This window comes from Natator depressus, chromosome 1 (genome assembly GCF_965152275.1).
Source record: "Natator depressus isolate rNatDep1 chromosome 1, rNatDep2.hap1, whole genome shotgun sequence".
Classification (NCBI taxonomy): Eukaryota; Metazoa; Chordata; order Testudines; family Cheloniidae; genus Natator; species Natator depressus.
Genome location: NC_134234.1, coordinates 232,175,588 through 232,297,483, shown reverse-complemented (window position 1 = coordinate 232,297,483; position 121,896 = coordinate 232,175,588). Strand labels below are relative to the sequence as shown.

Sequence of the window (121,896 nt, the reverse complement as noted above, 5' to 3'; positions counted from 1 at the left end):
AGCTGGGAGGCATTGCAAGTGCTTCGGAAGACAGGATTAAAATTCAAAATGATCTGGACAAACTGGAGACATGGTCTGAAGAAAATAGGATGAAATTCAGTAAGGACAAATGCAAAGTACTTCACTTAGGAAAGAACAATCAGTCGCACACATACAAAATGGGAAATGACTGCCTAGGAAGGAGTATTGCAGAAAGGAACCTGGGGGTTATATATAGCAGATCACAAGCTAAATATGAGTCCCTGCTGCCATGAGCCTCCTGCTCTAAATTTTATGCTCTAAGATCCCTGGCAGGTATCATGGTCCTGGGAAAGCTTTTTTTCCCCTCCCTACAGCATCCACCAACAATGCTGCAGCCTCATTGACTTCCCCCTTTTACTCCAGCCATTTTCTTCTCTTTATAGGAGATTGCCTGATTCCTCCCAGGTGGGGCTCATTCCCTACAGGGTTGGCTTAGCCCAGGCTCTCCAGCTCACAGGGGAAGACACCCTGTTACTTTTCTCTATATGGTCTACCCTATGCCAAATAAACTTGGCATTTATTTAAGGTGTGAAAACTGTGACTCTATGAGTTCCTATAGACAAGATACCTGACTTCTTAATTTATAATAGGTAATAACTAGTCTGAGCAACTCATTAAAGGTGTAAAGGATTGCAATTCCCTTGCCAAAAGGAATCTGCTCTTGTCAGTACACACACAAAACACTCTTTGGGGCAAAGATTATTTTCTTGCTCTATCTTTGTACAGCACCTAGCATAATGGGGTCTCGGTCCAAGACTGGGGCTCATAGGTGCTACTATAATAAGAGGTGAACTGAAGAGACCTGCCAGGTACTCACATAGTTACACACATATTTTATAACCTTTAAAGCCACAGGTTCATTGAAAAAGATATCAGCTCATAGGTATGTTAAGGAAATCTCTATATTTGTTTTTATTTTTCACATGCAGCTGCTAGTATAAGTCATGCAAGGCTATTATGACCAATTTTAGAAGTCTATTAATTTGCAAGTGAACTCATTGGGATAATTGGCCCCAAAAGATGATTCTGTCAATCTATATATAGGATTAGAAACGAAGTGAGGCTACGAAAGGAAATGTCATGCTTTGGGAGATACGAGTAAGATTCTCATACGTGTCTAAAAATATAGGTTCAGATATTTCAAAAAGACTAGTAATTTGGAATGCTTCCATTTTTGGATGCCCCTCTTGAGACACCTAAAGGATTCTGGATTATAAAAGGGATGAGACTTACTCTTTTCGGAAAATCTAGTCCAGACTAAACAAACCCATTTTTTTCAATCTTCCCTCATAGGTCATATTTTCTAGACTTTTAATCATTATTGTTGCTCCTGTCTGGACTTTCTCCAACTTTTCCACATCTTTCCTGAAATGTGGCACCCAGAACTGGGCACAATACTCCAGTTGAGGCCTAATCAGCACAGAGTAGAGCAGAAGAATTACTTCTCGTGTCTTGTTTATGTGCTAATACGTCTCAGAATGATGTTTGCATTTTTTTTTTGAAACAGTGTTACGTCTACTTTCCCTTTATGTTGAAAAACAAGACAAATTCAAAAGACGAAGAGTTTTGATGAAATGGTCAGACATGTTTTCTTTCCAAAAAAATAATTGGCCTTTACATGTCATATAGCTAAAACTTTACATATTCCTGTGAATGGTTTACTGAGTTTTAAGCCGAATATAATGATTTCAAGAACCGAATTAATTGTTTTTATAACTCCAATGACTTCAGTAGAGTTGAATCAGCAGAAAATTTGGCCTATCACTTTATGTGATGTTCCTTTTCACCACTGAAACAACACTTCGGGTAAATTTTAAGAGCAACATATAATCAACTGGATCAGGTCAGATCCTTTTTGCTTAAATCTGCACAAACTCAAGCTGACAGTTTTGCAACTCTCTGATTATCAGACATGTGCCTCCTGCATGTTGCTTTGAAACCATAGCCCTATCTGCTAGTGCCAGCTGCACAAAAAACCCTGTTTACATATTCTCTGCAGATAAGAACTCTTCTGGGAAGGGGTGGAATGACACAGGCATAATTAAAATTGTTCAATTCCCATCTGCTTTCATGGTACCTGATGGTTTTTATAGAATGTTTAATCATGTGAGACTGCAGATTCCAAAAATATTTATGTACCACAATTCATTCACTTTTCTCCAAAGGTTAGTGTAATATTAAATCCCCACTTGTGGGTTTGTACTCTTAATGCATGACTGACTGAATTCCTATTACTCAAATTCCTGCACCTTAAACCACCTCATCAGTGGGTGGAAAGTGCCTACTTACTCATGAGGTATAACAGTCAAACAGTCAGTATTTTCCTCCACCATATGTTTTTCACAGATCTAATTTTGCACCAGTGATAGATGAGTTGTTTTTTTGTGACAGATGTTGCTGTCTAATCCATGGTATATTTCATTTGCTCTTTGGTGGCTTTAGAATGTTTTACTTAAATTGTCTAAGCATTATTCAAACAGAAATAACCCCCCAAACTTTCACTGTTTCCCCCACACACTGTGTCAAATCCTAGATGTTTCAGACTTGGAACCCGATCCTGCAAAAACTGAAACACATGATTCCTGCTGGGACCGTGGTCACTGGAGGGGCCACACTGAGGTTGCTCGATCAGGGCAAACGGCAAAGAATGGGGCAGACGATTCCCAGAACTGGTAGTTCATTCTTATAATTAGAGTCACCAAGCCAAACACAAAATACCTTCTATAATACCTTAGTGGTTACCAAGAAGCCCCAAAATATAGCTTCCCTTAAGCAATCCAGACAGCCAAGTCAAATATGGTGAGGATTACTTAAAATCTTATTCACCATATATAAAGTTCTACCAATCCCAAGAGATCGGACACAGTACCCACCAGGTCAATGAATATTTCAGATTTTACCCAAATACATGCCTACAGCCAATTCTTATTAACTAAGCTCAAGCTTTATTTTAAAAGAAAAGAAAAAATTATCATGGTTAAGAGATCATATCATATAGACATGAATAAAGTTCTTAGGTCAGTTTCATAGCAGATGGTGAACTACTAAGTTGTAAAAAGTTCTTCCAGAATCAATTCCATAAATTATAGGCAGTCCATGTATAGAGTTGGTTCAAATTCTCCCATGAGAAACTACAGGGTAATTCAAAATGGAGCTGGAGACCTCAGTCTTGCATCTTAAACTTCCCCTGACAAAGTTTAAGCAGATCTGAGATAAAGGAGATCAAGTCCCAAAGTTTTTTTTATAGCTGAAGCTCAACCTCTTGTCACAGTAGTCTTTCCTTGGATGAAGAATAGGTAATGTATATTGTTGCTTTGAAGTCAGTTCTTGTTTCCTATGTATACACAGGTAATTAGTTGCATTGATTAGCATGAGGCAATTAACCATTCAAAGGTTCACAGGGAGTTTACTGCAAACTTCAAAGAGAAATAAAGACAATGATATCATTATACCACATGTTTAATCTAATTGTTAATATTCCCTTTTGATCTCTGAATCAACAGAATATAGTAACAGACAGGAATAGAAGTTTATCATCTACAAACTAACGAGATCACATTGTGAAGCTTCTAACACATATAGATAAACACAGACAAATACAATTCGCTGACAATACAGATCTACATGCGAAAGGATTTAGTCTGCTTATATGGCTTTGATAACTATCTACAGGAAATGGCCGTGTTTATCATTTCAATACTTCCCTAACATGTTCTTAAAGGTTGATTTTGGGTCACTTAGCCTGCTGGTTCAGTGTCACATCTGTTGAACTCAGTGGAACTACTTGTGAACCTAAAGCTGAGTAACTTTACTTGAGTGCATATGTGGTTTCAAGATCAGAGCCATGATTTTTTTTTTAAATGTTGGTCTTGTCTGTCTTTGAATCCTCCACAGTCAGGATATTTGACGTCATCTCTTGAATGATGGAAATCCAAATACTGCTGCAAAATGCAGGGTTTATAACTGTGAGAAGTGGTGGTGGTAGAGAACACAAAAAATAGAACAGAATCCTGAGCTAAGGAGTGTTGTAACAGTCACGTACTAGGATCCAAGACCCAAGATTTGGGATCTGTTATAATACCAACCTTTGGAGACATTTGAGCAGTTTGTGGCACATAAATGAGCGAATAAGTAGTATCGGTGTTCTATCAAAGAGATGGTTATAAAACAAATATATAGGATATTATATTTGTTCTATCAAAGAGATGGTTATAAAACAAATATATAGGATATTATATTTGTTATATATATATATATATTTGTTGTTATATTATATAGGATAATATAGGATATTACTCAGCAAAAAAAAAAAAAAAAGCCTTGAATCATTATTTTTACAGATTGTGTGAAGGAAGCAGGTTCACCTACGTGGATATATGTCCTAAAGGAAAACATTACGTGGGATTGGGGAAACACCGGCAATGTCTCTAGGGATTTCTTACCTGGATGACTTTGCTAAAGAAGAAAACGCTGCTTTCTATATGCTAACGGAATGCACTGAAAGAGCTGGGTTGTTCAGGGGTAGCAGTCACTTGATCAGAGGTGCTGTGGTTTAGCCTATAAGTCAATTAGAGTTTTAGAAGTCCAAGTTCAATGAAGGCAGATTCCCTAAAGCAAATTACATAGCAGCATTCTCATCTGATGTCTGGGAACTCTGAAGAGGTTTCCTCTAACATTATATCTAATAACCAGGGAAATCAACCTGCTACAAAATAACATGTGAACGGGTAGATCCAAGGCCCAAATCCTCTTTTTAGTTTATGCTCAGTCCTTAATCAAGCAACTACTCATGTCAATACAAGTTTGCCATTGGCATAGTTAATCCACCTCCCCAAGAGGCGGTAGCTACGTCGCCGGGAGAAGCTCTCCTGCTGACACAGCACTGTCTACACCAGGCGTTCGGTTGGTATAACTACTACGCTCAGGGGTGTGGATTTTTCACATCCCTGAGTGACATAGTTATACTGATGCAAGTCTGTAGTGTAGATCAGACCTTAGTCTTTGCTCTTTTCCTGCTCCCTTTCTGCTACCTCAGCAATGCAAAGGGAGAAGAACTGGGCTGAAAATCTGCACCAGGAGCTGTATTTGATTGTTACTTGCTCTGTTAAACAGAATTCAGACATTTGATGTTGCACACATATGCCAATCTGTCAGGCCCTGTTGTGACTTACACAATCATGTATAAACTGTGTGTAAAATAGCATGATGTAATTCAGTGAGTTCTGTTTAGGTTATTAATTAATGAAACATCAGAAGGTAAGCTCAACCTAGTTTATTAAACCAGGTTTCCCTGACTAAAGAAATGATAGCATGTTATAGAAAGTTAATACACATCAATCCAGAGCCCAGGCCCGTCTACTCACACTGGACTGAGTTGGTTTACAATCTATAGGTCCTTTATAGACCCCCCCACCACCACCACCCTTGTTTATTTCATGTTACAACTTGTGGTTTAGCATCATACAATCAGTATCAAAATGTCATTCAGTTATGCCTACATTTCTATCATAACAACCTATTTCCAACAGCACCTCTCTATTACACTCTAACTTTATGAAGAATCAAAGCAGCTTGACCTACTGACAATAAAGCATAGCCCAATCGCATGTTAATGCTACCTTTATGATCAGCATTTCCTATGCAGCTGCAAGATTAGCTACATTCCTTGTATATTCTTTTGTGTGGTGTCAGTTATAATCAGAGCCAAGCAGCAAAAATGTTTTTCACAAGGCACAGCCAATCATAATTATCAAAACAATCCTTAACAACAATGACAAATTTCATGCTCTTAAATATATTTCCCCTTGACAAATAGTAGCTTTCTATCTGCTAGTAACTTCATATCATCTCTCTTAGCATTACTTTTTTGCACAGCTTTATGGGAGTCTTGCTAACTGTAAGCACAGTCATTAGAGATGATTAGGTTTTGAGGCCTTTGTACTAACAATTTACTTAAACTTTAGCCACATTTCACCACTTAAAATGAAATATGATAAATATGCTCTGGCTCATCCAGGAGTTGGTTTTTGCACGTGTTTGTTTCAGTCTGATAGCTCCATTGACATTAGAGATGGAAAGGCCTATTAAATCATCCATTCCATTTCTCTGCAAATGTGGGGAAACTGAGGCACAGATAAGTTTAAAATCCTGATGCAGCTCCCACTGAAGTCAGTAAAAGATTCCCATTGACCTCAGTGTGAGTTACCTCAGGCTCGGTACAAGGGTCACAGTCACACAGCAGTTAAATAGCAGATTAGATTCCAGGTCTTCTGATTCCCAGTTCTGTGCTTCCATCTTAAATTATAGACACAAGCAAAATGGTCTTTCACACAGCTTCAGTCTCTGCTTTGCTTCCCTGTTTATCAGAGTCTTTGTCTGGACCACCATAAAGTGCACAAAGACATCTAGGGACTGAATAATATACTGAAAGTAAATGTCTCATCACCACTTATGCCTAGGATGATAGGCTTATGTCCCATTTTTAAAGGGACAGTGCCGTATTTAAGACCTCCTGCAAGTGTCCCGAATTTTTCTTAAAAATCGGCAAATTGTCCTGTATTTTCTGTCCTCCCCATTAGTAATGGTGGGTCCTGCTGCTGTCCAGATTCCTGTTTGCCAGCCGCCTGCCCATCAGCGGTGAGTGGGAGGGTCCAGTGGCTGATGACGGAGATGGGTGGTGGGGTGAAGATGCAGTGCGCCGGGCTGGCCGGTCCATCAGCACAGCCCCCGCTGTGTGCCAGCTTTTGGCCAGCAAGGCACCGCCCCCTCCCCCATCCCATTTCTGGCCAGTGCTGGCTGCATGCTGCAATGGCTGGTGTGTGCAGGCAGGCACCAGGCAGCGGCCGGTTATGTGTCGCCTCTGCTGCCCACCCACCAACCCTTTTGGTGCTCCCCTCTCGCTGTCCTCTCCCCGCTTTGCCCCTTCATCCCCCCAGCCCCACTGCTCCTCCATATATCTCTCCTCCCCCACGGCAGGGTATGTCCTGCTCCCAGTGCTGTGTGGAGAACCAGCCCCTGGTTGGAGCGCTCAGCTCATCAACAGCCTGGCCGGCAGGCTCCTTCCTTCCCCTACTGCCTCTGTCTGGGCCGGCGCCCCAGGAAAGCCCAAGACCCTCCAGCCCCGGCTGCTGGCCAGGAAGAGCCAAGCCCTGCACCTGCCAAACCCCCACACAACGCTGGCACGGAGAAGTCTCTCCACCCCTCAGCTAAGCTCTGGAGTGTGGGGAGGGGAGGGAAAGGGATTTCCAGCCTGTTCACGCCCTGAACCTGCAGGATCCTGGGCAGGGGGCTTAGCACCATCTTCACCCCCCACCCCAGGTTCTTCCCCCAGGGAGTGTGGGGCTGCTCCGTCCCCTAAGCACCCTCCCCTGCTGAGCCACCTCTCTGGCCAGATTCCTTGAAGCCCAGCAGCAGTCAGGTAATCTGGGCCCTGGTGCACAATGCATCCTTAGGTCTTAACCCCTTCCTGCCTAGTCAGGGGACAGGAGGTGGTTGGGTTATGTCAGTGGCCAGCAGCAGCCTGGAGGTGTTAGCTGCCTTTTGACACTGTGTCAGCAGGGAGGGACAAGCTGCTTCCAGCCCTGGTTGGCAGGGAGGGGGGGGGAGAGAGAGAGGATACGAGAGCTCTGCAAAGAAACGGGCCAGTCCCTTCCCCAGCTCCTCCTCCCCTGCAGCTGGAAGCAGCTCCCATCCCTTCCCTCCTGCACAGTGCTGCTGCTGGCCACATTCTGGTGTGAACCCTGGCAGAAATCTGGAGGGGGGGGGGGGAGTCATGTTACCCTGTGTGCCTCCCACATGTTGCCTCAGGAAGATGCGGCACCAGGGAGCAGGAGACACGGGTCCGTCCTGCGGGCCCAGCCAGACATGGAGGGCAGAGAGCAATGGGCAGGGAGGGTCGGCTTGGTCCGTAACCCCCCCGTCTTTGTCCCTGTGAGAGGTGTACAGGAGTGTGAGTGTGTCACCCCTCCCCATGTGGACCCTAAAGCCTTAAAGATATGAAGTAAATAAATAGAATCCAACTACGCAGTATTTCTTTTTAACAGGGGCTCAGTCTACTTGATGTAAATTTGAATGTTTGTACTGCATAGTTCTGATTGATTGCCATTGAACTCGCTTGAATATGAGTAATTTTACCAGGTGTCCCTTATTCAGCATAGGGAAGTATGGTCACCCTACTTATGCCCAGAATAAATTTTGCAGTTGCTTATCCTTTTTTCAAACTTAATCATAGCCATACACCAAAAACAAAGTATTTACATGCCAAAGGCCTTATTTTCAACCCTACTGTGCCATTTTTATGTGAGTGTAGAGAATAAGAAATAGGGGTTAGAAAATTGAGCCCCAAGCATCAAGTTCAGCTGTGAAAAATGTGTGCTGATATTTGCACTCAAGTGCAACAATGATTTTTAGCCTTGTATAACTAAAAATCATAGTTTTTGACCAGAAGAGACCATTAGACTATCTACTCTGACCCCCTGTATAACAAAGGGAATAGAATTTCATCCTGTTTTTGATCACAACAGCTTTTGTTTGACTAAAGCACATCTTCCACAAAAGTATCAGTCTTGAACTGAAGATATCAAGAGATGTAGAACCTTCCCTCGGTAGTTTGTTCCAATGGTTAATAACCCTCACTGTTAAAAATGTGTACCTTATTTCTAATTTAATTTGTCTGGCTTCTGCTTCCAATCAGTGGCTTATCTCCTCTAGTCGTTTACTACCCTGTACATGAAGATAGCTGAGAGGATATTTCTTAATAGTATTAAAATAAATCATCTTTTGGCTGAGGTTACACTAGGAAAATTTCAGAATTTCAGCTCCTCCAGCACACAAGAACAGGACTTAATAGTTTTGCAACCCTAACTAAAGCATTCATTACCAATTTGTCATTGCTTTACATTTAGCAGTGATCATAAAGGCTTTGCTGATTCCCTGGCTGACCATTTTTTTCCCCAGGGAATGTGTATATTATAGTCTGAGTTCCCCACACTTACTTCATGGGTTTGCTCCATAGGGCCCTAATGTTGCAATCAAATCCATACAAGTCAAGGGCTCATTTGCATGGCTCTGATTGCAGAGTCAGAGCCCATGTTATGATGATCACAGTGATCGTCTTCCAATGTATCGGATGAAATTTACAACAATTGAGTAATCAAAAGTTGTGGGTTTTCTTCATTAATTAGAAGTCTTTTTACCTCTCTTTTTTCTAGGCAACATAACAATAACTCCACAAAAAGAAAAGAAGTACTTGTGGCACCTCAGAGACTAACCAATTTATTTGAGCATAAGCTTTCGTGAGCTACAGCTCACTTCATCGGATGCATGCATGAAGTGAGCTGTAGCACACGAAAGCTTATGCTCAAATAAATTGGTTAGTCTCTGAGGTGCCACAAGTACTCCTTTTCTTTTTGCGAATACAGACTAACACGGCTGTTACTCTGAAATAACTCCACAGGATTCTTGGTGGGTTGGTGCATTGTGGCTTGGATTTTTAATAGCTAGAATATTTAGTTGTGTGGCTGCCATAGCCTTCTGCTTCCTGCCTAAGAGTCTGAAAAAGCAGGGGGAGAAAATAATGCCAAATCTTCACCTGATATCTCTAAAATGGGGGGAGATCAAGGCAAGAGAAATCAGCAGCCAGTGAAGTGGTCAGAAATGATTAAAGGCAAGTATTTCACAGGTCTCTAAAATCTGGAAGTGGCACCATGCCAAAACCATAACTTTTCCACATTACGAATTGTGTTAGAAATAAGTCAGAGAGGGAATTCTGAATACACAGATGTGAAACTAGTGCTGGATGAACTCAGATGGTTTGGTGGCTTTGCCCTGGTAAGCATCCAGAAGTTCAGAGGCTAGCAAGTTTTCTAAACTTTCGCAAGCTTCACCCTTCCCCCTCCCTGTAACTATTCTCAAAGTTCCTGCTGCCCCCCTCACCCCCCATGCACCCTCTCCCTTTCCCTCTGTGTGTGTGTTTAATTACCTCTGAAGCTGGGACTAGATGACAGGGGATGAATCACTTTATAAATTGCTCTGTTCTGTTCACTCCCTCTGAAGTATCGAGCACTGGCCATAGTTGGAAGACAAGATATTGGGGTAGATGGATCATCGATCTGACCCATTTTGGTTATTCTTATGTACTTATTAAATTAATAATACACAGAAAAGCAGTTCAGAGTACTCATTCTGTATTTACACTGGTACAGCTGAGATCAGAATCCTCAGCTGTCAGCTGTATATATTAAACAAATTTTGCCCCAATTTCTATCCCATACAATTCCATTGACTTTAGTAAGGTTGGGGGTGTGGGGTGTGTAATTCAAGCCAATATTTAACCTTCTGGTTTCAAAATTTATTCATCTGATTTTACCCTGATTTTAGTGGATTTACATCTCTCTTCTTTCAGATCTCTTCACCTCACTAAAGAGATTATTTAGAAACCAAAATGTATTTTTATATTTTTATGCTATACACTTCTGCAGCCCAATAGTCTTATTGGTTACTACACTTACAGACCAAAATACATGGTCAATCAACATCTAAGTCTAATCTTATAATTGGTAAGTATTATTCTCCAATATTCTTAGTGCATGGAAAGTGCTTTGAACCAGTTATTTGTGAAAGAAAGGCCTGCAATTGCTAAGAATCACAGATTTAATAGGTTTCAGAGTAGCAGCCGTATTAGTCTGTAGCCACAAAAAGAAAAGGAGTACTTGTGGCACCTTAGAGACTAACAAATTTGAGCATAAGCTTTCGTGAGCTACAGCTCACTTCATCGGATGCATTCAGTGGAAAATACAGTGGGGAGATTTATATACACAGAGAACATGAAACAATGGGTGTTATCATACGCACTGTAACAAGAGTGATCAAGTAAGGTGAGCTATTACCAGCAGGAGAGCAGGAGGAGAGGGGGGGCTTTTGTAGTGATAATCAAGGATGGTGACAGCCCCCCAACCTGAAGCAAATACTCACCAGCAACCACACAGCACACAACAGAACCACTAACCCAGGAACCTATCCTTACCACAAAGCCCGTTGCCAACTGTGTCCACATATCTATTCAGGGGACACCATCATAAGGCCTAATCATATCAGCCACACTATCAGAGGCTCGTTCACCTGCACATCTACCAATGTGATATGTGCCATCATGTGCCAGCAATGCCCCTCTGCCATGTACACTGGTCAAACTGGACAGTCTCTACATAAAAGAATAAATGGACACAAATCAGACGTCAAGAGCTATAACATTCAAAAACCAGTCGGAGAACACTTCAATCTCTTTGGTCACTCGATTACAGACCTAAAAGTGGCAATTCTTCAACAAAAAAACTTCAAAAACAGACTCCAACGAGAGACTGCTGAATTGGAATTAATTTGCAAACTGGATACAATGAATTTAGGCTTGAATAAAGACTGGGAGTGGATGTGTCATTACACAAAGTAAAACTATTTCCCCATGTTTATTCTCCCTCCCCCCCCCCCCCCGCTGTTCCTCAGACGTTCTTGTCAACTGCTGGAAATGGCCCACCTTGATTATCACTACAAAAGGTTCCGCCCCCGCCCCACCCCCACTCTCCTGCTGGTAACAGCTCACCTTACCTGATAACTCTCATTACAGTGTGTATGGTAACACCCATTGTTTCATGTTCTCTGTGTATATAAATCTCCCCACTGTATTTTCCACTGAATGCATCCGATGAAGTGAGCTGTAGCTCACGAAAGCTTATGCTCAAATAAATTTGTTAGTCTCTAAGGTGCCACAAGTCCTCTTTTTCTTTTTAGAGATTTAATAGAAGGTCTTTCTCTTTAAATGCATTTATAACCATTGGTTTCAGAGTGACAGCCGTGTTAGTCTGTATTCGCAAAAAGAAAAGGAGTACTTGTGGCACCTTAGAGACTAACCAATTTATCTGAGCATAAGCTTTCATGACCTACAGCTCACTTCATGCATGCATCCGATGAAGTGAGCTGTAGCTCACGAAAGCTTATGCTCAAATAAATTGGTTAGTCTCTAAGGTGCCACAAGTACTCCTTTTCTTTTTATTTATAACTATTGAACATTTAAACAGAAAGCTCTTACAAGCTCAGCCTCCCAAGAGGTGGGCCTCAGTATCCCAGGATTACACATACCTAACATGCCTTATTACTGGTATCATATGGCTCCTTAATTTAATATTTCATTTTTTCAATCAACTTATTTCATGTAAAACATTCTTCCACTAAGAAAAAAAGTTTATAAAGATAAAAACAATTTACACTTGGTATAGTGTCTTATATCACAATGCGCGTTGCAGATTAATATTTCAATGATGCTTAATATAGGGATTCCTAGAGCTTTGGGGATGTTGAGCTTGTAAAACCTAAATTAGGATTGCTAGAAGATTAAGGAGGAAAATTGAACTACTGGTTTAGTTTGATGATGATCTCTTTGTGACGCACTCGGATACTACGGCCATAGGTGAGGTATAAAAAACTGATTAAAGAGAAAGATCTGAATTCTAAAAATGGCCCCTTTCATTACAGTGGGCCAAACCAAAACCCAATATTGAACCCTGCTTAGCTATGGGGTGTTCAAAATCCAGATCGCATTCTGAATTCTACAGTTTAGGCCCATTTCTGCATTTACCACATATTATGGCTTCATATCTATGTTGTATTCAAATACTGTACTGATTGTGAATGTGATTAATTGCCACAATTTTAGGAGTAACTACTTCACCACCTGCAGCTGTCGGGATTTTCACTAGAGGATTTATCATGAAAATATACAAATTAGGCATTGTTGCAGATACAAAACTTGCATTGATGATTTTGTTTACATTTTGCATCTTCACTCTTTTATGTATTGTACTCGGCTATGAGAATTGCAAGGCAGCAGGATTAACAGTGACCTATGATGGTTATGGAGACTCCTTGTTACACAGATAGTAAATGTCCCTGTGCTTCACTGGTAGGAGGAATATCATGCATATCCATCAGCTGAATGCCTCAGAGGGATATTTAAATTACTGTTACAACTAGAGCTGGCCCTGAACAGAGAAATTTGGATCCAGAAATGTAACGGGGTCCAAGCCTACCCAAAACACACAGTGGAGCTGAGTTCTGGTTTGGCCCTATCTTCCAGAAATGTAGAGTATGGATTTTTGAGTTTAATAGGCTGATGCTTTGTCTTTCAGGCCTGGATCCTGCAAATTACTCCATGTGAGCTCACTCCCCTGAGCAAGTCTCTGAATCTCACTTTTCCTACCTTGGAAAATGGGAGTCATAATAGTTGCATAACTCACAGAGGTGTCTGAGAGACCTAATTTGGCAAAGTGCCCTATAAGTGCAAAGATTATTAAGGACAGTTGGAGGCAGAGATGGGGATAAAACTTGCAAATTCTGGACTCATAGCCGTATGATTTCAAAAAAAGGACTATCACCAGCTTCTCCTTGAAAATGTGCACCTTTCTACTTTTGATCAAATTTGCCATGATTCCCGGAGAGTTATGCTAACTTGACAGCTAGAGAATTTAGTCCAAAAAGCTTTCCACAAATCCAACTCCCATTTAAGTCAATGGAAAACTTATGTTGACTTGACTTTGTGCAGAATTAGACAGGGTCCTAGAGCATGGACTGCCAATAATGAATATGCACTGCGGTCAAACGATGACTGATCTATAAATGTGGTATGACCTATTTCTGTTTTGAAATGGTCTTGGAATTGCGCAAATGTTTTAAATAGACCTTTTTAAAAATCGCCTGTTGTTCTGGTGCCTGCTAAGGTCCACGAGGAGCATCACATTTCGCCAATATTAATTTTAGAATTATTCCAAGAAAAGGATGTGATGATGCCTCACGGTTGGAATGAAACAAGTTATTTGCCTATTTTGCGCAACTCCCTGTAGGAACCCCATCAAGCACCATGAAAATTCATCATTTTCAGTTTGCAGCTTTGACTGCAAATGTGCCACTAACCAGTGGGATCCTGTCTGTGGAGACAATGGAATGACGTACATGTCAGCTTGTCTTGCTGAATGCAAGGCTTTGACAGGACAAGGAAAGAACATGGTAAGAGCCTTCCCCAGTATTCTGCAAAGAAATGTCTCCCGATAAACTTTTTTTTTAAAATGTACAATGCATGTCTCCACAGGTGAGGTTTCAGTCAGAGATGAGCACAACCTGCAGAACTGAGATCGATGTTCGGATGGCAGCACTTTAATAAAAAATAATATGAGTAATTAATAACACTTACATCATACTTTTATCAATAGATCTCAAAGTGTTTTACAAAGGAGGGCTGTATCACAATACCCATTTTACAGATGGGGAAGCTGAGGCACGAAGCAGTGAAATGACTTGCTCAAGGTCACCCAGGGGAGAGGCTTAGCCTGTTTGGAGTAGTTATGCTGTAAACCCCTTCAACAGCTTATTTTAGGGGCTTGAGTCAATGCCCTCTAATGTCAATGGGAATCTTTCCATTGTCTTTAATAGGCTGTGGATCATGCCCTAGAAGCAGCCATCAAATGTTTCTCCCTTTCTTCCTTTACTACTTTGGAATAGCTGACATCAATTTGTGTATATTTTTGACTATTTCAGTTCCTTTTTAATTTCCTTTCCCTGTCTCTTCATTAAACAAGGACAAACTGTTCTAAACAGGTATTATCAAGATTGATTTTGTTACTTAGATTGTGTATCTGCTTTAGATGTGTCGATCCAGCACTGCAATTGCTTGCAATTGATATGTATACACCGATTATGAGAGCTCTAAGAGAGAGAGTATTCTGGCTCTATTAGTTGTTTAGCTGCCACTCTATATACGCTGCAAACTGCCTTTTCAGTAGTGTGTGTGACTTCTGGATACCAAACATCCATTAATAATAAATGGGATCTAAAATAACCATATGGTAGAGATTCAGGAAAATAAGCATGTGCTCATATCTACCTGTATTCAGGACAGCACTGAAATCAATAGGACATAAACATGGGCTTAAGTGCTGTCCTGCACAGGAATGTTTTCCTGAATCAGGACCTTGGGAATTACATGCATAAAGTAATTCTGCATAGTATGCTGAAAAAGAACCACTCTGGTTTAATCAAATATGGGCATACAGCAGACTACATGAAAGCTTCTGTTGTCAGACAGGTCTAGTAATTGGTGCTTCAGTTTTTGGGTGCCCAATTTGAGACAGCTTAAAGGCACAAAATTTTCAAAGGGTCAGCGCTCAGTATTTTCTGAAAAATCAGGCTCCTTTAATGTGTCTACAGTTAGGCACCCACTTGAAAATTTAGGCCAAATTGCATGGTAGTAAATATTTTAAAAGTTTTCTAGCTTCCATATCAAAACTAAAATGATACAGGAATTTACTCCATTGACTTCAATGGAATGTAAGCACATGCTTTGTGCTTGAGGAGTTCTATACTAGGGAAACTTTCCTGATGTGAGGCCTTCTATATAGGGGTTTTGGTTGTGCCTCAAAATGTGCATAAGCATGAATATGAGCCAGGTTTTTGTAGGACAGAAGAAGATTTTAATGATTTTGAGTTATGATTATTTTATGATTTAATGCGTAAGGATACAAGTATTAACTATTTTTAATGTTACATATATATCTTATCCTTCAGTTAATTATCCAATTAAACTAAAATGTGTGACACAGAATTATTTCTTAATCTAGATTAGAGAGAATTTTGAGCATGCTCCAAACCATAACTAAGCAAAAGGACTTTCTTGCAACATTTGATGTATTTCAAACTCCAGCAGACTGAACCTGTTCTAATATTTTCACTCTGCTATTTTTGTACTAGTGCTTTTGAAATTTAATTTGACACCTTGATGCATTTGTTGCTTGTTTCATTACAGCTGGAATTCCAGCCCCCGTTTATTTTGGTACTTTGGTAGACAGAACTTGCTTAAAATAGGGAAGTAAAATCTGTGAGGGTCGAGGAGCTTGTAGGATATATGATTCTAATGTGTGGGTTTTTTCTCTTTTTTGTAAACATCTTGGAAATTTCACATGAAGATATGTATTAATAGTCATAGGTCATTACAGCTGCTTTTCTTACACATTTAAAAGTCAAGAAATGCTAAAGTGAAGGCTGCATTATCTATTGGAGTAAGTTGCTCTCCTCCACGGTTATTTTCAGAGGGGCCTTGATAATAACAATTAAGGACGATGTTATGGACTCACGCTCTGGCATAGACCTGGCCACTCAACTACTGGCCCTCTGCATAGGAAGCATGGACAGGTAAACGGGGCATTGCTGGAGCATGCCTCCATGTTTTACCTTAGAGACCAACAAATTTATTAGAGCATAAGCTTTTGTGGGCTACAGCCCACTTCATCGGATGCATTGAATTGAATGAAGTGAGCTGTAGCCCACGAAAGCTTATGCTCTAATAAATTTGTTAGACTCTAAGGTGCCACAAGTACTCCTGGTTTTTTGCGGATACAGACTAAAATGGCTGCTACTCTGAAACCTGTCTCTATGTTGGCAATTCTCAGCTGCCAGAAGAGCCACGTGGGAACCATGAGTATCTGGGCTTAAGTTAGAGCAGCCTTCTGGGTCTTCTAACACACACTGGGCACCAAATTAGTGTAAAGCCACATTTCCACCTGTTCCATCTCCCATCTTGTAGTGAAGTGAAGACTCACCAGCAAGATGCCTCCTGCTGGTTGTCTCGGGAATTAGCTCTTCACCAGCTTCGGAGCACCCTCTGCTGCCTGGTGTCTCGCCTGCCTCAGGCCCCCATGTCCCTCCCAGTGCCCCTTACCCTGGGGTTCTGCCCCAGTAGTACCCCCACTCTCTGGGTCTCCCCTCCCAGGGGAACCCCCAACCCTCTAAGCCCACCTTGCCTCAGTGGCTACTGCCAGTCATCATCTAGCCCCTGTTCACTGGGGCAGACTGCAGTGTAATGGCCACTCATCATTGGCAAGGGGGGTTTGGACCTGTTGCCTTTCCCTGCAAGCCAGTACTTCTCTAGGCCTTCCTGTCAGGCTGTAGCCTGGGAGGTCACCAGGCCTAAGCTCCCCAGCTCAGCCTGCCCCTTCCCCAGCACTGCTCTGTCCATGGTACCCTTTGCTCCCTCAGGCAGCTAGGTCCATCTCTCCCCAAAGCTAGAGAGACACTCCTTTGTCTCCTGCCCCCACAGCCCTTTTATCAGGGCCAGCTGGGCCCTGACTGGCATGGCTCCAGCTGTGGCTGCTTCTCCAATCAGTCTAGCTTGGCTGCTTCAAAAAACCCCTGTTCTCCAGGAGTGGGGCAGCCACCCCACTACACACTTCCTGTGTGGAGCATAGTTCTGCCAAACGCAAGATTCAGGTCCTAAGTTCTACTGTGTCTGATAAGAACACCACAGTTCAGCTAGTTCCTCAGTTGCTGCAAAGCAGCATAACTTCATTGACTTCAATGGGACTACTCTGATTTACACCAGCGAAGCATCTGTGCTGTAAAGAAAGAGCTGTGGACAGTCTTTTGTTTCTGATCTCTGTTCCCAGGTATACCTACAGAGGCCTAGCTGCAAGTATAAGGGCACCTTTCTATTTCTTAGCTTGCCTGTTTTTATGATGGTGAAGAAATATCACACAGGAGATTGCAGTCCCACAGAAAATGGGGGACAGAAAGGAGGAGCTACGAATATCGATGTTACCTCAAAGAACAATGACTGTTTTGCAGATTCCTCTGAAGAGGAGAAAGAAACCTATCTTTAGAAAAGAAGCATAAGTCCACTGTTATAAATATAAAGGGAAGGGTAAACACCTTAAAATCCCTCCTGGCCGGAGGAAAAACCCTTTCACCTGTAAAGGGTTAAGAAGCTAGGATAACCCCGCTGGCACCTGACCAAAATGACCAACGAGGAGACAAGATACTTTCAAAAGCTGGGAGGAGGGAGAAGAACAAAGGGTCTATGTCTGTCTGTGTGATGCTTTTGCCGGGGACAGAACAGGAATGGAGTCTTAGAACTTAGTAAGTAATCTAGCTAGATATGCGTTAGATTATGATTTCTTTAAATGGCTGAGAAAATAAGCTGTGCTGAATAGAAAGAATATTCCTGACTGTGTGTCTTTTTTGTAACTTAAGGTTTTGCCTAGAGGGATTCTCTATGTTTTGAATCTAATTACCCTGTAAGGTATTTACCATCCTCATTTTACAGAGGTGATTCTTTTTACTGTTTCTTCTATTAAAATGTTTCTTTTCAAGAACTGAATGTTTTTTTCATTGTTCTAAGATCCAAGGGTTTGGGTCTGTGGTCACCTATGCAAATTGGTGAGGATTTTTACCAAACCTTCCCCAGGAAGTGGGGTGCAAAGGTTGGGAGGATTTTGGGGGGAAAGACGTTTCCAAACAATGTTTTCCCAATAAACCCAGATAAACATTTGGTGGTGGCAGTGGAAGTCCAAGGGCAAAGGGTAAAATAGTTTGTACCTTGGGGAAGTTTTAACCTAAGCTGGTAAAAGTAAGCTTAGGAGGTTTTCATGCAGGTCCCCACATCTGTACCCTAGAGTTCAGAGTGGGGAAGGAACCTTGACATCCACCTTGTACTAATCAAGGTGTGATCATGTGCGGTGTTGAGCACTCTGGCCACCATCCAGCAAAGCACTTAGGTGTGTGCTTCACTGTCAGGGCATGAGTCGTCCCACTGAACTCGACGGGACTATTTATGCGATGGTGGAGTGGTGTTTAAAAAACCAAAAGTGAGTAAACGTTTCAACTAAACCCCATATTCTCCAAAGGAGAAATGGGTAAACTCTGTCTACCTGTGACTGCACTACTATATGCATGTGCTTTAAAGTGGTGAACATGCTTAAGTGCTTTTGCTGGATCAGGGCCAGACCTGCCACCGCTTTGGAAGATCAAGTTTCAAGAGAGTTGGTCTGAGTCTAATCTAATTTACACTGAGGTAACTTCAGTGGAATTACACTTGATTTAAATCAGTGTAGGAAAGAACATCAGAATGTTGCGCAATCCACATCCTCCTGTACAGTCAGGACATGAAAGGGGTAATAAAAGCAGACAGAAAATGGAAGAGAGCAACAAGAGTGGCTTAGGATTACACTATCCAGGTGAACTTTGTGACACCTGAAAACAAGCAGAATATGTGTAATGTGAACAGATTCATGCTGTTAAGAATTAGAGAAGGAAACCATGTTTTACATTATGAAGTGTAACTGTTAACGATTTTTATTTGGCTTTGTAGGGAGAGTTCTACCAGAGTGGGTCAAACATCCATTATTGTGGGAACTATTTTTGGATCATTGTCTTAGGAGCTGCATTTGTTTTTAAAACTTCCTGGCAGACATAGCACACGGCAATCAGAACATGTAAATATCGAAATGTTCAGATTTGGTCTTGGAGCTCCACGTCTGACCCAAACCCCACTCCTCTCCTGACATAGTGCTTTATCTTCAGCAAAACAGAACCTACTGTGAAAGGTAAAATAAGAGTGTGCAAACAGTGCTCTTGTTTTGTTAAAAATACTTTATTAATATATAAACAAAACATCGTGCAGCATACATTCATTGATCAGCAGGAATCAACATATTTTAATTTATCACCCCAAAAAGTAAAATGAATTGCATGTAAACCAAGCTCAGTTCAAGCCACTATGTTCAGATTCATGTAACAGGGCCTGAGATGCCTCTCATTTGCAGGGTGTAAATCAGGGGTAACTCGAGAGAAGTCAATGCAATAGCACCAATGTAAGCCTGAGAAGAATGATTTTGAATCCCTGAAAGTTCAAGGGTGTTTGAATCTGGGATTTTGATTCAGGCCCATCTCTAATGCTGACATACTTAGTGCTGATGTAGTTTATATTCCAACACACAAAACAGCCTGTTTTCTTCTATCTGATTGTAGCCTGAAGTCAAACAACCCTTTATAAAAGTACCCCAAAGTAGGAACATGTTGGTTTAATTCTGTGAGCAGCAAAACTGGGGCAATTCTTCTGTCCAGGACCAGAATTTGAGGAGCTCTCATACCAGTGACCTGCACATGTGCCATGTCATGGGTGCTTCCTGTGCTTTTGTTTACAGCCAGACTGGTGGGGGTGTTGGTGGAAGCACAGGACCAAAGGCTCTTTGAGTATGGGGAGCCACCTGTTATTTCTTCCATGTCGGGGAAACAGAGAGAGCTCATTTTTTAGACGTGTTGAGCTTCCTTCCATTTTCTATAAACCATAGCCCAAGGTATGGAAGAGATTATTCCAATCCAGTCGTGCGTGGTTCTCACGGCTCCTCGGGCTGGACATAGAGCCTGGGGAGCATAGGATTTAATCCTAGAATAGAGCGAGACTTAGTCTACAGTACAAAGTTTTGCCAGCATAGCTATGGTGGCTAAGAAGACACCTGCTGTAGATGTGAGTACTCAAACAGAAGAATGCTTCCTCTGGCTTAGCTACTGTTGTTCAGGGAGGTGGTATAGCTATGCCAGCAGAAGAACTCCTGTCAGCCTACACTGCATCTCCGTTAGGGGGCTCTGTCAGCAAAGGCTCTGAAGTGTAGACAATCCCTAAGCATATGACACAACATGCTGCAACAGCGGTGACAAATTACCCCAATTGTTCTTATTAGTAATATTCATTCTCTTTGAAAAGTCACAGAGCAGTCTTTGTCAGGGGGACATCACACTTCACGTAGTGATGCTTTATTTAAAGAGATATTTTGGTAATAAATGGTAGGTGTGTTTGTTATTAAGGCTCTCTCTTCTCTGGCATGTCATCGAAGCTCTATTTGAGGGCTTTTAGCACTTTATTTAATGGCCTTTTTTGGCACTTTATTGGGGGATGACGAATATATATACTGCAGTCTTTCAATTATTACAAACTTACATTGATAAAGTTCTAAAAAAAAATTTAAAAAAATCAAAGAAATGTAGCTCCAGTGTCTGCCACCTCATTGCACAGGATCAGCATAATTACACTAATGACGAGAAAAGGTTTGATTCAATACTGAAAGGTACTTTAAAACTAATACAGTATAGTCTCTCTTCTGCAGTCTATTTTGACTGGTTAATGTTTGAGCCAAATCCTGAAGTTGTCATGAAGTGTTTGAGGTCAAGGTGGTTTTTGCCTGAATGACGACTGAGGGACCAACTCTACAATCTTTATTCATGTCCTCATTCGTACGAATGTGCCCATTGAACTCAGGAAGAACAATTGACTATATAAGGATTATTTGATTTAATAAGGATTGCAGGACTAGAATTTATATAGATCAGGTTCAAAAACAGGCAAGAGTTGTTGTGAATTTTTTTATTGTAAATTTCCCATCTGTTTTTTAATTAAAATTTTGAAATTGGAAACATTTCAACCAGCCTTACAATTTTTTAAAAAACAAAATTATCATTTTTCCTGCTTTTTTGGAGGGAGGTGAGGGGTTAAAACTTGAAAAATTTCCATCGCAATTCCAAAAAGCTGTAGACTTCAGTATTTGTACCTATGCTCTACTTGTAAAACCTCCACTTGAGCATTCAGAGTTAGAAAATGCCTGTGTCCTTTTCACATACATGTTTCTTCATTTGCCTCCAAAGCTTTGGCACAAGGAAAATTTTCATTTTTACTGACAGTAGTTGATCCCTTCCTGGATGGTACTTCTGTACTTTTCAAATCTATCAGCTCATTGCTCTCTGGTCTGAATCGTTTTATTATTAAAATGAAGAGAATTATATATAAGAAACAACATCCTGCCCTCAGTCCTGCAATGAGTCCAAGATAGACATTTCTAGAAAAAAAATGAAAACATGAATGTTTGTATCATTGATACTTGAGATAGAGTCAGGGTCCAAACACCCCCCTAAATAGAGAACGGGGGATTTAAAGCCCAAAGAATAAGCAATTGAAGCTACTGATTGTATACCATGTTATTGTGCATAAAAAATATGTCAAGGAAGGATTTTAATAAAAGCTTGTAATGTTCTAAACTCAATCATTCTGACATATGTATGCAGACTATGGTTATGAATTTATGTAATCCGTGTATTTAGAGAACTGGGCTCACAAACTTTGGCTCCACCTCACAGCGGACAGGTCTACACTGAAAATGCTGCATTGGTGTAGCTGCACCTGCGCCGCTCTAGCGCTTAAGTGTGGACTCTTCTCCTGTCGGTGTAGTTAATCCACCTCCCTGAAAGGCAGCAGCTATGTTGACAGAAGCTCTCCTGTCGACATAGTGCTATCTACACAGGGGGTTAGGTCGATATAACTAGGCCGCTGAGTGATATAGTTCTACTGATATAGGTCTGTAGTGTAGATCTGAGCTAATAGATACCTCCCATTCCCAAACCACTTGTTTACACCAAATCAGACTCAAATAACACTCTATTGTACAACTCAGGAAAAGACAATGACAGACCATTAAACTTAATGAAAAGATATTGAGACAACTGGTGATTTTCCCACTTTGGATATCTATAGTGACTGAAGGAAAAGAAAATGCAGACCTTTTAAAATGAAAGGGATTTGAAGTGAAAAGCATCCAGAAATTGACTGACAGCCAGTGGGAGAGAAGCTATCCATGAAAAGCTAGATCCCCTCTATTGTTGGGGGGGGGGTTATGCTGGGAAATTGTTCAAAGACAATGGGTATCTTGTATTAGAAAAGGGAATTTATCTAATATGTAAGTGTAAAGCCTGAGGTTGCACCATTATGTTTATTTTCTGTGTAACTTGTATGGGTTTGCTTTCCCTTACTATTTCATCTTTGAATCTGTGGTTTTTCTATTAAAGAAATCTTTTGTTTATTTTTACCTGAACTATGTCTCTGTTGAGCAAGCTGTGTGGAGGCTAAAGAAAGCTGCTTTCTGGGGGAGGGGGTGGTGGTCTGGTTTCACATATTTGGGGGTGATGAACCAGAGGGGAAAAATCCAAGTGTCTAATAGTTAAGAACTTGGGGAGACAGATTTGGGAAGACTTGGGACCAGAAGGGCTGTTGGGGTCACCCTGCAAGGAATAACTAGGCAGGTGGAAGCCAGGATGAGACCTTATTCTTGTGGTCTGGTTACTACCCTGGTGTCAGGGCTCTGAGCTATAGCAGCAGAGCATTAAGGCACCCAAGGTTATAGGGCAGGTGGTGACAGAACTCCTTACCGGTCTCGGTGATCCCCAAAATGTCAGTACTTACCAGGCCTGACTGGAATTTGAGTGTAAGATGTAAAATATGCATTTATGAAAAGCTGCTTAGACTCTCTGAATCCTGCTAAATCACAAACACAACACTAAGAGCTAGGGTCTGGGATATGTTAGGACTCCTCCTCTGCACAGTTCTGGTGGTGCAAAGAGGCCATAAACTGTTTGATAATTTCCATCAGAGAAAGGGCTCCCTGCTGGGGGTAAAGGTGCTGCATTTGGCACCCTCCAACCAGCTTGGGGAGTATGTCAGGGTAGGGAGAGGGTGTAACAGAGCAGAGCTCTATCTGCAATGCCAATCTTCTACTGATGCGGGGTGGTTAATGGATCATACATTAATCACACATCTTAGTTCTGCTAGGCCTATCCTCTATTGACATAGGGTCCATCAGTGGCACAACTTAGAGCTGCCTGGCATGGGGACTTGAGGCAGCACTGTGATGCCCCCCTTTCTCCTGGACTGAGTGGATTTTTGGCACAGGAGAGAATCAACTTGAAAACACCCGCTTTGTTCTTCAGTCCTGTTTTCTATATCTGAGCCAAAGCACGTCATAGCCACACTAAAGAGCCAAGTTAGAAAAGAACAGTTTATCCAGGGAGCATTTACTCTACTTGTATAATGACAGGTTTCAGAGTAGCAGCTGTGTTAGTCTGTATCCGCAAAAAGAAAAGGAGGACTTGTGGCACCTTTGTTAGTCTCTAAGGTGCCACAAGTCCTCCTTTTCTTTCTACTTGTATAGAAGCAGCCACCTTAGAAAAGTGTTAGCCGTTTAACCAGTCCAAGGCACAGTTGAGTGGTAGAGAAAACCCTAAAGTAAATTGTAGACACTCATTTTGCCAACCCCTAACACACAAAGCACTCCACTGAAGTCAATTTCCCATTGCCATAATATCAGTGTTCCTCAGTGTTCTAAGGATTAAATTAACAACTATTAAAAATGCAACCTTTGGTAACAAGACCTTTAGGCATAAAGAAGAGACCTTCTGCAATTTCATATGTTAGAACTAATCAAAAGAACATTGTTCCTCAGGCCTAGCTTTGATTAAGTTTAGATGCTTTGAGATTGTCTGATCAATTTTGTGACTTTCTTTTTTGCCCCTGAGACTTAGTGCTAGTTGAAAAATGGTTTTTTTTCTGAAGAAAGTTTTGACTTTTCATCAAAAAAGTAAAATTCAAAACCTAGAAGTTGAGGTTTTCAGCCCAAAACCCAAAATATATTTGGCTGAAAACTGATAGGAATAGCCCAACATACAGTTTACGGCTGAAAACTTTTATTTTAGAATGGTTTGTTTTCTGACACAAATTTGAAAATTTTCAAAGATGGTACAAATAATTTTCATGAACAGTTTTGTTTAACCAAAAACCCAGTTGTCCATCCCCCTCCCCCAAAAAACAAATCAACAGAAAATTTAGTATAACTAGTAGAAAACTTCATTTAAACTCTGAAGCTGCAGCTGACTGAAGAACAGGAGACAGGAGCTATTCTGAATACCCTACAGTCAACGCTGCTTGGTAAGCCAAATTCTTTTCCCTGTTGTTTTTAGCCTTTATTCTTAATTTCATCTCACCTGAATGCTTTCGTGTCATACACTCTGCAAGACCCTGATCCTCCACACCTCTTTGTTCCCCATTTCAAGCAGGTCTGATCTATCAAAGCTCCAAAATAAATAGGCGCTGGAAGTCCACCTGCAAAGAAAATAAATTAGTAGAATGAGCGTAACATTATAACAATAACAGCGCTTAGTTTATAGTGGAGGAAGGAGCCCCTTAACAAATGGTTAGAACAGGAGCATGTGAACTCAGGACTCCTGGATTCTGTTCCCACCTCTGCTAGCCTCATGACCTTAGGCAATTTGATCAGCCTCCATGTTTGCCCAGCTGTAAAACGGTAATTTCCTACTTCCCAGCCTTGTTGTCAACTTAATTAATGCATGTAAAGTGGTTTAAATTCTTTGGATGGAGTCTTCTGTAGACTGGACAAGCATTATTATTACTCCCACATAAGAAAAAGAAAGGTAATGATTCCAGTGATTCCACTTTTTCAGTTTTTTGCCTCTCTCTCAAAAAAAGTTTAAATGTCCTCTTCTTCACATTCTCTTGAGCATCAGTCTGTTCCTGGTTTTCATTTGTGTGTCACAATTCATCACAGATTCTAATCCAATGTACATCACTATATCCATTAAAGCTGTGTAATTAAATAGATCAGTGCTAGAGCTCAGCTGAGCAAAACACTTAGTTACTTAACTTTAAGCATGTGCTTAAGTCTCACTGGGTATGCCTACACAAGACAAACCCATGCTACTGTGTCTCAGAGCCCATACCTATGGTCTTGGTGCATGGGTTTGGGGCTGAGAGGCTAAAAACAGTAGTGTATACGTTCCGGCTTGGGCTAAAGCCCAGGTTCCAAGACCTTCCTCTTATCAGGTTTCAGAGCTCAGGCTCTAGCCCAAGTGGGAATGTCTACACTGCAATCTTTAGCCCTGCAGGCCAAGTCCCAATTGACCTCCATTCTGAGACTCGGCATTATGGGAGTTTTTTTGCAGTGTAGACATACCCATTGACTTCAGGCACTTATGCATGTGCTTTGCTGAACTGGGGTCTAAACCATTTCTTGACCGACTGCCAAACACTTCCATTTTCAAAACAAAAATCAATCACAATTTACAATGATCAGTGTTCAGCTTTGTTAGGAAAAATTCTTTTACAAAAATATGAAAATGGCCCAGTGAGAGCTCATTGGGAAATGGATTCCTGCAACGGTCAGATAAGGCAGGGATGGGAGCAGAGGGAGATCTTTGTGACAGTAAGGGGGAGGAGGAGGGCGACGGAGCATGTGGAAGCTGTGGGGACGTGCCCAATGGTGGTTGTAGGAGAGAGAGTACTTGGAGATGCAGCCCTAAAGGAGCTGGGTAATGTTATCCCATTTTAAAGTCTGAAACACCAAATCATAATCCTCAGGTGCCTGCCTACATGAATAAAACAAAAAACCTCTGCAGTTCAATCCCCTCCTTTTCCCTGACTCTTTCATTACATAGGTTGTTTAACTAGACAAATATATTACATATTCATGTGCTAGGACATACCTATGAAGCATATTGAGGTGGAACATATTCAATACACTCTACAAATTTCACAAAATCAAATTTTTGGAAGGGTTTGGGGGTTTGTTTGGTTTTTTTGGTTCTTACATAGAACAAGGACATTACACCAAGTCATCTCAGGTCCATTGTGTTCTATTTAAATCCTAAGAGGAATAAAGAAGAATAGGAAAAAACCAAAAATTTTACCTAGTATCCTTCCACACAAGGCGTCAATGCCAACCGCAAATGATTTCAAGTCTGGTGAAACAGATCTAAAAAGTAGGCGATCACATTAATTTTATATTCACAGGAAGAGCACTTAAGATAATACAGTTTTGCCAGCCTCTACACTGAGCATGTCCATATATGCTCCATTGTAACAAGTGCTACACAACTTTATTTTACATAGCAAATTGCATACAAGCTATAATGGAAAACACTCCTCAAAGGTTTCATTTAAGATGCTGCTTCTGCACTCATTGATCTACATAGGCGTAGGAGCAGGCTTTCAGACAATCAGGTGTATGGTGTAAAAATATATGTGAAGACATCATACGAGGAAAGAACAGTAAACATTCTATCATAATACTATTAAGGACCTGATCCGGCCAGACACTTAGCCCTGAGTCCTCCTCAATGGGACAACTCATCCAGTTAAAGTTAACACACAAACGTAAAGGTGTTACTGTCTCAGGGCCTGAGGCATAGCAAGGGCATGGAGAGAGCATTTCAGATGACATTTGAAAAGGGCTGGAAAGTTGCTGAGGCAGACACAGAAAGGCCATTTGAGATGACTGTAATTGTGGTGAACATCACAGCTGAAAATGGCAAGATTGTGGGCTGATACAAATTGGAAGAAGTAAGGAAGGGAATAGACACAAAGCCTTTAATTCTAACCGGGCATGGAGCCATGAGTACAACGGTGTTGCATGCCAGCACAACTGTAGAAATAAATGGGACCGATTCTCATTTACACTAAGGCCTGGTCTGCCTACAGTTTTTGTAGTGTTACAAATGTCAGCTAGGGTTATGTGATTATTTTTACCAATGAAGTTATACTGGTGCACCCCTTGGTGCAGACACAGTTATACAGGTATGAAGGTGCCTTACACCAGTATTGCTTATTCCTTTTCCTGTATGGGAAGCATCCATACTGGAAGGGGAAGGGTGTACCACTTTAACTATATTGGTGCAGTGGCCTTACGGTGGTGTTTACCCAAGCAGTGTAAGATGGCTTTAGTGTAACTGGGAGTTAGGCCCAAGTAAGTTTAAGTATCAAGTCTTCTGCACTCAAAAGTATTAAATCTCACACCCTTTAAGGGCCAGATCCTTTACTCTCAGATGGTGAAAGGCCTGGATGTGTGTGAGGAGACATGGGCTTCAATGTGATCTTCAACATGCCAATGAGGCTCTTGATTACATACTGCTGCCTTTTGCCTTCCTCTTGCTACTAGGCAAGAGTAATTTAATGACTGTGTAGCATACAAATGACTGGGTCCTGCTGTCCTGCCAATAATTTTTTACCCTAGCTTGTACATGCAACACTCTTCACAGGAACATTTCCATAAAAGATGTATTTTAACAGTGAAATAACTAACTCGATGTAGCTAGTCACAGTAAATCACAGGTGGGGGAGGGCTGACCTCAGTTAGCTAGTGTGATAGATAGGGCAATTTCCTGTAACATCCTTGAAAAATCTTCTTGCATTAGGCTTAAGTTTCTTTGGAGTCCCTTGTATTAAATGCAAAGTTTATGTGTTATGGTGGGATTTTATGTAACTTCTCTAATGGGGAGATTTGGCCAGTGTAAAAGCTGGAAACAGTTATGAGCTTCAAAGAGCTAGTTTAAACAATGTGGCAGACAAGAAGAAACTTTTGGGCTAAACAAAGTTAAGAGCATTTCCTAGGAAATCCCTGGTGGGAACTGAATGCAAATTCTCAACTCCGGACACAACCTTTTGAAGCTATGCCTCGAGGAGAGAACCATTGTCTGCTGATCACATGTTATTTGAGGACAAGATCAAAGGCCCAAGAAGTATAAAAGGAAGGCTGCACTATTCAAGGTGGTGAGCTAAAGCTGTTATTAACTTGTAACCACACAAAAATGCCTTGGTGGGATTTGAAGAACTGACCATCTACCAGAGCCCTTGTTGGAGTTGGGGGTGATCTCTAGTAAGGTGATTAGCATGTAGGGGTTTTTTTATTGTTTTAAATAATTTTTCTCTGTAATGCTTTCACCTTAAGAATAAATGTGCTCTCTTAGAAAGAGCTGTGTGGCAACCGATAACTGTAGGAAATTACAACTGTTGATAACCTCTGAGGAGAAAGCAAAAAACAAATGCCAGCCTGTTTAGGCAGTCTGGCTTGCTGAGAAACTCCGTTTAGGAAGGGAACTGTGCAGTCTCGAAGAATTCCAGTCAGACAGGAGAGAGACATGGGTTTCTGCCCAAGATAGGTGACAGCTGAGGAGCTGGAAGCCTAGAATGAGTACCCTGGTTGGACCATGCTGAGGGAATACAGGTGCAGTTGCCGTGAACTATCACAGCTACATCAAGGGAAAACCTACCTGTGCCTCAGCTCCACTAGGATTTAACAGCGAGATAATTAGTTTGAATTAGCTATCTCAGTGTAAAAACATACCTTTCTAGGAAGTGACATCATAACCAATCCATCAGGTGAATTAAAGCAAGTCAACAGAAAACAGAAGGCAGTTTCAAACTGGTTCCTAAAACGAATGGGGAGCCAGTGGAATACATCATAATTACAGCAGTTTAGCTGTAACAGATTCTAATCCACACAGATAGTGAGAACTGCTGCATTGAAAATCAATACAAATGAAGCAGCAATAAGTGGTGCTGTGCACCGATAATTTAAAATTATAATCTGTGTTTATGAATGAACAGAAACAGACTTTGGTAAGTAAGGCAAACAGTTTTAGTTTTACTTTTATGTTTAAAGGGCAGTGGTAATTGAGTTTTTTGTTTTGTTTTTTATACCAGTCAATTTTCATTGGTGCTGGAACTATTCATTTAGTTCCAGTTTTAGATAAAACAGGAGATCTGATATTTCAGGGTGTGTACTGAAGTAAATCAAGTATACCGAAAACCACAAATATAACTGTAAAAGAGCAATACAGACCAGAGATTCTAATCTCAGATGCACAGCACTTTGCCTTATGTAAACCACTTTATAAAGGTGAGTTCTTTCTCAGAAAACTCTATGTGAAGTAGGTATTATATCCATTTTACAAATGGCTTAACTTGGGTACAGAGAAATTAAGTGACTTTGCTAAGGTCATGCACAGAGTCAGAAAAGGAATCCATTGCTCTGACTACTGAATAATCCCCCCTTCCTTCTCCCTGCCCCCCATCCATAATTAAGTGGAGAGGGTCGTCAGAACAAGGCCAATCCAATCCATCACATAAGTCCCAAATACAGTTTAAGTGAGACAAATGATGGCTTGGCCTTTTGCTGGCCCTTTGCACAGGGGTGGGTTTTGTAGGAAGTGCAGAAACACCCACTGCCTCTCTGAGATTAGAATTTCATTCTTCAAAGCAGAAATGAAGTGACAGAATGGTACATTAATACTTTGTTTCTGTTTGCCCAAAACTTTATGGTCAAGGTTAAGGTAAAGTATTTTACCTAAACATAATCATGTATGTAGGAGTGCCTCCTAAAGCTAAAATAAGTGCACATGTGCTCAGTAGTGCCAAAAAATAGGGAAATGTTTTAGTGCAGCTTTCTCTTTGGCACTGTCCCAGAACTGCAGAGAAATTGCCACTCTCAAGCCCTTCAACTTGCACACAGCTGCAGTTGTGAAACACCTGAAAGAGAAAGATGAGATGACTCACTTACTTCATGAGCACTCATAGATTTCCAAGCATCTAGACTTTCGATGGTAGTTAAGAATACAGTGTATTTCATATGGGAATAGCGGACCCCTAAATGCTTTGCAGACTTTGGGCCAGCTTACCCTGTATGCGTCTGCTGCTTTGCATTGCTCCAGTGACACAAACCAGCTGTGAATCCAGTTTAGGCAGCCATGCTATTACTGTACTGGGGTATGAAATTCTGTGGTTAGCTTAAAGATGGGTTAAAATTCAAGTTCAAGGTTGTTCATGTATAAGATTTGGAGGCCATCTAAAGTACATAAATAAGTATAGATTACTAAGGGCCTAAATATTCAAATGTGGGGACCTAAATCTATATTTAGGGACCTAAATAAAAGTGGCCTGTGTGGTGATGTAACAGGTTTCACTCACCACTAGGGAGCCTCCTCCTGGCTGTTTAGGGGATTAGCTCCTTCCAGGTTTGACACCCCTTTCCTCACACCATGGCCCTTCCCTCTCTTTTTGGGACCCAGGGTACTCCCTCCAGCCAGGTCACGATAGCCTTCCCCTTCCTGGGTATCAAAGTCCCCCCTAAACAACTGTCCCATGAAGTCTTTGGCTCTACTGCCCAATCTAAACCACTTTGCTCAGTGGCTGGTAGGGGAACCCAGGCCCACACAATACTCCAGGCTCCAGTCCAGAGACCCTATGTCCAGCAACTGTGGTCTGCTTACACCCAGATCCGGTTGCTGTTTCCCCTGAACTCCTTCCTACTTTTCTGCTCTTATCTTCTGGCCTGTCCCCTGACTGGGTTTATCAATCCAAATTCCTTCCTCCCAGGGAGTGTCAGCAGATTACTTAACACACTCCCATCTCCCAGGCAGTGACTACAGATTACTTCCCTTGCAGCCCCTTTCTGCTGCCAGCTTCTGGCTTTTACCAGCCCCATCTATTCCTTCTCAGCTAGACTAACTTTTCAATCCCTGGTTTTTCCCTGAGTGCAGCCTATCAGGTTAATGGACCTCACTTAACCTGCTCTACCTTGAGCAGGGTGGACACCCAATTGTAGGTGGCCATTGAAGTCAGTAGAAGTTGTGGGTGCTCAACACTTCTGAAACCCAGGACTCTTATTTAGGTGCCTAGGAATATGGATTTAGATGCTACCATGTTGGAAAGTATTGCCTTATATTTGATCATTGTTAGGTGATGTCATGGAAACCCTGTTGAGTTTATCAAAGTTTTCTTCTCACTTTCACTACTTCCAAGAACAATTTACCAGTTAAGATTTTCAGAACAATACAAGGATATAATTTCAATGGTGATGCTGAGCTAAATTCCCTGCTCTACTTTGAAAATCCTAGCCATACATTTTAGTTGAGGCACTTAACCTTACATTGCTTATTTTACAACTATGTTGACCATACTCATAAAAGGTAGGACTCAGGTTTGTGACCTTATTGTGATCTGAGTTAAGTGATATATAACTTGGGTTTAATTGGTAAGCTCCTTTGTAAATGCTAATGTAGACATGCAATTTTTCCAAGATGTAAACTTCATTATTTACCTGAGGCAATATATGCCAACTGTACCAGTGTGATGTAAAAGGGCCTTCTTACTTGAAAGTTGCATATTTATCTCAAATTCCTTTTAAACTGATACAAACACTTGCATAGACACTCTTATTTCAGTTTTGTATATTACTTAGTTTGGTTTATTTTAAATTGCTTCCTAATTAATGTAAACTAAACTGAACTAAAACGGAGAATGTACATATCTTTTTGTGCCCAATTTAATTGAATAGATCTAGAATCATACCTTAACTTCCTCATGTGGACAATCCCTAAGTGCAAATGAATGTCAGACCCTAAACTAGGATCTTTCTATCTCACATATTGTCCTCAGTAATAAAGATTCTGCAAGCCAGATTAAACCATTATAAACATTGGAGCAAATTCATTGTCTTTTATGTATTTGCGCCGGTATGACTGATTAGAATATAGCTAATAATTCTGCTAATAATGCACAAAATTCTATAGAATCCTCTTACTCAGTGTTGCCCCTGTGAGCTTACAGGAACAAAGGCAGTAAAAAATTATTTTTGTCACTGAAGTATTCAGCATTCTATCCACCTACATCTGAGTAATAGATTTGCTGAGAAATATATTTTTACAGTCACTTTCCCGAGTAAGAAAACATTGTTTAGAAAAAACAAATTCTAAATTTAAAAAAAACTTTAAAGCAAAGTAAATCTAAAAGTGAGTCTAGGTTATTGAATTCCAATGGGATTTGGGTGCCTGACTCCCCTGGGTTCCTCTGAAAGTGGAGCGAGGCATTTAGTGCCCTTAGGCTCCCTTGAAATTCCCAGCTGGATGCTTTTGTGCTTTCTCCGTTCACTAGTTCAGAGGTAAAATGGTAGAGAATGGGTATCTATCTCTACATGGTTGCTTAAGCATAAAATAAGCAACAGAAATCCATCCATATAAATAATTATTATTTGCATTCTTTTAATTTATATCTATCGACCTACTTACCATATTCTTTCCAGTCCCAATCGATGATTTACACCCAGCAAAGCATGCGGTCATATAAGTGATTCCATTGTCCCCACACACAGGATCCCATTGATTTAATACACAGCTGCAGTCAGAATTGCAGCTGGCAATTAAGTTGGTTTTTGGGAAGGAAGATTGTTTTACTCTGGAGAGATTACAAGTAGAATCTTAACTGATCAAATAAAACAATTCCTTATTAGAAAAATAAACATAGACAACACATGAATGACCAAGCACAGAGAAATGAGGTGGAGTAAAGCGGTCTCCATTGGCAACCTGCATTCAGTGGAGCATGAAGAACTGATAGATAGTAATTGCATGTAGAATGTCGGCTAAATTGATCTAAGCCAAGGTTCTCTTGGTTTTATCATAAAACGTTAAGAATTTTGCTGGATTGTAGCTTCAAATTGCAAGCCATGTCTGACTAGCTATCTTTGGTGGGATCATCAGTGACAAGGATGACATGAACAGACACAAAATGGGATTGCTAATAGATTTAGTGGAAGATTCAGCCCGGGGGGGGGGGGGAATCACACATGAAATCGCTGCCACCTTCAGACTAACTCTATCCTTCCTCCCTCCACATTGTCCAACTACCCCTGCAAATGCGAAGTAGTGGTCTAAACCCCTACATGCTTGTTATAGCTCCAGTTATTTGGTCAGAGTAGCAGTAGCAATGCTGCTCCTTGGTCTGTTGGATACATGTGTGTGAGGCCTGGTTTACGCTAGACAATTAGGTGGGTTTAACTACATCAGTCGGGGAGGGGAGGGGGTGTGTGAAAAATCCACACCTCTGACCAGTGTCGTTAAACTGACCTAAGTCCCTATGTAGACAGAGCTAGGTCAATGCAAGAATTCTTCCATCAACCTAGTTACGCCAATGGGTGAATCCCTCCATTCAGCAAATGGAGTGTCGACTCTAAAGCTCTCCAGCTGGGCAGCTGCAGTGGCACAGCTGTGCTGCAGTAGTGTTAAGTGTAGACAAGCACTGACTCATGAGTACTGCTCTCATCTGAAGTCTTCTACTCAGCAGCAACCCTGCAACACTGGTCAGGCTGGACTCCTGTTGCCTTATTCAGATCTCACATTGGTTTCACCCCAAAATAACACCATTGACCTCTGTGGGGTTACTCCTGATTTATGCTGGTGCAAGTGAGATCGAGGGACCAATTTAAGATCTTGCTGACGAGAACCAAGATTTTCATACATGACTAGTGATTGGGTTTGTTTTGGTGTCCAACTTGAGATGCATGAACACATTTTCCAAAAGTGCTGTGCACCCATCCTCTGAAAATCAGATGCTTTTAAGGTGTCTGACATCAGACACCCAAAGATTCAGGCACCCCAAACCACAAATCGCTTTTGAAAAGCTTGGCCTGGGTTCCCAATTTAAAACCATGCCATTGAAGGAAAAACAATCACCCCCCCACCCCCAAAATTTTCGAATGAAAAAGTATTTTAGTTGTGTTTTCCCCTGAGTTATGATATTGCTCATCTCACAGTTAAGAATATTAATGTGGCTGCAGAGTGCCGAGACGGCTGAAATAATCTGTGAATCACAAGGTCTCTTTTTCACTTCAGCAGAAAGGTCCCATGATGTGGGAAATCCCCCAGTAGTGAGTTGTTGGGTTATGGAGAAGCTATTTGACCTACTTATTCATCTTTGGGGTACCCCCAATTTTGGGAGCAATCAAAATCAGTCATTTTAATCCTCCGGCATCATCTCTAATTCAACAGGCAGCCTGATTGCCAGGGACTGAACTTGGCCACAGTAGTCTCCACTGAACAAAACTCTGAGATCCTCTTGTAACTAAACTCCAAGTCACGCTGGCCTGGTTACAGAGAACATTGGTGACCGGTTTGACAAAAGGGTTGGGAACGTTTAGGTGAATATAGGCTGCTTCAAGAAAAATGGACTGAGTTTTGATTAAACCTGGACTGGAAACCAGGCAAAGCCTAGTGGGTAGAGCAGGGTGAAATTTTTCACACAAAATGTTTTTGGGGGAGAGGGGGGAGGGTAAAAATGCATATTCAGTGACAGTGAAACTATCTCCTAATTCACGTTTATTTAGCTGAATTGTTTGTTAGGGAAAAAAACAAAAAAATTCTGAAAAAAAAAAGAAAACAATTTGTTTCGACATTTTTCAAACGAAACATTTTAATTCTTCAGCTTGAATCAACTTTTCATTTCAAAGTTTCCTTTAATTTTATTTTTAAATGGCCAAAATCCAAACAAACCATTTCATTCGACCCAATTTTTTTTTAACTTTCAATTCACTGAAAAGTATGAAAATGTTGGTTTTCAGTCTGACCTGAAGCATTTTTTCCAACTTTTTGAAACTGCCACTGAACCAAAAATTATGTTATTTGCCCAACTCTCTTTCCTTTTGAATGTCTGTTTGAATTAGACTGTGAACTCAACACAAAATTCTGGGAGTTTGAATCTCCACTGCCATGCACCTTAGGTAGACATTTACACCTCTGTAAATTGGGTGTAAAATGCTACCAATTCCAATGTCTCCACTGATGTCTGCCCATGATAGTGCTTTGCATCCACTATGCCCAGGGATAAATGTCTATACAAAGTGCAAAGCAATGATGAATCTGATCTGGATTGTGCAAATTCCCATGAGCTGAAAGTGAAGCAAGGTCCGCAGAGCCATTTGCAAATTGACACCACCAAGTTCAATACATCTCTAACACTGAGCATCCAAATATCCTGAAGCATCTCCTCTGACTACTAACAGGTTTCAGAGTAGCAGCCGTGTTAGTCTGTATCCACAAAAAGAAAAGGAGGACTTGTGGCACCTTAGAGACTAACAAATTTATTTGAGCATAAGCTTTCGTGAGCTACAGCTCACTTCATCGGATGCATTCAGTGAAAAATACAGTGGGGAGATTTATATACACAGAGAACATGAAACAATGGGTGTTACGATACACACTGTAACGAGAGTGATCATTTAAGGTGAGCTATTACCAGCAGGAGAGCCGGGGGGGTGGGGAGGCACGTAGGGGAAACCTTTTGTAGTAATAATCAAGGTGGGCCATTTCCAGCAGTTCACAAGAACGTCTGAGGAACAGTGGGGGATGGGGGGTTGGCTGATGTGATTAGGCCCTATGATGGTGTCCCCTGAATAGATATGTGGACACAGTTGGCAACGGGCTTTGTTGCAAGGATAGGTTCCTGGGTTAGTGGTTCTGTTGTGTGGTGTGTGGTTGCTGGTGAGTATTTGCACAAAGCCCCCCAACCTGTGTCCCCCAACCTGAAGCAAATACTCACCATTGCCAACTGTGTCCACTTAGCTATTCAGGGGACAGCATCATAGGGCCTAATCTCATCAGCCACACTATCAGAGGCTCGTCCACCTGCACATCTACCAATGTGATATATGCCATCATGTGCCAGCAATGCCCCTCTGCCATGTACATTGGCCAAACTGGACAGTCTCTACGTAAAAGAATAAATGGACTCAAATCAGACGTCAAGAATTATAACGTTCAAAAACCAGTCGGAGGACACTTCAATCTCTTTGGTCCTAAAAGTTGCAATTCTTCAACAAAAAAAACTTCAAAAACAGACTCCAACGAGAGACTGCTGAATTGGAATTAATTTGCAAACTGGCTACAATAAACTTAGTCTTGAATAAAGACTGGGAGTGGATGGGTCATTACACAAAGTAAAACTATTTCCCCTTGTTTATTCCCCCCCCCACCCCCGGCTGTTCCTCAGACGTTCTTGTCAACTGCTGGAAATGGCATACCTTGATTATCACTATAAAAGATTTCTCCCCCACCCTGCTCTCCTGCTGGTAATAGCTCACCTTACCTGATCAGTCTCGTTACAGTGTGAATGGTAATACTCATTGTTTCATGTTCTCTGTGTATATAAATCTCCCCACTGTATTTTCCACTGAATGCATCCGATGAAGTGAGCTGTAGCTCACGAAAGCTTATGCTCAAATAAATGTGTTAGTCTCTAAGGTGCCACAAGTCCTCCTTTTCTTCTGACTACTAACACTCCCTAGTGTGCACTGTCAGTAGGCCTCAACGAGCAAAGCTGGCACAAATCAATGTTGCTCCACTGACCTCCATGGAATTGAGCTGATTTACATCAGCTGAGGATGTGGTCCCATTATTTTTCTCTTTAACTAAACACAGTAAACTTTATACTTTAAAACTTTAAGACAAACAAATAGTTATAGTATATTTGTGTATAAAGTTATATACCAGTAAATTACAGTATGCAAACAAGGGCCTGGATCACAGAGTTTAGATCTAAATTCGGATCCGAAGTACTCCCTAGCATTCTACTTTGGGACCGTCTTGAAACGTAGCGATCATGAGAAGAATTAAAGGATATGGAAAGTGTGTTTCTGAACAATGAAGACAAGAATACAAACCCAGAGTAGGAGACTGTTAAACCAGCCACCTGGAGCACCTCACAATCACATGTGAAGTACAAGAGGTTTAACAGGTATGCAGCTATAAAGGTGGCACATCCAAATTTTGCCATTCCAGTTATGTGTAACTTGAACTTTTTAATGATAAAGCCTCCCAGAAACATCCCCAGAATTGTAATGGGTAAAAGTATCACACCTGCAAACAAAAAGGAACAGAAGGATGTTTACATTTATTGAAACAGCACCCTATTAAAATAAAAGTCTGATGCTAGTTTGTGGTTTGCATTTTGTGTCTTTTAGTTTCTTAACTATGAATATGTGAAATTCAGGTTAGCTGAAATAGACACTAATCCAGACCTTGCCCTATTCTTCAGATTGAGCTTTTGAAGTTCAATAAAGTTCTGTTTCATTTTTGCTTGATGCTTCATTTTCTCCCTATGCCTGCAATTAGAAAAAGACTGTTTTCATTCTATTCCTTGCCTTTTTGTATGTGATTTCCAGCACAGGATTGCAGGTGCTAGAAGTTCAGACAAGTCAGATAAAAATCTCACCTTGTGGGCACTTACTCAGCTGACATGAGCCTCCAAACCTTTTGAGGTCTGGCCATAGATTGTGCTAACAGAGATGGTGAAAGGAAACAGTGTTTGGATTTGGACTGAGCTTGAGTTGGGATTCCATTTGTAGGTTGGAGCCTGAATCCTGACTAAGGTTTGGGCTCAGATCCAATGATGTTGAAACCTCACAAACTCTCCTCCTGAAATTTTGACCCCAAACTTCAGAAATCTTACAAGCTGTTATTGTGAGATTTTCTTCTTCTTTTGTGAGACTTTGGATGCATCCAAACCAGGACCAGAAATAAGGCCCTTCCAGTTTGGATTCATCCAACCTATAATGAAAGCAGTAGGGATTGGTTCAGATTCAGGAATCTGAATCCAAGTCCTCAATATTCTTAAAATCCCAAAGAGTTCAGATGACATTATCCCATTAATAGTAGAAAAAAGCACTGTCTGTGATTTATTATCAGCCAGTTTACTATATGAAGAAATCCAGGAAAATGATCACTAGAACTATATATTTCAAAAATACTGTAGGTAAATAATAATCCTCAATTTAAGATTTAACCCCCACCCACAAAGAAATCCATGTTTTATCTAAGGGCCCAATTCAATTCCACAGAAGCGAGTGTCAAAACTCTCTTGGAAATGAATGGGACCAGGATTTGGTCCTAAGATGGAAGATAAAGTAACAAATGAAAATTTTTCATTGTAGGATGGAAAGAAGAGGGACACATACCGATTAGAAAGATGGCTCTTGACACGGATACATTAAATTGCTGTTCCATAAACTTTGTCTCAAAAGTTATCAACCCAACCATAGAATTGTACTGCAGAACAGTGAGGGACAAGTACACCAGAAAGACTGGGTTCCCAAGAAGTTTCTTCAAAGTTGGTAGGAAATCTGGAAAGGAAAGGTGAGTGTCTTATTCTCTGCTAAATATGAAATAGCCATATGGAAAGCTTTGTCCTTATTCAGCTGATGAACCAGACACTGATTTAGTTACTGGCTGTGTTAGAAAGTTTAATTTATTTTTCTCCCCATTATGCTAAACACTATCGAAGGGCAACCTTATAACCATGAGAACTTTCCTCTTCTTTCATACTTGACTTAGAGAGATACTAGTACATGAAGAGGCATGCAGTCTAGTGGATAGTGTGCTAGATTGGGAATCAAAAGACCTGGTTTATAACCCTGATTCTGTCAGTGGCCTACTTGGATTGTAAAGTCTTTGGGGCAAGGACTGTCTCTTATGTGCTTGTACAGTGCTTAGTCCAAATCTTGACTGGGGCCTCTAATTAGCACTGGACTACTACTACTACTAATAATAATGTCAGTGGTTGCAAGTTATTTGAAGTATTGCCAACCCTAGGTGTTCAAACTCATGTGTTGGGTCCCAAAAATCATGATATTTTAAATAATATTTTGGGGTTCATTTTATTTGCCTTTTTTTGTGAGATGAGGTGGGTGAGGTAATATCTTTTATTGGACCAACCTTTGTTGGTGAAAGAGACAAGCTTTAGAGCTACACAGAGCTCTTCTTCAGGTGAGCATTGAGGGTTTGCATCTTCAAGTTTTCCTCTTCAATCATGAGGGCTAAAAGCTTACGTCAAAAAAAAAAAAAAAAGAAAGATAAGAGTGTCCCATAATCACGTGACTTCAAGAGCTGGGGCTTTAAGAAAAGCACTGAATATCATGAGATTTGCAGTAAAATTGTAGGTGTTGGCAATACTGTGCTTGGTATTTCCCTCTTTTACTTTGATCTTATTAATAGAGGGGAGTAACTTTAGCAGAATGAAGGACTCATTAATGCATAATCAGGTTTTCCTACACTGTCTTCCCTGCTCAATACCTCTTACCTTACGTTTATGCATGTAACATGCCATGCCAGTGTGATGGCTAACACACCGAGACACATAAATGAATGAGCTGTTATAGCTTTTGCTAAAGGTCTGTAGATGGTGATGGTGGTCGTGAGGGGGGTTCACCACCTCATATTTTCTGTGGAGTGGCACAGAGGGGGACCTGTTACACACTCTCACTAGGGGGTTATACCAGCACTACATAGGATGATGATGATTATTTACTATTTGCATTGCAGTAACATCCAGGGATGCAGCCTGATTGTGGTCAGTACTGTACAAACATATAAGCAGCCCTCAATGAATATTTGAAAGACAACAATGTGAAATAGATCATCCAATATGATCTTATAGATCATCCAATATAGATCATCCAATATGATCTTACCTTTTACTGCTTCTGAGAATTTTAACTGTGGTTGATTTGGGGATTCTATTTTACAGTGATCTTCTTGAATAGTTACAGATGATTCGTTCAGCTTCTTCAAATTTCTTTCTTCTCCTTCTTTTGGTAAGGAGTAAGGAAAGAACCAGAAAGGCAATGAAGCCAGAAAACTGACTGCTCCACATATCACCAATCCAAGCCACCAGGCGCCAACCCAACGAACATCCTTAGGATTTATGGTTAAACTCTCTAAAAAGAGAGCGAGAGAGATTCCAAATTAAGCACCAGGTTTTTGTTTCTTGATTAACTGACATATAATATATTTCAGTACACAGAGCAATTTAAACTTGTATAAGAACATTTGTATCCAATATTTAAACATTTAAGATTAGCCATATTTGCTACAGAAATTTAAAAATTATTTTGTTGGTGAATCATTCTCAAGCACCCAAGAATAGGAAATACTAGTCACTTATTCAGCGGCCTCCCTTATATTCCCTGATGTCCCTTCCTTGCTGCAGTCTGCCATTGCAATGCTTTTCCAAGAAAACCCATAAAAATGCAACATTCTCCCTTTATGGGACTCAAAATTCTACCCAGGATTAGAGACAGGCAAAGTGATTTAGATGATGAAAGTATCCGCCACATGAAGCTTTGCCCATTCCTTGACCTGGAGCAGAACCAGCTCTTTGGAGGTCCTCAATGTTCATTTAACATAGTCTCCCCATTTTTCTTTTCATTTGTGCAGATCACTGCATTTCCAGCTTCCCATCTAACATGTAATCCAAACAATAATGTTAGCTATTGAACCAGTAACACCCATTGGAAAGCCCCTTATTTCTGAGAGAGCTAACTGACAAGCAGTTGCTGAACACATACAGAACATCTGAGTCACTGGCATTTCAGTATTATCATTCAGTGAATCATCTCTGTGTCTTACCAAGATCCACCACTCCAACATCTACCCACAGATTAGCACAGAAAGATCCGAGCAGAAAGCCAACTGTTGGCCCAACCATTCCTGATGATCTTATGGTACCTGTAAGAGAAGGAAGATATTATGATATAGTAAGTAATATACTTTATATAGAAAAACAACCATTAGTCTGAAAAAAAAATGCTTACAGTGCGTGAGAATTTCTAATTTTATGTTTTAGAAACTTTGCTTTACATTTTAAGGCTCTGATCCTGCCTGTTACAATATTCAGGCAGATTCCTTCACCCACTTGGAGCCCAACAGAAGTCAATGTGGTTTTGTATGGGCTAACATATATTATACCTGGTAGGATCAGGGTCAAGAGACAATATGGAAAAAGAGCATATTATAGTGATTTTAATCTAAAAAGATTTTTTTCTTTCAGCTCTATGTGACTGTATCATTCAGTTAATGACCATTACTAGAAAGCATATAGTTTTATAAATATTGAAGGGATCACAACTGTGGTTACAACTGCAGGTCACAACCAGTTTACATGACTGTGGGATGCATGACTTTCCCTGTACCGTATACTCAAGTAAGCCCTGAATTTAACTTTAAGGAGGGGTATTTCCTTTGCCACATATGCTTAAAGTTAAGCATGCGCTTATAAGCTTTCTTCATTCAGAGCCAAAGTACAGTGATAAGTAGTAGTGCAGGTTAATAAGTAGAAATTTAGATAGAATACTCTGAAAATGTCAATTAGTCAAAAGGCTGAATTAATATGCCCGTGTTTAAGTGTAGTTCAGTATAAAAAATGTCTACAAAATACAAGTAAATGTGAGAATTAGCAAACCAACAAAAAACTATGTTAATATTTATTTATACAGCTCCAAAAGTAGGCTAGTAGAGAAACAAGGAGACAAGAGGGAAAATCCTGGCTCTATTGAAGTCAGTGGGAGTTTTGCTATTGACTTCACTGGGGCCAGCATTTCATCCAAGGTCTTTGCTTACGAACTAAACAGACATCAGAGATGAAGGAGGTGGATCATAGAATACCAGGGTTGGAAGGGACCTCAGAAGGTCATCAAGTCATCAAGTCCAACCCTCTGCTCAAAGCAGGACCAATCCCCAATTTTTGCCCCAGATCCCTAAATGGCCCCTCAAGGATTGAATTTACAACCCTGGGTTGCAGGCCAATGCTCAAACCACTGAGCTATCCCTCCCCCTAAGGGGATGCAACAAGAAGCAAATGAATGAGCAGTAATGTTTAGTACAAACTGGTCAGGCCTATGCTGCATTTTGTTATAATGTTTTATCGTCTAATTTGTGAAATGCAGCGTAATCTGATTTTATTTCTCTTTCCATGTCATGGCTATACAGAAAAAATAAAAAGTTCCAAAAAGCTAATTCCTACATGGACGGCAGCATTTCCCTTTCACTTATGCTGATCTGTGGAGTTTTGAGTTGTAAGGAACAAAATGGGGGTAAAATTGTCAAAAACGCCTAAGGGCTAGATTCAAACAGATATTGTAATGTTCAGTGTTACAATGCCAGGCTCCTAGGTGCCCTGCCGCCCAGTGGAATCCTCTGCCCTGAGTTAGGTGCTCAAGGTCCCCATGCATTGTACAAGGAGAGGAAGTCATCTAAAGAAGGGATTATCAGAAACCAACTGAGTGGGAAGCTGCCTAAATTAGCCAAGCATGAATGCAAAGGAAAGCTGCAGGGCTTAGGCCCAGATCCTCAAAGGTATTTAAGCACCTAACCCACACTGATCTGCGCCTTAGGTGTGCGCCTCCCTCTACGCCAAATTCTCAGATGTGAACCCTCTCCTAGAGTTAGGCACCTAAGCCAGATCAGCCCTTTCTCATGGAGAACAAGAGGGCAACTCACCCCATAAGAGCCAGTAGCCTAGTGGTTAGGGCACTCCCCTGAAATGTGGGAAACCAGTGTTCAAGTCAAGCAGAATGGGAATTCAAACCTGGGTCTCTTACATCCCACCTGAGTTCCCCAATCACTGGGCTATTGAGTATCCTGGAGACATATACCCATGCAGCTATCTTTTGTGTGGGGCCCGAGTTTGTAAGTGTGCTCTGAGAACCACAGGTGCCAACTTTCCCCAGTGCCGGTGGGTGCTTGTGTCCCCTGGCCCCACCCTTGCCCTGCCCCCATTTCAACCCCTTCCCCGCCCCTATTGGACCCCTTCCCCAAATCCCTGCCCCGGCCCCACCTCTTTCCTGAGTGCGCTGTGTTCCTCCTCCTCCCAGTGCTTGCCATGTGAAACAGCTGTTTTGTGGTGCAAGCGCTGGGAGCTAGGGGGGAAAAGTGGGAACGCGGCACGCTCAGGGGAGGAGGCGGAGCGGAGGCGGAGGCGAGCTGGGGCGGGGTGGGGGGGGCTGCCAGTTGGTGCAGAGCACCCACCAATTTGTCTTCATATGATTGGATTGACCACCCTTGAAATCTACATTAATATGCCTAATTCAACTTCTTTTACCCTTTCATGTGGAGATTCGTCTTCTATACATTTTGTAATTTGAGAAGCTCCTTGTTTTATAGATCTCACTACACTGATTGCTCAGCAAATGAGCAGCGGTTCCTACAATGGAGCCCCACACTATGATCCCGCTGTGTGGACTTTATTCTCCACTGCATTACATCCGTTCTACCCCACTTTCACTCAGTTCACTTCACTGTAGAACCTGAAGTAACACAGTGGGGAAATCGGGATGAAATCTTGGTTCCGCTGACTTCAATGGAGCCAGATTTCATCCTTTATTTTGTATTAATCTGCAGTAAGACAGCTCCCATTCAAAGTTCTGTGCACTCCTGACAATCTTCTAAAAATACATTAGTAAGTGAACAGATCTAGTAGTATATTATCTGTCTTTAAAGTTATATTGTGTAATTCTTGAATATACATCAAACCATCAGCCAGACTTTGAAACAAGCATGCAGCAATTATCCATGTTTGTAGAGAGATTAATACCTACGCTTTTCATCTGCATATGTTTTATACCTTTTAAAATATATTGAGTGCCAATCTGATCTCCCCTGCAAATCAAGAGCCACTCTACTGAAGCCAATTTGTTACACTGCTGTGCACCAGATATAAGAGAGATCAAAATAAGTTCATTTGTGACATTTTCTTGTCATCTTCCTCAAAAGCTTGTCTCTTTCTCCAACAGAAGTTGGTCCAATAAAAGATATCACCTCACCAACCTTCTCTCATTATTTACTGTGTAATTTTTGAACAGCTATAACCATAGCCAATAAATTGAGCACACTTACATGTAGAGGGTCAACTGTTGTAAATCAGTGTAGTGCCATCTGGCCCATATATTGTTTAATAAATATCACATATAAATCAGTTTTAACACCTGAAACACATCTTGGCTATTGGTTTCCAGGGAAGCAGGATAGACCCCTAATGCCATATTAAATCTTACTGTAGAATTTTCATTCAGCAGCCTCTGCTCTGCAGAGGAAACACAGGGAAATGTGATATATCTGATGAAAAACTGCCAATGACTCCTCTTGCAGAATGCAAAATTTAATGGCTGGCTAAACCAATTAATTGTACTAATACCCAATTACAATTAAACTCATTCATAAGCATGTTGTTTGCTGAGGATCAATTGAAGGCTTAGTGCTCCGTAGAACTATAAAGTGAGCAGCAAACCAGAACAGCCAGACAATCATATTACAAAGGATTACAGGAGAAGTCTGACAAAGGAAACAGAACAAAGCAAGGCATTCAGATTCTGATTCCTCTTCCTCATCACATCTGCATGCAACTAGATAATAATGGATGAAAATTCTTATACCCTGCGTTACTTTGAATAATACCTTACTCCCCAAGAGCTCCCATTAAAGGCAATGGGCCTGTTTATGGAATCAGATTCTACTCATTATGAATAAGGGTGAATCATCACCAGGCCCATGGTGATTAGCTATTATAATTACATAGTTTAAAGGCTGTAATGAAACCAGAGCCACTGTTCCCTCTAAGCTGTGCGCGTGTGCGTGCACACACAGATCCTAAACCCTGCGCACACAGCGAAACACCGCAAGCACAACAATTTGCACAGAAGAAATTTTTTGCACACACAGCCTGTCAAAAATTAGAGGGAACATTGACCAGAGCATTAACAAAGAGGAAAATTCACCTATGCCATGATGCCCACAAAACACATGACTGTGGCTTAGCATCTGTGACTGCTGCTATGCTAGCACTCTCACTGTTACTGTGTGCTCCCTCTCTCTGTCTCTGTCGTAACCACCTGCGGTCTCTCATCACATAAGGGTAGATCCTGCAAATGAACCTACATGAGGAGATCCCTGAGCCTGCGGGGAGCCCCACTGACTTCTGTGGGGCTTGGCACAGGTGCAGCAGAGTGCTATGAATTGCAGGATCAGCAGAGTGCTATGAATTGCCTTAACTCCCAATCCTGCAAAAATTAAAACACATACTTAATTTTGTGCACTATGAGAAGTTTGATGGGGCAACAGGGTTATTCATAGTGCATAAAGTTAACCATGTGTATACATCTTTGCAGGACCAGGACCTTAGCTTGTAAGCTCTTTGGGACAGAGCCCCCACAAAAATCTCTTGTCTTTTCATTATTCATGCCTACATTGCTTAACACAATAGAGCTATAATCTTTGACTATGGAGCTGCCACAATACAAATATGTAGTAATAATAATAATGAGACTTGGTACTTATATATGAGTAAAGGAAATGTCGTAAACCTGACCCTTCTATTTTTCAGATAAGTTGCAACTGAATCATTGGTTATTACATATAGTGGATGCCATTAAAAACTGGACATTTACTCCCAGAAGCAATGACAATTTATACCAGCTGTCCTATAGACTTCAATGAGACTGCTTATACCAGCAAAGTTATGCACCTGCTTAAGTGTTTGCAGGATTGGGGCCATAGTATTTAAATTCACTGACCTGCCTCTTGTTCTAAGTATGCAGAAATCATAAAAATTGCAGGGAAGGTCCATTTTTACAATGGTGCCTAATGCATTAGAGTTTTCCTGATTTTTTTTTTAAATGAATGAACGGAAAAGAACATATTCCATCTGATATATCCAAATGTGTTGGATTCCTAGTTCAGGAATACTGCAAACACTAGGCATGTGAATAATTATACTCACTTGAGTAGTGCCACTGAAATCACATGAATAAAGCTGTTATGTGCATAAGCATTTGCAGACTCAGAACTTCAATTAAGATTGTGCTGCTTTTTTTATTTTTAAAGCTACAATATACAGATTCAAACACTAATAATTCTGTCCTCTTGGACTCCCTTGTGGCAAAGTCCTATGGAATGGAATGAGATGAATCCAGTAGGGTCCTGTGGAATTCATTAGAGAATGATCTCCTTTCTATAGCTTTTTAAAAAAAAACCTTATAGAATGCTATCGCAGGAATATAATTTTCTATTGAATTCTATTGGATGGGTAAAAAGCCAAAGAAAGGTTTTCATTTTCCGTTAAATTCTATAACACTTCAGATGTTGTTATAATTATTTATAATTTATATTACTGTAGCACCAAAAGTCTCCAATAGTGATCAGAGCTACATTGTACTAGGCTACCCCAAAGAACTTACACTCTAAGGGCTTGTCTACACTAACCTGCTGGATTGGCGGGCAGCGATCGATCCAGCGGGGGTCGTTTTATCGTGTCTAGTATAGACATGATAAATCAACCACTGAGCACTCTCCCGTCGACTCCAGTACTTCACCAGAATGAGGAGTGCAAGCAAAGTCGACGGGAAAGCGTCAGCTGTCGACTTACCTCAGTGAAGACACCACAGTAAGTAGATCTAAGTACATCAACTTCAGCTACACTATTCACTATCAAGTTGCAGTGGGGGAGGTTTAGGTTGGATATTAGGAAAAACTTTTTCACTAGGAGGGTGGTGAAACACTGGAATGCGTTACCTAGGGAGGTGGTAGAATCTCCTTCCTTAGAAGTTTTTAAGGTCAGGCTTGACAAAGCCCTGGCTGGGATGATTTAGCTGGGGATTGGTCCTGCTTTGAGCAGGGGGTTGGACTAGATGACCTCCTGAGGTCCCTTCCAACCCTGATATTCTATGATTCTATGATTCTAAGTTGCAGATTTTAGATCAACCCCCATGCGGTAGTGTAGACTACACTTACCAGTGGATCAACGGTGCAGTGATTAATCTACTGGGGGTCGATTTAGTGGGTCTAGCGAAGACCCGCTAAATCGACCACAGATCACTCTCCTGTCAACTCCGGTACTCCACCAGAACCAGAAGAGTAAGGGGAGTCAACGGGAGAGTGTCTCCCGTCGACACAGCATAGTGTGGACCCCGCGGTAAGTAGATCTAAGCTATGTTGACTTGAGTTACGCTACTAATGTAACTCAAATTATATAGCTTAGATCAACTTTCCTCCATAGTGTAGACCTGCCCTAAAGTAGTCAAACCAGACAAAGGAGGGCAAGTGGAAATGTGAGCACTCAGCAGTGAAGTTAGTTGACCAAGGTCACACACACAGGTTTGTGGTCAAAATTCAACGATAGCCTTGAGTGGAATTTTTTCCATTACAGGACGATACTTATTAGGCACTAATATGGCATGGATGGGTCTTGCTCATCAGATATGCAGAAGAGTATTGCAATGAGAGATGATCAATAAGTGGAATTTACATCCTGCAGAAAATCCAATATTTCAGCTTTTGGTTTAATCCCAAATTGGGATGAAATGTGAAAGTATCAAAACTTTTAATGGAATGAAAAGTTATGAAAATTTTCAACTCAGAAATGTTGCAATGAAACATTTCAGGATTCCAAAATCAAAAATTTTGTTTCAGTTTATTGACCCAAAAGAAAATGTTTAGTTTCAGGTTGAGTCAATGTTAGTCTCTGAGTCTGTCTGAGCTGCCAGAGTGCCTCAAGGGTATTGTAGTTGCAGGTCCCATATGCCCCTAAGGGACCCGCTCCTACATTTCCCTGATGCACCATGGTCCTTCCCTGTGGCTGAGTGACTGTAGTGTGAATTTTGGACCAGTCCTAATTAGAAAGTTCTGAGGTGATCATGAATAACTTGGTAAACTGAGGTAGGGAATTAGTGGGTTTTGTACAGCCCTATTTTGTATATTCCACATCTTTCTATCTAAAATTTTTCTTTCCTCATCCCCAAATGAATACTGTTTTCAGTGGCTTTAGGTGCAGTATCATCTATCAAGTTCTTCCTGAGATTAGTATATTATACTGATATTTCCATGGCCAGTTTATGTGCCATCAAACTTATTCTGGGCAATTGCTTAGCCATGCATCAATTACACAGATTATGGGTTTGATATAGTAGTTCAAGGTACTAAACTGGTTATGAATGAGCTAGGACAGTTGGGACTCTTTCTCCCCGGTCAACAAGCGATCCTGTTTCCAAAGAAATGCCCATTGATTGGAAATGACATCCTGGCAGCTGGTTGAATATGTCCCTCCCTGACTTTACATCAGTTGTGCTAGGTGGCAAAACTCAAAGTGCCAACTGCAAGCTTTCTGAAAGCTTTTAATAAAATGTTTAAAGTATTATTATTATTCAAGTGAGTTATCTGGGGAAGGGTGGTTAGGAAGAGTTTGTTCTCTAAAGCAACGACAGTCTGTGGGTCTAGAGCCGCACACAGCTCTTCATGGCCCCCATGTACTACTCTCAGGGTAAGTCTCTGACTATGCTCCACTTGTTCCGTCGGCCAGCAAACTGATCCATGTTGCAAGACACCCTGAGGGGGAGGAAAAGCTGCTGTTTAGAACGCTTTTCCAAAGATAAGCATGGAACTTGCTCAGCCTTCCACTCTTACTGTTGTAAGGTGAGGAAAGAATGCAGACTATTGTCAGATGAACACTGGTGGTGTTCTAGTTTTGATGCAGAAATGTTTAAAAGATTGATCTGGAAGTTGATATTGTACATTAATTTATTACCTATGTAAAATGCTGAGTTTTCTTCTTTGGCAAAATCATCAACATATGACACCCCCAATGGCATAATAGGTGCTTCACCAATTCCACGTAAAAGGTTTCCCATCAGTACAAAGATCCACAGATAGGAGCTTGCTGCTTTTTCACATCCTGTAGGCAACAAATATTTACATTTTTGGAAAGAGAGCTTTCAGAAGAACTTATTTGCAATGGAATTGAAAGGGTGCCTTTTGAACAATGTGGAGAAAAACACCGATAATAGATTTAATTAGTCTGTTTTCTTCACAATCTGCTATACCTCCTTGAGGTCCATTTTATGCCAGCCATTCAAGAGAAAATCTTGGGTGTTCTGATACAATATCATAATATTTTGACAGGATCCAGTGATACAATGAAAAATGTCATTAGATTGCAAGGGGATGACATTTTGCTGGCCACAAAAATGTTGGGGGGAGCAGTAATCTTGCAAGCAGGACATCCCAATAACAGGCCTGATTGTGCAATGTTTACTCACATTGGTGAGCATTTACTCAGACAGGTCTTCTCACTGAAGTTGAGGCACTTAAGTACGTGTTTAACTTTTAAGCACCTATTTAAGTGCTTTGCTTAATCAGGACAATGGGTATGTTTTCTTTGGATATTCTGCCTCATACATTAGTGGAATTACATAAGGTTGAATGTGTATGTAAATAACAAGAGATTCTAATCTGGATAATAGGAGTTCTAAACTTAGCTCTTTCTATTTTCTCCTCAATATATATACATGGCCTCCATTAAATTTGGGAGATGGGATGGAGGGGAGGGGTGACTGGAGAACATGCTTCCTCTTAGTGGTTTTAATATTATACTTTCCAATAAAAAGAGAATATATAAAATGATGTTAACCAAGACTGAGTCCAATCACAGAGCTTTTGCTTACCAGAATTTTTCAACTCTCTAGTCATTTCTATAGCATCTAAAGTCGGACGATGTAAAGGTAATGCTAGAGAGCATGCTGATAAACTTGTAGAAGAGTTGTCCTCTGTAAGTGGTATTCTTTCATAATTATAACTGGAAAATAATGGTGTAAGATGTAGCTGAAATATAAATAACTTATCTTTTACGAAAATTGTACATAAACTTGGTGCTCATGGAATTACTTTGTCTATTATATGAAGGCAGAGTTGATCGACAAATAGCTGTGGCTTGGGTGCGTCACAGCTTAGTGGTTCTCCAAAGAGAATTGAGATCTGTTGATGCACCTTCATATGGGACTATAATGCTGTTCCCTAGCTAAGAGAGCTATTAAAGGTTGCACATCCCTTAAGTCAACCCTGGCTACAGGAATTTTAAATTCAGTTGTGACCACTCAGTGTCTGGCTTGGCTGCACAATCAAATAGCTTATGTTTTTATCTAAAGACTTCATTCAGAGGAGTAAAGAAGAGACAACCTGATGTTGTTGGTGTTCGGTAGTGTTCAGGGTTTCGACATACTGACAGCCACATTGTTATTTTTACAGCATCTCGGATTTAGTATAGTATTAGTGTCTACTAATGTGATGAAAGGCAATATGGTCCATGGCTCGTTGCCACCCTCCCTCTGGATATTACACTTGCATTATGGGAAAAGGTTCATCTTTCAAAGCTCTACAGAGAGAATGGATTAAATCAATATACCCCTCACTGGGCAGTGCCATGCAGTTCTCGGAGACTGCTGGCCCTCTTCAATTCCACAAGCAGAGTAGAGATTGGGGCCTTTTCTGCTCTTTGGTCCACATAGCCCCACTCAGTATCCCTACTCAATCTTTCTTTTATGGCAGTTTCTCCCTGGCTAGCCCTGTTCTGGGAAGAAACAAGCCTCTCCCACTGGCATGGTGGGGAGGCACTGCCTTCCATTATGTCATTCCTTCTGTGCCCTGGTTGTCATATATGGCAGTTGTGGGGATGGGAAAGGGGCATTGCCTCATACAGCACCCAGAAATTAGTGCTTTCTGGCAGCTGTTTACAGTGACCATTGAAAAAGAAGACTGTTCCATCAGGATCTGTTGGCTAGTTCTAGATCCAAGTAACATTCTCTGAACATGGAGCTCTGGCTGCCACAATACCACAGAACCAGGTAGGCTCAGAATAGGACCTTCAGTAAGTCAGAGAGTCAATGAATGCTAAAATATCATGCCCTACCATGCTACTGAAACCATCCAATCTTTGGGGAAAACTTTAATTTGTTAAACCAGTTCTTCAGCTTTTATATCAAGTGTACTGAAGAAAAACTGCTTCAGAAGTTGGAGTTGTGAAAGTAGAATGAATTATGTTGAAATTATAATTCATTAAAGAAATGCTACTTGAAGGGTTTGTTGAAATATAGTTGTCAGGAAGAGAAACATTAAGGAGTGTGAGACAATGAGTCCTCAAACTAATTAACTTAGAATCATAGAATCATAGAATATCAGGGTTGGAAGGGACCTCAGGAGGTCATCTAGTCCAACCCCCTGCTCAAAGCAGGACCGATCCCCAACTAAATCATCCCAGCCAGGGCTTTGTCAAGCCTGACCTTAAAAACTTCTAGGTTTTTCCACCACCTCCCTAGGTAACGTATTCCAGTGTTTCACCACCCTCATAGTGAAAAAGTTTTTCCTAATATCCAGCCTAAATCTCCCCCACTGCAACTTGAGACCATTACTCCTCGTTCTGTCATCTGCTACCACTGAGAACAGTCTAGAGCCATCCTCTTTGGAGCCCCCTTTCAGGTAGTTGAAAGCAGCTATCAAATCCCCCCTCATTCTTCTCTTCTGAAGACTAAACATCCCCAGTTCCCTCAGCCTCTCCTCATAAGTCATGTGTTCCAGTCCCCTAATCATTTTTGTTGCCCTCCGCTGGACTCTTTCCAATTTTTCCACATCCTTCTTGTAGTGTGGGGCCCAAAACTGGACACAGTACTCCAGATGAGGCCTCACCAATGTCGCATAGAGGGGAACGATCATGTCCCTCGATCTGCTGGCAATGCCCCTACTTATACATCCCAAAATGCCATTGGCCTTCTTGGCAACAAGGGCACATTGTTGACTCATATCCAACTTCTCGTCCACTGTAACCCCTAGGTCCTTTTCTGCAGAACTGCTGCCGAGCCATTCGGTCCCTGTCTGTAGCGGTGCATTGGATTCTTCCGTCCTAAGTGCAGGACTCTGCACTTGTCCTTGTTGAACCTCATCAGATTTCTTTTGGCCCAGTCCTCCAATCTGTCTAGGTCCCTCTGTATCCTATCCCTACCCTCCAGCGTATCTACCACTCCTCCCAGTTTAGTGTCATCTGCAAACTTGCTGAGGGTGCAATCCGCACCATCCTCCAGATCATTTATGAAGATATTGAACAAAACCGGCCCCAGGACTGACCCCTGGGGCACTCCACTTGATACCGGCTGCCAACTAGACATGGAGCCATTGAGCTAGGAGATTGGTAAACGTTAGTATGCAAATAAGATAGGTATGTATATTTGTCAGTTTCTGCTTCCTTTTGTCTCTTATGTTAAATTGGCTTTGGCTTATTTGTATAAATAAGTTAGCTGGAGCCTCAGAGAGGGGCTCACATATCTGGGTGCATTGGCAAAGCGCTTTGCTAATAAACAGAGCCGTCTGACAAATTATGTGAGTCCTGAATCTGACTTTGACAATTTGGAGGTCCCACCAAGATGGCAACCGTCTTCGCTGGGGCCGTGTGACTCCTGACTGTTCTTAGGACGGCTGTGGCAAGCCGGCACCTGGGCATTTGGCCCGAGTGGTCCTCCGCCAGAACGGAAGGGTGCATGACCACAGTGAAGTCTACATCATCGAACCTGTTGGTTCCCATTCTATTCTGGGAGGGATCCCGGGATCTGACATCAGGAATCTGGTCAGGTAATTATTTCTGTGTTTTGTGCAGACTGAGGACTGTCTTGTCTCTGTGTCTATCCGTCCTCCCTCTGGTGTGTTTGAGTCTGGGCGCCGTCTCCGTCCGGGGATCGGCTGACCAAAGGGTTCCTGTCCCCAAGGTCTGAGTGAGTGAAATCTGCACAATCGCAGGCGCACGGCGCCTTGGGTAAAACCCTTGGTGTGAAAGCAAGGGCGATTGAGGCACTAGCCTGTGGGCTCCTTTTGTGTGTTGCACCGGGCATCGTTCTGACGAACCCGACTTTCCTTCTTGTGTGATTGGTGTGTAAAGTCCTCCTGTATGGGTAACCAGATGTCTAAGTCTGGACAGTTCCCTAAAGGAACGCCTGCTCATTTTATGTATTTTAGGAAAGCAGACTCCTGTAAATTTCTGGAAAAATGGTCTAGGCTAACTCAGGAGAATCCCAAAATTCAGTGGCCACTGTTATGATCTTGGGACAAAGACCGAGTAGATGTCTTAAAAGACAAACTCAGCCAACCTAAAACTAAATTGGCATAAGGAAAGGTTGATTGTTTCATGCAGTGGTGGGAAGAGGCAAATCATAGGTGGACAGAATCAAAACTTGCCTCTCTCAAAGATTCTGGCTTCTATCCCACCAGATGCAACTCATTTTACTGTTGTTGATTTGTGCTCTGCTTTCTTTTCTGTCCCGGTTCACCCTGACTCCCAGTTCCTGTTTGCCTTTTCTTACAAGGGGCAACAGTACACATGGACCACACTGCCCCAGGGGTATACTGAAAGCCCGTCATATTTTTCCCAAGCATTAGCCTGAGACCTTGCTGACATTGTTTTCCCATCCAGGTCCACACTAGTCCAATATGTAGATGATCTACTCCTCTGTTCCCCTTCATTGTCTGCCTCTGAAACTGATTCTTTAGTGCTCCTTACTGCCCTAGCAAATAAGGGTCACAAAGCTTCTCGCTCTAAACTACAGCTCTGTCAAGCTTGTCACATACCTTGGCTTTCTCCTCTCCCAGGGTTCCCGTGCACTTTCTCCCACCCGCATCCAAGCTATCCTTAGCTTTCCCCGACCCCGCTCCCCCACGCCAGGTCTGGAAGTTTTTAGGCATGGCTGGATTTTGCAGACAGTGGATTCCCCAGTGTGCCTCCCTTGCAAAACCTCTCCAGGAACTCACTCGATTCTCTGTGCCTGACCCCATGCCGTGGCTCCCGAGGCCAATTCTGCCTTTGTTTCCATCAAACAGGGTTTGGCTTCTGCCCCTGCCTTAGGGCTGCCTGACTATTCTAAGCCTTTTACCCTTTTCTGCCACGAACAATCTGGGTGTGCACTTGGAGTTCTCACTCAGATGCACGGAGAAAAGAACCGCCCAGTGGCTTATTTCTCTGCCACTTTAGACCCTGTTGCCCAAGGCTTACCCCCCTGCCTGCGTGCTGTGGCTGCTGCAGCGCGCCTAGTCAAAATGTCTGATTCCCTTGTTCTCCGCTCTCCTCTCACCCTCCTGGTCTCTCACTCTGTAGAAACTCTCCTGCTACAACGTAACACAGGCCACCTCTCCTCTGCCCGCCTTACTAGGTACGAACTTTTACTACTATCAGCTTCATATATCACCATAAAGCGTTGTTCTCAGTTAAACCCTGCAACTCTCCTTCCTTTGTCTAATGACAGTGACCCCCCCGACTGCCTTGCAACTGTCTCTGCTGTCACCGTCCCGCGCTCTGACCTTTCTGATGTCCCTCTCCCTAACTCTGACCTTGTTTTATTTACTGATGGTTCCTGTTTTCGAGACGACCTTGCAAGGTCGTCTCCTTGCAGGATACACTGTAGTTTCACTCTCTGAAACCCTGGAAGCTGCACCTTTACCTTCTGTAACCTCAGCACAAGTCGCTGAATTAGTTGCCCTCACCCATGCCTGCTTTTTGGCGGAGGGACTCTCTACCACCATTTACACTGACTCCCGCTACGCTTTTGGGGTTGTACATGACTTTGGTACCCTCTGGCAAACTCGGGGTTTCCTTACCTCTGCCGGTACCCCTATTAAAAATGGGCCCTACATCGCTGCCCTCCTGTATGCAGTTTTACTTCCGTCTGCCCTAGCTATTGTTAAGTGCCCTGGCCTCAATGGCGGATACTGATGTTGCTAAGGGTAACGCATTTGCTGACGCCTCTGCTAAACATGCATCTGTGGAAGGTTCTATGGCAGCAGCATTTCTAGATTCCCTTTCTGTTTCTATACCGCCGCCGTCCCTCACTGACCTCACCCTGCTCCAAGACTCTGCCCCAGAAACCGAGAAAGAATCCTGGGTTGCCCAAGGTTGCTCTCTACATCCCGATTCTCTTTGGCGCTCGCCTACTGGCACCTTTGTAGCCCCCTTTTCACTCTACCCGTCTCTGGCCGCCCTGCTACACGGTGTTTCGCATGTCGGAAAGGAGGGGATGGTCTCTGCTGTAACTAAGACAGGATGGTGGGCCCCCGATTTTAGCTCTTTTGCAGCCCGCCACTGTGCAGCCTGTACCATTTGCCAAAGCCATAATATTGGTAAACCTGTAAAAGTGGCCCAGGGGCTCCGGGGCCTGCCTCAAGCACCGTTCTTGCATTGGCAACTTGATTTTGTACAAATGCCTAAGTGTCAACAATATGAATTTATATTGGTTATGCTATGTTCTCTGGTTGGATTGAAGCCTTTCCTTGTCACAAGGCTGACTCACTGTCTGTTGCCAAATGTTTGTTAAATCATATTATGCCTGCCAAGGGAATTCCTGCTACTCTGTCCAGTGATCAGGGTACACATTTTACTGGACAACTTGTTCAACACCTGGACCGTATATTGCATATCAAACACCTGTTGCACTATCCCTACCACCCACAGAGTGCTGGTGCAGCTGAAAGACGAAGTGGTGTACTTAAGAATAAGCTTGCTAAAATTTGTGACTCTACAGGATTAAGCTGGCCATTATCATTAGCCCCTATGGACATGAGATCCACTCCATCCCAAAGGCATAAATTAAGTCCCTTTGAAATTGTTATGGGACACCCTATGCAAGCTATGACTACCATTACTCCCGTTCCAGATTGGAACTTGACTCACAGTGCGCTCCTTCAGTATTGCAAGGGACTAATGCAAGCTGTAAGTCACTTCCATTCACAGGTTCGAGCCGCCTGGCCCACAGAACCCACCTCCAACACTTGCCACAACCTCGAGCCAGGTGATTGGGTCTACATACGGCACCATCATCAAAAGCATGCCTTGGAGCCCAGGTGGAAGTGTCCTCATCAGGTACTGCTTACTACAGACAGCTGTTAAGCTATCTGGCATCGCAGCGTGGATACATGCTTCACAGTGTAAGAAGGCACCATCCCCAGAGAACCAATCATCACCTCAGGACAACGCAGGGTCAATTTTGACTCCAGAAGAAGACGTAGAAGAACAGTCTGCAATACCTTACAATCTACGCTCTCGTAAGGGTTGCCAGAAGCAGACGACAAACAAAAAAAAGCAGTAGCGAGCCTAGTGCATACTGCCTGGTGGGCGTAAAACCATGACTGCAGTTCCCTCAGTTGAGGCTGTCAGAACCAGAAGAGCCTTGCCTCCAACATGCGCCTCTGCCTGTTCCTCGGCTGCTGGTATCTTTCAGTCTGGGGAGTCCACGATGACAATTCTTTTATCCAGCAGCAGGTGTGGATAGCTCAGACCCTTAATATTTCTAATTGCTGAATCTGCAGCCACATCCCAGCCCACTCTCAAACTGGTGTTCCTGTCCTGGCTATCCCACTCAAGTCCCCAGACCTCACTGGAATGGCCTCGTCTGTTTAACAAAATATGGAACATCAATGACACTTGGGAAGCGGTGGGAATAAATGCATCTAAATGGATAAGTGTGGTGGAGGGAAAAGGTCATTGGTGTTGGTTGTGTAATGGGACAGGGCTGGATCTGGGGAAAAGCCGTTACCTTCAGCATATTGTGGCCAATGGTGTATGGGATTATTCAAACAAAACTAAAAAGTGGCGGGCCGGGTATGGAGATATGAATTTTTTTCTCAACCTGGGATCAAACAGAGAAATCAATCTCATGTTCCCCCTACAGTCATACAAATAACGCCACTCCTCATAAGGAGAATTACCCTATACCCTTTGGGGGATACTCCTCCTCCTTTGCAAACACGTATATGACAAATGGGTGCAACCGATCCTTCCCGGCCTTAATAGGCCATCACTGGGTGTGTGGGACCAGAGCTTATACCGCACTACCAGCTAATTGGTCAGGACTCTGTTATCCTGCACGACTCTTCCCACAATTCCGAATGCTAGGAACCTTCCCTCGAGAACGCCTCCGCAAATTCAGGCGAAAAAGAAGGGACTTAACAGATGCCCAATGGTATGTAAATAACATAAGCCCCTTAACCTGGGAAGAGGCCATTGGCGGTTCCTTAATACCATTAGGGGGAGTAATACACCATGCAAAAAGGCTCCTAATGTTACAAGCAGTAGTTGAAGTAATGGCAATCCAACAGATGGCCCTCCAAAACCGTCAGGCATTGGACGTAGTGCTGGCGGCAAAAGGAGGGACTTGTGCTCTCTTTGGAAAAGACTGCTGTGTGTATATACCAGACAACACCAATGAGGTAATAGATCGTGCTAGCCGCTTAGAACAAATCGCATATCTTCCCCACGAAGAGCCAAGTTCTTTATGGAAGTGGCTAAGTAACGTTTTCAATTTCTCTGGCATAGGAAACTGGTTGTTTCAGGGAGCCCTGACTCTCCTGTTTGGAATCCTAATAATTTTTGTATGTTTTCAGTTACTTTCCTGTTGTATCCAAAATTGTGTCAGGCATGCTACACAGATAGCTGCCCCAAACCAGAGTGCTAATTTGATGATTTTAAATATCACTGATGAACAAAGAGATAAAGAACGATTGATATGTGGAACCCAGTAATTGTTGGTCATTGCGTAGCTTGACCAAAAGGAGGGATTGTGAAAGTAGAATGAATTATATTGAAATTATAATTCATTAAAGAAATGCTACTTGAAGGGTTTGTTGAAATATAGTTGTCAGGAAGAGAAACATTAAGGAGTGTGAGACAATGAGTCCTCAAACTAATTAACTTAGAGCTCCTACTGAGCTAGGAGATTGGTAAACGTTAGTATGCAAATAAGATATGTATGTATATTTGTCAGTTTCTGCTTCCTTTTGTCTCTTATGTTAAATTGGCTTTGGCTTATTTGTATAAATAAGTTAGCTGGAGCCTCAGAGAGGGGCTCACATATCTGGGTGCATTGGCAAAGCGCTTTGCTAATAAACAGAGTGGTCTGACAAATTATGTGAGTCCTGAATCTGACTTTGACAGAGTCTAAATGGTGCATAATATAATAATCAGCCATATTTACCGTCCCATTAGGAAATGAGGCATCAGTGATAAAAATGTTCCAAATGACATGATGAGACATCCAGCAGCAATTACTTTGGGCCGGTGAACCTTTGACCCAAGATAGCTCACCAGTATCATCACCATTAAGTTACCTGGAGAGATATAAGCAAAGCTCCTATGAGAATAGCTACTTTTAAACAAATTGTCCATTAAAATGCTCATCCTTTTTACTTCCAAAGGGAAAGATACATACCTATCTCAAAGCTGCCATCAATGATGCCGACAACTGATGATGAAATTTCAAATCTCCTTTCAATTTGACTTGACATACTCTTCATGTAGCTTCCAGAAAATCCTTTGGCAAAAAAGGAGAATGCTAGTGCCCCAAGAAATATCTGAAGAAAAGGAAATTGAGTAGGTTAAGAACCATCTTTCCTCAGGGATTGGATGGCTCAGGGGATTGGCAACGAAATACAGATACTAGATGTGTTGTTTCGGTAAAACCTCCTTTCAGTGGTTTTCCTTCAGTCAGCAGATTTTACTTCATAATTAAGCTGGCTTTCAAACTCTCATACTTTGCAACAAAATATGTTGAGCTTCAGCTCCCACTATTTCTATGTGCTATCTGAGAAGGGCTGCTAGCCACAGGGGGGAATGCACTCCCTGCCTACATTTTAGTCTTTGCCGTTGCCTTTCCTGGCAAGGGTTTCCTGTGTAAAGCTATTTAAATATAATAATAATAAATGTAGCCATAGTCACCGTTATTATTACCACTCTGTATATTTCTAATGCATCCATTTCCAAGATTCAGCCTGATCCAAAGCCCACTGAAAACTTCCTTTGACATAACTGGGCTTGGGCTCAGACTATAAAGCAGTAACATTTCCTGAACTTTAATAAATAGTGTGACATACTAGCACACTGAACTCAGTGAATATTCATAAAACATCAAAATACAGTTTTCAATGCTTTTTAGGCAATTAAAGGTTGAGCTGTGATCTTTATACCTTTAACTTAGAAAAATAAGGATACATTATCTTGACAGGAAGTGGCCCAATACTTCTGTCCAGGAAAGGTGGATTGTCTTTAGATTGGTCAGGAATCATTCTTGTTTCCATGGTATTGCTCTTCTAGATTGAATATATAAGTCTTCCTGTTTGGAAAAATTAGTGAGTTATTATTTATATGGTAATCACATAATATCTGTTCAATATCTTCATATTTAGATAATGAAATAGAGAGTACACTTATAAAGTTTGCGGATGATACCAAGCTGGGAGGGGTTGCAAGTGCTTTGGAGGATGGGATTAAAATTCAAAACTTTCTGGACAAACTGGAGAAATGGTCTGAAGTAAATAGGATGAAATTCAATAAGGACAGATGCAAAGTACTCCACTTAGGAAAGAACAATCAGTTGCACACATACAAAATGGGAAATGACTGCCTAGGAAGGGGCACTGCAAAAAGAGATCTGGGGGTCACTGTGGATCACAAGTTAAATATGAGTCAACAGTGTAACACTGTTGCAAAGAAACCCAAACATCTTTTTGAGATGTATTAGAAGAAGTGTTGTAGGCAAGACACAAGAAGTAATTCTTCCACTCTCCTCTGCGCTGTTTAGGCCTCAACTGGAGTATTGTGTCCAGTTCTCGGTGCCACATTTCAGGCAAGATATGAACAAATTGGAGAAAGTCCAGAGAAGAGCAACAACAATGATTAAAGATCTAGAAAACATGACCTATGGGGGAAGATTGAAAAAATTGGGTTTGTTTAGTCTGGAAAAGAGAAGACTGAGAGGGGACATGCTAACAATTTTCAAGTACATGAAAGGTTGTTACAAGGAGGAGGGAGGTAAATTGTTCTCGTTAACCTCTTAGAATAGGATAAGAAGCAATGGGCTTAAATTGCAGCAAGGGAGGTTTAGATTGGACATTAGGAAAAACATCCTAACTGGCAGGGTAGTTAAGCACTGGAATAAATTGCCTAGTGAGGTTGTGGAATCTCCGTTATTGGAGATTTTTAAGAGCAGGTTAGACAAACCCCTGTCAGGGATGGTCTAGGGCAGGGATCGGCAACCTTTGGCCTGCGGCCCACCAGGGAAAGCCGCTGGCTGGCCGGGATGGTTTGTTTACCTGCAGCATCTACAAGTTCACCAATCGCAGCTCCCACTGGCTGCGGTTCACCATTCCCGGCCAATGGGGGCTGCGGGAAGTGGTGGCCAGCACATCCCTTGGCCCGCGTCGTTTCCCACAGCCCCCATTTCCCGTTTCCCGCAGCCAGTGAGAGCTGCGATTGGCAACCCTGCGGACACTGCAGGTAAACAAACCTTTCCGGCCTGCCAGCGGCTTTCCCTGGCGGGCCGCAGGCCAAAGGTTGCCTATCCCTGGTCTAGATAATACTTAGTCCTGCTGTTAGTGCAGGGGACTGGACTTGATGACATCTTGAGGTCCCTTCCAGCCCTAAAATTCTATGAGTCTATTATTAAAAGCATGCAGGGTGCTTTACAGACAAATACGATGATACAACCCTGCCACAAAATGTTTATAGAGCTGTTCAGAGAAACTTCTAACCATATTCTCTTGAAATATGAAATTCCATTGAAATCAAAAAATACTTCAATTTGGGAAGAAGACTGAAAAAAAGATCCAACCATGTCAACAAAATGTTTTGATTTTTATATTAGTTTTCTTTTTTGAAAAAATTATATTTTTTATGTATCGTGATATAATAAAATATAAAAACGAACAAAACTGAAACGAAACATTTTGATTTTGTTGAAAAGAAATGTTTCAATTGATCCAAAACTTTTGGGGAACCGGGGTGGGGGGAATTTTCTTTTGCAGAGAATTTGAAAATTTTCAGTTCGGAAAATAGCCAAATTTCAAAATCTGAAAGTCCTTCATAAATGGAACTTTTGTCCTCAGCACAGCTGTAGTATATACAGATTAAAGGCATTATCCTGCAAAAATGTATGCACAGTATGAATGTTATTCTATTAACTTCAGTAACACTTTCTGTGTGAGTAAAATTACTCATCGGCATAAGTGTTTGCAGGATCAGGCCCAAAATTAGACAGATAATTATAAACGATGGCAGAGGTGGAAAGGAGACAACAAAACAAGGGGGAATGATATCCCAGTCATAAGATGCCATAGTGAAAGATGCCTAAGCTAGATTGAAAAAGAGCACCCTGCTATTCAAGGAGTATTTTTCACAATATGTTTCATGTGAGGCTAATATCTGGAAGCCTATTTTAATGTTGCTGTAAAATCTTTTTTTTAAAGACTCAGACAGAAGGGTGCTCTTCACCAAATGGGATGGTCTGAGCTAACTTATCAGGGGAAACTACAGTGAACCTGAAAGGCAATGCTGACCCAAAATCATAGAATCATAGGGTCTGATGAGGATTTTAACAAGTAACAGAGTTTAGGGACAAATTCTTTGCTGAGACCAATTGGTGCAATGCCACTGAAGTCATTTGAACGGTGCTAATTTGTACCAGTAGAGCATTTGGCCCATAACATTTTTACCCATCTCCTGTATCTTAAATATACACAGGTCAAGGGTCTGATTTCAGAGATACTACATTCTCACTGGGGGGACTTTTCAAAGGTGGCCCATGGTAGGCACAGTAAGGAAATTCAGTGCTTAGTTTTGGATACATAATGTCATGTGGAACTTTCAGACTTTGCTGTAGGCAGACTTCACAGGGGTGAGGCAGTGTGGGATAGTGGACAGAGCACTGGATGGGTACCTGGGTCTATTCCTGGCACTGGCCTGTTGGGTGACCTCGGACAAGTCGTTTCCCTTCTCTATGCCTCAGTGTCCCCAAAAGGGGATAAAGCTACTAACCTCCTTTGAAAAGTGATTTGAAAATCTAAGGCTGAAATACACTATGTGAGTGCTAAGTATTATGATTATAATGCCATTTACAGATTAGGTGCTCTGTCAGCCTGGATCCATCACAAGCTTGCCATGCATCCCAACCTGGGCAACAATCAGGAGGATAAACGGCGCATATCTAACACTCTACATGAGGACGATGCTAATATTCTTGGGCAGCTGCAGTCACAGCCCCCTGCATTTCAGTCATCAGTGGGAAGTACCCAACTGCAAAGGATTTGATCATGCAGCTGCTGACATTGGTATGCCGTCTGTCTCATTTCAATTGATATACGAGACAGGCATAATGATAACTATGAAGAATGGAAGTCTGTGATTTGGAGGGGGCCAGGATGGCAGAAGGCACTTGGGGAAGACCAGCTCCACAGAGAGAGGAATTTTCAAAATGCAAATTACCTGAAAGTGCCCATCTGCCTGCTGTACCCGCCAGCGCCTCACTGTCATACGGAAAAGACTCATTAGCATATGCTAATAGAGTCTGTGCACTCAGGATAGTGTAAGGGAAAATCAGGGACATTTCCAGAGAGTAGCTCAACATTCCAGCACACTCACACATCATGACTGAATCAGCTGAAGTACTGGGCACAGAAGGTTCTGCATGGATCCTGGACGTCATTCTGGACATTGTAATGCCAGTGAGGATAAGAACTCCAAGAAAGATAAGAGATGAAGTTCTAGCTTAATAAGGGCAAGAATGACAGCACTTATCATGGACATTGCACACGGGGATGTATTTTATGGGTAAAGAACTCACTAGGGTTGCCCACATGTATAATTTTCTGCTTCCCTTGTATAAATCCTGAAGTCTTATCCTAAACCAAGACCATGTCTGTCAATGCATATGACAGGCATGTTGAAGTATTAATGGCATGTTTTGCCATACAGGTCAAATGAAAACTGGGAGAAGCTCCGTGATAGGTTGATTTGGAAACCACTAAAGTTATGTCTGATAGGGGAGGGCCTTGCCCTAGATCTATTCTCTTAGGACCTCAGATTGACCAGCACTTTGCTGTTGCATCCTACCAAAACCTTTTTACTCCACCCAGTCCACCACTCCATACGACCCCGGCACTGTTCCTCTAAGTGCCCACTGCACCCATCCCAGGCTAGGAGGGCACAGCCCATAGTTTGTTCCCTCTTTCAATCACTGCCCTGCCTTGCTCCCTGTTTCAGGTGCGGATGCCTAATGTCTTTAGTGTATATGTGCTTCTGTTCGGTTCCTCCTCTAGTCTGTGTCACTGACTCTCTTCTGCACAGAGAGCCCCACATTCACCATCAGACCCATTGGCTGTTCCCTGCCCTGCCCTTCTGTGCCCTCACACAGGAGGTCATCACAGCCTAGCAGCTACCCTACTGAACCCCTGCCTGACCGCCTCAGAGCGTGGCTCACCAGGATGTCCTACGATGACACCGTGGCCACCATAAGAGTCTAATGCTATCTGTTCTCTGTGTATTGAAATTATTGACATGATGGTTTGTATTTTTTCAACTAAGGTGTCACTTCTTGGTGTTGTGTACGTAGCCTTAATTTTTCTAGGTTCTTTATATTTCACTCGAACAGCCATTGCTCCAGGTTATCCAGGCCAGTCTCCACTGGGCCCTTTCATGAGGCCTAGCCAATTTCCACCATGTTTTTTCTTGCCTGCTCTTTCTGTAGAGCCTTTGGAGGCTGTTCCAGTCATAAGGATGTTCACAAGCCTGCTCTGTCTGAGGGAGAAGGATATCGGTTCATTAACTTGCTCCTGCTAACTTAATGATGCCCGTTTCATGAGTAGAACAGCAGCACCTGTTTGAGATCCAGGTAATCATTTTAGGGCTTCTGAAAATTCAGGATAACTGACCAACCCCTTAACCATGTCCCTCTTCCATTGCATTGTTCTGGTCTCCCACCCAGGGGGGTGACTTATGTTCCTTTTCTGAAAACTCCAGGAGTGCCCAGAAAGGCCAAAATTTACATCTGAACCACCCAAACCTCCAATTTCAGCAGTACTAGCTTTGGAAAATGTTGGTTTTAATGGCAATTGAAGAGGTGCTAATCATTAACAATTAGATATCAACTCCAATAAGCATTCACAGTTTAGATCATTAATGTATTGTGTGTTCAAACCTACTCTAGTCTTAAAGAGACTTGAGCTGAAAAATGGAGTCCTCTAAAGCAAATGAACTTTGTGCCTCTTCTGTTTTGCTGATGATTAACTGTGTACAATATCTGACTCCTTTAGATAAATATCAATTAAATTGCATGACCGGATTTTCTTCTCCAAATGTTTTGTGCTATACTGCTAGACTAAGGATTCACCTTTAAATGATAACAAACATTAAACTCTATGTAGGCATTTTCCTGCTCTTCCTAGTGAGACAGTCATATTTTTAGTGAGCAGTGTGTAATAATAGGAATCCTAAGAAACTATTGAATCACTCATGTAACAAGTTTTTTAAAATAAATCAGTGAAAACACCAGCTGTCCACAATGATTGTCCTTTTTAAAAAAGGTATATTTCAGCTTAGTTATACTGTACCTTTGTCTTTTGTGGATTTAAATAGTCTCTTCCATGTTTAAGCAAAACCAGCAAACACAAACCCAGTGCTACTTAGTGTTAAGTAGTTTTTCCCACCCCCATAGGTAGCATTTAATCATTAAAAAAAACAACAAAGGGAGAGAAACTGAGAAAGAAAGAGAGTGAGAAAGAGAACTTACTTGTGTCACTTCTGTGTCAGATCCTTTCTTCTCAGTGCTCAAGAGCTTTCAGGCAGGATGCCAGTGTAACGTCACGGCAGGAGGGCTGCCTTCTTTAAAAGGTAGAGGATACTCCACAACATTCCTAAACCCTCGCTGTTCTTTTTTACTGTGATTTCAAAACTTTTCCAAAGCCGCCGAAGCAACAGCTTTTCAAAAGCAGGCAGATTTCTTGCAGAGTCACTAATTTGGTATTCTGCCTTCGAGAGTGCTGCTGGTACCAGCCTCTCCCAGAAAAAAACAACAACATGTTTTCTCTGTTATTTTTTTTTACAGAGTAAATGCTAAAGCTGGACTAAGAACCTTTACACACTGCAAATCTGATAACTGTTTGGTGGCCTGTGCGAAAGGAGCTTGAGGGTAAAGGCTCAGTTTCTAAACGAGTATCCACATCACTTTATAAACATTACAACTTGCATTAATTGATGCCCTCGCTGAGGGTCTCATTAGAGAAGCCAAGAACTGAATTAGCTCTAGGGTCTGAACTAACCCTTCACATCGAGAGATCGTGGTCCCTGATACGTCCCCTTTGGGCCACACCCATGGCACAAAGGGGCAGTAAAGTTGCCCTAATTGGAAGCTGAAGAAAAGGGACTATGCCTGGAAAAGAGGGCATAGATGGAATACTGATATTCTCAGGAAGTTACTGGCTAGCATAACAGTCCTAAGTGAGTGTTAGAGCAGCTCTGAGACTGCTCTAACTTACTTCAGGGACCAAACTGGGGATGCAGGAAACACAAAGGTGGTCCCCCTTTGTCCTCCAATAGGCCCTGTGCTAATTGCAGTTCAGCCAGACACAAGGATGGATCCCATTATGTGTAGCTAATAAGCTATCTCACACACACACAAAACCCCACACACCTGCCCTGTTTAGAACATCAGCTCTCTAATCCAGCAGAGCTCATACATTCTTTGAACCAGCTATCAGCACTCTTCTTCTGAGTGGAAACTTGTGCCATGCAAATGCAGATACTGAGCTGGAAGTCATTCTAGCCCTTACTAAAAGACTATCAGCGAAACAAAATTTTAACAAGGTGCTTACTTTTGCCAGAAGCTAGAGAAAATTGAACCACAAAAATTTATTTTAATTCCAATTTAGAAACCATGATTTTTAAATATGCTGTAAATATAGAATAAAAGGGAGTTTTCTCATCCCATAACTTCTATACCCCTTCTAAAACAAGGCAGCTGGGACTGTGTGCTTTTTAGCAGGGGTAGACAGACGTGCGAGCTGGGCTTGAGCTAGCCTAGCACACTAACAATATCAGCATACCTGTGGGTAGCACAGACGGCAACTTGGGTTAGCCACCGAGTATGAAGCCAAGGGGTCCGGGCGGGCACATTTTTGGGCAGCTAGCCCGAGCTGCTGCCTGTGCTACCCCAGTTAATCTGCTGTTTTTAGCATGCTAGCTCCACTCAAGCTCGCACATCTGTCTACCTGTGCAGGGAATCACATTCCCAGTTGTAGTGCAGACATCTCCTCAGACACTTCGAACGCTAAGTGTAATCAGCCTTCTTCCCACACATTGGACATCACCAGCTGAGAGGTTTGCTGGTGGTTAATTTGACTCAGTGATGTATTAAATAGTTTACTTTTTAATCCTGACATATAAACAAAATTGTAACCTAAAAGACATTTTAAGCATCTCAATACCCCCTCTTATCAGAATCTTCATAGGTAAGTGCAAATAATCTATTCAGTCATGTTCACAGCTGTAACTGCGTTTTGGTTGGCAATAGACTACGTATTATAAATCGTGGTTTTACTTACAATATTTGATTATTTGCTTTGCTTGATAGGGTATCATTGTTTTTTTTTCCCCTCTAAAAGATCTGCTCTAGGAATTACTTTGGGGAAGTGCTCTGGCCTGTGTTATACAGACTAGATGTTCACAATGCTCCCTTCTAGCCTTGGATTCGATGAATTGAGTGAATTGGTCATTTCTACACTGTGATTTAACTTACACTGGGTTAGGAGATCTGATATTTGGTTTGTGCGAGCAAATGAAATTGCAGCCTATTTTTGCCATTGTATAAGAAGATATGCAAAACTTGTAAATTGTACTCAGACTCCTTTTAATCACCATGTCACTGTTAGTCTTTTAATAATAGGCCCAGCAGATGGGCAGGCCAAGTCCCCCTCGGACACCCATCTTATATGGAGAGTGGTCTCTTGAAATAAATATTGACGTTTGACAGCTATTCCTAGCTCCCTTGAAAAGCAGGTGGGCTCCGTTTCTGCAGCAAAAAATTATTCACCATGAGGATTATTCCCCACACAACATTTATATCAAAAAGGATATTTAATTTTAATGGACCCAGTAATGTGGCTATCACAAGAAAAGTTGGTTTGTTGCTTTAGGTCTTAATTCAACAAGGTACTTAAAGCACATGTGTTATTTTAAGCATTTGTGTAGTCCCATTGAAGTCAGTGGGATTTCTCATGTGCTTAAAGCTACACACACACTGAAGTGTCTTGAATCAAGGCCTTAATTTTTCCATCTGAATTATTTCTTAGAAGTTGACCTGCTGCTCCCACAAACAAGCAAAGGTTATACCCATACAAACAAGCAAAACATTATGGGGGACACTTTCAAAGGCAGAAAGGGGAGTTAGTTAGATGCCTAATTGCCCTTAAAATGCTTTGGGAGTTGGGTGTCCAATTCCTATTTGTGTCATAGAATATCTCCCTCTATGGCTACACTATGAGCTACGAGTGCAATTTCCCTGCTCGTGCACACAGAGTCACGCTAGCTCTCATCACACTGGAGTGAGGATACATAGTAGTGTCGCTACAACAGCATGGGTAGCACTAGCAGAGTCACAGCTGAGCCCTGCCAAGTACAAACCCACCTGAAATGGGTAGGTACATGCTCAAAAAAAGAAAAGACAAAAAAAAAAAAAAGATGGAGAAAAGTTTTTTCTTGCCACAGAAGGCAGGACAAGAGGCAATAGGTTCAAACTACAGCATGGCAGATTTAGATTAAATCTCAGGAAAAACTTCCTAACGCTAAGAACAATGGGGCAATGGATCAGACTGCCTAGGGAGGTTCACTGGAAGTTTTCAAAAAGAGACTGGGTAGCTATTTGTCTTGGATGGTTTAGGTACATCAGTCCTGCATCTTGGCAGGGGGTTAGAGTAGATGACCCTTGCTGTCCCTTCTGACCCTGTGATTCCATTATTCTAACACACCTCAGCCATGCCACTGCTCCTTGTGCTGCCCTGGCTACACTGCTATTCATACTCAGGCTAGCTGGATGAGAGCTAGCGCAAGTAAGGTACACAAGCAGGTGAATCACACCCCTGGCTCGTAGTGTAGATGTAGCCTATCTGTACATAAAAGTCATATTAAACAGTAGTAACCTACACTGAGATGAGAATGTAACAAAAATTACAGCCCATTTTGCTGAAGTACGTTTCTAAAAAAACACACAATGAACTGCCTAAAATCTGATATAAAGTAACTCGGCTTTGGCCGTGTCTGAGGTGATACTTTCTTTGGGCCTGATTGTCTTTTGACCTGGTTTTCTGCTAGGTGTGCAGGTAAAGTGCCACTAAACCTGAATGGTAGTGCTTGATACCCACTGGTGAAAACGACTGCCCAAGGTACAGGGCAAGAAGGAAAAACTCTCTTCATTCTTGTGTGCTCAGCCAGATTTCACAATATTAATGTGGTAAACAAACCCTCCACGTTTCACTAGTTTCCTCTATACACAGAAGCTTGCTTCGAAATTGGGCTGGGTGTGAATAACCAGAGAACGTCCTATCAAATAAACATGTTTTTAACTGACTTAAAACTGCCAAGGTGCTATTTTTCTGAAGGAGCATTTCCGTACTACTAAAGGACCCTGTGGCTGAGCTGAACGATGATAAGGTACTGAGTGTATGAGCCAGATGACCCATTCTTCATGTCTTGAGTGTTCCTTAGCTGATCCCACTTTAAGTGAAAGTTCTGGTTCTATAGAATATTTATTTTTTACTTCATGATAAATTATTTAGTTATATTTTTCGGAAAGACCCTGTGGTCCAGAAACACTGAGAATGAAAATAATAAATGAAGGATTTAGACTGCATCTACTCCTGCATAGGCATACAATGATGGGTGGGACAGAAGCAAAGATAAGGGTGGGGGGCAAGGAAACCTTTCCTTCCCACCTGCCCCTTGCATCTCTCTATTGGGGCCAAGCACAAGCCTGAGGAATTCTAGGGTGGATAGTGGCCTAATGAAGTTGCTGGACTGGCACAAGGGAAGTGAATGTGCACCAGATAAAAGGGTGTAAGTGGGGCCCCTTGGGTATACTCTCCCCCAGCACTTCTGGAGGCACTGTGATGGCTTCAGGTAGAATGCCAGAGCGGGAGTGGCTGCTGGTTCCTAATCTCACCTCGATGGGGCTGTATTCTAAAACCACGGGAACAAGCTGTCTGCTAGTGTAAACTGGTGCAGCTCCCCTGGACTCATGTAAAATGGGCCCTGGTTATATTGGGGTTACTGATGCGAGTCTCAGTGGAGTTGAACCAGTTTTAACTAACAGAGAATTTAGCCCTTAAAAAGACAAGATTAACAGGTCGCATTTCTTAAGCAATGATCAAACACTTTTGATTTCACTCTGGGTGAGAAGAATAGTAAAGAATGAGGAACTCAAAGTCCTTATGTTCCCCTGCTTTGTGAAAATACAGAAAAAGGGTACAAAGTAGCTCTTGAAAAGCATTGGTTTGTCAGAGAGCCTCAATTACAGCTTTTCTTGTGGTTTTCTCCTATAGTGCAGGAGGTGGGAAAGTAGGGGACAAAAGTATTAAATGCAAAACCAGTGAGAGAGAGAATCTGCTTTCGAAGCCATGCAGAATAAAACGAATGCAGATCTTTTCAGTGTTTTGCAGAAGTATTTAGTCTGAATCTGCTTTCAAAGAAAAGTGAATGATAAGGAGTTTCTCATACTTTATGTATTACAACATTTAAGAAGATAGTGAAGACAGGATACAGAGTAAAAGACAGAAATATGAAAAAGGACTGAATGAATACACTGGTTATAGTCCAAAGACATCAGCTCCACCTGAAATATGCTGGGGGAGGGAGGAGCTTTCTGTGTGGTTATGAGTTAGTTCCCGTAGATACTTCAACCTGCAGTACTGCAGAAAACTTACAACACATATACACAGAGTACAAAATGCAATGTGCTAGCCATTTTCAGAGCTCCTGTTGCTATTATTTCAGCCAACCATGTTTAAACCTAAGAGTTCTTTCTCATGTACCAGACTCTCCAACTCTCTAATCCTTTAGTAAAGTTATAATCCTTTGATAATGGTATCGCAGTCTGTTGCCATGGAAATGTCTGATGTCACAAATTCAGTAGTAGGATATCAATGAATAAGAAGAGAAGATGGGCTGGGAAGAAGTAAGCCCGTCTCTAAATACAAATATCTGCACTGACGAGTATGGACAAGCCTGAGATGGACCCAAATATCTCTGAATGTAGGGAAAGCTCATACTCACGTCCACCCTTCACTGCTCAAGCCATTTCCGACGAGCAAATATGGCAAGAAAAGGTAGTCTACTTCAGTGGCTCTCAGCCTGTGGTCTGCGGACCCCTGGAGGTCTGCAGACTATGTCTAAGGAGTTGTGAAAGACTTAGACTGAAAACTGACCATGCACAATTCAACTATCTATACAGACAATAGATTTCCAAAGGGTCTGCACATTCATTCAAAAGTTTTTAGAGGGGGTCCGCAAATGAAGAAAAAAGGTGAGAACCCCTGCTCCAATTCACCTGAGACTTTTCTCCAGTGTAACAACCCCTTCCAATTAGATGTTCCATTTTTCCTAGTTTCTGGAGAAAGGTTTTATGAGGCCAACCTTTTATATGGCAACCAATAAAAATAATTGCAAAAAAGGGAAAGAAATTTGGGGCTAACGATCCTATTGAACTCAGCGTGGGTTTTGACACTGCCTGCAACTGGCCCTTAGTAGGCCCTATAATAAATAACAAATAAATAAAATACCTAAGTCTAATATAGTTCTTAACAGGCGTATCCAGACAAATAACTGCTCATCAGTGGGGGTACAGGTTTTATAATATAAGGTAGCAGAAGCAAGATGCCGAATTCCCCGCTAGCCAGATTATTTAGGAGGTGTTTTGAGAATGATGATACAATGTGACATGGCAAACTATGTCAAATAAAATAATGAAGCACAGATCATGCTCTATTGGGTGCTCTTAGCAATTTTTGAATTTTTCTGTGGAACCCCAGGATTTTTTTTTTAATTTATTGAGTAAAGTTTCTACAGGTTGTTTTTCCATCCAAAAGAACCTTCATTTTGCAGCTAGCAGTTACTGTTGCCTGTTTGTCCAGCCTTCCAGAAAACTGCCCCAAAACAATAGTAACAGAAAGGTACAGTATGAACTGTACTGCTTTGCTTCGCCATTCATCTCGGTGAGATGTCTAGCTTCAAAGTCTGTTTGGAGCCAGTTAAATGGTAACGCTGTTAAACAGGCCAGTTGTTAAAAATGCACACAATTGGGATCAAGACATTTTACATAAAACATAGTCTTTGAGCTCAATCTCTTCCCCTTCCCCACAACCACAATGGGCTTTTGGCCCACTGTTCTCCAAATGAGGACTTTCCTGTCACACTGCCCAACCTTGAAGAATTAAATAACTCCCCACCCACACTACATACCTTTCTGCCCTGCATCACTGGCGTTTTCCCTTTGTATTTCCCCAAACACCCCTCTTTGGAGGTAATAATTATGTGATACATGGCCTCCAGCTTGGAGAATAGGCACTTTTGCCTATTTAGGCACTTAAATTCATTTGAGGATCTGGGACTTGGCTCCCCTAGGCACGAATAAAAGCCCTTTACACATGTGATCTGGCATGGGGAGTTGTAAATTGTCAAGGACTATAGCATATTTGGCATATAACTTTGTCATGCCTACTACCACCCTGGCAAATCGAAACAAGTTCATGGCTAAAATTTTCAAACACTCCTAACTGACATAGGAGCTGAGATTCCATGTTCAAAAGTGACGTAGGCACATAGGAAACCAAGTTATGCCATTGAAAGCCGACAGGACTTAGGCTCCTAAATGCCTAGGGCATTTTTTGAAAATGGGACTACCATGCTTTTGAAAATATTACCCTGTATCTAAACCTGACTTTTCCACCATGATGCAGAATCATTTGGATTGTTCCTTAAGGCTGGGACTTAAGCACCCCAAATCCACTGAATTTCAATGGAAGTTCACTACCTCACTCCCTTAGGCTCTTCTGAAAAGCCCAGCCAAGGTGTTTGGGTGCACTTTATGAGGTGGCATTATTAATGGAGCCAGAAACTGGAAATACATTAGAATAAACAGCAGAATGAATCTCTGTGTTATTGGAAGGCTGGATATATCCCAAGGTCATGAGCCAGTGAAAATCTGAGTCACCTGGCTTTATAGTTGGAGAAATACAAGAAATAGTTTCAATAATTTTTTTTAATCTCCAAAAACAATACTAAAAAAAAAAGTTTTCTGTAACAGACATGGGACATACAGACATATGATGGTGTGACATGTTATTAAGGTTTTATTAGCAGTCATTTGTGATCACCTGCATAATGCACGTACGGTTTTGCCACTTGCAAGTAATATGCCCATCTCAAAGTAATGCTGATAAAACCTGTATACCTGTACACCATTCTCTCTCACACACCTGCCTCTCAATAGATAACAGATTAAATAGGCAGATATTGATTTCAAAATGTCTGTTTACGGTGTCCCTTTACTAACATCCACGTTCTGAATCAGATTAACTGAGAAGCATATTTTGTAGTTTAAAAGCAGAGTGAACATATGAACTAAAAGAATACATATTTAAAACCTTGAGGATTTTCCTACCTGATTAGTACAATTTCAAAATACAATGAGTTAAATAGTCCAGAAATCCTTGGCAGTGTTCCCTTGAAACTGGTAACAAACTAAGATTTGTTGTTGCACGCAACTGTGGGACTTCAGTGCCCTGTATCTATTCAAGTTTCCCAGGTTACCTTGGCACCAAACTGACTGGAGAGAAATGTTTGTGAGAGATTTTAACTCTAGCCTTGGAAGAATATAATTACCACAGCGCAGGATGGTGGCTTTAAGCAAATAACTTGAGGTAACAAGACCAATGAAGGAACGCAAGCAGGCCCCACGCTTCAGGCAACCACAATGCCTATGAGGTCTGGGGAAAATACACAAAACTCTGCTTGCTATTACTGGATGCATTATATACCCCTCCTCCTGCTTCCTACAGTGCTCCAGTCCAGCTCTGCTGGCTGGTGCAGAGAGCGAGAAGGGGCATGGCCTATTTTTTTCAAAAAAATTAGCTGTGAAAAACCCAACAGTGAAGTACCATATAACTGGAGCTGGAAACATTAACCTTCAGGGATGAAATTATGGCTCCATTAAAGTCCATGCAAATTTTGCCAGATGTTTCAAACACACACATAAGCACCCCAAAAGTCAAACATAATTTAGATGACCTCATGTATACACTTTGGGGAAGATCCTTCCCTCTCTTCTGTGGGTGTAGAAAGTCCCTGTTGCAGAAGGATGGGAGTGGGTCTGTACAATGTGAAATATATGGGAAGCCCTCACAAGGGATGCAGAGTCCCTGACTGTTGGAAAGCCCAGTTCCAGAGGCCCCCTCCGTGCCCCATGCAGCTGGGGATGGCCACAGAACATGAGAGGGGGAAATGTGGGACTGATTACCATCCATTTTGTCCCAAAGAGTGCAGCAGCAGCAGCAGGAGTTACAGCAACTTCAAGGCAGAAGTAGCCACATTGGAACAGCTCCACAGCCTGGTAGGAAAGATTCATTCCACTTCTGGCCCCTACAGAATGAGCTCTGGAGCTGTAATCCTCTGTGCTTGTTCTTATGCACCTTTAGATTTGTTTACATATGTTGGTACATGCTTCTCACTAGCATCAACCGCTGGACCGCATGAATTCCACTAATCTGTGGCTGCAGAATCCACCTCTTGCCACAGAATCATGCCCCCAAACTTTCATTAAAAATAAAATGTCTAGACCTTGCAGCCTAGAAAACTAAATAAAATTTGAACCAAAGCAGGGTTGTTAATTTTCAGGCAGCCTGAAAAAAGAACTCTAAGACAGATGTAAATTGTTCCTATTCAGCTCAATGGCGTGTTGACTCTGAAACCTAATAATTTAATTGTCAACATTTTAAACGATTTGTGCTGATGATCTTTTTAGCAAAAACATGCTTCTAATGTGCCACAATGCCAAGTAGTTTCTTATGCCACCTCATGTGCCTAAAAGCCAGAACAATCCTCTATCCAGTTACTGAAACCTCCAGCTTCCTGCTGAAAATCTTCTATGATGCAGGTCTACCTTATCAATATAAAAATACATTGGCATACTGAACACAGTGCAACTGCATTGATTCATCATTGAGTCAATGCAGTTGCACCAGCATAAAACTGGAGTAATGCAGAGGTTGACTCAGTCCCTGGAAATGTGAAGACTGTAAAATAAATTGAATTTAATGTCAAAAGTAGTAGCACAGCAGCTACTGAATGCATTACTTACTGAAAGCATTATTCAGTTTCACAAAGAATTCATTCAAACCCTCCATTTTAAAAATTGTAAAGAAGTTGGCATCTATCTATCTATCTATCTATCTATCTCTACCACACCAGAGTGCTGCCAAACCAAAAGACCAGGCTGCAGTTCTCAGCTGTTAGCTCAGTGTGGAGACGCAGCAGCAAAGAGCTGGGAGCTGCAGGGAGGGGCCACTGCTTTAGCTCTGTGGGGAGAGGCAGCAGCAAAAGCAGAGGCTCTCCCTGCTGCTACCAGCTGTTTGCCACTGCCTCTCCTCATGGCCACAGCTTGCAGCTTCCAGCTTGCCAGCTCCAGCTGCTGTGGTGCCGGAAGGGGGCCCAGTGGCACCATGTGACCGAGTGCGACCAGCAAACCCTGGCAAAAATCTGAGGGCACATGTAACCCCAGATGCCCATGCATCACCTCTGGCTTCTGCCCAGTGGGTAGGGGGGTCTTGGGGTTTCAGCCCCACAGAAGGCACCTTTTGGGGCTCGGGGATTCAGCAGGACCAGGTCTGTAGCCCCGAACCCTGGCAGATGCCTCCTGCAGTGCTGAAACCCTGAGCCCTGGCAGGCTCTCGAACTTTTGAAGATTGTCATATGCAACTTAGAAAGTCAGTAAGTTTGGCCACCCCACTATAGAATGTTAGAGGACAGCAGCTGCTCCAGTCTGTGTTAGCTTCACTCACAGTCATGTTTCTACTACATTGCAATTTCACTGTATCTATTGCCATTCATTACTTCTTAAATTGTAGTGCTGCCCGAAGGGTGGATTCCTAAATAATGTCAAAGGTGCCTGAAGTGTATGGCTAGGCAGCCTTTTTTAGCATTTTTATAGATCTAAATCAATAATAATAATAATAATAATTAATAATAATAATAAATCACAGTTAAATTGCATTTCTTCCACAATAGCATTTTGCAGGCAATGCTCTTCCCACAGTAGCATTTAGGGGCCAGCTGAGAACCACAATAATACCCTACACAGGATTTATTAGGGACCCGATTGTCCTCTTCTTCTCTGCCCATCCTGGGCTGGAAAGGGACTCCTGGCCCTGCTGCCCCACAGTTTCAAAGAAAGAGGCTCCTTGTCCTTTCTGGGTTCATAAAGGGTCCAGAAGTAGCAGCTACTCTTGTCTTTCTGGGGAAGCCCATCAGGTGGTGGCAGCCCAGGGTTACAGCTTATGCACACGTATACTTCTCAGGCTGCTGCTTCAAAACACTAGCTTGAAAAACACCTGCCAAAATAGGTATTTCAAAGTGAAATGAAACAATTAAAAGAACAGATAGAAACTGTTTATGGGTCAGAGATTGTAAATATATATTATATTCAAAGAGTACATATAAACTGATGGTGCCCTTTACATATACTTTCACAGGCTCTCATAAACATGCACACACAAAAACACATGACTAAGCTGATCTTTTTCCTCACTTTTAATATTTTGGCTTACTTTCATTAAAAAATGATATATCTGTATAATTTTTAATAGGTTATCATGCTGTCCATGCAAGTTCTCTCCATTTTAAGCTCCAGTGATAACACACATGACAAGTCAAGCCTTGGACATGGGAGGGGAAAAAAAAGATGCAATTTACAAATCACTTTGTCCAAAGGAGATGCTAAATGGAGATGCAAGAAATCTTTAAGTCTCTCTCTCTCCTTCCTCCCTCCCATTCCATATTTTAAGACATCTCAGGGGAGCTTGCTCACTAGAGTTCGAACCTCTGACAGCTGGTTAGCTGCAGCTCTAGTTCAGATCTTCACTATAGCATCTTCCATATGGAAGACATAAAAGAATTAATAAGATCCGCAAAAGCTGATGACACAAACCATGCTATATTAGTGACTTCTATCATCTACCATGGCAGATACAAATTGGAAAAACATGAGAAAATCTGCTATTTAGCAGCCATCAATACACTTGGTACAGAAAGGCTATTTTGCCCTTTTATTACGTATAATTCAGGCTACCTCTATACTACAGTAATGTATGGGGACAATTTCCTGGTGCAAGTGCTAGAGGAACCAACTAGGGGCAGAGCTCTTCTTGACCTGCTGCTCACAAACAGGGAAGAATTAGTAGGGGAAGCAAAAGTGGATGGGAACCTCGGAGGCAGTGACCATGAAATGGTCGAGTTCAGGATCCTGACAAAAGGAAGAAAGGATAGCAGCAGAATACAGACCATGGACTTCAGAAAAGCAGACTTTGACTCCCTCAGGGAAATGATGGGCAGGATCCTTTGGGAGAATAACATGAGGGGGAAAGGAGCCCAGGAGAGCTGGCTGTATTTTAAAGAATCCTTATTGAGGTTACAGGGACAAATCATCCCGATGTGTAGAAAGAATAGTAAATATGGCAGGCGACCAGCTTGGCTTAACAGTGAAATCATTGCTGATCTCAAACATAAAAAAGAAGCTGACAAGAAGTGGAAGCTTGGACAAATGATCAGGGAGGAGTATAAGAATATTGCTCAGGCATGCAGGAGTGAAATCAGGAAGGCCAAATAACAATTGGAGTTGCAGCAAGCAAGGGATGTTAAGAGTAACAAGAAGGGTTTCTACAGGTATGTTAGCAACAAGAAGAAGGTCAGGGAAAGTGTGGGCCCCTTACTGAGTGGGGGAGGCAACCTAGTGACAGAGGATGTGGAAAAAGCTAATGTACTCAATGCTTTTTTTGCCTCTGTCTTCACGAACAAGGTCAGCTCCCAGACTACTGCACTGGGCAGCACAGTATGGGGAGGAGGTGACCAGCCCTCTGTGAAGAAAGAAGTTGTTCAGAACTATTTAGAAAAGCTGGATGAGCACAAGTCCATGGGGCCAGATGCACTGCATCCGAGGGTGCTAAAGGAGTTGGCGGATGTGATTGCAGAGCCATTGGCCATTATCTTTGAAAACTCATGGCGATCGGGGGAGGTCCCGGACGACTGGAAAAAGGCTAATGTAGTGCCCATCTTTAAAAAAGAGAAGAAGGAGGATCTGGGAAACTACAGGCCAGTCAGCCTCACCTACGTCCCTGGAAAAATCATGGAGTAGGTCCTCACGGAGTCAATTTTGAAGCACTTACATGAGAGGAAAGTGATCAGGAACAGTCAGCATGGATTCACCAAGGGCAAGTCATGCCTGACTAACCTAATTGCCTTCTACAATGAGATAACTGGCTCTGTGGATGAGGGGAAAGCAGTGGACATGTTATTCCTTGACTTTAGCAAAGCTTTTGATACGGTCTACCACTGTATTCTTGCCAGCAAGTTAAAGAAGTATGGGCTGGATGAATGGACTATAAGGTGGATAGAAAGCTGGCTAGATCATTGGGCTCAATGGGCAGTGATCAATGGCTCCATGTCTAGTTGGCAGCCAGTATCAAGTGGAGTGCCCCAAGGGTCAGTCCTGGGGCCAGTTTTATTCAATATCTTCATTAATGATCTGGAGGATGGCGTGGATTGCACCCTCAGCAAGTTTGCAGATGACACTAAACTGGGAGGAGTGGTAGATATGCTGGAGGGTAGGTATAGGATACAGAGGGACTTAGACAAATTAGAGGATTGGGCCAAAAGAAATCTGATGAGGTTCAACAAGGACAAGTGCAGAGTCCTGCACTTAGGATGGAAGAATCCCATGCACTGCTACAGACTAGGGACTGAGTGGCTAGGCAGCAGTTCTGCAGAAAAGGACCTAGGGGTTACAGTGGATGAGAAGCTGGATATGAGTCAACAGTGTGCCCTTGTTACCAAGAAGGCTAACGGCATTTTGGGCTTTATAAGTAGGAGCATTGCCAGCAGATCGAGGGACACAATCGTTCCCCTCTATTTGGCCTTGATGAGGCCTCATCTGCAGTACCTTGTCCAGTTTTGGGCCCCACACTACAAGAAGGATGTGGAAAAATTGGAAAGAGTCCAGCGGAGGGCAACAAAAATGATTAGGGGGCTGGAGCACATGACTTATGAGGAGAGGCTGAGGGAACTGGGATTATTTAGTCTACAGAAGAGAAGAATGAGGGGGGATTTGATAGCTTCTTTCAAATACCTGAAGGGGGGTTCCAAAGAAGATGGAGCTAGCCTGTTCTCAGTGATAGCAGATGATAGAACAAGGAGTAATGGTCTCAAGTTGCAGTAGGGGAGGTTTAGGTTGGATATTAGGAAAAACTTTTTTCAGTAGGAGGGTGATGAAGCACTGGAATGGGTTACCTAGGGAGGTGGTGGAATCTCCTTCCTTAGAGGTTTTTAAGGTCAGGCTTGAAAAATCCTTGGCTGGGATTATTTAGTTGGCGGTTGGACTAGATGACCTCCTGAGGTCCCTTCCAACCTTAATATTCAGTACAGTACCTGTGTTGGCATATTTATGCTGGCATAGCCCCCTGGCATAGACACAGCCTACCCTAGCAGAAGGAGTTTTTCTGCAGGTGTAGGAACACCACCTCTCCAAATGATGTTCTCTATGCCAACAAAAGCACACTTCTGTCACCATAGCTGCATAAATGCTTAGGGTTTTGTTAGCATTAGCTGTGTTGGTCAGGGGTCTGATTTTTCACACACCCTGACTCACATAGCTATGCCAATATAGGGTAGACCAAGCCTCACAAGTGTTGTTTTTTTATTTCCTTCTTAGGTGTACCCATTTGTCACATCACACACAAATGCTGAGAACTTTTCATCTTCAAGACTCTGAACAAACCACTTTAACTAATTCTCATGTGATGACTGGGGGTGATGTGTCTATGTCCGATTTATGAATTTTGGTTGATTTTTATGAAATTGCTATAGTACTGAATGTACCTCCCAAAAGGGCTGTTCTGGTCAGAGAGGGGTTGGCAATGACCTCCCAACATCTATAAAATGCCTAAAAAAGGCTGGTGTCTATAGTAGTCACTGATTTCCTTTCATATGTTTACTAAAAGTGAGAGTGTGAAAAGCAAGTATCTGGTGCCTTTAAAATAAACAGAGAGCTCAGGGTAGGTGTGGCCCTTTAGCCTGGGTGGGCAGTCTACCTAGGAGAAGGAAAATTGTGATTTCAAACACCATCCATGTTTTGAAACATGCTATTGGGTAAAGGCAACACTAGTACCTCCTGTCAACGGTCAACCAGGTCTAAGGCAACAAGGTAGGAAGAGAGTGAGCAAGCACTTACGGTATGTCTACACTACGAAATTAGGTCGAATTTATAGAAGTCTTTTTTTAGAAATCGTTTTTATATAGTCGATTGTGTGTGTCCCCACACAAAATGCTCTAAGTGCATTAAGTGCATTAACTCAGCAGAGTGCTTCCACAGTACTGAGGCTAGCGTCGACTTCCGGAGTGTTGCACTGTGGGTAGCTATCCCACAGTTCCCGCAGTATCCGCTGCCCATTGGAATTCTGGGTTGAGATCCCAATGCCTGATGGGGCAAAAACCATTGTCGCAGGTGGTTCTGGGTACATGTCATCAGGCTCTCCCTCCCTCCCTCCCTCTGTGAAAGCAACGGCAAACAATCATTTCGCGCCTTTTTTCCTGAGTTACCTGTGCAAATGCCATACCACGGCAAGCATGGAGCCCGCTCAGCTCACTGTCACCGTATGTCTCCTGGGTGCTGGCAGACGTGGTACTGCATTGCTACACAGCAGCAGCAACCCATTGCTTTGTGGCAGCAGACGGTGCAATAGGCCTGAAAACCATCCTCATCGTGTCCAAGGTGCTCCTGGCCACAATGGTAAAGTCGGTCAGGAGCGCCTGGGCAGATATGGGCGCAGAGACTAAATTAGGAGTGACTCGACCAGGTCATTCTTTTTAGTCCTGCAGGCAGTCCTATTGTACTATCTTCTGCCGAGCAGCCAGGAGATGTGGATGGCTTGCAGTCCTACTGCAAAAAGAAAAGGAGTACTTGTGGCACCTTAGAGACTAACCAATTTATTTGAGCATAAGCTTTCGTGAGCTACAGCTCACTTCATCGGATGCATTCAGTGGAAAATACAGTGGGGAGATTTATATACATAGAGAGCATGAAACAATGGGCGTTACACACTGTAACAAAAGAGTGATCACTCAAGGTGAGCTATTACCAGCAGGAGAGCAAGGGGCGGGGGAAGGGGAGAAACCCTTTTGTAGTGATAATCAAGGTGGGCCATTTCCAGCAGTTGACAAGAACGTCTGAGGAGCAGTTGGGGGTGTGGGGGGGAATAAACAAGGGGAAATAGTTTTACTTTGTGTAATGACCCATCCACTCCCAGTCTCTATTCAAGCCTAAGTTAATTGTATCCAGTTTGCAAATTAATTCCAATTCAGCAGTCTCTCCTCGGAGTCTGTTTTTGAAGGTTTTTTGTTGAAGAATTGCAACTTTTAGGTCTGTAATCGAGTGATCAAAGAGATTGAAGTGTTCTCCAACTGGTTTTTGAATGTTATGCTCAAATAAATTGGTTAGTCTCTAAGGTGCCACAAGTACTCCTTTTCTTTTTGCGAATACAGACTAACTCGGCTGCTACTCTGAAACCAGTCCTACTGCACCATCTGCTGCCAGCCAAAGATGTAAAAGATAAATGGAGTGGATCAAAACAAGAAATAGACCAGATTTGTTTTGTATTCATTTGTTCTCCCCTCCCTCCCCCCGTGAAATCAACGGCCGACAATCATTTTGGTGAGGTCTGTCAGGGGCACCTTGAAAATTTTAATGGAGATTCAGTCCTGCCTGAAATACCAGAGGGAGGGATAGCTTAGTGGGTTGAGCATAGGCCTGCTAAACCGAGGGTTTTGAGTTCAATCCTTGAGGGGGCCATTCTGTGTGACAGTTGTTTTTGTTTCTCCTTGATGTAAAGCCACCCCCTTTGTTGCTTTTAATTCCCTGTAAGCCAACCCTGTAAACCATGTCGTCAGTCGCCCCTCCCTCCGTCAGAGCAACGGCAGACAATCGTTCCGCTCCTTTTTTCTGGCAGATGACATATCATGGCAAGCATGGAGCCTGCTCAGATCACTTTGGCAATTAGGAGCACATTAAACACCACACGCATTATCCAGCAGTATATGCAGCACCAGAACCTGGCAAAGCAAAACTGGGGAAGTAGGTGACGTTAATGCAGTGACAAGAGTGATGAGGACATGGACACAGGCTTCTCTCAAAGCACGGGCACTGGCAATGCGGGCATCATGGTACTAATGGGGCAGGTTTGTGCGGTGGAACGCCGATTCTGGGCTTGGGAAACAAGCACAGACTGGTGGGACCGCATAGTGTTGCAGGTCTGGGACATTTCCCAGTGGCTGTGAAATTTTCCTTTGCATAAGGGCACTTTCATGGAACTTTGTGATTTGCTTTCCCCTGCCCTGAAGTGCATGAATACCAAGATGAGAGCAGCCCTCACAGTTGAGAAGCGAGTGGCAATAGCCCTGTGGAAGCTTGCAACACCAGACAGCTACCGGTCAGTCAGGAATTTGGAGTGGGCAAATCTACTGTGGGGGGTGCTGTGATGCAAGTAGCCAACGCAATCAAAGATCTGCTGATATCAAGGGTAGTGACCCTGGGAAATGTGCAGGTCATAGTGGATGGCGTTGCTGCAATGGGATTCCCTAACTGTGGTGGGGCCATAGACGGAACCCATATCCCTATCTTGGCACCGGAGCACCAAGCCGCGAGTACATAAACTGCAAGGGGTACTTTTCAATAGTGCTGCAAGCACTGGTGCATCACAAGGGACGTTTCACCAACATCAACGTGGGATGGCTTGAAAAGGTACATGACGCTCGCATCTTCAGGAACTCTGGTCTGTTTCAAAAGCTGCAGGAAGGGACTTTATTCCCAGACCAGAAAATAACCGTTGGGGATGTTGAAATGCCTATAGTTATCCTTGGGGACCCAGCCTACCCCTTAATGCCATGGCTCATGAAGCCGTACACAGGCACCCTGGACAGTAATCAGGAGCTGTTCAACTACAGGCTGAGCAAGTGCAGAATGGTGGTAGAATGTGCATTTGGACGTTTAAAAGTGCGCTGGCGCAGTTTACTGACTCGCTTAGACCTCAGCGAAACCAATATTCCCACTGTTATTACTGCTTGCTGTGCGCGCCACAATATATGTGAGAGTAAGGGGGAGACATTTATGGCGGGGTGGGAGGTTTAGGCAAATCGCCTGGCCGCTGGTTACACGCAGCCAGACACCAGGGTGGTTAGAAGAGCATAGGAGGGTGCGGTGCGCATCAGAGAAGCTTTGAAAACCAGTTTCCTGACTGGCCAGGCTACGGTGTGAAAGTTCTGTTTGTTTCTCCTTGATGAAACCCCCTGCCCCTTGGTTCACTCTACTTCCCTGTAAGCTAACCACCCTCCCCTCCTCCCTTCGATCACCACTTGCAGAGGCAATAAAGACATTGTTGCTTCACATTCATGCATTTTTTATTCATTCATCACACAAATGCGGGGATAACTGCCAAGGTAGCCCGGGAGGGGTGATGGAGGAGAGAAGAACTGGGGGGGGGGGGTGGAGGAGGGAAGGACAAGGCCACACAGCACTTTAAAAGTTTAAAAGTTTAACACTTATTGAATGCCAGCCTTCTATTGCTTGGGCAATCCTCTGGGGTGGAGTGGCTGGGTGGCCGGAGGCCCCCCCACCACGTTCTTGGGTGTCTAGGTGAGGAGGCTATGGAACTTGGGGAGGAGGGCGGTTGGTTACACAGGGCCTGTAGTGGCGGTCTGTGCTCCAGCTGTCTTTCCTGTAGCTCAACCATATGCTGGAGCTTATTAGTTTGATCCTCCAGCAGCCTCAGCATTGAATCCTGCCTTCTCCCACCATGCTGCCGCCACCTTTCAGCTTCAGCCCTCTCTTCAGCTCGCCACCTCTCCTCCTGGTCATTTTGTGCTTTCCTGCACTCTGACATTGTCTGCCTCCACGGATTCATCTGTGCTCTGTCAGTGTGGGAGGACAGCATGAGCTCAGAGAACATTTCATTACGAGTGTGTTTTTTTTGCCTTCTAATCTTCACTAGCCTCTGGGAAGGAGAAGATCCTATGATCCTTGAAACACATGCAGCTGGTGGAGAAAAAAAGGGACAGTGGTATTTAAAAAGACACATTTTATAGAACAATGGGTACACTCTTTCACAGTAAACCTTGCTGTTAACATTACATACATAGCACATGTGCTTTCATTCCAAGATCACATTTTGCCTTCCCCCCACCACGTGGCTAGCCCCTCACCCCTCACCCCTCCCTGTGGCTAACAGCGGGGAGCATTTCTGTTCAGCCACAGGCAAACAGCCCAGTAGGAACAGGCACCTCTGAATGTCCCCTTAAGAAAAGCACCCTATGTCAACCAGGTGACCATCAATGATATCACTCTCCTGAGGATAACACAGAGAGATAAAGAACGGATGTTGTTTGAATGCCAGCAAACATTCACTGCAATGCTTTGTTCTACAATGATTCCCTAGTACGTGCTACTGGCCTGGAGTCATAAAGTGCCCTACCATGGTGGACGGAATAAGGCTGCCCTCCCCAGAAACCTTTTGCAAAGGCTTTGGGAGTACATCCAGGAGAGCTGCAAATGCCAGGGCAAATTAATCATTAAACATGCTTGCTTTTAAACCGTGTATACTATTTTAAAATGTACACTCACCAGAGGTCCCTTCTCCACCTGGCGGGTCCGGGAGGCAGCCTTGGGTGGGTTCAGGGGGTACTGGCTCCAGGTCCAGGGTATGAAGCCGTTCCTGGCTGTCGGGAAAACCGGTTTCTCCGCTTGCTTGCTGTGAGCTATCATCTTCCTCATCCCCAAAACCTGCTTCCGTGTTGCCTCCATCTCCATTGAAGGAGTCAAACAACATGGCTGGGGTAGTGGTGGCTGAACCCCCTAAAATGGCATGCAGCTCATCATAGAAGCGGGATGTTTGGGGCTCTGACCCGGAGCTGCCGTTTGCCTCTCTGGTTTTCTGGTAGGCTTTGCCTCAACTCCTTAAGTTTCATGCGGCACTGCTTCGCGTCCCTGTTACGGCCTCTGTCCTTCATGCCCTGGGAAATATTGACAAATGTTTTGGCATTTCAAAAACTGGAACGGAGTTCTGATAGCACGGAGTCCTATCCCCATACAGCGATCAGATCCTGTACCTCCCGTTCGGTCCATGTTGGAGCTCTTTTGCGATTCTGGGACTCCATCATGGTCACCTCTGCTGATGAGCTCTGCACGGTCACCTCTGCTGATGAGCTCTGCACTCACCTGCAGCTTGCCACGCTGGCCAAACAGGAAATTGAAATTCAAAAGTTCGTGGGCCTTTTCCTGTCTACCTGGCCAGTGCATCTGAGTTGAGAGTGCTGTCCAGAGCAGTCACAATGGAGCTCTCTGGGATAGCTCCCAGAGGCCAATACTGTCTAATTGCTTCCACAGTACTCCAAATTCGACCTGGCAAGGCCGATTTCAGCGCTAATCCCCTTGTCGGGGGTGGAGTAAGGAAATCGATTTTAAGAGCCCTTTAAGTAAAAAAAAAAAAGGGCTTCGTCGTGTGGACGGGTGCAGGATTAAATCAATTTAACGCTGCTAAATTCGACCTCAACTCCTAATGTAGACCTGGGCTTAGTCTAACTGGGGAAAGGCCCTCAGCCAACACACGACAGTCTGTTACGAATTATTCCAGTCAGGATACGTACAGTTCGTTTCTAGGCTGAGGCAACCAAATAAAGACAGACTGCAGAGTATCTCAAAGTTTGTAGGTTTATTACGCTCGAGCGTGGTACCGCTCTGTTAAGCAGAACGGGACCCTGATTACAGGTTACATAAAGATTATATACTGTTGGCAAAACATCCTGCCTGTGTGCCTCGGGGGCCCTAAACCAATAAACAGGCCTTCTCCTTATCTATTACCAATCCCCTGCAGCCACCTTCCCCCTGCAAAAAAGCTGAAGTGGCAACTATTTCAGGCCTGTCAGCTGGTTCCTGTCTCCTTTGTTTCCCTTCTAGTAAATGGCCAAGAGGAAACCCAAAATGGAGTCACATATGCTAATTAGGTTGATTTCCCCTAACAAGTCTCTGGCACAAGATGACTATGTTGGTGCAAGTAGTTTTCGTCTTTTTATGGCAAGATATCAAAGGGCTGTAATAGATACTGGTTACAATGAGGAGTGAGACTGGCCAGTATGTGTCTCCACGAGGGACTACTGCTATTGGTGGGAGTGTGTTTCATGTCTATACCAGAAGTTTACCTGCCTTAAGTCTGGCAGTCACTGGCCAATAGGATTTCTGGCACCCAGCATCTGAACTGACCTCTAAAGGGTCAGGGGGAGTAGCAGTCAGAGCGAAGAGTCAGACAAAAAGCAGTGACCTGCACAGGCAATGAAGCCCAATATCATAAAAGACAGCAACTTCACTGGTTTGGACACATGCAGAGGATGAATGGAGGGGACCTGGTGAAGCTAGCAGGGGAGGAAAGGGAGGTAAGAAAGAGACCCCAAGGAAAGCTGAGCAAGTGTTGGGTGGAGTGCATCAAAGAAGATGGTAAACAGCTGGACCTTAGTGCCACTTCAGACAGAGGTAGATGGCTGTTACTTGCACGATAACTCAACCCTGGTTGATGGGATAAGGGGATGAAGCAGCAGCAGCTATATCATTGAATACTTCAGTGGATGTTGAGTCAGCCATATGCTATCAGGGTCGGTGTCACATCCCTTCCAGACCAGGGACAATGGAAAGTCAATAACATGAATACTTCCCATTCAAATGAGAGCACCTTAAAACAATGTGATGGCTGAAGTCTAGGAGATCCAGTTGGACATGACTTGTCTACAGAGAGCAGGGAGCGGAGCAGTAGAATTTCCCTAGAGGGAGAACAAAGAGACTGAGGTGTTGGTACAGCCTTTTAAAAATACAGAGGGACTCAAAGAGAGATAGAGAGGAACAAAGGGACAGGCTTTAGGAGGGGGAGGGGACCTGTTGACTGTGAGACCAGCCAAAGCTGAAGAAAACGGATTGCAGAGGTCAGAGAGACTCCATGATTTGAAGGAGAAGCCATGAACTGTAGGATTATGGCCCAGCAGAGGGGACCTCCTGGACCCTGAAAGGACACCGAGCCACATCCCAAAGAAATCAAGAATGGTGAGGAAATAAGACAAGGATTCATGTGCAAGTGTGTCTTATTTTCCTAAATCTATGGATCTTTTGTGCTGTCTAAAGAAAAAAGTCATTGTGTTAGAAATCCTTCTGTAACCTCTGTGTCTATTTGCACTGTGTCCCTGAAGAGGTAAACTGTAAACTGCCCACAAGATTGGAGCTCTGGGAATGGTGTGCTTAAACTACTCAGAGAGCTGGCACTAGTCTCAAGACCTAAGCAGTTGGCTACAAAGTCCCAGATCTCAGAAAGGAGTGCTAAATGCAGGATCTGTACTCTGAGTGTCTGCCTAGAGACCCAAAGCCAGAGGCATTGCCTGGACTCTGCTTGGACTCAGCAAGCTAGAAGTACACAGATCCAGTGCTGGCATCCAAAAACAGCAAGCTGTGAGTGTCCAGCAAGGGGAACTTGACCATGGCTGGGACACCTCACAACAGGGCAAATAAGTATTCCCTACTGTCAAGGTTCCTCCCCCACTCTGAACTCTAGGGTACAGATGTGGGGACCTGCATGAAAAACCTCCTAAGCTTATCTTTACGAGCTTAGGTCAAAACTTCCCCAAGGTACAAAATATTCCACCCCTTGTCCTTGGATTGGCCGCTACCACCACCAAACAAATACTGGTTACTGGGGAAGAGCTGTTTGGACACGTCTTTCCCCCCAAAATACTTCCCAAAACCTTGCACCCCACTTTCTGGACAAGGTTTGGTAAAAAGCCTCACCAATTTGCCTAGGTGACTACAGACCCAGACCCTTGGATCCTAAGAACAATGAACAATCCTCCCAACACTTGCACCCCCCCTTTTCTGGGAAATGTTGGATAAAAAGCCTCACCAATTTGCATAGGTGACCACAGACCCAAACCCTTGGATCTGAGAACAATGAAAAAGCATTCCGTTTTCTTACAAGAAGACTTTTAATAAAAATAGAAGTAATTAGAAATAAGAAATCCCCCCTGTAAAATCAGGATGGTAGATACCTTACAGGGTAATTAGATTCAAAACATAGAGAACCCCTCTAGGCAAAACCTTAAGTTACAAAAAAGATACACAGACAGAAATAGTTATTCTATTCAGCACAATTCTTTTCTCAGCCATTTAAAGAAATCATAATCTAATACGTACCTAGCTAGATTACTTACTAAAAGTTCTAAGACTCCATTCCTGGTCTATCCCTGGCAAAGACAGAATATAGACAGACACACAGACCTTTGTTTCTCTCCCTCCTCCCAGCTTTTGAAAGTATCTTGTCTCCTCATTGGTCATTTTGGTCAGGTGCCAGCGAGGTTACCTTTAGCTTCTTAACCCTTTACAGGTGAGAGGAGCTTTCCCCTGGCCAGGAGGGATTTCAAAGGGGTTTACCCTTCCCTTTATTTTTATGACACCTACATCTTGGGAAACTGAGGCACAGAGAGTTAAATGACTTGCCTAAGGTCACAAAGCAAGTGTGTGACAGAACTGAATGTAGAATTCCAGGATGAGATCCTGGCTCTATTGAACTCCATGGCAAAAGTCCCACTGACTTCAGTGGAGCCAGGATTTAACCTCAGCTGTTTTTGGTTCACAGTACTATCCTCAGATCACTAGCCTCTGATATTTCCTATGAAATCTGATGAGGTTCAATAAGGATAAGTGCAGGGTCCTACACTTAGGATGGAAGAATCCAATGAACCGCTACAGACTAGGGACCGAATGGCTAGGCAGCAGTTCTGCGGAAAAGGACCTAGGGGTGACAGTGGACGAGAAACTGGATATGAGTCAGCAGTGTGCCCTTGTTGCCAAGAAGGCCAATGGCATTTTGGGATGTATAAGTAGGGGCATAGCGAGCAGATCGAGGGACGTGATCGTTCCCCTCTGTGTCCAGTTTTGGGCCCCACACTACAAGAAGGATGTGGATAAATTGGAGAGAGTCCAGCGAAGGGCAACAAAAATGATTAGGGGTCTAGAGCACATGACTTATGAGGAGAGGCTGAGGGAACTGGGATTGTTTAGTCTGCAGAAGAGAAGAATGAGGGGGGATTTGATAGCTGCTTTCAACTACCTAAAAGGGGGTTCCAAAGAGGATGGCTCTAGACTGTTCTCAATGGTAGCAGATGACAGAACGAGGAGTAATGGTCTCAAGTTGCAATGGGGGAGGTTTAGATTGGATATTAGGAAAAACTTTTTCACTAAGAGGGTGGTGAAACACTGGAATGCGTTACCTAGGGAGGTGGTAGAATCTCCTTCCTTAGAGGTTTTTAAGGTCAGGCTTGACAAAGCCCTGGCTGGGATGATTTAACTGGGAATTGGTCCTGCTTCGAGCAGGGGGTTGGACTAGATGACCTTCTGGGGTCCCTTCCAACCCTGATATTCTATGATTCTATGATTCTATAATTATAATATTGAGAGTTTCAGTTCTTTTAAACCATTCACACACCTTTTTCCCGTCTGTCTTCTATTTGATTTTTTTTAAGAAGGAAACTGAGAACTAGCTATGTGTAATTATTAGGGCTGTCAATTAATCGCAGTTAACTCACGTGATTAACTCAAAAAAATGAATCGCACTTATAACAATAGAATACCAACTGAAATGTATTAAATGTTTTGGATGTTTTTCTACAGTTTCAATATTGATTTCAATTACAACACAGAATGCATCCGATGAAGCGAGCTGTAGCTCACGAAAGCTCATGCTCAAATAAATTTGTTAGTCTCTAAGGTGCCACAAGTCCTCCTTTTCTTTTTGCAGAATACAAAGTGCATGGTGCTCACTTTATATTATTATTTTTGATTACAAATATATGCACGGTAAAAATGATAAACAAAAGACATAGTATTTTTCAATTCCCCTCATACAAGTACTGTAGTGCAATCTCTTTATCGTGAAAGTGTATTTTACAAATCCAGATAATTTTGGTTCCATAACTGCACTAGAGCCTACAAGTCACAGACAGCTGCAGCGGCACAAGAGCTAGCAAACAGAGCTGTAAACAGGGGAGTGGGAGTGGGAGTTCTGTTGGAGGAGAAGGTATTTGTATTTGGTTTTGGTTTTGTATTATTTGTATGTGTAGAGGCTTGTAGGGGCTTTGTGCTGGGAGAGAAGCTGAGCCCTGATTAGGGGGCGGGGCTTCTCTGACTAGGAGTCCTAAAAGGTAGCCAGCCAGCAAACAGAGCTGTAAACAGGGGAGTTTGAGTGGGAGTTTGTAAGGGGAGTTTGTATTGTGGTACTTGTTTGGGATTTGGCTTTGCTGTGGGTGGTGATGTTTTGGTGTGGTTTGTGTTTCCCAGATTAACAGGATTTAGGTGGGAAGGCTATGACAGATACAGAGGCAGCAGTGGGAGTGACCCATGTAATGGAAGACACAATGAGGATGACTGGATGTGGAAGCTGCGGTATGTACATGATCCTGGAGGGGATACCTGGTAAGAGTTTTGTCTGCATGAAATGCCGTCTGATAGAGCTGATGGAGGAAAAGATCCGAGGTTTGGAGATGCAGGTGGAAAGTCTGGTTGAGTTTAGGAAGGGGTTTGAGCAGATTATGGAGCAAAGACATGAGGTATCTGAAGGGAAAAGCTCAGACTTGCAGATGGAAGCAGGGCTGGGGAATTCTGAGGGGAGACTGGGTGACAATAGTGGTCAGTGGAAGCATGTGACCAAAAGAACCAGGCAGAGGAAAAGATGGGCTAGTGAAGGAGAAATAAAGCTCAAGAACAGGTTTGCAGAGTTGGAAAATGAAGAAGGGGCTCAGCAGGTAGTTGCTGAAGGTGGAAGGGCAGGGAAGAAGAGAAGAGCAGCTCGTCCTATAAGAAAAGGGGAAGAGTCAATGGAGACTACACCAAATATGAGCCCCAGGAGGATACAGGATGGGTTGAATAGGAATGGAAAGAACTTGCAGCCAGAGGGAACAGGGGATAGACTGGAGAATAGCACCGTCACCAGGAAAAGGCAGGTCTATGTGATCGGGGACTCTTTACCGAGAAGAATAGACAGGCCTGTAACCAGAGCTGATCCAGAGAATAGAAGGGTGTGCTGTCTTCCAGGTGCTAAGATATGGGATGTAGACCTGAGGTTGAAGAGGATCCTAAAGGGAGCGGGAAAGAATCCCCTAATTATCCTTCATGTGGGAACAAATGATATGGCTAGATTCTCACTGGAAAGTATTAAGGGAGACTATGCTAGGCTGGGGAAGACACTTAAGGAAATCAAGGCTCAGGTGATCTTCAGTGGGATTCTGCCTGTTCCTAGAGAAGGGCAACAAAGGTGTGACAAGATTAGGACTATCAACAGATGGCTCAGGCAGTGGTGCTATAAGGAGGGCTTTGGGATGTATGGCCACTGGGAGGCATTCATGGACAGAGGACAGTTCTCTCGGGATGGACTTCATCTGAGTAGGGAAAGAAATAGACTTCTAGGATGGAGGCTGGCACAACTGATTAAGAGAGCTTTAAACTAGGAATTTGGGGGAGATGGTTGGGAGATGTCCAGCTAATCTCCACGCCGGATTTTAGCATTGAGAGGGAAGAAAACAAACTAAGAAAGGATACAGCCGTGGGTAGGAGAATGGACATGAGGAGGAAGGGCAGTGTGGATACCAGTCTAATAGGTTATACTGGCTGTAGAATGTCCGTGCCTAATAGGGTAAAGAATGTGAGTGAGGCCAAACAGCAAAAATTAAGATGTTTGTACACCAATGCGAGGAGCCTAGGTAACAAAATGGAGGAACTAGAGCTACTGGTGCAGGAAGTGAAACCAGATATTATAGGGATAAGAGAAACATGGTGGAATAGTAGTCATGACTGGAGTATGGGTATTGAAGGATATGTGCTGTTTAGGAAAGACAGAAATAAAGGTAAAGGTGGTGGAGTAGCATTGTATATCAATGATGAGGTAGAATGTAAAGAAATAAGAAGCGATGGAATGGATAAGACAGAGTCCGTCTGGGCAAAAATCACATTGGGGAAGAACATTATTAGAGCCTGCCCTGGGATAGTGCTTGGGGTGTGCTATAGACCGCCAGGATCTAATTTGGATATGGATAGAGCCCTTTTTAATGTTTTTAATAAAGTAAATACTAATGGAAACTGCATGATCATGGGAGACTTCAACTTCCTAGATATAGACTGGAGGACGAGTGCTAGTAATAATAATAGGACTCAGATTTTCCTAGATGCGATAGCTGATGGATTCCTTCATCAAGTAGTTGCTGAACCAACTAAAGGGGATGCCATTTTAGATTTGGTTTTGGTGAGTAGTGAGGACCTCATAGATGAAATGGTTGTAGGGGACAACCTTGGTTCAAGTTATCATGAGCTAATTCAGTTCAAACTGAAAGGAAGGATTAACAAAAATAAATCTGCAACTAGGGTTTTTGATTTCAAAAGGGCTGACTTTCAAAAATTAAGGAAATTAGTTAGGAAAGAGGATTGGACTGAAGAACTTATGGATCTAAAGGTAGAGGAGGCCTGGGATTACTTTAAATCAAAGCTACAGAAGCCTGCATCCCAAGAAAGGGGAAAAAAATTCATAGGCAGGAGCTGTAGACCAAGCTGGATGAGCAAGCATCTCAGAGAGGTGATTAAGAAAAAGCAGAAAGCATACAGGCAGTGGAAGATGGGAGGGATCAGCAAGGAAAGCTACCTTATTGAGGTCAGAACATGTAGGGATAAAGTGAGACAGGCTAAAAGTCAAGTAGAGTTGGACCTTGCAAAGGGAATTAAAACCAATAGTAAAATGTTCTATAGCCATATAAATAAGAAGAAAACAAAGAAAGAAGAAGTGGGACCGCTAAACACTGAGGATGGAGAGGAGGTTAAGGATAATCTAGGCATGGCCCAATATCTAAACAAATACTTTGCCTCAGTCTTTAATAAGGCTAAAGAGGATCTTAGGGATAATGGTAGCATGACAAATGGGAATGAGGATATGCAGGTAGATATTACCATATCAGAGGTAGAAGCGAAACTCAAACAGCTTAATGGAACTAAATCGAGGGGCCCAGATAATCTTCATCCAAGAATATTAAAGGAATTGGCACCCGAAATTGCAAGCCCATTAGCAAGAATTTTTAATGAATCTGTAAACTCAGGAGTTGTACTGTATGATTGGAGAACTGCTAACATAGTTCCTATTTTTAAGAAAGGGAAAAAAAGTGATCCAGGTAACTACAGGCCTGTTAGATTGACATCTGTAGTATGCAAGGTCTTGGAGAAAATTTTGAAGAAGAAAGTAGTTAAGGACATTGAAGTCAGTGGTAAATGGGACAAAATACAACATGGTTTTACAAAAGGTAGATCGTGCCAAACCAACCTGATCACCTTCTTTGAGAAAGTAACAGATTTTTTAGACAAAGGAAACGCAGTGGATCTAATTTACCTAGATTTCAGTAAGGTGTTTGATACTGTGCCACATGGGGAATTATTAGTTAAATTGGAAAAGATGGGGATCAATATGAACATTGAAAGGTGGATAAGGAATTGGTTAAAGGGGAGACTACAGCAGGTCATACTGAAAGGTGAACTGTCAGGCTGGAGGGAAGTTACCAGTGGAGTTCGTCAAGCATCAGTTTTGGGACCAATCTTATTTAATCTTTTTATTACTGACCTCGGCACAAAAAGTGGGACTGTGCTAATAAAGTTTGTGGATGATACCAAGCTGGGAGGTATTGCCAATTTAGAGAAGGACCGAGATATCATACAGGAGGATCTGGATGACCTTGTAAACTGGGGTAATAGTAATAGGATGAAATTTAATAGTGAGAAGTGTAAGGTTATGCATTTAGGGATTAATAACAAGAATTTTAGTTATAAGCTGGGGACACATCAACTAGGAATAATGGAGGAGGAGAAGGACCTCGGAGTATTGGTTGATCATAGGATGACTATGAGCTGCCAATATGATATGGCTGTGAAAAAAGCTAATGCGGTCTTGGGATGCATCAAGAGAGGTATTTCCAGTAGGAATAAGGAGGTTTTAGTACCGTTATACAAGGCACTGGTGAGACCTCACCTGGAATACTGTGTGCAGTTCTGGTCTCCCATGTTTAAGAAGGATGAATTCAAACTGGAACAGGTACAGAGAAGGGCTACTAAGATGATCCGAGGAATGGAAAACTTATCTTATGAAAGGAGACTCAAGAAGCTTGGCTTGTTTAGCCTAACTAAAAGAAGGTTGAGGGGAGATATGATTGCTCTCTAGAAATATATCAGAGGGATAAATACTGGAGAGGGAGAGGAATTATTTAAGCTCAGTACCAGTGTGGACACAAGAACAAATGGATATAAACTGGCCACCAGGAAGTTTAGACTTGAAATTAGACGAAGGTTTCTAACCATCAGAGGAGTGAAGTTTTGGAATAGCCTTCCAAGGGAAGCAGTGGGGGCAAAAGATCTATCTGGCTTTACGATTAAACTCGATAAGTTTATGGAGGAGATGGTATGATAGGATAACATGATTTTGGCAATTAGTTAATCTTTAAATATTCATGGTAAATAGGCCTAATGGCCTGTGATGGGATGTTAGATGGGGTGGGATCTGAGTTACCCAGGAAAGAATTTTCTGTAATATCTGGCTGGTGAATTTTGCCCATATGCTCAGGGTTTAGCTGATCGCCATATTTGGGGTCGGGAAGGAATTTTCTTCCAGGGTAGATTGGAAGAGGCCCTGGAGGTCTTTCACCTTCCTCTGTAGCATGGGGCACGGGTCACTTGCTGGAGGATTCTCTGCTCCTTTAAGTCTTTAAACCACGATTTGAGGACTTCAATAGCTCAGACATAGGTGAGGTTTTTCGCAGGAGTGGGTGGGTGAGATTCTGTGGCCTGCGTTGTGCAGGAGGTCAGACTAGATGATCATAATGGTCCCTTCTGACCTTAGTATCTATGAATCTATAAGTCCACTGAGTCCTACTACTTATTCTGCCAACCACTAAGACAAACAAATGTGTTTACATTGATGGAAGATACTGCTCCCTGCTTCTTATTTACAATGTCACCTGAAGGTGAGAACAGGTGTTTGCATGGCACTTTTGTAGCAGGCGTTGCAAGGTATTTACATGCAAATAGGCTAAACGTTCATATGCCCCTTCATGCTTTGGCCACCATTCCAGAGGACATGCTTCCATGTGGATGATGCTTGTTAAAAAATGATGTGTCCATTAAATTTGTGACTGTACTCCTTGGGGGGAGAACTGTATGTCTGCTGCTCTGTTTTACCCGCATTCTGCATATATTTCATGTTATAGCAGTCTCGGATGATGACGCAGCACATATTCATTTTAAGAACGCTTTCGCAGCAGATTTGACAAAACGCAAAGAAGGTACAGATGTGAGATTTCTAAAAATAGCTACAGCACTCGACCCAAGGTTTAAGAATCTGAAGTGCCATCCAAAATCTGAGAGGGATGAGGTGTGGAGCATGCTTTTAGAAGTCTTAAAAGAGCAACACTAGGATGTGGAAACTACAGAACCCAAACCACCAAAAAAGAAAATCAACCTTCTGCTCGTGGCATCTGACTCAGATGATGAAAATGCATCAGTCTCCTCTGCTTTGGATCATTATCAAGCAGAACCCATCATCAGCATGGGTGCGTATATTCATATATTCTGGTGCTTGAAGCATGAAGGGACATATGAATCTTTAGCACATCTGGCACATAAATATCGTGCAACGCCAGCTATAACAATGCCATGTGAATGCCTGTTATCAGTTTCAGGTGATATATTGTAAACAAGAAGCAGGCAGCATTATCTCCTGCAAATTGTAACCAACCTTGTTTGTCTGAATGGTTGGCTAACCAAGAAGTAGGACTGAGTGGACTTGTAGGCTCCAAAGTTTTACATTGTTTTATTTTTGAATGCAATTATTTTGTAAATAATTCTACATTTGTAAGTTCAACTTTCATGATAAAGAGATTGCACTACAGTACTTGTATGAGGTGAACTGAAAAATACAATTTTTTTGTTTTTTACAGTGCAAATATTTGTAATCAAAAATAAATATAAAGTGAGCACTGTACACTTTGTATTCTGTGCTGTAATTGAAATCAATATATTTGAAAATGTAGTAAACATCCAAAATATTTAAAATAAATGGTATTCTATTGTTAACAGTGCAATTAATCGCACAATTAATCGCGATTAATTTTTTTAATCGCACGATTAGTTGCGATTAATATTTTTAATCCCTTGACAGCCCTAATAATTATATTAGTCTCAGTCCAAGTGTTCACTAGTTTCAATCACCAATCATTAGTAAAGATATGCTCAAGTTTATACTATGAGGCTATCTCATGATATCCCCCGCAAAAGTCTGAGCTTTTGGAATGCTTCTCTGTTCAGTCATTTTTGCTCTTCTATGACCTCCGTTGCCATTGGTGAACTATTTAAGCTCTTTTCTTCAGAAGATGTAAGTTGTTTCTTTAAAATAAGGAGAATTAACACACATGGGATGTAGGACAGTCCACGTAATATCGCTGGCAGTCCCAGGTAGAGCCATCTGGAATAAAAGATGTGATTCATTAAAAACATGTTTGCTTGCAGCATTAGAGCATAGCTTTTTATTCTTGTCACTGTAAAATCTCGCTGCTCTGAAAGTACGCGAATGGCTTGAGCTGTGATTCTTTTGGATCTCAATGTACACTGGATCAGTACATGGATGAGGTAATACTTAGGTTATTTAGGAAGTGGCATTCGTACTCCTGAGCCTATATTGAACCAATATCCTAACAAAGGTAGATAGTGGTCTGCTGAAGGAGCCATTTTTTCAATAAGACATAAATAAGGAACTGAATACAAGTGGTCTTTAAAGATCTCACAGCATTTCTTCTAGGACTACAGAGGGCTGTAGCCATGGTATCCTAGACAAATTCCATCTTGGAAAACTACATTCTCTCTACCTGAACTACTCCTGCAGTTCCATTTGGAGACAGTGTCCTTCACTTCCTATTCAAAGATGTTATGCAATGTTGTTGTCAGCTGTTAAACAGCTGCCACTTTTCTCAACAGCAGCAGCTGTATTTCAGAGGTAGAAGCCCTGTGGGGCAAGGCTTGTCTTTTTGTTAGGTGTTTGTACAGACCTAACACAATGGGGTCCTAGTCCATTACTAGGGCCCTTTGGCACTATGGTAATACAAATAAATTAATTAATTAAATAAAAAAATAATACTTGTACCATAATAAAGCATTTTAGGATTCTTTGTGATGAAAGCAGTAATATACGGGCATGATGCAATAACAAGAAACTTTTGGTGAGAAGCTGTTATGGAAACAGAACACTTTGCAAAGGTAACCTTAACGGGGAAATAGGTGTATACTGAAGAATATGTTTAAGGCCAAATCTATAATCCAATTTTGTGCTTTGTCAACTAGAGGAAGATCAATAGAACAGATACTATAGTGATGAACACAGTATAGAGGAATAGATATAGATAGGTGTGCAAAAGAAACTGTACCTATATGTGACAATGTCATACATCCTACATGCTCCTTCACCACCACAACTCAGAGTTCCCCATTTCAAACATGTTGTGTCTATCAAAGCTCCAAAATAAATGGGAGATGGAATTCCAGCTAGAAGGGAGAGAAAGGGGTGACCGTGAGGATAAGTAAGACATTTTTCAATGTTTATGTTAGAAGCACACTTTTCTGCAGATTAATGGAATAAATATAGGACCATCACAGTTCCTCCCTCTTCCTACATCAGCCCCCTTCTCTATAGTTCATACAAGCGTCTCTCTTTCCTTAGCCTCCTTCTCTTATTTCCACCTAAGTAGTTTCTTTCTTGATGCTTGTTTGGCACTTTATACTGCAGTTTAAAAAATACATACTGTAGTTGCCATTCATATGTCAACATTTGCCCACACTCATCAAACAGAAATATTTAAGATACCATGGGAGAGATTATCTCTTCCAGCTGAACTATACTCAGTGAACATTTGGCAGGAGGAAAATGGCACAAGGTAGCTTTAAGATGGAGGCTGGTCAAGTCCCTGGCATAAATTAGCCCAGACTGAAAGTTGCTCTAATTTGCAGCCAGATGCCTCTGGCTCTAAAGCAAAGTTCATGTTTGCCTGGCCATGCCCCCTGTACCAGCAGTTCTTTTTTCAGATAAGTGGAGATGCATATTGTGAATATAACCTCTGCATTTGTCCTTGTTTGCACTCACAGCATGGTTTAAAACATTTCTTACCAAATACTCTTGAAGCAAGTATATGGATACCCACACCAAATGACTTTTCTTCAGGCTTTAGAGACCTACGTGAGAATTGCATTGTATATTGAACAACAGTCGGCAATATAAATGTGAAACAAAGTTGCCATTGGTTTGTCAATCAAATTCTGCATCATATTACACCAGAATCCAACTACCTTGGCCATTAATAACAGGGGTCCATTGCCTTGATTAAGTGGCTCTCATGAAAGAGGAGGTCTTTTTGAGATTCTTGACCAAGACTTTTGAACGACCAGAGGAAAGGCTGCCCTCACAGTACCATCCACTGTTTTGCAATGAGCCCATCGCAAGATAGGACCAGACTTTGGGAGTTAAATCAGGGCTGCGTTTATATGCATGCTGAGCAGATGTGATCAGTAAATTCAGAGTTGTTATGCACCTTGCTAAGGTGTCTCAGTAAACTGACTCAAAGAGCTCCCATTAATCTGGGCAGAAGCAAAATCACCTTCCAAAGTTGATAAAGCTTATCCTGAAATATAAGCCCTAACAATCAGCATAAGAAGAGAGAGAACCTCCACCAACTCATAGGAATGCATGACCTCAGTATAAAATTTCTAGCAGGGTGCTTACAGTAAGGGCGTTCTACTGTACCTTATTAAAACCATATATCCAGGCATGGCTCCTAAGGAATAAATGAAGCTGCAGACTAGTGATAATATTAAAAAGTAGTGAAGCATCATGTCACAGTTTGCTTCTTTATCACACTGGCCCAGAACCGCAGAGACATTTCCAGATGAAAATCCAGAAGCTGCAACACAGGTGCAATTTTCAAATACCTGTCAAAAGATGGTTTTAATCATTTAGGCCCAGACTACAATACCCTTACACTGAGTAGTATCATACACCATGTGAGGTGCCAATGAAGTCAATTCACAGAGCAAGAGAATAATGATCAAGAGTAAGGCATCAAAATCTGTCCCTCTGTGTGATCTCATAGTTATTTAAAATATGTTTATTGGTTCTCAGACTTTCTAAACTCTTCTCTTGTCTTTGTTTTATTTTGTTGTATTGCAGTTCTCATTCTCAGTCATGTTCCACCTAGCATGCAAGAATTTATAACTAAAGCCTTAAGGAAAATTCTTACCGTATTAAGATGATAACCTCTCATCAGGGCTTCTGTTTGTTTGTTAGCCATCCTGTTACAAAAAGAAAAGGAGGACTTGTGGCAACTTAGAGACTAACCAATTTATTTGAGCATAAGCTTTCGTGAGCTACAGCTCACTTCATCGGATGCATACTGTGGAAAATACAGAAGATGTTTTTATACACACAAATCATGAAAAAATGGGTGTTTATCACTACAAAAGGTTTTCTCTCCCCTCACCCCACTCTTCTGCTGGTAATAGCTTATGTAAAGTGATCACTCTCCTTACAATGTGTAAGATAATCAAGGTGGGCCATTTCCAGCACAAATCCAGGTTTTCTCCCCACCCCACCCCCCCAAAAAACAAACCCACTGTCCTGTTGGTAATAGCTTATCTAAAGTGATCACTCTCCTTACAACGTGTATGATAATCAAGGTGGGCCATTTCCAGCACAAATCCAGGGTATAACAAGAACGTCTGAGGAAGGGTGGGGGGGGTGGTGTTAGGAAAACAAGGGGAAATAGGTTACCTTGCATAATGACTTAGCCACTCCCAATCTCTGCAAACATTTTTATGGCTGACTTAGAACAACGCTTCCTCAGCTCTCGTCCCCTAACGCCCCTACTCTACTTGTGCTATATTGATGACATCTTTATCATCTGGACCAATGGAAAAGAAGCTCTTAAGGAATTCCACCATGATTTCAACAATTTCCATCCCACCATCAACCTCAGCCTGGTCCAGTCCACACAAGAGATCCACTTCCTGGACACTACAGTGCTAATAAACGATGGTCACATAAACACCACCCTATACCGGAAACCTACTGACAGCTATTCCTACCTACATGCCTCCAGCTTTCACCCTGACCACACCACACGATCCATTGTCTACAGCCAAGCTCTGCGATACAACCGCATTTGCTCCAACCCCTCAGACAGAGACAAACACCTACAAGATCTCTATCAAGCATTCTTACAACTACAATACCCACCTGCGGAAGTGAAGAAACAGATTGATAGAGCCAGAAGAGTTCCCAGAAGTCACCTACTACAGGACAGGCCTAACAAAGAAAATAACAGAACGCCACTAGCCGTCACCTTCAGTCCCCAACTAAAACCCCTCCAATGCATTATCACGGATCTACAACCTATCCTGAAGGATGACCCAACACTCTCTCAAATCTTGGGAGACAGGTCAGTCCTTGCCTACAGACAGCCCCCCAACCTGTAGCGAATACTCACCAGCAACCACATACCACACAACAGAACCACTAACCCAGGAACCTATCCTTGCAACAAAGCCCGTTGCCAACTGTGTCCACATATCTATTCAGGGGACACCATCACAGGGCCTAATCACATCAGCCACACTATCAGAGGCTCGTTCACCTGCACATCTACCAATGTGATATATGCCATCATGTGCCAGCAATGCCCCTCTGCCATGTACATTGGTCAAACTGGACAGTCTCTACGTAAACGAATAAATGGACACAAATCAGATGTCAAGAATTACAACATTTATAAACCAGTCGGAGAACACTTCAATCTCTCTGGTCACTCGATTTCTGATCGAAAAGTGACTATTCTTCAACAAAAAAAAAATTCAAAAACAGACTCCAATGAGAGACTGCTGAATTGGAATTACTTTGCAAATTGGATACAATTAACTTAGGCTTGAATAAAGACTGGGAGTGGTTGAGTCCTTATACAAAGTAAAACTATTTCCCCTTGTTTATCCCTTCCCCCACCCCCCACTGTTCCTCAGACGTTCTTGTTAACTCCTGGAAATGTGCTGGAAATGGCCCACCTTGATTATCACTTTAAAAGGTTTTCTCTCCCCCCACCCTACTCTCCTGCTGGTAATAGCTCATCTTAAGTGATCACTCTCCTTACAATGTGTATGATAAACACCCATTTTTTCATGGTCTGTGTGTATATAAATCTCCTCACTGTATTTTCCACTTTATGCATCCGATGAAGTGAGCTGTAGCTCACAAAAGCTTATGCTCAAATAAATTGGTTAGTCTCTAAGGTGCCACAAGCACTCCTTTTCTTTTTGCGAATACAGACTAACACGGCTGCTACTCTGAAACCTGTCATCCTGTTACAGATCATTATAGCCCTGCTTTAGAATTCTATTATTTTTGTGAGATTTCTAGTGCTTCCCAGTGTTTAAAAAGGTGGTGGGGGTCTGTGTGCAAGGGTCAAAGACCTGACCCCTGCCCCAATTAAAATTGCACTTGATTGCTGAGACTTTCAGCACTATCTTACCAAAGATGCTGCGTCCAGATTATGACAGATCCCCCACTTTTTTAGACTGCTTTAAACACTGGCACTTCCAGGTTTCAGACAAGTGGAAAATACCAGAGGCATAACTTCTCAAATGGTATTTTGGTATTTCCACTTCTGTCTATTCCATAAAAGAAAAGAGGCTTGTTCAATCTTTTGTTTTCTTTAAACTTAATTGAACTAATTCAAGCTTCAAATTTTCAGAGTCAGTTTGATTTGGGGCAAAGGGTCAGGTCAGTCCTTACTGTACCCAAACCACTTTGCCCATCTCTAATTATCACTCTTTAAAATCCTCGTCAAATGTATATGTATATATCCCACTGCACCATGCTATCTAGATTTCATAATGTGAGCTGGTAGGTCTTACTATATATTTGCTTGTTCCATCTGAAGCTTTACAACCAGCAAGACAAGGTGAAACATACGTTATTCCATTCTTCCCACAAACGGGGTCCCACACTTTACTTGAGCAATCACAATCACTGTTACAGTCAGCAAGTAGGGTTGTTTCCATGTATGAGACCTGTTCTATTCTGAAATATATTTAAAAGGTGAATAAACAATTAAGGAGTTAAAAAACAACCATCACCACCACCTAAAACAACCCCCCAATAGAAGCTTCTTATCATTGACTACATAAAACTCTCTTGGTAGGTCAGGAACTTTTCCAGGACTCGGCCCTGCACTTCTTAAATAAAACATTAATTGGTCAGACCTTTAGAATTTAGTCTTTCTTCTGTGTAATTTTTTTGGCTCGAGACATTGTACAGTCCACAGAGATATACTACGACTGCTGTACAACATGACTTTCATAGCTTATGGTGCTTATATCATCTGTTCGTGTGTGTGTGTGTGTGTGTGTGTGTGTATGTAAGTATAGGTTTGTATACACACAGGCACACACATACAGATTCGTGGCAACCTTCAAATCAAGAAACTGCAGATAAAACATTCCATGTTATCTACATGAAAATAATATTTAAATAAAAAGCTCCTGTATGTCCCTCTGTTATTGCAATTACATATGTGAATGGTCAGCCAGACACATAACTGGCCACTTACACCAGCAAATATCTGACGTGAATATACGATTGTATTAGTCACAAGTGCCAGTGGGACATGCAACTGTATGTGCATTTTTGTTTCTGTATTGTTGCATGGAAGCTTTAGAAAACTGGAGGCAAACAGGTTAATTTAAATGTTCAGAACACATGAACACAGTTCACAGCACTTTCACCTCTTCCACTACATTCTCACTTTTGTTTGAGACCTAGGGTAGATCATCTTCCAAGGAGAGTACTCAGTGGACTTAACCCACCGCGTTAACTAACTTCTCCACACTATGGTTTTAGATACAGGGTGGGAGGATGAGTTGGGGAGGGAGAGAGAAACTTACTGCCTTTGCCTTCTTGGACATTGATGGTTTGGATAAATTAGAACCTGAATCTGAAGTGTTCCTGGTTTTGTGTTTGCAAAACCAAACTGTGGACTCCTTGGCCCATTTCTAACTAGAATATTTGTTTTATTACAAGGGGATGACAGATCGTTTCAGTATTGTGATTTAAAGAACATACCCTTCATAGGAGACTGTTAGACCAGCAACTGGAGAATTTTCACAGACCGTGAAATAAGCAGCGAAGTAGATTAGGTATTCAATTAAAGAGATCCAAAAGGCTATGTTGGCAGCTTGAATGGTACTTATCTTGAATTTCTTCATTAGAAAGCCTCCAAGAAAATATCCAATGCATATAACTGGTAAATTGTAAACAGCTATGGAGACACAAGCAAATAAAGCTTTTCTTGTTGTGCAAATCTTTATCATATAAAGCCCTCAGCAGAGTCACCAGCTGGTAGGCAAAAATGAGATATAATGGGAGTGTACCTATTAAAAAGATGGCTTGTGATGCAGATTTCCCATACTGTTGTTCCAAATATTTTGGCATGAAGGTTATCATACCAATGAAAGCACTGAACTGCATCACAGTTATGCATATAAACAACATATAAACTGGGTTGTGAAACAGACTCCGGAGGAATGGGATGAAATCTGGAATGAAGAATGTAACACATTATTTTGAAGCTTTACAAGATGACATTGCTCATTGTGGCTGAGGAAGGAGGGAAGCAGAGGTGGCCCTAAATTGAATCCAGTTCAATGCTGGGATTGGTCAGAGGCCACAGACCTACTGTAACTGACACCATCCAGAATGGTCCCCTGGAGGGTCTTTTGTTAGCCCAGGATGTCCCTCTCCTACCCCACACACCCCAATCCCAATCCAAGGAACTGCCTGTAAAGCACAACTGAGTGCTTATCTTTTTCTTTTTTTTAAATCATGATGTATTTGTATAATAAATTAGTAACCTTCTGGTTACTAATAAACCATGTGGGTAGCATTAACTCGTTCCGGGTTTGTTTTTCTGCCCTCATCTTTTAAACAAAAACCTTAATTGACTCTCTTCTTGTTTGAGTCTCTCCCCCCCTCCATTTCCAATACAGGATCTTTTATTGTCCTCATTCCTTTCGTGCAGGCATTCTTGGTTCCGTCCATTTTTCTTTCACTGTGGAATTCATATACATTTCATTTTTAACTATGACTTCTTTAAGCATGTCCCACATATATTAAATACACATGGATATTAATGCTTCTTCCCACTGTACCATGCTAACAAGATCTCATCATTCTTTCAGATTTTGCATTCCTGAAATGCTGCACTGCTGGTCTCATAATGGCTACCTAGGATCTAACCACTGTCTCTTCCACCACACTTCTAAGGACTTGATCCTGAGTTCTCATTCAGTCAAACGTTAGTGACGTTAGTGGGACTGGGTTTCTTTGGGAGTTATGCTTGAGTAAAGTTTGCAGAATCAGAATCCAAACCATAAAAAAAATAATTCCTCTCTGTTTAATTTTTTGCACTAGCTAGTGTGCTGATCTACTGTCAAGAAACTTTGCAAAACAAACTGAAACTTTTATAACACAATGACCACAATTTGTCGAAAATGAGCACCGCTTTTCATTGAAGCGTATCCTTTGAGGGAGGGAGGACTAGTATCTCAGTAAATGAGGGTTAATATATCAGTCTCACAATATTGTTTAGTTTATAATAAAAAAAGCAAAATGTCTCTAATGGCTGAAATGCTATGAGCAGGCTGCCTTGTTTGTAGATGCCACATGGTCTAGGATCAAAACATTCTGGGAAAGGGATGGGAGTGTTAAGTTGAACTACACAAAGTGGATTTTTCACTTGAAACCAAGACACCTTTTAATTAGGGATTTTTAGGGTCAGTGGACTTCCACATAAATATAATAAAAAGTGCTGCTCCTATGAATGATAATAGAAAGAAAAGTGCTCTCAGATAACACTGCAGGACTAGAAATGCTGAGTGATGGAATGGGCACCTTTCTTTGTCAAAAGATTACTTCATGGAAGGAAAACTGGCTGTTGATTTTTGGACTACATGACTGAAAAGAAATGACCTTGTATTTAACAGAGTGAAGATTTAATATAGGTTTTCAAAAGTAACTAATGATTTTGGGTACATTGAATGTGAAGTGGCACCTATCTTGAGATACCTTCAAGGGATAAGCTTTTCAGAGTGCATGTACTCAGCCCTTTCTAAAAATTAGGGCCTGTTAAAATGTCTCTATTGGGACATCCAGTACCACTAGTCTCTTCCGACAATCTTCTCCTATAATGAATTTTAGTTATTTATGTTCCTAAAGGGTCAATATGAAGAACTGGAAGACATACAGAAATTAAAAGAAAAAACAAGGTATACCACATATAGAAAACCTGGAAATTTACAAATATAAAGCTTGTTATCTATATCCATGCAACAGTAAAAAAAAAAATTAGTAAATCTTTCTGGTGAAATCCACCTGTTTTCAGAGGCCTATGAACCACTTGAGTGCCTTGTAGGTCCTGTTTTGAGGATTTAATTGGGACTTAAGTGGCGCACAGGCCTTGCGCTGGTTCTCTGCCTAGGGAAACGCGGAGCGGGGATTTCACCCTCTAAGATTTGCAACTTCCTGTGATTTTTTCAGTTTCATTTTCTAAACTTTGTCAGTGTACAGTAGTCTTTCCCGGCTCTAGTTATAATTAGTGGTTGGCTGGAAGCAAAACTCCAGATCAAAACTCCCCTGAAATTTAGGAGAAGTGGGGAGGTGAATCTGGATCTCAATTTCAAAGCAGGCATTTATCTCTATAAGGGGCCAATCCAAAATCCCAGATCCAACACCCTTATACTTTGGGGAGTTGAAAATCACTGTGTGAATGTTGCAACTCGGTACCATCTTTAGTTATAAAACACACTGAGTCCAATCATATAGAGAAAAGAAAGACTTACCTAGTATGGTGCTGGTTTTAATGTGTTCTACCAGATAATGACAATTGTACATTTAGGAGATAGCTTAACTTACCTTTAGTGATTTCACGCATTTTCCATTTGGCTTGAGTTTCACCTCTCTCTTTTGATTCATTTATCTTACTTAATAGCTCAGTTTCACTTGCTTGTCCTTCCTTTGGAAGGGACTTGGGCAGAAAACAAAAAGGTATTCCAGCGAGCAGATTTACAGATCCACAAATCAGAATGCCCAGCCACCATGCCCCAACCCAACGGGCATCAGTAAGTGTTATAGTCACCTCCTCTAAAAATAAAGGAACACACATCTGATTAGCTCTGAGTTATCTTTCCCTGTGGTCATTGGTTGTGTTGGTTACTTCTCATATTTAAGATAGAATAAAACTGTTTGAAAGATTCAAAGTACCTCTTAAAATGAGGCTTGTGGAGGTCACCAATATCTCTTTTTTATGCAAATAATTTATCTGCCAAATCTGGGTGTTCTTTATTGAATATGTTTTTTTTTTACTCTTAAACTATCTCAGATGACAGAATAATTTACCAGATGATCTGTTTGACAGATTCTTTCACTCATGTTTGAATTCAGGTGATTTTGTTGAACTGAACAACATATGATTTTCCATCAGAAAACTATTAGTAGCAAACTGGCAGAAAACTACAAGTGCAGTTGATGCTGAGATATACACAAATCATCCCTGTTGATTAATACATACAAATTTTATTTATATATATTAGTTCATTACCTATATCTGTGAATCCCAGATCCACATACAGCTGTGCACAATATGATCCCAACATGAAACCAATAAAAGGACCTATCACAGCTGCTATCTGTAGGCACCCTAAAATTGGGAAAGGGGGAAAATACACAAAATTAGACCTACAGAGAGTTATTTTCATGGAAAATAGTTTTGTTTTTAGCCCAGTTCAATTGACTGGGCACACAGGAAGGGAGTGTTGTCTAGTGGTTAATGCAGTGGACTTTGAGTCAGAACTCCTGGGTTCTATTCCCAGCTCTGTCGCTGACTTGCTTCTACTCTACTCCATGCTAAGGCCTCAGCTGTAGTATTGTGTCCAGTTCTGGGCGCCACATTTCAGGAAAGATGTGGGCAAACTGGAGAAAGTCCAGAGAAGAACAATAATAATGATGAACGGTCTAGAAAATATGACATACAAGGAAAGATTGGAAAAATTGGGTTTGTTTAGTCTGGGGAAGAGACAAATGGGGGGAAACGTGACAACAGTTTTTAAATACGTAAAAGGTTGTTACAAGGAGGAAAGTGAGAAATTGTTCTCATTAACCTCTGAGGAAAGGACAAGAAGCAATGGGTTTAAATTGCAGCAAGGGAGGTTTAGATTCGACATTAGGAAAACTTCCTAACTGTCAGGGTGGTTAAGCACTGGAACAAACTTCCTAGGGAGGTTTTGGAGTCTCCGTCATTGGAGGTTATTAAGAAAAAGTTAGACAAACACCTGTCAGGAGAGGTCTAGTTATTGCTTAGTCCTGCCTGGCATGCAGGGGACTGAACCTAGATGAGGTCCCTGACAGTCCTACACTTCTATGATTCTATAAGTGCCCTAGCATACTTTGTTCTCTGGTTGACACTTAATATCAGGGCTGCTTGCTTATAAATCTGAAATTCACTTGCTGTCCCTGTTCTCCTATATGTGCTTCATGGGCCTGAGTCTTTCCATTGATTTTAATGGGCTTTGGATCAAGCCCTCTGTTTTTTGTTCAGTCAAATATACCAACCAAGTAACTTTTTCACTAGAATATTTAAAGAAAGCGAATGCTAAAGGGCACAAGGGTAAATCCCTAGACCCAGGCAGAGCTCCATTGATTTAAGTGGTGCTCCACCTACGCTCAGGGGTCTGCTCAGTTGATTCTCAATGGATCCCAGCCTTCATGGGTGCAAATACAATCAATGAACGTTCAAATTCATTTAAACATTTGAACTGATAGTTGAATGACATTTTTCTCGAGTGTGCACCCACCTCTGACTACTAGGTAAATAAATAAAAAGAATTTTGGTGCACTATTTACCTTGAAGAGCCAAAAAGGGTGGGCGGGGGTGGTTTTTTTTGTTTTTTTTAAGCCAGCACATGACACAACAATGTTGAGCACTTGAAGATATACCTATGTAAAAAGGTGAATTTTCTGCTTTGGAAAAATCCTCCACATATGAAATGACTAACGGCATGATGGGAGTTTCACCAATGCCTCGTATCATGTTTCCTACCAACACAAACACCCACATCAAGGACCCAGACTTTTGTTCGCACTCTGTGAATAAAACAAGAAACCTGTATTAGTGGTTTTAATGTTGCCTGGAAATGAAATATTTTCTACAAAGAGAAATGAATATGAAAAGCCATCTCACCACTTAGGGTTTAATAGGGCCTTATAGGCCCACCCAGAGAATGGGGCAATGAGGAGTCATACATAGTAACCCAGTAAGAGAACTGGTAAAGAGTTTGCCTCAGAGGCATTATGCCTGCTGCTACATCACTTTATGGAGTGCAACTTACTCCCTCCACGCAGTCAGGAGTGTTGGTCACTGCCTAGGCCAGATCTTTCCCTCCTCTCCACCTACTGGGCCACTGTAACTTTGAGGTCAGTAGCAGACAATGGTGCCTGCATTCTTGTGAGTACAAGATTCTGAAATTCTGCCTGGCCTTTAGGTGAAGGTCCTTGCACCATCTCTTCCTCCTCCAAAATTGCTGTTTACCTGCATAAAGGCCTGGCAGAATTTGACCCCTAGATAATTCATGGAATAGAAGTGTATCCTTAAAATGACAAAAAAACACCTTTGTGAACCAAAAGTAAGAGATGATTGAAAAACAGCATATCTGTCCCATGGAACATAAGGATATTTCACCATTTGTTTTCATCCCAAATGAGTACAAAATATCAAAATTTTTCTTAAAATAAAAAAAGTTGTAGAAAATTTCAGTTTGGAAATGGTGCATTATATTTTGACATTTTTGATCAAAATGAAACATTTTGACAGTTCCAAACCAACACAAAACAGGAAAACCTCTTTTCTGATTCTTTCCTATGGGTACTGCTACCTGGCTACACACCATCTCCCGTGATACCCCAATGGTCTCTCCCTGTGGCTGACTTGCTGTGCTCACTGTTTTGGGTTGAACTCCCTGAAATGAAGCATTTTGTTTCAATATTCCTGATGGAAAATTTGCTGAAGATTATCTTTTCCTGCAGAAAATTGATTTTAAAAACATCTCATTTTCCAATATGAAAATGTTTCACTTGAAATTTTTCTATCAGCCCTTCTGAAAGCTTTTTTGCCTTTCAAGATCTGACTTAAGGTTCCCAAAATTGATGCCACCTTGAAACTACTGGGCTGAGCTAGCTCAAAATTCAATAACCTTGTCAGAAGATTCAGTTTACAGTTATATAAAACCAATATTTTGTGATATCACTTAAAATGAAAACTTAGGCTGAAAATTCATACAGAGCTATGCAAATCTAACAGTGTTCATAGTGAAACCAAAATAATTTGCCCAAAGCAAATGACTTGGAATAAGGACTTCTGGGTTATATTCCTTACTTGCATACTGATTTGCTGTATAACCTAGGCAAACTGTTTAACTTCTCTGTGTAGCATATTCTGCCTTCATAAAATGAGGCAAACAATTCTCTAAATCCTCAGATGAAAGGTGATATGTAACACAAAGTGTGGTTGTTAACTAGCATGTATTATTTTCATTTTTCTTTAAGTCCCAGAACAGTGATGCACAACCATGAAGAGCTTGAAGGCCATGTTCTTCATTAAATTGAGCCACAAAAAAACAAAAAATAATGACATCCTGTCTTTATATTGCAAAGTTTGCATAATAATATTGCATCACCATGATACACCCTTATCATAGATTGATGGAACACCATGGCAAAAATATAACTTAGTGGCAGGATGCTATGCCATGAGTATTTCATTGGTCTCTGTAGTGCCATTTGATAACAATATCATTAATTTACATTAATATGGCACTGGCAAGGTACTTGCATGTTTCAAGCAATAAAATAAGCTACAGACCCTAGTTTATAGCATCTAGTTTCTCCCCCATCACACATACCATCTATTGAAAGGGAGTAGATGCTATTTCTCTTCTCTGCTCCTCCTCCTCCTTTTCTCCACTGCTTGATACAACAAGGTGGGATTCTTATATCTCTTACCCATTTTCCCAGCACTCGCAATGCTGCCTTGTTCGTGCGAGGTAGCCTGGAGAGTGTTTCCAAAATCTGTGTTCTGTTAGCTTTTCTCACAATCAGGCAGTGAAGGAAGGGCCACCCATGCCTGTGAACATTATAAGACCTGCACATGGAGCCATGAATGTCTCTAGGGCCACAGACTATTACACTGCCCTAAAGAAAAAGACTAAAGAGAGGAAACTGCCCGAGTTCTGCAGCTTTTTATACCTAACCTTGAGCCCTAGAAAAAGCATTAATGAAACACATGCAGCCTACTCAAAACCTACAAAAGTAATTAAGCAAAAAAGGAGCACTAGACACAGAAAGAGACACACCTGCTGATTGTTTCTCCATAGGTGTGGAGGACTGGATTTGATGTATGAGACACATGGACATGCTTGATGAAGAATTCTCTAATGCTGAAAGGGCAGTTTCATACTGATACCTGTTTGAGCCAAAGTAAAATGTTTCCAAATTAAAGAGAGAATATATCAGATCCAGCTCATAAAGCTGTTCTCTTGTATTAAAGCTGTTTAGAAAAGGAATTACTAGATATAATAAGAATCAAAAGTTCATTGAATGTTCCATTCATTAACCAAAAGTCATCTCTGGAATAAAGAAACTGTCATACTGGATCAGACGTGTGGTCTATCCAGTCCAGTATTCAGTTTCTGACAGAATCCAGTATCAGATGTTTCAGATGAAGATTAAAGAAACCCTATAATAGAAACCTATATTCCCTTTGTGCTGCAGCCAGAGAGCTGGGCCGTGGGAAATCCATATAGGAAAGAGTTGAATCAGTCAAGGCCAGAGGAGATGAAGCCATGAAAAAGGATTTTGTAGAGGGGGATACAAGTCAGTGATGTACATGTGTGATATGACTTGAGGTGATGTAGGCATCATTACAGACACAGGCGATACAGGAGAAAGAGACTTCGGGACCAAGAAAATATAATCAGGTATACTAATAATACTACTATGGTATCGTAATATGATAGCAATAGAGGGCAATGCAACTTGGAGCTTCCCCTGCTGAGACATCTCAGAACAGGGAGGTAATCATCCATGGTGACAACTGCCCACTCGGATCAGGAGATGAAACAAAATGGAAGAACATCGGTTGCCCCATAGGCGCTCACTCCATGGGTGCTCCAGTGCTCAGGCACCCACAGAAAAAAAAATAGCGGGTGGTCAGCACCCACCTGCCACAGCTGTTTGGTGGTGCTGCTGATCAGCTGTTTGGTGGCTGCGGGAGGCGCTTGGGGGAAGGCGGAGAGCAGTGAGTGGGTGGGGTTGAAGAGGGGGCAGGAAGAGGTGGAGTGAGGGTGGAGCGTCAGGGAAGGGGCACAGTGGGGGTGGGAAGAGGCAGGGCAGGGCCTCAGGGAGGGAACAGGGTGGGGAAGGGGCCTTGGGGCAGAGCAGGGCTGGAGCACCCCCAAGGAAAAATAAAAGTCAGCACCTATGGGTTGCCCAGTAGAGATGTGAATCTCCCAACCGTTAATCTGTGTTTAGGAAGTAGTTATTAACTTCTGAAGCCCTTGCAAAAAAAAAAAAAAAAGAACCAAATTCTGATACCCTGATTCATGCTGAGCGTACCTTACTCCACAAGTGGTCCTATTGATTTCATTGGGACCACTTGTGGAATAACGTATTACTCAAGGTGAGTAAGCATACCACAATCTGGTCCATCCTTAGCTAAATACTCACCGTTCCATGAGAAAATGAGGTAGTGATATCAAAAGACAGCCAAAAGACATAACTGTGCACCCCAAAGTAATTATTCTTGGTCTATGAAGTTTTGCACCAAAGTAACTCACAAATGCTATCATCAACAAGTTTCCTGCAGAAAGAAGAGCATGGTTCATTTTCACATTTACATGCCAAGTTACCCGATGTGGGTGTTACTGTACTAGCAAGAGGATTGGCTAGATGATTAAATAAGACTTTTCCATCTATGGTTTTTGCGTCTGTGGTTTTTGCGTAAAGGGTTAGGCCAACTAGGAAATATTCTGATAACAGAATGTTAAGTAAAGTAGAAATTATGACTAAAGAGGAGAATATCAACTGAGGCTGTCAGAAGAAGAAAACAACCACCTGCGTACTAAATTACTGCCGTCAGTGCACTTTCAGAGAAATGTAAATTACAAGTTAATGGAGAAAACACGGATGAATACAGAAATCCATGTGAATTAGAGCTGGGTGAAATTTATTCAGCAAATAAAAATTTGCCAAAAAATGCATTTTTTAGGGCACTGGCACTATTTTCAAATTTGGGTCTAATTGACCTATTAATTTCAGCTGAAAAACAATTAAAAACCAAACATTTTCAAATGTCAAAATGGTTTGTTTTAAAATGAAACAAAATATTGATTTAAAACTACATTTTCTAAACAAACCATTTTTTTTCACTTGGCAAGGAAAAACAAACAACATTTCAATTCTGTTCAAAACTAATCAACCCCCCCCCACCCCTCCGGCATATTTTTTTGTTTGGAAACCGAACTCAAAAATCTATTATTCTCTAAGTTCTGATGGGGATACTACATAGTGTAGTCAGTTTGATATCTCCTTTATTTCTTCCTTGATTTGTGAGGAATAACATGGATAAAGAAAGTCCCCCATTAAATCATTTCTCTTTAGAGAGGGAACATTTCATGTGAGGAAAAGCTTTATGATATATTGTAAACACTGTTTTCTAGAAACTAGGCCCTGCAGCTCCAAGATAGTACATGTCTTGGTAAGTTATTATTCTCTTAGGACACTTTCTATGTATACAAATTTTATGGCACAGATTTTAACACATAAATGCAATGATGTGGGAAAATGCAGAAATATAAATCTAAGTACTTCAACACTGAAAATAAATACAAGATAACACATATAGAGAGAAGAATTGATTCATTTATATTAGTTGCAAAAATAACTTAATAGGGGAGAAAAAATGAGGTTACTGTACTGAATGTCATCATAAAATATAAATAGACTCAAAGAGCTTGATTCTGATCTCACTCACATTCATCTTATACCTACGTAGCTCCTATGACTTCACTGGATTTACTATACTTTGGATTTATAACCAGTATAACTAAGAGCAGAATCAGACCCAAAATGGTCCAGGGCAGGTATAATTTCTGACACACTTGTTAAGACATACTTCTTTTTATTGGAAACACAGGAACTGCCATACTGGGTTAAATCATGTGTCCATCTAGTCCAGTATGGAGTCTCTGCCAATGGCCAGTGCCAGCTGTGTCCGAGAAAGGTGCAAGAAATGCTGGCATATCCTTTTTATATATAATCGATAGTCAAACTGCATTGAGCCAGGTGTAACACTCAAAAGTCCCATTTATACTTAAGTATGGGTGCAACTTTCTACATTGGAGCATTCCTATTGAGTTCATTACATTACATATTAAGATTATTTTAATCCTGAAATTTTAAATCAATCAAGATGACAATATCCACAAGTCTTTTCTGTTACGTGTTCATATTAATACCAGGGGCTAATTGGTTTAAAACCATCACCTTTTTAGACCCAGCATCAGTAATTTTGACAATTTCCTTTGTTATTTCAAAAGCATGAGACTATCCTGGGTGGGTCTGTAAGTCCCTCAGAGGTCCCTCCCTCCAAGGGCTCTATTCTGAGCTGCCTTATGGGCCTGCACTGCAGAGTGGGCAGGTAAGGGAGAGAAGTGGAAGGATCCTTGGCTCCATCCCCCACCATTGCATCAGCCAGCATCAATGAGCCGGCATTCCAGGGGAAGTAATCTGTGCCAGTTATAGGGCTAATGCAGATTTCTTCCTCTCCCCCCTCCCCCGAAGCAAGGGGTAATCAGGACCTACACTGTAAAGTATATCCTTTTAGAGTCAAAGTCTGGTTCCTGGTCTGCTCCTGTAGCAGCTCAGCTACCGAGTGCCCTTTCCTCGAGGCTTGCCCTTTGATCTATACCTTTTGTGGAGGCAGGGGTCGGTCCGTTCCCTCCCCCTGCTCTCTCACTCCCCACTCACTGGTGTAGGAGATGGAATAGTGGCCCCAGCAGGGGCTACTCTCCCTTAGCCCTATGATCTATGAGGCAGGTAGCCAGAAAGAGGAGTCAGGAGGGTGCCACAATTCCGGGGGACAATCCTGCTCTTAAGCATTAAAGTGTATATAGTTGTTTTCTGAAAAGTGACCCAAAAATAGACCCTTCTTTCTCAATGGATCTGCTCCCTGTCTGTTCAGAGTCAAATCTTCAAACTTTAGTTACAGAAGTATGTTTTTACAGCTTTTTACTCCTTTAAGATCTGCCCACCTGTAAAATAAGGATAAGAATACTTACCAGGGTAAAGAATTTTGAGATCTGCTGATGAACAGTGCCATATAAATGTTAAATAGTATCTCTGGTGTTAAACTGGATGTTCTATTGGCAAAATATAACAGTCAGGTGTTCTTTGGCAGCTCCTAAGCAGATCAAGCTAGTCGAACCAGAGTTTGCATCTGCATTCCCTTTGTCACATAAATGGTCCTATTGATTTCAATGGGCCTAAATACACGAGTAACAGTTTATAGGATCTGGTCACAGACACATCTACAGGTCACACAATGGCTGCAAAACCAGACAAACTAATGAAGAAAGGGAAGAGCCGAAATAGCCCCCCACCCCAGCTGTGGAAAAATACTGTTTTGTCAAAGAATATTAAAATAAATGATTACCAATTTCAAAGCTTCCATTAATAATGCCCACCAGAGAGGCTGGAATATTAAATCTTCTCTCTATCTGTGTGAGCATGCTATTCATGTAAGCCCCAGACATAGTTTTAGCTAGATATGCAAATGATGATGCCAGCAGAAATACCTGGGAGAAGAAGAGAAGAATACACACACAAATTAACAAGAGTATGGAGATTTAGGCATACTTCATAGCTACTTTTTCCAACAACGTTGTGTTTCTAGTGAAAGCAAATACATAGTCCTGCAGTTTTGAACTAAATATGAATTCAACTCCATATGCTTATACTTGCGTACTTGCTGTACTTGCGCATAGTGTTCTGACTTCAGTGGGACTACATCCATGAATAAGGAGAGCAGGTTTTTATCTTCCACCTGTTCACATACATCTGTGTTATCATTGCTGTTCATCCTTCAGAACCCTCAGATCCCCATTCTTCACCAGACACTACTTAACATGGAGTTCTACAGCCAAGGATGTGATTGAGGTTCGTTTTTAGACAATCTAGGTGCAGGAATTTCCCCACTGAGCAGATGTTTGTTGCAAGAGTGCCATCTGCGGGACTGAATAAATACATGCACCAAAAGAAAAAGAACCCCAACCAAGTGACCTGAAAGGCCTTTGGCTTTACTCATGTGGGTCATCAGTTACTCCCAGGAGCGGTCCCATTGGCTTTGAGAGGACTACTTGTGTGAGTAACTACTCTCCCATGTGAGCAGGGTTCACAATCTGGCCCAAAGTTAGTAAATTTAAAATATGGTAAATAATAATATGTCCTTTTTTCAAGTAATGTTTAGTAATTGATAAGAGATTATTTAAATATAAATGCTCTCATTTGCTGAGTGATGCCTTTACATCTGGGGGTATTACTAAGTAAACATGAAACAAAAATGAGAATATTTTTAAGTAACTTCCAAACTTTTAATGATCATATTCAAGTGTAGGAAACACTAGTAACAAACTGACTATGAAATACTAACACAAAATGAAGCCACTAAATACAATTCAGTATATTCAAAGCAAAATATTAGCTCATCGCAAGTATGTCACCTTTGCCAAGAATCCTTTAGCAGTTTCCAGAAATGAGGTGTCTATAGCAGAGCAAGGGAAATCCTCTCAGTCCCTCCTTCAGTTTGGAGGGGAGTTTTAACAAGGAGCTTTCAAGTGCTTCCTCCAGTGTATCACAGAGCTTAAGGTGATGGACATTAAACAACATTTTACAGTAAACTATGTTTGAACTTTATAGTTAACTGTGAGCTTTAAAATAATCAGTGCTTCCTACCTTTGACAATTCCATTGGTTTATAACTTTTAACCTAGAGGCAAGCAGCTACAACAACTGTGTGTATAAATAAATAAAATAATTAAAAGATTACCTTAAACTTGGAAATACAGCAGAATTTCTCAGTTGCAGCTGGTTTCTTAGTTTCTTTCATGTTGCTTTTTTAAGGTGGCTCTGGATGTTTGCTTGTGAAAATTTCTGATGATGCTACTATTGTATAAAAGAAAGAAAAGAAAGCATAGTAAAGGAATATTCAACAGAATATTCAACAAAAAATGCAACAGAATCCTTCTGAGATTCAATAATGTCACTAAACTGGAGCAGTTTCCATTCAAAATAATGAGCACAATTAAATAAATACATAGATAAAAAATTAGGCCATTATGGAAATGAATTATAAACTTTTCTAATTTAGAAATTTTAAGACATGAAACTCAAAACTCCAAGGTACTGGCCACCGCCTATGAGATAATAACCACCCATTGACTTCAATGGCGATTAAAGGCATGCAGATGCCTGCACTCTGCCCTAGCAGGATCAGGCCCTTGGTTGATGGTCTCTGGGGCTCACTTGTGAAGTGATCATGTGCATAGAGTGACCAGATGTCCCGATTTTATAGGGACAGTCCCGATATTTGGGGCTTTTTTTTATATGGGCTCCTATTACCCAGCCCCGTCCTGATTTTTCACACTTGCTATCTGGTCACCCTACATGTGCACAATAGAGAAGGAAGATTGGCTACCTACCAGCTCAAAGCCGGAGTCTATGTTCATGCATTCTGCTATCCTGTCTCCAATAATAGCCAGTACCAGAGTCTTTGGAGGAAGGAGCAAAACCCTATTATGGACAATTATATATTAACCTGCTCATACAGGATGTTTCTTCCCAACCACTGTCAATGCGTGGTTAAGGCATACGGTAAAGCACAAAGGTTTCTATCCGTCATGATTTTTTTATCCTATCAAATGTAACTATGCATGTTCTTATTAGCCATATCAATGTCATCTAGTCCTGTTCTGAATGCTACTATGGCCCCAATCCAACTTCCCATTTAAGGCAATGGAAGTTTTTCTATTAAGTTTAATGGAAGCTAGATTAGGACCTAATCTCTTGGTTTCAAGTTGTATGGGGGAAGGAGGAGACAAAAAAACTCTGAACTGTCCTAAAACATTGAACTGAACTGAACCAGAAACAGTTTTCCCATAAAAATTTTGATAAGTATTCCACTCTACTTGATTCGTTTCCCAAAGAGCCTCCTACCTTTACTGATTCTTCCTGGTATTTTAGTAGATCTAGCAGCTCTGCTAAGCCAGCTGCTGTCTTCAAATCTCATGCATTCTGGGACTTCTCCAAGGTGTGAGAGGAGAAAGGGCAATACAATCTGGGGCACCACTGATCTGGAAAAGCCCCTGAGTGTTTGAGATTTAACTACAACAGAAAGCCAGAGTGAAGCAGAGAAAATGCCAGAATTGAAGGAATTTTCCTTTAATGACTATTGTCAAAGATCGCCTTCCTCTGCAGCATGAGGCACGGGTCACTTGTAGGTTTATACTAGTGTAAATGGTGGATTCTCTGTAACTTGAAGTCTTGAAATCATGGACTTCAGTAACTCAGCCAGAGATTAGGGGTCTATTACAGGAGTGGATGGGTGAGGTTCCGTGGCCTGCAATATGCAGGAGATCAGACTAGACGATCATGACGATCCTTTCTGGCCTTAAAGTCTATGAGTCTATGAAAGGGCTTCATTAACTCAAGTTATATAATACAGTTACCTACTGGCTGTAAGGGAGGGAATGTGAACAAAATAAGAGTAAGCTAGAGTTGAGCCAGGCCCCACCTTATGTAAGGCCAGCAGCAGCGGGTGGGATAGAACCTGGGTCCTCTGGAGCTTAGTGCATGAGCCTCTACTGCATGAGCTAAAAGCCATACAGTGTAGAGCATACTCATTAATCTCTAAGTTATCTCAGTGCCCTGAGATGGAACAGAACACAACACCCAGGTAGTGTAAGAGTTACATACATAAGAGCCTTAGCTGAGGAAGTGCGTCCCAAGCTTCAGAGACTTCCCAGCTGAAATCCCAGACAAGCCCCCAGTTGTAACACTGATAGACCCCGATCGTCAGGGGCCGGGATTGAACCTAGGGCCTCTGGAGTTTAGTGCATGAGCCTCTACTGCATGAGCTAAAAGCCATACTGTTGTTAGCTAAGACTGTAGAGCACACTGATTAATCTCTCTCTAAATCAGGGGTGGGCAAACTATGGCCCGCAGGCCACATCAGGCCCATCAGACCATTTAATTTGAGCCTCAGCTCCCGCTAGGGAGCAGCGTTGGGCATTTGCCCTGCTCCGGCACTCCAGCCGGGGGAGTGGGGTCGGGTGCTTGCCCCACTTCGCGCGGGTCCCAGGAAGCAGCCAGCATGACCCCCTTCTGACTCCTACGTTGTATATGGAGGCGTGGCCAGGTGGCTCTGCTCGCTGCCCTATCCGCAGGCGCCACCCCCGCAGCTCCCACTGGCCACGGTTCTTGGCCAATGGGAGCTACAGGGATGGCGCCTGCGGACAAGGCAGCATGCAGAGCCGCCTGGCTGTGCCTCGGAGCTGGAGAAGGGACATGCTTCCAAGAGCTGCTTGCAGTAAGCAACACCTGGAGCCTGCACTCCTGAGCCCCCCTCCCCACCCCAATCCCCTGCCATAGCCCTGATCCCCCCTCCCACCCTCGCTCACAGCCCAGAGCCCCCTCTTGTGCCCCAAGCCCCTCATCCCCAGCCCCACCCCAGAGCCCGCACCCCCAGACGGAGCCCTCACACCCTTCCCCCATGCCCCAACCCCCTGCCGCAGCCCTGATCCCCCCTCGGAACCCCTTGGTCCCAGCCTGGAACCCCCTCCTGCATCCCAAAACCCTCATCCCCAGCCCTACCCTAGAGTCCTCACCTCCCCCCACACCCCAACTCAGAGCCCGCTCCCGCACCCTGAACTCCTCATTTCTGGCCCTACCCCAGAGCCCACACCCCCAGTCAGAGCCCGCACCCCCTCCCGCACCCCTACCTCCAGTTTCGTGAGCATTCATGGCCCGCCATACAATTTCCATTCCCCGATGTGGCCCTCAGGCCAAAAAGTTCGCCCACCGCTGCTCTAAGTGGTCTCAGTGCCACTAGATGGGACAGAACACCACACCCAGGAGGTGTGTGGGTTACACTTACACCAGGAATGGATGTGGATTTATCAGTTCATCTCCTTCATCTCTTATACTCTGCCTTATGATGTATTCTGGTTTTCCCATCTCGCAGCAGCTGCTCCTCTCAACCTACTTTACCTTACTGGATCACAACTGAAAAAAAGAAACAGCCTCCAGTAGACCTACCAGTGGCACTCACCTGCTCTTTCACAGTCTTCCTCTTGAATCCCACAGGATCGACCTCATGGAACGGTAAATTCCACAGCAATGTTAATCCTTTCAAATGTATTTCTTCATTACCTTGATTCTTGGCTGATTCACTAGCATTAACTCATATTACAGTCCAGCTTTCATCTCTTCATGTTCAGCCTTTAATGAAGCTATACAGTATTATAACATTCGTTTAACTATTTGCACTAACTAATGCAAGTGCTCCAGCATTTTAGACCAGTAGCATAGTAGAATAAATGCTGTTTGTTTTTTATTTTGTAAGGCAAACCTATCTACTTGCAAATTTTATTCCACTGCCAGGATTAAATTGCAGAGAGACAAAGTGGGTAAGGTGAAGAAGAGCTCTGTGTAGCTCGAAAGCTTGTCTCTTTCACCAACAGAACTTGGTCAAATAAAAGCTATTACCTCACCCATCTTGTGTCTCTAATATACTAGACAAACATGGTTATAACAACAGTGCAAAGAATTAAACTGTGTTTATTAGGCTGAACATGTATTTGCTGAATCTGATCATGAGAAAATGTATGCTTTGTCTTATGCAGACTGTGGCACATACAGCATGTCATAGCATGGGTAGCAGTATGTAGGTGACAGTAGTCTCCCGGAGGCCACTATGCCCTTCCTCCCCAGATATGTGGGTGGAGAACAGGCAGTATGGGGCAGGTAATGGGTGGATCCTTGGTTCTGCCAACCAGTTCAGCTGCACTATGCTAGCTATGGGGTTGGCCCCTGCTGGAGCAGAAGGAAACCAGGAGACAGATTATGATTCAGAATCACAATCAGCTTTCTGGTCTCCTCTTGGGGCATCACAACGTACTGTCCTACATATGGGACAGTCTGTAAAATGGCAATTTTGCCCTTAATTAGTATTTATTACCTGCCTTTGAAGCACAACTATTAATAATTCTAATCTGTATTTTTTAAAAGTTATTTGTGTAAAGTTACTTTTAATCTGTTTCTGAGTGGGAGGGATGATCACCTGAAAGTCATAATTGTGATCCAACTATATCATTTCCAGCAATGTTCCTGAGACAGGGTGGAGGGTACAGTGAATAATAGTCCTAGCTTTCAAATGTTTTTGTTGCTTTATGTCCCAAATGCTTACTCATATGGTGCTCAAGCAAACACAGACTTACAGAGATCTCTGTAACTTCCTTACCTAAAGTCCATTGTCAAAAGGCATTCAGTGATTTAAGTAACTAACCTAAAATCTGAATTACAAATTTAACAATCAATGCATAACATGCAATTCACTTTTCTGAACATGGGTGAATTGAAATTCGCTTTTGAAGTCTAATGACTGATTGCCAATAATTTTCCTTCTATTTGTTCAGCTCTCATTGCAATTTCCCTTCTGTATCAAAACAGCAAGAGAACTTTGCCCTAAAAATGGCTGGTAGTGTGATAAATAGATTACTGCTTTCAGTCTAAAAGCTGTAAAGGTGATGTTAAACATTTAGTTTGAACAAATATTTAAGCCTTTTTTAAAAATCAGGCTTGTACTCTTTTTACCTTCTTTATGATGTATAAAGAAGGTAGGGAGAAGGAGGGAGGGGGCATTTGCTTGATTGTTACCTTAAAGTATCAGGAATACCAACTATGATTTTTCCTGTGTTTAGAGGAGGATGTGTATCTCTCTCATGTTTATGGAGTGATATTACACCTAAATTGAAGGCCTTAGGGTGCTGAATTTTAACAGAGATGTCCTTTATCCAAAATGTTAATTGGCCATTGAAGTTAAATAGGTGGTGACAAAACAAATAAATAAATAAAAGTTTTTGTTAATCTGACTAAAGATCTCTTCTTGTCTTGAATGCTCAAATTTCACTTTCCTGACTGTTGAAATGACATCATTTCACTAGTTTTCCAGCCATTACAGTCTTCTGGGAAGACAGGACTTGAATTTCTAATGTAAAACCAAACAACAACAACTAAAACCCCAAGCAGAACACAAAATCTTTCAGGTCATCTTTATAAACCCAGTTTTGTTGTGTTTTATTTCTTTGCAGGATACCTTTAAGAACTCTCAGCTTTTTAGAGACATCTCTTTGCAGTCAACTATCTGAGGTACTGAGCTTGTCAATGCCAATACCTTAACCAGTTGGCACAACCATTTTGCATGGACAATGCGATGACTTTAAGTTAATCTTTTGTGTACAAAGGAGATTTCCTGCAAAATAGACATAACTAAGAAATTCTTTAAAACCACTTAAAACGGCCAATCCTGTTTTAATAAAACCAATTCAAACTCTGCTAACCAAGTAAATTATATAGGGGAAAACAAATTTTATGAGCATTTATGAGCAATTTTATTAGCATTATAACAGAAAATTTGTCGTCTACTTACTGAACTTGCCAAGTCATCGACTCACTGAACTTGCTGAGGTGTCTGAACAAGTGGTTAATAATGTCCCTTCAAAAAAGAGACTTTGCTCTGAATCCTAATTTGTTGAAAATTAACCCCTGTCCAGTAACCAAAGTTCTGTTTTAGTCAAACATTTGCAATTTCAGATTTTAATTCAGCTTGATTTGATAGGAGCAATTTTCTGCTTACGTTCATACTCTGGGCCTCTATACTGAGCTCAGATATGCCCATGTTGAAAATAATGGATTAATCTATATATTTGAAGGGGCCACAATTTAAGTCATTTATATGATAAATTATAGTTCTGTGGGTTCAGACATCTTATTTTTTTATTATCTTTTTTATTACCATAACGTCTAGAGGCCACAACAGAGGTCAGAGCCCCACTGAGTGAGGCATTGTACAAACCTATAGTGAGAGACAATCCCTGCACCAAAGCAGACATGTAAGCATGTAATCTAATGTAAGCAGACAAAACAGATAGTGGAGCGGATGAAAAACAGAGACAGGGAGAGATGAAGACACTTGCCCAAGGTCACATAGCAGAAATGTAGCAGAGCTAATCCTACATATTGCGTTATGACAGCTACCCTACAGCATGACATACTCATCCATGCTAGCACATACTGAAAGTGGAGTGTAGTTTGGCCAGTTTTGGGGAGCTTTAGTGGCTGTAACAGGGAGAGAGTATGTGATTTGTCCAGGGGGCACTGTGGTCTAGTAGATTAAGGATTAGATTGAGCATCAGGAGAGATGCATTCTAATTCTAGTTCTGATACAGTCTTCCTATATAACCTTGGGCAAGTCAAC

The 121,896-nt window shown here is 42.0% G+C and overlaps 2 protein-coding genes across 2 annotated transcripts; both read right to left on the bottom strand.

Annotated features, from left to right (window-relative positions):
- Window positions 1–19,514: 19,514 nt before the first annotated feature.
- LOC141976780 (solute carrier organic anion transporter family member 1C1-like) lies at window positions 19,515–72,487 on the bottom strand. The gene is made up of 16 exons (XM_074937946.1): window positions 72,420–72,487; window positions 64,503–64,768; window positions 58,909–59,054; window positions 58,155–58,296; window positions 57,921–58,053; window positions 49,590–49,720; window positions 48,674–48,820; window positions 40,732–40,830; window positions 39,795–40,040; window positions 38,283–38,447; window positions 36,990–37,185; window positions 32,566–32,731; window positions 29,847–30,028; window positions 26,413–26,477; window positions 24,694–24,811; window positions 19,515–21,722 (listed from the first exon to the last, which is right to left on the bottom strand). Exons 3-16 carry the CDS (start codon window positions 59,017–59,019, stop codon window positions 21,500–21,502), a joined length of 2,124 nt encoding a protein of 707 aa, XP_074794047.1. The 5' UTR covers window positions 59,020–59,054; window positions 64,503–64,768; window positions 72,420–72,487; the 3' UTR covers window positions 19,515–21,499.
- A 22,417-nt stretch (window positions 72,488–94,904) lies between these two features.
- LOC141976769 (solute carrier organic anion transporter family member 1A2-like) lies at window positions 94,905–121,134 on the bottom strand. Its single transcript, XM_074937935.1, has 17 exons — window positions 121,069–121,134; window positions 118,690–118,870; window positions 116,577–116,744; window positions 115,411–115,523; window positions 114,020–114,161; window positions 111,034–111,166; window positions 109,662–109,771; window positions 107,251–107,397; window positions 105,857–105,955; window positions 105,172–105,399; window positions 102,633–102,797; window positions 102,325–102,520; window positions 101,118–101,283; window positions 97,963–98,147; window positions 97,330–97,394; window positions 96,593–96,710; window positions 94,905–95,637 (listed from the first exon to the last, which is right to left on the bottom strand). The coding sequence occupies exons 4-17, from the start codon at window positions 115,468–115,470 to the stop codon at window positions 95,481–95,483; spliced, it is 1,971 nt and encodes a 656-aa protein (XP_074794036.1). The 5' UTR covers window positions 115,471–115,523; window positions 116,577–116,744; window positions 118,690–118,870; window positions 121,069–121,134; the 3' UTR covers window positions 94,905–95,480.
- Window positions 121,135–121,896: the final 762 nt, after the last annotated feature.

Bases quoted from the DNA above. Each gene is read 5' to 3' on its own strand.
- LOC141976780 (XM_074937946.1), bottom strand. From the start codon at position 59,019: ATGGAAACAAGAATGATTCCTGACCAATCTAAAGACAATCCACCTTTC. The intron at 48,821-49,589 runs GTAAGCAAAAGC...TGTTGCCTACAG, and splicing joins TAGAGAGTTGAAAAATTCTG to GATGTGAAAAAGCAGCAAGC. The intron at 30,029-32,565 runs GTAAGTAGGTCG...TTTCTCTTTCAG, and splicing joins TTGGGACTGGAAAGAATATG to GTGTTTCACAACTGCAGCTG.
- LOC141976769 (XM_074937935.1), bottom strand. From the start codon at position 115,470: ATGAAAGAAACTAAGAAACCAGCTGCAACTGAGAAATTCTGCTGTATT. The intron at 114,162-115,410 runs GTAATCTTTTAA...TTCTTCTCCCAG, and splicing joins GCTGTATTTCCAAGTTTAAG to GTATTTCTGCTGGCATCATC. The intron at 97,395-97,962 runs GTACAGTAGAAC...ATTCTCACGTAG, and splicing joins GGATATATGGTTTTAATAAG to GTCTCTAAAGCCTGAAGAAA.